The sequence below is a fragment of the Lontra canadensis genome, unplaced genomic scaffold (genome assembly GCF_010015895.1).
Source record: "Lontra canadensis isolate GAN:19392208 unplaced genomic scaffold, GSC_riverotter_1.0 scaffold27, whole genome shotgun sequence".
Taxonomy (NCBI): domain Eukaryota; kingdom Metazoa; phylum Chordata; class Mammalia; order Carnivora; family Mustelidae; genus Lontra; species Lontra canadensis.
Window position 1 is genome coordinate 19,432,962 of NW_022631021.1, and position 144,179 is coordinate 19,577,140.

At 41.8% G+C, this 144,179-nt stretch overlaps 2 protein-coding genes across 4 annotated transcripts; both read right to left on the reverse strand.

The window, feature by feature from the left end:
- Positions 1-370: 370 nt before the first annotated feature.
- On the reverse strand, positions 371-59,921 carry EFHC1 (EF-hand domain containing 1). Its single transcript, XM_032864536.1, has 12 exons — positions 59,818-59,921; positions 50,282-50,503; positions 46,993-47,280; positions 42,782-42,931; positions 39,599-39,791; positions 33,442-33,662; positions 29,465-29,605; positions 25,205-25,418; positions 24,672-24,819; positions 5,226-5,369; positions 2,415-2,625; positions 371-603 (listed from the first exon to the last, which is right to left on the reverse strand). The coding sequence occupies exons 1-12, from the start codon at positions 59,878-59,880 to the stop codon at positions 532-534; spliced, it is 2,067 nt and encodes a 688-aa protein (XP_032720427.1). The 5' UTR covers positions 59,881-59,921; the 3' UTR covers positions 371-531.
- A 9,818-nt stretch (positions 59,922-69,739) lies between these two features.
- PAQR8 (progestin and adipoQ receptor family member 8) lies at positions 69,740-111,185 on the reverse strand. Of its 3 annotated transcripts, XM_032864538.1 has the most exons (3): positions 111,001-111,015; positions 86,185-86,322; positions 69,740-72,534 (listed from the first exon to the last, which is right to left on the reverse strand). In XM_032864538.1, exons 2-3 carry the CDS (start codon positions 86,233-86,235, stop codon positions 71,446-71,448), a joined length of 1,140 nt encoding a protein of 379 aa, XP_032720429.1. In that variant the 5' UTR covers positions 86,236-86,322; positions 111,001-111,015; the 3' UTR covers positions 69,740-71,445. The 3 variants fall into 3 exon arrangements, with proteins under 3 accessions (XP_032720429.1, XP_032720430.1, XP_032720428.1); XM_032864539.1 differs by lacking the exon at positions 86,185-86,322 and having other exon boundaries at positions 111,001-111,185; XM_032864537.1 differs by lacking the exons at positions 86,185-86,322; positions 111,001-111,015 and adding an exon at positions 75,693-75,938.
- Positions 111,186-144,179: the final 32,994 nt, after the last annotated feature.

Consider the following 144,179-nt stretch of genomic DNA (forward strand, 5'->3'; position numbering starts at 1 on the left):
GGCTGGTGTAGCTCTGGTCTGAAGGCCAGGCCAGCAGGCACCAGACCCAGGACGAGCCAGTGTTTAGTTTGAGTCTGAAGACAGGGACAAGTGGATGGTTCAGTTCAAAGGAAGTCAGGAGGCATTCTTGCATGGGGAGTGGTCAGCCTTTTCCATTCAGGCCTTAAAGAGACTGAAGGGATGTGGCCCACCCCTGATCAATCTGCTTTTCTCCGCCTACGAATTCAAATGTTACCCTCACCCAGAAAGGGACACACCCAAAAAATGTCTAACCAAACACCTGGGCACCCCATGGCCCCGACAAGTTGACACAAAATTAACCATCACAATACCCTTCCTCCCTAAATAAAGCACCAATCTTAGCTCTTAAAAGATCCAATTTAATTTAGACTTAAGTATTCTTAGATTTCAATCTAAGAACCAAAAAATATAATTTTAAGAGCCCTATGAACGCCTCTATGAAAAACACAAGGTGTTTCAAAATGTAGGTCCAACCTCAAAACGTCGTGCTGTGTTCTCCGTCCCGCCGGGTCAGTTTGAGAAAGCACGGACAAAGTGGTAGTAGTTGATCTTGTCTTCTCCGTGTGAGCACAGCCTGAGCAACTGCAGGAGAGAGCGGAGAGCAGGTGAGCAGAGCAGCATCCCCAGCCTTTGTAAACCAACGCAGAGTTTGTATCCGTGGATTCTAAATTGCTCCTGTGAACCTGGCAGGTAGGGCAGACACAATCCTCATCTTCCACTTAATGAAACTGAAACTCAGGCGGGGCCGATAGCCTGTCAGAGATTTCAGGACTCACATTTATTAAGAACATTGTCATTTCCAGAGCACTCTTAATTATTTTTGTATTCAAATACGAGCTTTGTCCACCCAGTCTGCCCAGAGTAAAACTCTTAAAATAGCAAACTGCTGTTACCACAGGCTAGTAGAAGAATCTAGTTCCCTCACTTCTCATTGACCTTAGCTCAAAGGCCAAAAAGCCTTACGTCACTGCACAAACCATGTCTAAGAAGTTCCACTGTGGGGGGAATAGCTTGGTCTGCTGTGGTTACCTTGCCATGTGCAAATCCTTGCCACCCATACCTTCCCCAACCCCGTGCCCGCTGACCACAATTCCACTCTCCTAAGTCAAGTTCACAGATAGTACAAATGACTTAAAAGCTGGGCATGCTGTCATTCTGGAGATTTGGGAAGCAAAATGGGCATTTGCCCAAGTGAACACGTTCTCTTCTATCTGCCCTCTTCCCCTCCCTGCGTGTGTTCCAGTATCTGAAAAATCCTCTTCTCCAGCCTAGCCACTCCAGGGCCACATGACGACCTCCCTCCCCTAAAGGAGTCTTCACTTCTGAACATCCCTTTTTGCTCAAAAATCTTTAAGAAGGTCTACAGCAGGGTTTTTATCAGGGAGAAGTCTCAATGATAAGTCACAGTCATGCAATGAGGGGAGAAATTTTGTTCTGAGTTCCAGGGAAAGCTTGGCTAAAGGGATTTCTAATGAAACAAAGGCACAGAACCCCCCTCTTCAACTCACTCATGAACATTCTAGGAGGAGAACGTCCATGTCCTTCCTCCATGTGCAGCTAGCCCTGAGCTACCCCCGACTGACAGACACCACTGCCCTCTCCCATGCCAGCTGTACTGCTGAGCTAACAAAAGCACTGCTGGAGGGTGGGAATCACAGCCTGCCCCCCCTCCTTCAGCCAGACATGGCTCACCCACCACACTATACCATGTAGCCCATATCCACTTAAAAAGAGGCCCTACAGCAGCCATGAAGAAAGAACCCCAGTGTGAGAATCCAGGGAAAACACCATAATCCGGCCAAATAGGAGATCTGATTCAAACATCTTAAATTTTCCCGTTAAAACAAAATACACGGGGCACCTGGGTGGCTCAGTGGGTTAAAGCCTCTACCTTCAGCTCAGGTCATGATCCCAGGGTCCTGGGATCGAGCCCCGCATCAGGCTCTCTGCTCAGCAGGGAGCCTTCCCCCTCTCTCTCTCTGCCTGCCTCTCTGCCTACTTGTGATCTCTGTGAAATAAATAAAATCTTTTATTTAAAAAAACCAACAGGGGCGCCTGGGTGGCTCAGTGGGTTAAGCCTCTGCCTTCGGCTCGGGTCATGATCTCAGGGTCCTGGGATCGAGTCCCATATCGGGCTCTCTGCTCAGCGGGGAGCTTGCTTCCCCCCTCTCTCTCTGCCTGCCTCTCTGCTTACTTGTGATCTCTCTCTGTCAAATAAATAAATAAAATCTTAAAAAAAAAAAAAATAAAAATAAAAAAAATAAAAAAAATAAAAAAAATTAAAAAACCAACAACAACAAAAAAAACAAAATACACACGCAGTGGCCTCTGGGAGAGAACCGACGGGTGTTCACAGCCTCTACAATCAACCCAGCAGGGCAACTCCTACTAACCTCCTTAATCAAGGAATCATCAACTGGCAGGTTGAGAGAGTCACAGATTTTAAAGAACATCTCCTTGTCAACATATCCTGAAGCTTCCTGGTCATAAATTTGAAATGCTTCGCGAATGTTGCCTTTGCATGGATGATCTTTCAGTTGCTTGTGGATTGTGTCTATTAATGCCTCCAGTTCTTGCACACCGGGATCCTCTGGAGTTTGCTTGCTGCAGAGAAAGAAAGGAAATGCCTGGGCTTCTTGTTTACTCTTGACCAGTCTTAGCTCAGTGACCCAAGTTCTCCTTTGGTGAAGCTGGGGAAGCTTCTAATGACAAGTGGTCTGACATGGAGCTGACCAGTAACTGGACATCTGCCTGCAGGGGCTGCCTGGTGACTGGGGAGCCTGGTCAGGGGTTTCTGAGCAGAAGCTCAGCCTCCCCGGCTGCCACCTGTTACACCGCTGCACCACCAACAGCCAGACCTACCGCCAGCACCTCCCCACATTTGGTGTTTGCCTGAGTCACCTGCTGCTCCTGAACACTATCGCGCTCTGTCTATGTGACATGGTCTAAAGGTACAGGAGTTTTCCAGAACTCACACAATCAGGAATCTCCTACTTTTAGCATGCGGTCTCCAGTTCACTCTGATTTTATGGAAAATGGTGGACTGAGAAGGTTGGGCTTAGCATTTACTGAAATGGAGAGAGGAGAGTAACCCACAGGATTAGAAAGAGGGAGGTCTGTCCCTTCAAAACACAACGAGGATAAGCAGAAGCCCAGTATTTTTTTCCTCTGAACACAAAAGTACTGTTACAAGAAACAGAATTTTAGAAGCTGGAAAAGATTCACATTTCATCTTTATAAACCTGTTTTGGGGCCTCATTTTATCCCAATAAACTCAGAAAGCACTCCTCTCTTATTCAATGATTAAAATACAGACTCGAAGACCTTAGAGACTTATCCCAGATGTCCTGGCAGAGGCAACACTAGAATGGACATCTCACTCAGATTCTGACATGTCCTTTCAAGTACACCCAGCCACCCCTCACTGAACCCTCTCCCTCCACACCATCACAATACCAGTCCCCTCTGGCTCTCCTGTTCCTATTTCCTCCTACATATAATATTTGAAAGGTTCACTCTTCCAAATGGCCTCTGTTAATTTAATTCCCTTTTGACCCACTGGCAACCCGTGCTGGGGGAAGGTATAAAGTGCTAGAATCTTTCAGGAACAATTTGGAAAACATGAAGCAAAAGCCCAGCAAAGAATTTCAAGTAATTTATCCTAAGGAAATAATCATGAGTTGTATACAAAGATGCAATCTAATGAAGCGATCTTGAGACAGCTAAAGGTGTAAAAAAAACCCGTCCCCAAAGGAGGAATTGGTTAAACAATATCCAAAAACAATGTGGCAATGTAATAATAATGTCCCACAGACAGTGTTATAGGAAGAGTAGACAGATCTGTTACAAAATCAAGGTGTAAAAGTGGGAACAGAATGCTACATTTTGTATAAAAGTTGGGAGGGGAATAAAAACACTTATATTGTTATATTGTTTATATTGTTTTTATATTGTTCTCCTTATATTGTGCAAAGAAACTCTGGGAAGAGATTTTAAAACCAACTAAACAGGTAGTTACTTGTGGGGAATGGAGGGTATCAAGCGTGTGTGTGTGTGTGTGTGTGCGCGTGCATGTGTGTGTTCATGTGAATGTAATACACACTCAAAAATTATCAGGGCTCCAAAAAACATTTCATATCAGAAATGTTCATGATATACCAAAAATGCTAAATATTACAGGATTATTCCATTTTATATGCATATTAAAGCAATATTGGAGGTCATCATCTCTGGGTTATGGGCTTTTAAGAAATACTTCTATTTTCTAAATTTTAACTCCTTGAAAGTTATTTATTCTGGGCATGTGTTATGTTTATAGTAAGAAAAATTACAGTATAAGTTCTAATAAAAACCTCTAGTATCTAAATGCTGTCTGGCATTATTCACTATTGAAGCAGAATATGTGTATCTGTTGGGCACACCTCTGATCATACATATGGAATTATGTGTGACTGCCAGGGAGCTACTTTAGTGGCAGAGAACAGTCAAACCTGTCTTGTGTATCAGGAGCTAGAGCCATGGAGCATATATATTTAACATGTGATCATGCAGTCATTTTGGGAAACAGAAGATAACTCCCTTCCCTAAAGGGGCCAGATGGCCATACTGCTTCATACAATAGGAAAAATGCCCATGGCGTCTGCTGCCTTTGAGTACAATGGAGTAAATTCAAACAGAGCTTGCAACAGGTGGTACTGTTTAAGACAGAGCTGGTGAAAGTTACAGCCCCTACACAGAGGTAGTGCAAACCAGGACCCATTCTCCAGGAAAGCTGCAAGACCCACATGTTAACAAAGGAACACAGGGGCCCAGTGCTTGTCCTTAACAGGGACTGCCTGAGAGAGATGGCTGGCTTCATAACCCTCGAGGTGCAGACTCTGTGCCAAGCCTTCCAATGCCCTTCTTCTACTTTCCTTAAAAGCAAACATGAGTTTTATAGGGTGATTGTACTCCCACAGGTAAGAAAGATATGGTTTCCATTCCACTCTTAGAATATTTTCCTAGGAACAACCTGGCAAAACCCTCTACTTAGCAAGAACTAAATGGAATTCACATATTTTCTTCAACAGCAAAGAGACTTCAATCTTGTTCTTTCTTATAATTGGGGGAGGAGGGGGGTTTAGCAGGCAACTCTTTGATGTGCTAGAACTTTAACGTGTGGCCATTTCAACCACAAAGATTCAGCGTCAACCCCTTGGCCTGACCTTAGTTCTTGATCCATGATCCAAGGTCTCCCCTTGGTCCCAGTGAAGGTAGACCCACTCCCGGGACAGGCAGTTTCTTGCTCACAAAGCTTTGGGTAGTCAGGAGGCTGAGTAACACCGTTCTTGATTTCTTGATGCTTTTTACTGTTGAGAGAGAAGAAATTATAGTAAAGAGTATGAGCTCTAGAGTCAAGCTGGTTCAAAAGCTTTTAACGCTGAAAGGCTACATGAACTTGAGTAGATTAGCTAATTGTCTATACTTCAGTTTCATCTGTCATATGGAAGCTTTGAAAGGAAGTCACCTCATGAGGATTATTGTGAGAATTACAGGGACTATTACATATAAAGCACTTAGTACCTAACATAGACACATGGAAATGTCAGCTTTAAACAAAGTTCTTCTGACAGTCCTAGTAGAAGTACTCTCTCATCTAACAACTCTTTATTGAACATGTATGGCTCAGTTCTAGAAGGAACCTGCCTCTAAGAAGGATCCCTGATCTCCAGAAGGTAATTAAGACATGGACTTTAAAATTACTCACAGAAGGGAGAAAATGACCATTACCATGTAGAGAAGGTACAAAGCCTGAGAGGATCAGGAAGGGCTGAACTGGGAGGTGGCATTTGACCTAGGCCTTGAAAGATGTGAGGGCTTGGGATTGGCAGAATGAAATAAAGGAACTGAATACTGGGAACAGCCTGAAAAAAGGCATGAAAAAGAATGCTGGAGCTTAGTATACTGTTTGGGGTGCAGAGGTTGTGGAAAAGTAAACTGGAACTCTCAAATTAGATGGTCATTTGGAGACCCACTATGGAGCTTCTTAGATACCAGACTAAGAACTTCAGAGTTTTGTTTTTAAGTGATGGAAATCTCTTAATAGTAGTACTACGATGAAGAAATTTAAAAAAAGGTCAAAAGGGAAATTAAAAAAAATCTTGAAACAAATGAAAATGTAAATATGACATACTAAAATATGGGAGGCAGCAAAAGCAGTTCTAAGAGGGAAGTTTATCACAGTAAATGTCTACATTAAGAAAAAAAGGATCTTGGGGTGCCTGGGTGGCTCAGTTAAGCATCCACCTCTTGATTTCAGCTCAGGGTTGTGAGATCAAGACCTGCATTTGGGCTCTGTGCTGGGTGTGAAGCATGCTTCAGATTCTCTTTTTCCCCTCTCCCTCTGCTCCCACCTCCGGGTCATGCAAAACAACAACAACAAAAAAAACAAACACACTAACTTTATACCTCAAGGAACTAGAAAAAGAAAAAACTAAGCACAAAGTTAGCAGAAGGAAGGAAATGGTAAAAATCAGAGCAGAAAAATGATAGAAAAAAATCCAGGAGACTAAAAGCTGATTTTGTGAAAAGATAAACAAAATTGACGAGCTTTTAGCTGCACTGAGGAAAAAAAAGGACAAAATCAGAAATGAAAGATGTTACAACTGATATCATAGAAATACGAAGAATCATAAGAGATCATTATAAATAATTATACATCAACAAATTGGTTTACCTAGAAGAAATGAGTAAATTCCTAGAAACAAAACCTAAGACTGAATCATTGAGCTAGAAAATCTGAGCAGACCAATAACTACTAAGGAGGTTGAGTTGGTAATAAAAAAAATCTCCCAACAAAGAAAAGCTCAGGACCAGATCGTTTCACTGATGAATGCTACCTAGCATTTAAAGAAAAATTCGTAACAATCCTTCTCAAACTCTTCCAAAAAAACTGAAGAGAAAGGAACACTCACAAGCTCATCTTAAGAGGCCAGGTTTACCCTGATACCAAAGCCAGACAAGGACACTACAAGAAAAGTATACACCAATATCTTTCGTGAATACAGATGCAAAAATCTTCAACAAAACACTGGCAAACCAAATTCAACAGCACATTAAAAGGATCATATACCATGATCAAATTATATTTATCCTTTGTATGCAGTAATGGTCCAACATACACAAAAATCAATAAATGTGATATACCACATTAACAGAATGAAAGATAAAAATCATATCATCTCAATAAAGAAAAAGCATCTGACAAAATTCAAGATTCTTTCAGGACAAAAACTCACCAAATTAGGTATAGAAGAAATGTACCTCAACATTACAAAGGCCACATATGACAAACCCACTGCTAACATCATACCCAACAGTGAATAAGAAAAGAATGCCCATGCTTGCTGTTTGCATTCAACTAGACCTAGCCAGAGCAATTAGGCAAGAAAAAGGAACAAAAGGCATCCAAATACAAAAAGAAGAAGTAAAATGGTCTCTGTTCACAGATTATGTGTACTATGTACAGAAAACCTTAAGAACTCCACCAAAAAAATGTTAGAACTAATCAACAAATTCAGTTAAGTTGCAGGATACAAAGATCAGTTGTGTTTCTATACATTAACAATGAGCTATCTAACAGAAAAAAATAAAAATTCCACTTATAATAGCATCAAAAACAATAAAATACTTAGGGATAAATTTAAGAACATGAAAGACAGATATACTGAAAACTAAGACACTGAAAGAAATTAAAGGCACAAACAAATGAAAAGATACCTTGTGTTCTTTCACTGGAAGAATTAATAACTGTTTAAATGTCCACACTCTCCAAAGTGATCTACAAATTCAATGCAATCCCTATCAAAGTTTCAATGGCATGTTTTCACAGAAATAGAAAAAACAATCCTAAAATTTGCATGGAACCAAAAAAATCCCAAATAACCAAAGCAGTCTCGAGAAAGAACAACAAAGCTGGAAGCATCACACTTCCTGATTTCAAACTATCATTACCAAGTTACTGTAATCAGGGATGCCTGGGTGGCTCAGTAGGTTGGGTAGCTCAGTCGGTTGGGTGGCTCAGTCAGTTGGGTGGCTGCCTTCAGCTCAGGTCATGATCCCAGTGTCTGGGATCAAGTACCTCATCAGGCTCCTTGCTCCGGGGGGAGCCTGCTTCTCCCTCTGCATCTGCCTGCCACTCTGCCTGCCTGTGCTCTCTCTCTCTGACAAATAAATAAATAAATAAAATCTTAAAAAAAAAAAAAAAGCTACCGTAGTCGAAACTACCTGGGACTGGCATAAAAAGAGACACATAAACTGATAGAACAGAATACAGCCCAGAAATAAGCTCATGCATGTATGCTCAACTGTCTTTGACAAGGGTGCCAAGAACACAATGGGGCAGGACAGTCTCTTCAGTAAGTGGCTGGGAAAACTGGGTATCCCCACGAAAGAATGAAATGGGATCCCTATTTTATAGAACTCACAAAAATTAACTCAAAGTGACTGAAGACTTAAACACAAAACCTGGGATTTGGACTCCGGAGAAGTAAACAAAAGAAAAAAGCTCCTTGACATTAGTCTTGGCAATGATTTTTTGGACACCAAAAGACACAGTCAACAAAAGCAAGACAAACAAGTGGAAATACATCAAACCAAAAAAGTTTCTGCACAGCAAAAGAAAAAAATCAACAAAATGAAAAGGCAACCTATGAAATGGGAGAAAATATTTACAAACTGTCTTAGTCCGTTCAGGCTAGTCTAACAAAATACCAGAGACTGGGTAGCTTATAAACAACAGAAATTTATTTTTCTCAGTTATGGAGGGTAAAAGTCCAGGATCAGGGCACCCCAGATTCCACGTGGTGGCTGGTGAAGGCTCTTGTTTGTTCATAGCCAGTGTCTCCTCTCTGTGTCCTTACATGATGGAAAGGGGCTAGCAAGTTCTCTGGGTTTTTGTGTTTTTTGTTTTTTGGGTTTTTTTTTAAAGATTTTATTTATTTATTCGACAGACAGATCACAAGTAGGCAGAGAGGCAGGCAGAGAGAGAGGAGGAAGCAGGCTCCCTGCTGAGCAGAACCCAGGGCTCGAACCCAGGGCTCCGGGATCATGATCTGAGCCAAACGCAGAGGCCTTAACCCACTGAGCCACCCAGTGCCCCATTTTTTTTTTTTTTAATAAAAACACTAACCCCATTCATAGGGTTCTCATGACCTAATCACTTTCCAAAGGTCCTTCCTCTTAACATCACATGGCCTCTTAATATGGATCAGGATATCAACATATAAATTTGGGGGGGAGGACACAAACATTCAAACTATAGCACAAACCATATATCTGATAAGGGGTTAATACATAAAACATAGAAGGAATTCATATAATTCAATAACAAAAAAAAAAACAAAACAAAACAATCCAATTAAAACATGGGCAAATGACCTGGGTAGACATTTTCCGAAAAGGATATGCAAATGTCAATGAGAACATGAAAAGATGCTCAAGATCACTAATCTTGAGGGAAATGCAAATCAAAACCAAAATGAGATATCATACCTGTTAGAATGGTCATCATCAAAAAGACAAGAGCCAATAACCTAGGGAGGCTGTGGAGGAAAGGGAACTCTTGTACCCTCCCACTGTAGGTAGGAATATAAAATAGTATAGCCATTATGGAAAACAGTCATGGAATATCCTCAAAAAATTAAAAATAGAACTATAATAATATCTAACAATCCCACTTCTGGATATATTTCTGAGGGAAATGAAATCAACTTCAAAGAGACATGTGCACTACACTCCCATATTCACTGCAGCATTACTCACAATGGCCAAGAAATGAAAACAACCTAAATGTCCATAGATGGAAAAAAAAATAGATTAAAAATGTGATACATATATAAAAAACATGGCACAATGGAATGTTACTCAGCAAAAAAAAAAAAAAAAAAAAAAAAAAGAAGGAAATCCTGCCATTTGTGATAACATGGATGAAACTGAAGGATATTGTGCTTTGTGAAATAACCCAGAGAAAGACAAATACTGTATAATCTCATTTTATGTATGGAATCTAAAAAATGTTGAAGTCCAAAGGTTGAGGGAAGGGAGTGATGTTGGTCAAGAGTACAAACAATCAGTAACAAGGTGAATAAGATCTGGAGGTCTAATGTACAGCACTGTGGCTACAGTTAGTAATATTGTACTGTATACCTGATATTTGCAAAGAGATCTTAAGCATTCCCACTACACACACACACACACACACACACACACACACATACAAATGGTAGCCATGTGAGGTGATGGATGTGTTAATTACCTTGATTGATATACATTGTGAATAACTGCCACAAACCACCATGTTGTACATATTAACTGTATACATTTAGACCTCAATAAAATGGAGGGGGAAATAGTCGTATGATGAACTTGGAGTCTGTACATGAAGTGGATTAAGGGAAAGAGTGGGCATGGGAAGATACGTCAGGAGGTATTGTGGACGCCAAGGTAAGCCGTGATGGAAGTATGGCAGACACTGGTGGTTCCCTGTGCAATCTTCATCCTCTCCTTTTCCTAACAGGGTCCTTATTTTGTTTGGAGCAGCCACTAGGAGTGGCTGCATGACACAGCCCAGAAAATGAGATGTCAGCAGAAGTTGCTGGGTGGGGCTCCTGGATAAGCCCTTTAAAAACAGGAAAGACATGGCGAGATTGGCTGTTCAGTCTTTCACCCTTTGTCCTTCCCCTTCTTCCTGCCTGGATTCTATAGATGCAATGCTGGAGATGGAACATTCACTTTGTGGCCACAGAATGAAAAGCAGGAGGGCAAAAACTACTTGCTAAGATGTCTGAGAAGAGGGAGAAAAAATATCAATTCTCTGCTGGCATTGCAAAGCCACCACACCAGCTCTAGACCACTTCCCTCCTATTCCAGGAAGAACAAAAATCTCCACTGGGTTAAGCTAACGAAATTTGTTTCTGTTATTATGTGCGGACAAATGCAGTTCCTAACTGACTGAGTGCTTTAAATTGGGAAATGGTGGGGCGAATGAATAGAAGTCCGAGGCAAGACATATTATGGAATAAAAGAATTTAACATATTGGACATGGTACAAAATAAAAGAGGTCAAAGGTATCTTCAAGGTTTCAAACCAAGGCAGATGGAACACTGATGTGATTAAGAAAAAGTGGGCAATTAATATTTATTGCTTGTCTCCTGTGTGTGCCAGACACTATGCTGGCGCTTTACATATGTTATCACAACTCACTGCTATCACCACTTTATGAGACAGAAAGAAGGAAGAAGAAAGAAGGAAAAGCAGTTGTGCTACAAAAATGAAAATGACAACAGCCTCATTTTTTTGTTGTACAAATTGTGAGGTACTGTGACTCAGCTGGCTAAGGACACATGGAAAGGCCAACAGGTATCTAGGACTAGAATCAGGAGAATGGTCAGAATGGAGAGCAGCTTATTTAGACACTGTGCAATGAGATAAGATTGTTAAGAGAGTTTAGCAAAAGTAAGTAAGAGGACCAAATAGGATCTTGAGAGACATCAACCCAGTAGACAAAATGTATTAAAAAGATACAAAGAATAGGCTTCCAGAAAAGTAGCAGGAATATCAGAGACTCTTATTTTCTAGAACTCAAAAAAGTTTTTCAAAAAGGGGGTGGTAAAGACTTCCAGAGGAGATGGTGGAGTAGGAGGGTCCTGGGATCACCTCAACCCATGGATACACCTAGATAGTACATCAATGTAAATAACCCAAAAAATGATCTGAAGAGTGGTTGAACAGATACACCCAGCTAAATGTAGAGAAGTGGCCGCACTGAGAGGATAAAAAGGGCAGAGATGTGGTTGGGAGGCAAACAGACCCACAGGACTGTCTGTGGGAGGGAGGGAGCGCGAGTGCAGACAGATGGGCAGACCCCACACTCAGGCACAGGGGACTCACAGGGGAAGATGAATCCCCATAGCATTTGGTTTTGAAAACCAGAGGGGCCTAACAATCAGATCTTAACACCTGGAACTTTAAAAATCCCAGAGCAGCTTTGTTCTGGGAGAGCCAGGAGGGCAAGAGGAAACTGAGTCTCTGCCCTTAAAGAGACAGGACAACAAAGAACCCCGCTGAGATACAGCATAGAAGCAGCAGTTTGAAAAACACCTGGGGTATCAGGGAGGGAGATTTGTTCACTAATCTCAGAGTGTGTCCTGGAGGGACTGGAAACTTTGGGAAACTTCTTTAAGAACAAAAGAGAAGGGGGGCCTGGGTGGCTCAGTTGGTCAAGTGGCTGACTTCAGCTCAGGTCATGATTTCAGGGTCCTGGGATTGACCTTCTCATCAGCTCCAGGCTCAGTGAGGACGCTGATTCTCCCTCTCCCTCTACCCCTCCCCCTGTTCATACACTCTTTCTCTCCCTCTCTCAAATAAAATATTTTTTAAAAAAAAAAAAGGAACAAATGGGCAGGTACCATTCTCCCCTCCCTAAAATACAAGGACACCTGTGGGAATCAGGGCAACATCAACACTCTCCACCTAGCTTACAAACAGCACATCCCATCTGTGGGGTCTCCTGCAGACATGACCTTTCCATCCTGGTCTGAGCAGGAGTTTTCCTACCCATCCTTGTCGCCGCAGGTCACCTTATACTGAAAATCAGCATGGACCTTGCTGGCACAGTGCAACCTGCCCCTTCCAACCTGACCTCGGCAGGAGTCCATCCTAAGTGGTGCCACAAGCCAGGCAGAGTGCAAGCAGCCCAGATGGGTGAGCACCACTCCAAAGTGACTCCTGCTCCAGGGAGAGGGGACAATCACCACATACACACCATTTGGACTATAGTCCCAGCAGTAGGCTAGGGCCAGACATCTGGTCTGACTACAGACCCTGCCCACCAATGAAAGTTTCTTAGTGCCCTGCAGTTTAGTGCTACTACAGCTTTGGCAAATGTCTGGTCTGACTCAACTCAAACCCAAGGTGGCCCCAGACTGGCCCACTAATACCAAAGGGACCAAACGCTGCCACAACAAGCAAAGAGAACCACTGCAGACAACTGGACTGAAGGCAAGAGACAGAGAGTAAGACAAAATGAGGAGACCAAATACATCCCAAATGAAAGAACAGAACAAAATCACAGCAAGAAGCTAAACAAAACAGAGATAAGTAATATACCTAACAGAATTTAAAATAATGCTCATAAAGAATCATTGAACTTGAGTGGATAACCTCCGCAAGACCTTCAACGAAGAGAGAAAACACTGAAAAGAACCAATTACATAGATGAAGAACGCAAAAACTAAAATAAAATATATAGATTTTATAAATATATAATTTATATATTAACATATATACTATATACATATCTTTTGGTACACTAGAAGGAATAAAATAGTAGCCTAGAACAAGCAGAAGAACAAATCAGCGACCTGGAGAACACAGTTCAGGAGAGCAATGAAGCTGAGCAGGAGAGAGAAAAAATAATAATAAATGAAAATGGATTAAGGAACACAAGAACACTGTCAAGTGTAGAAACATCCAGGTTATAGGAATCCCAGAAGGAGAAGAGAGATCAAAGGTGGAAGAAAATGTGGTTGAAGAAGTAATAGCTGGAAATTTCCTGAATTTGGGGAAGGATACAGAAATATACGTCCAGGAGGCATGGGAAGGCCCCAACAAAATCAACCTAAGGAAGTCCACATCAAGACACATAGTAATTAAAAGGGCAAAAAGTAATAATGAAGAGAATCTTAAAAGCAGCAAGAGAAAAGAAAACAGTTACATCCAAAGGAATCCCTATAAAGCTATCAGTTAATTTTTAAGCAGCAATTCTGAAGGTCAGAAGGCATATATTCAAAGAGTCGAAAGAAGAAAACCCTGCATTCAAGAGAACTCTGTGCAGCAAGGCTATCATTTAGGATAGAGAGAGATTTTTTCAGACAAACAAAAGCTAATGGAATTCATCACCACTAAATCAGCCCTGCATGAAATGTTAAAGGGGACTCTTCCAATGAAAAGGAAAAACCATAAGTAGGATTTTAAAAAAAGAAGGAAGCACAAAAGCAGTAAAATTAAGCATATCTATACAAATTAGTTAAAGGGATTAAAAAAATAAAAGGATGTTAAATAGGATACCATACACCTAATCATGGAGGGGAGAGGAGCAAAAATTTAGTGCTTTTAGAATGGGTTCAAACTTAAGTGAACATCAGCTTAATATAGAGTGCTACCTGCAGATGCTATATGCAATCCTAATGGTAGCTGCAAATCAAAAACTGGTAACAGATATGCAAAAAATGAAGAGACATGAATTCAAGTATATCACTAAAGAAAGCCAGCAAACCAGGAGAGCAGAGCACAAGAGAAGGACAGAGATGAAATACAAAAACAGTCATAAAACAGGAACAGAATGGCAATAAGCACATATCCAACAGTAATCACTTTGAAAGTAAATGGACTATGCTCCAATCAAAAGACATAGGGTGATGGAATGGACAGAAAAGCAAGACCCAGTGGTGCCTGGGTGGTTCAGTCAGTTAAGTGTCCTACTCTTGATCTCAGCTCAGGTCTTGATTTCAGGGTCGTGAGTTCAGGCCCCACAGTGGGCTCCACACTGGGCATGGAGCCTACTTAAAAAAAATTAAAAAATAAATAAAAACAAAAAGCAAGATCCATCTATATATTACGCTGGCTATAAAAGGCTCATTTCAGATCTAAAGACACATGCAAATTAAGTGAAGGGATGGAAAAGCATTTCTCATCCAAATGGCAGTGAAAAGAAAGCCAAGGTAGCAATACTTGTATCAGACAAAATAGACTATTATTTTTTAAGATTTGTTTGAGAGAGTGTACAAGCAGGGAGAAGGGCAAAGGGAGAGGGTAGAAGTCTCCTTGCTGAGTGGGGGAGGCTGATATATGGCTCAATTTCATGACCCTGAGGTCACTTCACAACCCTGAGCCAAAACCAAGAGTGGGACGCTTAACCAGCTGAGCCACCAGGTGCCCCAGAAAAAACAGACTTTAAAACAAAGACTGTAAGAGGAGACAAAGAAGGACACTATATAAAGGGAATACTCCAACAAGAAGATATAGCAATTATAAATATTTATGCACCCAACATAACATAACGCAGTTAAAACAAACATAAAGGAAGTAAACAATAGTAATGCAATAATAGTAAGGGACTTTAACACCCCACTGACATCAACAGATAGATCATCCAAACAGAAAATCAACAAAGAAATTGTGGCTTTGAATGACACACTAGACCAGATGGACTGAAGAGATATACTCAGAACATTCCATCCTACAACAGATTACACATTCTTTTTGAGTGCATATGGAATGTTCTCCAGAGAGACTATATGTTTGGCCACAAAACAAGTGTCAACAAATTCAAAAAGACTGAAGTCATACCATGCATCCTTTCTGACCACAATACTGTAAAACTAGAAATCAACCACAAGAAAAAAAAATCTGAAAAAAACACAAATACGTGGAGGTTAAATAACATGCAACTAAGCAATGACTAGTCAACCAAGAAATAAAAGAGCAAATAAAAAATACATAAAGATGGAGCGCCTGGGTGGCTCAGTGGGTTAAGCCACTGCCTTCGGCTCAGGTCATGATCTCAGGGTCCTGGGATCGAGTCCCGCATCGAGCGCTCTGCTCGGCGGGGAGCCTGCTTCTCTCTCTCTCTCTCTCTCTCTCTCTCTGCCTGCCTCCCTGTCTACTTGTGATCTCTGTCAAATAAATAAATAAAATCTTTAAAAAATATACATAAAGATGAATGAAAATGAAAACAATGGTCTAAAATCTTTGGGATGTAGCAAAAGCAGTTCTAAGAAAGAACTTTATAGCAATACAGGCCTACTCAAGAAGCAAGAGAAATCTCAAATAAACAAACTAACCTTAAATCTAAAGAAACCAGAAAAAGAACAAACAAAACTCCAAACCAATAAAGGGAAATAATAAGATTAGGGCAGAAATGAACTAGAATGGTACAATGAAACCAGGAACTGGTTCTTTGAAAAGATCAACAAAATTGATAAACCTTTAGCCAAACACAATTAAAAAAAAAAAAAAAAAAAAGGACGTGGACCCCACAGAAATTCAAAGGACTGTAAAGGTGTATAATTTTTTTTATAATACTCTAACAAATCAAACAACCTAGAAGAAATAGATAAATTCCTAGAAATATATAACCTCCCAAAACGGAATCAAGAAGAAGTAAAAATTTGAACAGACTGATTGCCAACAATAAAATTGAATCAGTAACCAAAAAACCCTCAACAAAGAAAAGTCCAGGACCAGATGGCTTCACATGAATTCTACCAATTTTTTTTTTTTTTTTTTTTTTTTTTTTTTAGAGAGTGTGGTATTGGGGAGGAGCAGATGGAAAGGAAGAGAATCTTAAGTAGGCTCCACACTCAGGAAGGAGCCTGATGTGAGGCTTAATCTCACAGCCCTGAAATCATGAACTGAGCCAAAATCAAGAGTCAGACACTTACCGCTTCACAACCTTTTGGCTAAGATCAAGTGAAGAGTCAGACACTTAACTGACTGAGCCACCCAGGCTCATTCTACCAAATTCTACCAAACATTTAAAGAAGACTAGGTATTATATGCAACTAATGAATCACTAAACATTACATCAAAAACTAATGATGTATTATATGTCTGTTAGTTGAATTTGAATAAAAATAAATTTAAGAAATAAAGAAGACTTAATACCTATTCTACTCAAACTATTAAAAAAAATCGGGATGCCTGGGTGGCTCGGTGGGTTAAACGTCTGCCTTCGGCTCAGGTCATGATCCCAGGGTCCTGGGATCGAGTCCCATATCAGGCTCCTTGTTCAGTGGGGAGCCTGCTTCTCTCTCAGTCTGCTGCTTTCCCTGCTTGTGCTTTCTCTCTCTCTCTCTCTCTCAATCTCTTTCTCTGACAAATTAATAGGTAAAATCTTCAAAGAAAAAAAAAATAGAGCAAGGAAACTTCCAAATTCATTCCATAAGGCCAGCATTACCCTGATACCAATACCAGATAAAAACATTACAAAAAAAGAGAGAAGGAGAGAAAACTACAAGCCAGTATCTCTGATGAGCATAGTTGCAAAATTCCTCAAAAAAGTATTAGGAAACCAAATCCAACAAAACATTAAAAAAAAAATTATTCACCATGATCAAGTGGAATATATTCCCAGGATGCAAGCGTGGCTCAATATTCACAAATCAACATGATACATCACATCAATAAGAGAAAAGGATAAAAACCATATATGCAATAAAAACATTTGACCAAGTACAAGATCCATTCACGATAAAAACCCTCAACATCTCTACATCTAATATCATACTCAGTGGTAAGAAAAAGAGCTTTTCCCCTAAGATGAAGAATAAGACAAAATTGTTCACTCTCACCACTTTTATTTAACATGGTACTGGAAGTGCTAGCCATAGCAATTAGACAAGAGAAAGGAATAAAAGGCATCCAAATTGGTAAGGAAGAAGTTAAACTGTCACATTTGCAGATGACATGATACTATTTATAGAAAACCCTAAAGGCTCCACAAAAAAAAAAACTACTAGAACTGATACAGAATTCAGTAAGGTCATAGGATACAAAAGTCAATAGACAAATGGTGATTAACACCCAGTAATGTACAGAATAGTTGAGTATATTATACACCTGAAACTAGCAAAACACCATTTGCTAAAATTTTTTAAGAAAAGTCTTAGAATAAATAAAGGGGGGGGGGCAATGGTAAAAAGTGACTTACATGTAGATCAAAAAAGGCTAAACACTAGACCAGGGACTTGGCAAACTATAATAGTTCAAAATCAACCTGCTGCCTGTTCTAAAGAAAGTTTAATTGTCATTCAGCCACACCTTCATTTACACATTGCCCATGACTGCTGCTTTCACCCTGGAAGGGCAGAGTTGAGTGGTTCCAACAGAGATGGTATGGCCCACAAAGCCTAAACTATTTACTACTCGTCTCCTTACTAAAAATTTTTGCCATCCTGTCCTACACTATGAGCTCCCTACACACACACACTCTCTCTCTCTCTCTCTCTCTCTCTCTCTCTATATATATATATATATATATATATATATATATATATGAATGATAAGGTCTGGTACAAACCACAAGCTCATATATCTGTTGAATTAATGAAAAATGACAAGAGACCATTTAAATCTGGAAGTGATCAATGACCTTCAAGGAAGCAGTTTATGAAGCATGGATGATGAAGCAGTCACAACGGAGGTGGTTACAGATCCAAAACAGAATAATTAAATCTGGAGAAATGGGAGCTACTTATCTTTGATAAGAAGGTAAAGAAAGAGGAGTAATAGTTCCAGAATTCTCTAAGGTGAAGACTGAGAAAACTGAAGGAACTTACCTTGGATCATTTGGTCTCATATTTGAGACCAACTGCAAATTGAATATGGAAGAGCTTGGGGCATAAAGAAAACAGAAAAAAGAATGAGGACAGTTGGGAATGTCTATATGGGAAAAGTGGCTAAAACTGAAAAAGGATGAAAAAGCTCACTGAGCAGGGGAGAGGCCTCCTCTTGAAAATGACAGCACAAAAGGGGATGCTGGTTAAGCAAGGATATAGGAATACATGGGGCTTTTGTGTAGAGGTGTGGACTTATGAGCATTTGTCTTTTTGTAAGTCTGAGGTCCATATACTGCAACAAGGACCCAAAACCCAAAAGGAACTTCAGATACTGTCAATAATCAATTACCTGTGTACTTTTTAATTTTCTGGCTCAGAGAAAGAAAATGGCTAACTCCAAATATTATCATTCTCTGATTGACACTTGACAAAAGTAGTATTCGGGTCTGACAAGTACTCAAGATCCCCTTTCATGATTCTTAGCAATGATTCATCAAATAAAGGATTTGTATCTCCTTGGAGCGGGTTCTTGATCAGATGGGAGGAGTTAGGAACCAAAGTCAGAATGGCTAGAAGACATGGAAGGTGTGGCACTGGGATTCATATTACCTTCAGGCACTTTCCCTCACTATCTGACCCATCACGAGAGAAGGGAGGGAAGAAGAGGGTCAAAACAGGGATGGTGATGGACCGCTTAACCCAGAATTTGAACTTCTCTTTATTTTTATCGGTATCTTAACCTGAGTGCCACACACTGTCTTTTCATCATTACTAAATGAGGAAAAAGAAAAAAGAGTCTACTGGTGGTATGCCAAGGCGAAAAGCTTTCCAGTTAAGGAAGATGTGGTCCATATACACTATGGAGTATTATGCCTCCATCAGAAAGGATGAATACCCAACTTTTGTAGCAACATGGACAGGACTGGAAGAGATTCTGCTGAGTGAAATAAGCAGAGAGAGTCAATTATCATATAGTTTCACTTATTTGTGGAGCATAACAAATAACATGGAGGACATGGGGAGATGGAAAGGAGAAGGGAGTTGAGGGAAACTGGAAGGGGAGGTGAACCATGAGAGACTATGGACTCTGAAAAACAACCTGAGGGTTTTGAAGGGGCGGGGGGTGGGAGGTTGGGGGAGCCAGATGGTGGGTATTAAGGAGGGCACGTATTGCATGGAGCACTGGGTGTGGTGCAAAAACAATGAATACTGTTACACTGAAAAGAAATTAAAAAAAAAAAAAAAAGCTTTCCAGTGTTGCTGGTATTTGCATAATGGGGAAATTACAGAAAAAAACTTTTGAGAAGCACGTGAATTAGATATATGACCATGAATCTTCCCTCGGCTGCCAAACCATGCTTCTCTGGAACACGCGCCTCCCACTTCCCTAGAGAGCTACCATATTTCATTAGGCCTGTGACATTTGTTTCACACCTTTTATATGTCTGGAAGTAGGAGGTATTTTTTAATTAATGGTGAAGGTCACTTATAATTGATAATTTCTTAGTAGATAAAATAATGGTATACATTTATTTTCATTTTATTTTTATATTTTATTGATATAGTTAGTAGAATGGTATGAATCACAACTCTTCCTCTCTCCTGAAACCTCCAACATGTCCCCATCCTTATTCTTCTTATGGCAGTAGGACTCTGAAAACAAAACACTCAGAAGGGCCCCTCAACCATACCCACCCACCTCCCAGGTGCTGCACACACACACTCCACCTTCCTGCTTGTTGTCATAGATCAAGGTTTCCAAGAGTAATTCCAGGACTCCTGGAGGCTCCTGAGAGGTTTTTGGGATCTGTGAGGTCAAAACTATTCTCATAGTAATACTAAACCAGTATTATCTGCTTTTTAACTTTTAGTTTTCTCACAAATGTACAATGGAGTTTTCCAAAGGATATATGATGAATGATATCACAGCAATCTGAATACAGAGGCAGAAGAAAATCCAGCTGTCTTCTATTAATAAAGTCAGATATTAAAGAGACTTGCAGAAATATAAAACTTGCAGAAAATGACATTCTTTTTTTCCACTTGGAAAATATAGTTTTTTTAAATAAAATGCTATTATTTGTGTTAACATGGAATGGGTTTATTATTTTTTTAAAACAAATTAATGAATATTTTTAATTTCTCAGATATAGTTTTCATTATGGTAAATATCGATAAACCACACGTGCAAAAAACTCTTTGTGGTCCTAATTTTTAGGAGTATACAGGTGCTCTGAGACCAAAAAGTTTGAGAGTGACCACCAGAGATGAATGCTTGGTGTTTCTATCTTAAAGCCCATTCCCCCACCAGGTTCCTTGTTCCATCTCTTACACATACTCCACAAAAGCTTCCCTCTTACACATTTGTCAGTTTCCCTCTCAGCACAATCATTCCCATGTATGTATAAACATGCTGGTGTTCATTTTATCTTAAAAATAAGCAAAAACTTCTCCTGTTCCTCTGTCAGCTACTGCCCATGTTTCTTCCCCTTTGCACAAAAAAATTCCTCAAAAAAGTGGTCTATACTTCTGGTCTCAAATTCCTCTCCTCCCATACATTTTTTTTTTAAATATTATTTCTGCAGCGTTAACACACAGTTTCAGGTGCACAACATAGTGGTCAACAAGTTTATACCTTAGTTGTGCTCACCCCAAGTAGCTGCCATCCTCCCACTCTCTTAAATCCCCTCCCATTGGATTTCCCTGCCCTTTCCATTCCACTGAAATGGAGAAAAATCCCACTTGGATCCCCCCACATTGCTAAATCCCCATTTGACACAGTGAGTCCTTCTGTCTTTGTTGACATACAGGCAGCTGTCCCTTTGCAAGGCTCTGATAAGTGGGAATTTTAGTTAACACCGTTAAATAACCCAGTCCCTCAAGGACATGGTTCAGCTTTCAGTTACCACATTTATTAACTGTGAGGGATTGCAGGAAGCATAGACTCCCTGTCCGCCTGGTCAGTGCACCAATCGCCACATAAACAACTCATGCACATTGATCACCAACAATTATCTCATTTGTTTCAAGTCTGTCAGTGACTGGCTTCTGGGTACCTGTTTTTTAGCTCAGAGCTAGACCCCAGAGTATATTTGAAATACATCATTGAGAGAGGAAATGGGCGAAGAAAAGTGAAAGTGAAGCGAAGATATAAAAGTGCTAACACTGGATGTAGAAGTTAAATCTAACATAATGGAGGTACAGAAGTAGCCGACTGGGAATGAGGACACCACCACCAGTGGGGACAGCACTCAGCTAGAAGAAAGGTGACTTGGGGCCTGAATGAGGACAGGGGGTGCATGGAAAGGACAAGCATCTCCCAGATGCAGCGAGAAACTTCACATTAAAAGAACTCTCAGAAGTTATTAAAGGAACTCAAGGAGATATTTCACAACATAGAAAGCAAAAATAATAAAATGTTAAAAGCTGATCCAAAATTAGAAAGGAATATGCCAATTTGCCAAGGCATAGAAAAGATATTTGCTCTGGTTATGTGACAAGAATGAGGCAAGCACTGTTCAACCTTGTCTCGGCAAGTTTATCCTACAAAGAAGTAAAACACTTTAATTCTTGATGTTGCCAACGTTTTATTTATTTATTTATTTATTTTTAGACTTACCTTAGAGCAAGCGTGCATGCAAGTAGGGCAAGGGGCAGAAGGATGGGAAGAGAGAATCTCAAGCAGACTCTCTGCAGGAGTGTGTAGTTGGACGAGGGGCTCGGTCTCATGCCTCTGAGATCATGACCTGAGCCAAAACCAAGAGTCGCTTGCTCAACTGAGAGTCATTCAGGTGTCCCGCCTTTGTTTTAAATTACCGTGTACTAAATAAAAATTAGTTTTACTATTTTTTCACTTCCTTATACATAGAGAACCTCAGAGTTTTTCATGTTTTGACAGAAATTTTTAAAGGTTGCAGAACGGTAAATTTTCCTATCGATTATTAAGATTGGTGTGGTTGCTTTTAGAGTTCGGAGCCCCACGCAGAGGGAAGATGGCCTGTACGTCCCTCACCGGACTTCCAGACCATCACACCCACTTGCTTTTCTTCCTGCCTCACGAGCTCTCTGAGGAGACTCAGAGAGTCTCCTCTCTCAGCGCTTACTGTGGGAGGACATCAGCCCAGTCCTGGGAGCTTTTCTACTTCCACTGCTCCCTCAGAGATTTCACCCGGTCCTGTGGCTTGAAATTCATCTATAAGCCAATAACTTCCACATTTACATTCCCAGCCCAGACCTCCTGCCTGTAAGCCAGATTTCTATATCTGATGGCCTCCTTGATATCTCCACCTGGATATGCAATAGATAGATACCTTAAACCCAGGATACTGTTAGAAGAGGGAAGGGGGTCAGCAAAGTACCCTCTATAATGGAAAGGCACTTTAAGACTGAAAACCAAAGCAAGCCACTCCAGCCATTTACACAGTTTCTTTCAGGGTAACTTACAGGGGGGGATCTGGGAGATGGAGCCAGACGGGATGAGCCAGGCAGCACTCGGCTGTTCTCTGCCCTTCTTCTCCACACAGTCAGGACTTCAATCCCCAGCATTTATGGATAAGGGGCATGGTGGTGAGGTCAGAGGGCAGCTATCTAAAGTGGCGCCATTTGTGCACCAAAGCATCTCTACTAATTCCATAAAGTGGGGCCTTCTGTGAGCCGGCCATCTGACTAGTCACCTAAAGCGAGACCTTCTGTGGGCCAGCCATCTGACTCGTTACCTAAAGTGGGGTCTTCTGTGGGCCAGCCATCTCTACTAATTCCCTAAAGAGGGGCCTTCTGTGGGCCAGCCATCTCTACTAGTTACCTAAAGCGAGGCCTCCTGTGGGCCAGCCATCTTACTAGTCACCTAAAGCGGGGCCTTCTGTGGGCCAGCCATCTGACTCATTACCTAAAGTGGGGCCTTCTGTGGGCCAGCCATCTGACTAGTTACCTAGAGCGGTGCCTTCTATGGGCCAGCCATCTCTACTAGCTACCTAAAGTGGGGCCTTCTGTTCACTACTTTAGGGAAGACCAGAACAAGCCACCTGCAATCACATCAGGGCAGACATTAACCTCCATGGGGCCAGGAACACATAGTCCTGAGGGGAGTATGTTGCATGGCCATGAACAAGATGGACGGCCAAAGATGGAGTCAGTGTGGTCAGCACTCCTACAATAACCAAAACCGAAACCCTTCCCACAACCAAAAAAACCCTCCTCTACTACCCACAATGCACATCTTCCCCATCTCAGTTGATGGCAACTCCTTCCTTCCAGTTGCTCAGGACAAAAACCTTAGTCATTCATGACTGTCTTACATCATATCTACAATCTGTCTCAAGTCCTATTGGCTCTACCTTCAAAATACATCTAGAATCAGACTTTTCTCCATGTCCCCTGGTCCACACACCCTCATCTCTTGCCTGAAGTACTATAGCATGGTCCTAACTTGTCTCCCTCCTGATCTAGTCTCTGCACAGCAGCCAGCTGAGTTCTTGTAAAACGCATGCCAAATCTTGCCATTCCTCTCCTGCAAACCCCCACAGTGGTTCTCAATTTTATTCAGAGAAAAGTCAACATCTTTCCAAAGACCTAGTGGGTCCTAGAGGATCTAACTCCATCTTACGGGGCTACGGTATAATTCCACCTCCTCCTATTCCTCTCACTCCCTCACTCTTGCGGCTCTTACCAGCCTGCTGCTTTCCAGAACTCTGGGCAGGCTGGGGCTTCACACTCACCAGTCCCTCTTCCTGGAAAGCTCCTCCTCCAAATAGCCACATGCCTGACTCCTTTTCTTTCAAGTGTTTGCTCACTGTCACCTTCTCAAGGTGTACCTGGCTCCCCACATCAACTGTTACCTACCATCACCCTCCAGAAATCTTTATCACTCTTATCGTTCTCCACTTTCCATAGCATTCATCCCCTCAGGTACTGTATGATTTACTTGTGTTCTTTATTGGTTGTCTCCCTCTCCTACCACTTAGGAGGTCAACTCCATGAGAGCAGCAACTTCTTGTCTATTCTGTCGACTGATAAAAGCCCAAGGGCCTAGTGATAGTATCTGATACATATTAGGCATTCAATAATTATTTGCTAGATAAATGAAGTTGAAAAAGTTCTAAGTTACTAGTTATTAAAACGGACCCAGAGAACCTTCTGTGTATGTGTAATAACTCCCATTTGGTGAGGGAAATCTGAAATCTAAAATGTGGTTACCTGTTCATTTTATCAAGAACTACTTCCTAAATACCTTGTAAGTATCAAAGCCAAACTGGACCTTGGATGGTCAAACATACTTTTCCAATTCTGTCGCAGGAGCTTCTTGCTTTTGAACACGGTTCTGGATGGACAAGAGTGCTTCTGGTGAATACTGGGCAGCATTGCTCTCCATGTACTTCAAAACATAGTCGTCTGTGTCAAGGATGACGAACCGGTGGCCAAACACTGGGGAGAGGGTAGAGATACACTTAGCTTGGTTATGGTTCTAATCCTGCTGTTAGGGGTAAAACAAGACTGATCTTCTAATGACAAGGTCACAGATAGGTCTGTGACCTAGATGAATGAACTTTCCATAGTTCTCTAAACAAATATGCAATAGTTTGCTCAGTGTTCAGGAAGCTTGGGCTCTACACCTATGGCCCATGAATGTGACCAACTTACAGTTTAACTGACACATAAGGAAATCAAGACACTGTATCACATATACAAGAATATTAGTTCAGATGGAATGCAGTCTAACTCTCTCTTACAAGTTAAAGGAATTAAATTCCCACTAAGAAGAACCCATTCACTTGGCCGGTAGGAAAGGCTAAGCTGTGCTTACACCTACCTTCAATCACAGCACCAATGTAGAAGTCAGTCGGGCCATAGTAGATGGGGTTTTCCGTGGTCGAGGATGGTTTAAGAACTTTAGTTCTGCCAAGGTACTTGCCCCCAATAATGCCAGAATTGCGGACGGGTGGCTCAAAGATACTGATCATGTCACTGGCAAGAAAATAAGAGAAGACAAATTGGCGGCCTTTGTCTTCTGGGATGGGAGATTCCTAGGCAGGAAAAGAAAGGAAGTTATTATGAAGGTACAAGATGTTCAAAACTTAAGTGTCTACAGGACTAGGTATCAAATATAAACTGGGTGGCTCAGTTGGTTAAGCATCTGCCTTTGGCTCAGGTCAGATCAAGCCCCACATTGGACTCCCTGCTCAGCGAGAAGCCTGCTTCTTCCTCTCCCTTGCCTGCCACTCCCCCTGCTTGTGCTCTCTCTCTCTTTCTCTCTCTGTCAAATAAAAAAAATTAAAATCTTTTAAAAATAATAAAATATAATATAAACCCAATATACAAAGTATAATGTAAGGGAACAGTACTGGGTGGAGGTTTGGGGAGACTGTGATGGCCTGGAAAAGACATGCCTCATCTAAAGGAGGCTACCTCAACTCAACTCTGACTGGTTGCTGTCTTGTGCAAATGTAAGCCCAATGTTGGGGATCTTCCCATTTCTCCAGGGAAGATAGAAAACCAGTGTTGTATGTAAGTGATGAATCACGAAATTCTATACCTGAAACTAATATTACACTGTGTGTTAACTAACTGGAATTTAAGCAAAACCTGGAAAAAAAAAACCACCCTGATTTTAAAATGTTGATCTGAACTCTTTTAAAGCTCTGTGTGCACCAAACAAAACATGTGGGCTACATTCTGCCCACAGGCTGCCCACAGTTTGAGACCTCTTGGCTGACATGTCCAGTTTCATAGACACTGAAATGATTATGCAAGTTTAGTTCTTTAAACAAATCTATTTTTATATATAATTTTTAAAAGAAAATTTAAGGAAGAAGAATGAGCAATACATGTCATAGAGTTGAAATTGATTCTGAGAAACTATCTTGTAGATAAGACTGTTCCTACATAAATCACTGAGAGTGATCACATAACCCTAAGAAACCAATTCCAGATTGAACAAGTCTAAATACAGACATGCTTATTCTTGACTAAAGTCACCTCAACTTGCAACTTCAGCACATATCTTTTCATTTACAACATGGAATTTCTTGTATAATAATTTATCAAAGAAAGTCACTGGGTTTCCTCTTAGTCAAATAATTTCCTCATAACATTCCCTAATCTAACAGTCTCCAAACTTTTTTGATTAGACATTCTAACAATAAAAAACTGTTAAACAAACATCCACAATATAGTTAATAAAAATCAAATCACATCTCTCCTCTGCTCTCAAACCTCCAGAGGATTCTTATCACACTGACTAAAATATGAAATTCTGAGCACGGAGGTGGCCAGGGCTGTACCAAGGGGGTGGAAAGGGAGGGACAATGGTTCACCCTGGCAGGAGTATTTTAAAAGTTAAAAAAAATTCTTTATGTTTTTTTTTAGAACTAAGTGTAAAGTTGCATGAACAATAAGAGAATTTTCATATACTCCTCACAACTTAGCATCTGACATAGTCACTGTACAATTACCAGACCCAGAGTAATGGTATCACAGGAATGGTAAATGGTAAGGGCATAATAGTATTAAATAAATCACAGTTCTTATTCAAATTTTACCTGTTTTTCACTTATGTCTTTTTGACTTAGGATCCTACACAGGATCTCACATTGTGTTAAGTTGTTCTTTCTCTTTGATCTCCTCTAATCTGTGACAGTTCCTCATTCTGTCCTTGTCCTTTCATGACCTTGACACTTTTGAAGAATAATGTTGAATGTCCCTTGTGCATCTCATTTTTACATCTTTGGCAAAAATACCACAGAAAAAAATTTCTTGTTGTTCTCAAAGTACACCAAGGAGTTCATGATATTGATGGATCTCATTATTGGTGATGTTGACCTTGGTCATATGGGTAGAAGATAAATTCTGGGTTTCTCCCTTTAAAAATTACCACCTTCCCCTTTGTAGTTGGTAAATATTTTATCTTAAGAAATACACGTTGAAATGATGAAAATCCTGTTTCTCCTCAAATGTTTTCCAGTAATTTTAGTGTCCACTGATGGATCTTTTCTGCAACAATTGCTGTGGAGGGTGCTTAACGGTAATTTGTTATCGCCTTCCTCTCCTCCACATGTAGCAACTGAAATTCTACCGTACGGAGGCATGGTCTCTTTGAGGATGGGTATTGTGTTGCCGATATTTAGAATTACAGGCACACAATGAGAGTAAGAAGCACATCAACTTTGGGGTTTATCTTTAAATTGTCTGCAGACCTGTTACCTACACTCCTTGTTACCTGCACCATGGGTGACTACTCCCACTGCTCCAGCCCACTGGCCCTGTTAGGCCACTGGCTGCAAAGCTGTGAGTGGGTGCCTGATCCCATCTTCCTTCCTGTCTCTCTGCCCTCCATTCCCTGTGCACCGCCCCTGCATGAATTGCAGTTCCCTCAGTCCTTCATTTGGGTCTCCACTCAGTTGTGTGCCCTCTCCCCTCCATTTGCCTTATTTTCCCATTAAATGAGCCCCTTGCCATCACTCTGTCTCCTGCTTTACTTTGTACAGCATGTTTACCGCTTGTTCTTTGATGATGTGTTTACTCGACCTGAATATCCTCAACTGGAATGTAAGCTCCGCAAGGCCAGAGATTGGTCTGTCTTGTTTTCCACTGTACCCTCAATGCCCAGAACTATGCCAAGCCCAAAGTCGTTCTGTAATATTTGTTAAGTGCGTGATGAATAATTCAACATCTATTCTTCTACATACACATGTTCTATGCCCTACAAAGTCCATATAAAAATATCAGGAACTATAAAATAGGTGCATTCCTGATAAATTATGAGCAGAGGCTGGAGTATTTTCTTCACAGGATCCATGGAGTATAAGCTATCTGCAGGCTTCTTGGGAGGCCAAGCCTGATGCTGTGGAGACCACTGTTCAAGTCACGTTCTTACATTCTTCTCGAGCTTCCCACAATCCCTCACTGGCACTCCACCCTGAGGCCCAGATTTGTCACTAGCCATATTTTCACTTAGGCCCCAACCCCCTGTCTGGGCTTAGCATATTTTATTATATATAAATACTTTTCACTGTGAACTATAACACACATAAAGAAAAACTGCAAAAAACTAATATGTACAGTTCAAAGAATTTTCATTAAGTGACAACTCATGGAACCACTGCCCAGGTCAAGAAACAGAATGCTGACAGAACCTAGAAAGTCCTCCCAACTGAGAAAACTTGTTAATAATGTAAAAATATTCATTAATCAGAATTTTTATGATATGGAGTATGCTAGTGGGCCTAGAGTTTGCTAGAACTCCCTTTTTATTTAAAGCTTTGTTTAAGATCTTCCTAAAATATAGTAGTCAACTATGTCTTGATTTAATATTTATTTTTCCAAATATATGCACACAGTTTGAAAAATCACTTGGCCCCTCTCCCACACTTCCAATTCCTATTCCCAGAAGTAACTTATTTCAATTTCTATCTATATCCATATTTCTAAATAAAATGCTGATATTCCTATTTTTGTATATTTTCCATTTTTAAAGATATTACCCTTCGAATTCCTATCAGTAATTCTCCTCGGGTAACTCAGCCAATAGTAGAATATTCAGGATTTAAATTTATGTCTGTTTCCAAACTCATGCTTTTAATCCACTAGCCATATGACCTTTCAAAGGCAGTATCTATTAAATTGGTAGAATTCCATTACATTTAAGAAATATAAAATACATCAAGCTAGATATCACAAGTAATGATAAAAAGTAGTAAGATATGGGCCCTACCCTCAAGGAAAACACAGTACACTCTATTGCACACAAGTACACAAATAATTTGACTCTGTCAGGCTTTCATAATTACTTAATAAAAAAGGCAAGAAGGTCAGTCAAAATTTGAGGGGTAGTAGAGAGAGATTATTGGTCTAAGAATGAGGTTTACAGGAGCTAGGACTAGAGCTAGGTCTTGGATCAGGGCACTACCGCTAATACTCTCCAACCTGCCCAAAGGCTGGGGACTGGGTCACCTGGCTATTTAAATAACACACAACTCTGACACCTGTTACTCTACAGCTTTCCAGATGGAAAGGACAACCGGGCACAGTGCTGAGACAGAACAGAATCTCACTACATGGAAGTCATCCTCACCAGTGCAGCCAAATAACGAAGCACCTTGTTATCATTCACCAGCATTTTAATAACATCTTTTTTCGGAGCCTTTGGAATGAGAACAAAGCAATTCTGAGCAGAGTCTTCAATGAGTCCATAACCGTTATAGGGAGGTAGCTCCTGGAGAAATACAAGAAGTAAAGTATTAAATTATATTAAAGGAAAAATTTGTGTTAAAATTACACTAAAGGTAGCTAAGTTTCTTTTTTAGAAATCTAGAAGACACTTATTCAAAAGCAATTTCTATATATGCAAATGTCCTGTAGTCAGAAAATAAAACATCGCATCTTCCATTCCTTTTTATATGTAAACTTTACATCATGATCCCTGCTCATAGGAGTGACTGAAGATGCTAGAGTAACCCTCAGGGTGAAAGGAAAGTTCAGCAGTCCCCCTTACCCAGAGGGCAAAAGGTGCAAGACCCCCAGTGGATGACTGAACCCTGTATTTACTATGCTTTTTCCCAGACATACTTTTGATAAAATTCAACTTATAAATTAGACCCGGTAAGAGATTAACAATGAAACTAATAAAATAGAACAATTATAACATACTGTAATAAAGGTTACGTGAATGTGGTCTCTCTCTCAAAATATCTTACTGTATAGCACTCCCCCTTCTTGTGATGACATAAGATGACAAAATGCCTATGTGATGAGATGAAGTGAGGTGAATGACATAGTGTTGTGACATAGTGTGAGGCTACTGTTGGCCTCCTGATGATACATCAGGAGGAGGTTCATCTGCTTCCAGATCGCGGTTACCCACAGGTAACTGAAACCATGGAAAGCAAAACTCTGGTTAAGGGGGGACTCGTGAGTTGCTGATATCCACTGACCCCTTACCGCCAAAGCAGGACCTGGCCCTACTCCTGGTCCCAATCCTGACCCTTGTGGTCATCCTACTGTGGACAAGCCCAAGTGTCTGTGACTTCTTTGCTCTAGGGTGTGTGTGTGTTGCGTGCGTGTGTGGAGGAGGGCAGGACTTGGTTCGTGCTACTATTTCCCTATTTATCTCCATATTTCTAGACGTTAGCTGCACAAAACAGGGACGACAGCCATTCTTTACTGAGAACTCAGACTCCTTGTCCACTTAGGACTCTCGTAGCAAAGGAGCAAACTTAAGAAACCAAACTTGGGCTATGACGGTTATTTGGTGAGTTAGTGTGAAAGTACAGGATGAACTTTTATTTTTCATTCAGGCCTCAGGAAGAGCTGAAAGCATCACTCTAATCTGGTAGGATTTCTTGGTCTAAAAACTTGAGTTCAGCAGCCGTTTCCCTCTCCTCGATGTGGACTGCAGAAGAGTTCTTTCCCTTTGACTCCTTTTTACTAGGCGTTCTCAGCAAAGTCGGCTTATTCCACACTTTTCACATATAGATACTTTCCCCAGATCTTTTCATATGTTGTATTGAAGCATGTTGACAGATTAGTCTGTACAGTCCATCTGTGACTGGTACTCTCTCAAAAGCCTGTGACTACTCTGCCCACCCAAGGCGTAGTGCCTGGAACACTGCCTCTTCGCCCACCTCCGGGGCCGTAATGTGACTGTCATGGCGGAAAGATGACTGGTGCCTCCAGCATGCACAATGACCTAACTCGCTCTACATGCGAAACCACGACTCAATGCACATACAAGTTGCCATGGACAGAGGGATCCTGGGTGAGACGCCACACCCTGAGCGTTTGAGTTACTCTAGAGGCCAGGCAGGAGTACACAGTGGCGGGATCCAAACTTCCTCTGCTTCTGTACCAACACACTATGAGCCCGGCTGGGGCTCGGCAGTAGAGGCTAAAGAATTTGAAATAGGGAGGGAAGCCTCTGAGCACCTTCCTCTCAAATTCTTTCTGTGCTGGAGGAATTCTGTAATTTCATCCTTCCGTTCACATCTTTCTTTTGAGAAGAAAGGACCATGATCTTATTTTACACACAGAGGGGTAATAAATATAAAGACAGGCTGCAGGTATTAATACCCAATTTCATACACAGGCCACAGACCAAAGAGGCTGGATGCATTGCTCCGGACCCAAAGGTGTGAGACAGGCTCCGGTGCTTGCAGGCTGTGATTCGGTGCTATCTTAACACATCACATACATCTTGAATTTGCTGGATAATGTGTCATTTTTAACACATGAGATTCTTTTTTTGTTTGTTTGTTTTTGAGAGAGAAAGAACATGCAAGTGTGTGTTGGGGTAGGGAGAGAGAATCTCAAGCAGACTCACGCTCAGTGGAGAGCTCTGAGTGGGGCTCCATCCCATGACCCTGAAATCATGACTTTAAGCTGAAATCAAGAGTCAGTCGCTCAACTGAGTGAGCCACCCAGGTGCCTCCACATGCAATTCTTCTTTGAATTTCTAAAATACGTGGCTGAATCCCTCCGAAGGCTCAAGTCTATCCGATTACTGTGTGGGTGCACTGAGAAGCACCATGACCTTACTCTTAGATCAGAGTGGACTCTGTGGTACACAGGACCAGATTTCTGGGTTCAGTATAATTCTAAGGAAAGCTACGTGGCAATGAAAGAAAGCCATTTTCCAACATATTCATTAATCAGCTTCTGTTTGCTCCCCATTAGTTTTTAAGTAAAAGGGTCAAATAAATAGGCAGGGAACAGTGAAACGCCCTAGCAGTCTGGAATTTTAAGAGATGTCTTTTTTAATCAAAATTTTAAAATTATAAAAGTAATACAAGGTTTGGTATAAGAAGAGACATTAAAAGCACACAAAGTATAAAAAGAAAGGTCCTTTGTCGTCTCACACTTCCCCCCCCACCTCCCCATGCTCACATGTGGAACTCCCTACAGTGTGGCGGGATAGCTCTCCAGGTACTCCCTTTGGCAAGTGAAAGCAGATACTGTATGCAAACATTTACACAAACAGGGCCATAGCACATAAACGTTTTCACTCACAAATGTGATGGACAGTTTTCCACGTTGCAGAGACTGACTTCCTCTTTTTCTGTTTAACCAGCCTTATAGTCTCACAGTCTTCTCACTGTACTGGAGTTTATTCTGCCAATCTCCTTACACTTTATTATAAGTAATGCTAAAATACACATCCTTACACATACTGTTTTATGGTCCCCAAACCACATTTTCTAGATAAAGGGATAGCTAATATCTTATTTTGAAAAAATTAAAATGATGACATTGCCCTCCAAAAAGGTATTTCCTATTGGCTCTCCTATTAATAGCATCTGAAAATGACCAGTTCGGGGTATCTGGCTGGCTCAGTCAGTAGAGCATGTGGCTCTTGGTCTCAAGGTTGTGGGTTTGAGACTGACAGTGGGTGTAGGGATTATTTTTAAAAATTAAAAAAAAAAAAAAAAGAGGGGCACCTGGGTGGCTCAGTCATTAAGTGTCTACCTTCAGCTCAGGTCATGATCCCAGGGTCCTGGCATTGAGCCCCAAATTGGGCTCTCTGCTTGGGAGGAAGCCTGCTTCACCCTCTCCCACTCTCCCTGCTTGTGTTCCCTCTCTCACCGTGTCTCTTTCTGTCACATAAATAAATAAATAAATAAATAAATCTATCTTTTTTTAAAAAAAGAAGAAAATGTCCACTTCATCACATCAGGGCAAACACTGGATATCGTGAGTCTTTTTAAATCAAATAGATCCAAGACCTCATTATTTTCTATTTTCTTTGATTATCAGTTGAGGGGCTTTTCTTATTTTTAAAGATTTATTTATTCATTTTTGAGAGAGAAAGAGAGAGCACAAGTGGGAGGGGCAGAAGGAGAGGGAGAAAGAATCTGAAGCCAGACTCTGCACTGAGCATGGAGGAGGGTCTTTTCATATGTTCATTAGCCATCTCAATTCTTCTGTGAAGTGATCTGTATCCTATGCTTTGCCCATTTTTTATTGGGTATTCACATGACTCTATTTTCATTCTTTTTCTTAAACCTCTGTATCAAAAGATTAATTCTCACACTGCACTCAGAACTAGTGTTCCATTACCGGTTTCACGGGCGGTGGCTCCTTCCTGCTCACATCAATACGTGGTAAATCAGAGATTCCAAACTTTTCTTTGTAATATTGTCGAGTGAAAGGATCACAATCATAGATGAAGAAGGTTCTCCCGAGGATAGTGAGTGGTTTCCCCACGATGAAGTCTTTGGCAGTATACCATTCCAACACCTCTTGATCAGAGATCTCCAACACACACTGAGGGAAGTTCTCTGACAGAAGGTAACAGGGAGAGAAGAAAGAAAAGGAATGAGGATGGGAAGGAAGACTGACATACAGCTCCCGGGCACTCTTGAGAATTTGAGGGCATACGGTCTCTGCCTGTAATCAAGTGTCTCCTCTACTCTCCCAGCAACACATGAGGTTGTGTATTTCCATCAGTTGAACGGACACAGAAACAATACTCAGATGGTTTTTGTGAAGTCTCTCTTCCATATTCAGCCTGAACTACCAGTACAGATCACTAATCTTAGCAAAACTTCATGCTTGGGGAAATCATTACAGGAGGAAAGAATAAATGTCCTTCTATAGAGTACGAGATCAATGGAGGGATCCAAGTCATTCAGTTCAACCTTCCACCCATTTATTCTTTCACCCAACATATTCTCAATGATCACATATATCATGTACCAGGTTCACTGTTAAATACTGAGATTATAACAGTTAACAGTATAGGTGGAATTTCTGCCTTGATGGAGAAAACGGTCTGTTTGGGAACGGATACTAAACAATTACACAAATAATAGTTTCATTTCAATTGTGATCACTGCTAGAAGGACAGTCTGAGGGGCACCTGGGTGGCTCAGTGGGTTAACGACTCAGGTCATGATCCCAGGGTCCTGGGATCAAGCCCCGCATCGGGCTCTCTGCTCAGCGGGGAGCCTGCTTCCCTTCCTCTCTCTCTGCTTGCCTCTCTGCCTACTTGTGATCTCTGTCTGTCAAACAAATACATAAAATCTTTTTGGCAGTCTGACCTAGTCCTCTGGCAGGAAGCAGGGTCAGTGAGATGATCATGCTTAACTGTTTATCTGGACACTCAACAGATTTTCAAATGTAAAATCAACCTTGCATTTTGCAGGGGGTAGAATACTGTTTTATGAGAACTAAGGATTGACTTATTTAAGACTGATCCCCTGCAGCATCATCACCATAGAAACCATAAGATAGTCAATTCTGTTGAAGTACCACACTGCATAGCTATAACCACAAAGCTGACCCCAGAACTCCAGTTATGGGGGGCTTGGGAGATAGGCCACTATTTTCCTAACTGACAATTGCTAAGATGGAAAAATAGGGAAGAAGGCTAAGATTTTGTTACATCAGACAGAAAGGCTTGAGCTCCAGCCCTTGATCATGCCATAAGACCATGATTTTCCCAATCCGCATCTTAAAAGTCCTATAGAGCAATGGTTTCTTCTGCCAGTGCCTAATGCATAATCCTACTAGACCCCTTTGAATTACCCCAGGAAGTGATGGCCATTGGGGGATACAGTCAACAATGTTCCAGGAGACCTGGGGTATGTGTGCACACATACTGTAGAACCATTCACCTTTGCTCACTTAACAATTATCTTTTTCATACACAGCTGGATTTCATTTACTGATATTTTATTTAAGTATTTTATTTTGCATATATGACTGTAGTCTTACTTATGGTGTCTTTGGTTTTCTTGGTCTCTTTTTAATGAATGAATTAGTTCTTTACTGTGAATCTGTATTAGCTTAGAATTAACTATTCTTTATTTGACAAAACTGAAAAATTAGACCTGGTATTTCTTTGTGGAGAATTTTTTAAGTGATTCTATTTCCTTAATGGTTAAAGACATTTGGTTTTTATTTCTTTTGGACAAGGTTTTTATTTCTTTTCTTTCTTTTTATTTCTTCTTGGACAAGATAAATTCTTTTAAAACTTTGCTCATTTCACACACAAAAAAGAAACAAACCAAAAAACAGACTCTTAACTACAGGGAACAAATGGATGGTGACCAGAGGGGAGGTAGGTAGGGGGATGGGTAAAACACGTGAAGGGGATTAAAAGTACATGTATCTTGAGCACTGATTAAGTGTTGAATCCCCATATTATACACCTGAAACTAATGTAACACTACACATTAACTATGCTGGAATAAAAATTTAATTTAATTTCAATTAAAATTTGTTCATTTCATCTAACTGATATTAATTTCCAAATACATGAGTTTTTTTAATAGTTCTAAAATTGAATTCTAACTTGTGTCTAATTCTAATCAATTAGAAAAATATGGTATAAGATGTCCAGACTTTAAAAATTTATTAAGACTGACCAGTCTTTATAAGTGTTCCATTTGTGCTTGAAGAAATGGGAATTCTCCCAGTGTTGATGCATATACATATTCATTCTATCAATACTGTCAATTCTATTACTTAAATCCTATAATATATATGAGCTTATTGACTTACCTTTTTGATCTAACAATTATAAGAAGAAATGTTTTAATGACTGCCACTATTTTGATGAATTTGTCTATTTTCTTTGCATAATAATGCTATAAATTTTTGTCTTTCATGTTTTGAAGCCATGTTACTAACTGCATTCATGTTTATAATTAGTACATTTTCCTGGTAAATACAATTCTTGCAATATGTAATGATCTTCTTTATCTCGAGCAATGCTTTATGATATAATGTCTATTGGTATTTAGTAATATAGCCTTATCCATTTCTTTTGCTATTTGCTTGTACATCTTTTTTAACCTTTTTATGTCTGTGTATCTTAAGTATGTTCTCGAAAATATTTTTCAAAATTTGTTTTTTAATCCTATCACTTCCTCCTAAGTCATTGTTATAATATATTTCAATTCTATCTTGATACTTTTTAACTCCCACAAATTCAACATTGTTTTTTTAGTTTGTATAGTCAAGGTTTATTTAGATGTACCCACACTTTGCCATTATCCTCTTTTTTTTTAATCACTTCTTTTATCACTATCTCAGACCTTGTTTCTGAAATAATTTTCTTTCTACTAAAAGTACACTCTAGAATTTTCCTAGTAAGAGTCTTTTGTTAGTAAAATCTGTTTTGCTTGCCTGGAAATGTATTTCACTTTCTTCTTCAAAGACCGTTTCTCTAGGTATTAAATTCTATATTCTTCTCAGCACTTTGAAGATACTATTACACTGTCTTCTGGTAACTGTTGTTATTATAGCTGCTGTTCTGTATGGATAACCTTGTTCTTCAGGGCTGCTTTTATGATCTTCTTGAATTTGGTGTTCTTAAGTTTGACTATAACATGTCTAAGTATGGATTTATATCTTTACAACATTATTGAGGTATAATCAACTACAACAAGTTTATGTATTTAGAGTGTACAATTTTGATGTTGTTTAACATTTGTATTTAGCAAGGGAAAGGCAAGGTCAAAGGAGGAAAGCCAGTCTGAAGGATAATTAACAGACTTTAAGAACCTAGAACCTTAGGTTCAACAGCTGAGTAGAAGGCATCTGGTGACCTTTTTTGGGCAATACTTACCACATACTAGTAAACTGCAATTATGTTTAACAAAGAAAGAAGTTTTATAATTCTTGAAACTTCACCTCCGTCCATTATAAAAATGCAATTTTTATTCATCTTAACTACTTAAATGAAGGCCCTGGCAAAGAGAACTTCTGAAAGATACTTCTGTAGCTGCCTATTACTGTCCAACACAAACTCTGCCTAGCCACTGTCTCTCAGAGGCCCCCAAACATAACATACTTGTTCCTAATGCCCAACCCTTGTTCTTGTTCTTTTCTAACATGCACTTTCTCTTTGTTCTCTGCCACTCTAAATCTGGGTCCCATCTCCGTTCTCCCACAAAGCCTTCCTAAATCTTTCTAGGCCACATCTCTTCTCCTGAGCTCTATCTACAAGACATAACTACTTATACAATCAGATGATCTGGTACACTTGTGTTATTGTTAAACATCTTTGTGTATTTACAGGACTCATCTCCCCAGTCACTAGAAGTGACTGAAGGACAGAGATTCTAGGTCTGGAAATTACACTTTCTTTCTTTTCTTTTTTTTTTTTTCAAAAAAAAATTTTTTTTTTGAAATTGCACTTTCATTTTAACCTCCACAGCACTTAGAATAAGAAACAGTTCCTTTAGCAATATTTAACTCTTGTTTAATTGAATATAATTAAAATCATCCACTGGATTAAATAAACGACTTTGAGAGTCAGTTAGATGCTACTTCTTCAACATCACAGTTCTAGTTAAAGGAATTATTCAGCTGATGGAAGCTTAGCTTTTTCTATCCTGTGAGTGAATGACTAACAATAACTTTTACAAAAAGATGTTTCCTATCTCTTAAAAGGACCCTATATATGTCACCAGGCTGCCTCTTGACATAACTTTGATGAAATTTTCGTTAAAATTTGAGAAGTTATAGGGACACCTGCCTGGCTCAGTTGGTAGAGTATGAGACTCTTGATCTTTGGGTTGTGAGTTTAAGCCCCATGTTGGATGCAGAGATTACTTTAAAAAAATTGGGGACGTTATAAAAGAGGATGATTATATATTTAAAATTTTAAACATAGGCCACATTGATACAGCAGAGACAAACATAGAACTCGAGATTTCAAGGGGTTCAGTTTCAGTGATACTTTTTTCATGCCTGAATAAATTCCCATTCTTTCTCTTAATCTTCTGTAAATCTAACGTTTGTTAGCACTAGATGGCAGGAATTTCAGGCTCATGTAAGCATTCCGGAAGGCCTAAATTAGTACGTTAGTCTCAGCGTCCTAGAACTCTAAGGGCGTTCTACAGGAGGCCAAGTACAAGAATACGGTCGACAGCAGCCGGATTATGTTGAACTAGGGCTCAGATCCAGTTGCTGCTATCTGAGAATGAGAGCTATGTTAGCAATTATTCTCATTTCTCTAAAAGAGATTTTTACCATTAATTCTCTTAGTTTTAAAGTGAGGACTATCTTTACTACCTTTTATTTTCCCCAGTCTCATTTTCCTCTACCACATATGCCACCATTCTAACATGCAACTTTTTATGTGTATACTATGTATATCGTCTTGTTTGTATTCCACTTTACATAATTATTATTGCATTGTACATCTCATTGTTTTCCTACATAGCCCTACGCTTTTAAGTGCATCAATTTGCTTTCTTTACATTTAGTTATTGCTTGTAACTACTACTATTTATCAAGATATACCTTCACCATATTTTGTTTATCTAGTCTCCTGATGATAGAAATCTCTACCTCTTTGCCCTCAAGTAACACAGCTTTTTTTAAGAAAAATACTATATAGGCAAATCAATATGTGTAGGCAGATTGAATTTAGCCTTCAGACTGCCAATTTGTTTATAACCTCTAACCTCAACTTGTTTATAACCTCTAAGACAAACCTCTTGCACAATACCTGAAATTTCTTATCTCCTAGTTCCAAAAAGAGTAAAAAGAAAACCAACAAAAGTATTTACAGAGTTCTGTCAGCCATCCAAACATGAGAGATGTCATCATATGTGACCAAGATGACATTTTGCAAGAGAAAATTATTAAACCACTCAGTCAATAACCAAAGCAAGTGTACTTATCCCAAAGAAAGACGGATGGGCGGTGGGTGTCAAGTGCACTTTGTTTGATTCTCCCTCTCTAGTCACTAAGTTATTTTACACCAGCAAAGAGAACAGGGGCTGACACAGTGGGGCCCCACCTCTATGAGTCACAGACATGCCTTTTCCATTCTTAAGTTATCCCACATACAAACTTCCTGTTTAGGAAGTATTGAGGTGAGAAGCAAAGTCAGGAAAGAACATAAGGAAATGGTAAGCTTTATGAAAACAAGATTGTTTTAAAAATGCATTAAAAATCTGATATTAAATTGCTTTACTTCAGAAGCCTTGCTCTTTTGCACTTTAAATGACTTTCCCACTGCTATTTTGGTTGTTTCCTTGATTTGGGTATCAGTCATCTCCACCAGACCATTTTGGAGGCAAGCCTAGACTGCGGGGCAAGCAATGAGGGGAATTACGGGAAAGTCATTTTTTGAGTACCTACAAGAACACAGCAAGAACCTCCCAAGAGTAAAGAGAATGACCATACCGATTAAGTAACTCCTTTGAAATCCAGAAGATGTCCCAATTATGGAAGATAAACTGAATAAACATACTTGCATTCTCCACCAAAACCTTCGGCATGCGCTGGCGGTTCATCAGGAGTGGGAAAGGATCTCGCCCATCATTTCGTTCATGGACTTCTCGAATTTCCACTGTGTCATCCATAAGATAGTAATGAATGATGTAGGTCCGACATTCACCAAACATGCTGTCTGTATCATCCCAGATTGCATAGAATCGAAGAACCTTTGAAGAACCCAAGGTAGTGACTTAAGTAAGAATTCTACAAGTGGAGAGATTAACTTAAGTACTTTGGCATTCATATATCAGACAATGATGGAAACATTAGCTACAGAAACTATGAAGTAATCTCTTAAAAAAAATTCACCAAAGATACAAAAACATCTGAAATTATATACCAGATGTCAACAGCTGGAAAGTATTAAATAACAGGCTTATAAGTTTGTACTGAAAAAGCAGAATTCACTTTCATCCAAAATATTAGTCAGTGAAAGAGAAGCCGAATTTAAAAAGCAATGGAAACTATAAGACACTGATGAAAGAAACTGAAGAAGACACAAATAAATGGAGAGATATTTTGTGCTCACTGTAAAAGAATTAATATTGTTAAAATGTCCATACTAACTAAAGCAACCTACAGATTTAATGCAATCCCTATCAAGATTTCAATGGTATTTTTCACAGAACTAGAGAAAAGAATCCTAAAATTTGTGTGGAAGCAGAAAAGACCCTGAATAGCCCAGAAAACTCTTGAGAAAGAACAGAGGCAGAGGTATCATGTTCCCTGACCTCAAACTATACTACAACACTATAGTAATCAAAACAGTATGGTACTGGCATAAGAATAGACACATAGATCAACAGAACAGAAATGACAGCCCAGAAACAAACTCACACTTCTATGGTCAATTAATTTATGAAAAATGAGGCAAGAATATACAATGGGGAAAGATAGTCTCTTCAATAAATGGTGCAGGGAAAACTGTGGACAGCTACATGCAAAAGAATGAAACTAGACCACTTTCTCATAGACCACCATACACAAAAATAAACTCCAAATAGATTAGAGATCTGAAGCCATAAAACTCCTAGGAGAAAACATAGGCAGTAAGCTTGTTGACATTGATCTGAGCCATGTTTCTTTAGATGTGACTCCAAAGGCAAGGGAAACAAAAACAAAAATAAACAAATGAGACTACATCAAACTAAAAAGCTTCTATACAATGAAGAAAACTATCAACAAAGTGAAAAGGTAGCCTACTGAAAGGGAGAAGATATTTGCAAATTATATCTGATACGGAAGGGATTAACATCCAAAATATATAAAGAACTCCTACAACTCAATAACAAAAAACCCACAAATTCTGGTCTTAAAAAAAAATTGGCAGAGGATCTGAATAGTTATTCTTCCAAAGAAGACACAAATGGCCAACAGGCACATGAAAAGATGCTCAACATTATTAATCATCAGAGAAATGCAAACCAAAACACCAATGAGATATCAACTTACACTTGTTAGAATGGCTATCATCCAAAAGACAAGAAATAACAAGTGCTGGCTGGAGAAAAAGGAACCCTCGTACACTGTTGTAGGAATGTAAACTGGTGTGACCACTATGGAAAACAGTATGAGGTACCTCAGAAAATTAAAAATAGAAATACCATATGATCCAGTAATTCCACTACTAGGTAGCCTCCAAAGAAAATGAAACACTAATACAAAAAGATATAAGCACCACATGTTCATTGCAGCATTATTTATAATAGCCAAGATTTGGGAATAACCTGTCCACCAAAGGATTAATGGAGAAAGATGTGGCTTATATATACAATGGAATATTCCTCAGCCATATGAAAGAATGAAGTCTTGCCCTTTGCAAAAACATGGATGAACTTTGAGGGTATTATGCTAAGTGAAACAAGTCAGACAGAGAAAGACAAATATTGCTTAATGTCACTTATATGTGGAATCTAAAAAACAACAAAACCAAACCCAGCTCATAGATATGGAGAACAGACTGGTGGTTGCCAGAGGGTAGGGAGCTTGGGGTGCAGGTGGTGGGGGAATGGGTGGAGTAGGTGAAGGAGATTAAGTACAAACTTCCAGTTATAAAATAAATAAGTCATGGGAACGTAACGTACAGAATGGGGAATATAGTCAATAATATTATATTAACTTTGTAATATGACAGATGGTAACTAGACTTATTGTGGTGATAACTTTGAAACGTATCTAATTGTCAAATCACTATGTTATATACCTGAAGCTAATATAATATACATCAATTATACCTCAATAAAGAACAACAACAAAAAAAAAAACAAGAGAAAAAAGAGCAGCATGTTTTATACAGGGGCTTATATTTATTAATAAAGATATATGTGAACAGTTTATATGTAATTAGTATTGAAAGAATTTTCATTTATTAATAAGTCCTTTTTATCCATCAACATACCTCTTCTAGTAACAGTATCAACAACACAATCTTTAAAGACAAAAGAATAACAGATATATGATTGATATATAGAATGTCCTTAAAAGAAGATGTTAGTGCTAGGCAAATTTTTCTGAACTAAAAGGAATTACATTTCTGAGAGAACACCTGCAGCAAAGAAGCACTGATGATGATCTCCCCATCTTTTGTATAGAAAGGAGAAGACCAAATCTGCCCCCACACACCACCCCACAGTGGGGAGGATAGGATGGTTGGAACAAAGCTGGAAAATACCTAGACTCCTCTGTACTCAGACATTCATATAAAATTTAACAAGAAAGCAGCTGCGATGGGATTTCTGTGAAATTACTATTTTATCATTAGAAACCTACCTATATGAAATAGCTTTGAAATTTCCCAATAAATCAGTTAGGGTTTCCCAAAGAAGCTTATAAAATGAACTCCTATTTAGGAAAAGAAGCAGTCAGTTGGAAATGTAAAGTGGGAAGCAGACATAGCTCAGGAATTGCTTTAAGATTGAAAAGTTTGGTGGAACTCCTAGGACTTAACTCCATAACATCTTTGAGTCTCGGTCTCTAATACAAAACTTGGACATTCCTGTACCTCCGACTCTGGATGAAACCAGAAAGATAGCATTGTCTCCAAATGGCTAAATTACAGATGTAACGTTTTAAAACACACATCTACCAGAACAGTTGGCTAATAAACATGCATAACATTTGGAGATGAGCAAAGCCACTGACATGCTTAGTTACTTACTTGTTTGTCAAAGGTGAGAAACTGCTTCAGTTGGTCAAAATCCGATGGGGTGACATACTTACGAAGAGGCTGTTTCCGGAGTTCAGTGTAAGGATCAAGAGCCATCTTCTCCGGGGGATTTAATTCAATTCCTTGACTTTCCAAAAATACCTACATCATGCAAAAGTAATAATGATCATCTTTCTTGAAGCTTCTATAAGTAATAACTGATGGTATAAAGAGAAGCATAATAATCATTTCTATGCCATTGTCCAAATTAATCATTAGCTTCAGTGTTAGGCAAATCTTAGCTGCACTAAGCCTCCAACTGACCCAACACTATGATGCAGATAACAATTGGTAATTACTGAAAAATATTATAAAGTTTCTAGGCAATATGCTAAGTTAACTGGAAGACATGATAATAATTAGGTAACTGGCTCCAAATATGAATTTAGATCAATGAAATTTAGTTAGATGCCCAACAACAGAGTAAGTCCTGAGGTTGCTTACATACACACATCTGAAACCCAACCACAGTTTCAAACAATATGTAATTCATATCAGATATGGGGGCAAGCTACACAATGGCAAAGTTAAGCTGAAATCAAATTCCCAACTTTCCAACTCACCAAAACCAATTATCTGATTAAGTCCCCATCTCCACCCGCCTCTAAGAAGGAAAAGAATCACTGGTTATTTTAGACCAGAAAATAACTATAGCAAAATAGGAGAGACAAACCAAATACCCAAATCTCACCAGATAAAGTTAAGGAAAGCATCTGAACTTAACATGATCTTGTTTGATTTGCTAATTATAAGTAAATATAATATTTTCTGGAACTATATCTTTTAATACACGTTGGTATTTCTTCTTCATAAAAGCAGGACAATAAGCTGTATAATTTTTAGTAATCGGAAAAGAACAATGGCATGGGATCTGTTTACATTCTGGAATTAGAAATTAATCTGAAATATGGGTTTCTTTTGGGAATTGTGTCATGTGCTTTTGGACAATTCAGTAGAAAATATACAGGACCCAGAACCAAAATATTTGGGTTCTAATATTAGCTCTGCTGCTAACTAGCTTGTAACCTTAGTAAAGTTTCACTGAACAGTCTCCAATATCTTTCAATATTAAAACACTGTGATCTCAATGTCTATTAAAACTACTGAGCTGGAGATAATGACTAACACTATTCTCCTCTCCCTTGAAATGATGTATTAGTGTAGCAGGATTATTGATTGAGGTATTTAATGGGATTTTTACTCTTTTCTGTTGCTTTCAACAGACCAGGCCCTCTTTTAACCTTACCTTAGGGATTTGGGCAGGAATGCAGAGGCTTCCTGAAGTTGACTATTCTTCCTATCTCTTAGGAAAGGCCTAAACTCTTTGAAGAGATTATTCTGAGGTATCTCAAAAGGACGGGAGAGAAGGGAATGTCTTTGAAGGCAAGGAGAGAAAAAGGGGGAAATTCTCCCAGACTAGAAAACAGACACAAGTTGATGGGTCTCAGAAGAGCAAGACCCCACACGTGGGCTTAGGGATGCTCAGAGCACATGGGCAGCTGGTCAGGCACATCAGTCTCAGGCATTTGGGGTCTCAGTATCTGACCTAGCATCAAAGCATCCAGGAGGTGCCCTTGCTCACAGCCAGCCTATGGACCCTGCCTGTATGACCCCAGCAGGCCTGGGTGTGCCGTCTTGTTGTTCTTAGGGCTTGGAATTTTGGGCAAAGCTGAGGGTGAACAGAAACAGCAGCCCAGTTGGATGGCAGCTCAAGTAGGTTTTATTTTTTAAAACACAAAACAGTATTTCCCACACGCCTGCATATGTGGGGTAGGATTCACATCTGCTATACTACTGGTAATAAAGTCTAGATCTAGCGGTCACGTTTATGTTATGTACTTTTTAGCAACACTCACACACAGAGGTGGCCGTAACGTTCCTTCAGGAGAAAGTCCATGTGTGAGCTACGCTCCCCTCAGGCATGAGCCCCAGCGCTGCCACCATAAGTTAATGTTCATGAATCAACAGAATATTTTAAACATGGCATCTTTAAACAGAAACACGAATTAAAGAAGGTTATAGAAACCTAACTCCGTATTTCTCCTAGGAGCGAGGGATCCGTAGTTGCTAATGATTAAGGGCTCGTGGTGACTTCCTAGAACAGAAGGACCATCAACAACGAGAGTTGGGGCACCTGGGTGACTCAGCCGGTTAAGTGTCTCTCTTTAGGAGAGTTGACTCACTGCTCAGCAATGAACTGCTGATATTCAAATTGTTCATAAGGAGACAACTGTAAAAATTATCACAGTACCTGAAATTTAAATAACATTTTATAATTCCTCAGTATAGGTACAATTCTGAAACTGCCTATGAAAAAAAGGACCTCAAAAACCTAAAAAATGAGAGAGAAAAATCTGTTTTTCCAAAGATGGTCGAGCACCTCTACCTTCTGCACTGTTTTTCACTGTTGCTTTGGGGTGGCACGGATGCCAGGGCTCCTTCCTTCACTTCCTTGAGGTCTCTGTTCATCTGCCATCTTTTTTTTTTTTAAGATTTTATTTATTTGGGGGCGCCTGGGTGGCTCAGTGGGTTAAAGCCTCTGCCTTCGGCTCAGGTCATGATCCCAGGATCCTGGGATCGAGCCCCACATCAGGCTCTCTGCTCAGCAGGGCTTCTGCTTCCTCCTCTCTCTCTCTCTGCCTGCCTCTCTGCCTACTTGTGATCTCTGTCTGTCAAATAAATAAATAAAATCTTAAAAAAAAAGAATTTATTTATTTGACAGAGAGAGACACAGCAATAGAGGGAATACAGGCAGGGGGAGTGGGAGAGGGAGAGGCAGGCTTCCTGCTGAGCAGGGAGCCCAATGCAGGCTCGATCCAGAAGCCAGGGATCATGACCTGAGCCAAAGGCAGACCTTAATGACTGAGCCACCGAGGCGCCCTGTTCATCTGTCATCCTATCAGTGAGGCCTTCCTGACCAGCCTTTTTACACAGAAGTTCCCTCTGCTTCCCCTTCCCTCTTCTCTGCTCTAGTTTCTTCTGTAGCTCTAAGCAGCATCTGACATGTTACATACTTGTCTGCTTATTTTTGTCTCCTCCAGCCAGAATGTAATAGCCTTTATAAGGGCAAGCCTATGTATTTGGCACCTAGAACCATGCCTGGCACAGAGCAGGCACCAAGTAAGTATTTGCTAAATAAATTATTAAATGTAAAGCATAAATGAGTGAATTCACATGAACTCAGTGCGTGGTAAAGATTAATCACATGTGGCATTTGGTAACATGGGATTAAAGGCACAAAATACACAGAAACATATCTTTGCTTCTAGAAATTGTTTAAACTAAGACAAATTCAGAAAATTCAGAACTGACTTTCTAATACCTACATTTTGTGCTAAAGAAAGGATTCTCCTGAGTCTATATATACACACATAACTTTTTAAAAATGTATCAAAAATCTATACTTATGAAATAGAGGAAATGAATAATTCTTCTTGATATAAACAAGCATTCTCCTTTAAAAATTGTTTTATTTCCAGAAATCTTTAGATAGCAAGTTTCTCCCAAATATAGCAAATATGATTTACAGGAAAAATATGAATTGCACAAAAAGTGTTGGGCTCATATCTGCTAATAAAGGTAATATTACTTTTGTAACTCAAACTTCAGATAAATCATCCAATTCCTCTTTCATATTTCTATCCCATCAAGGGTGTTACCTCCCCTATTCTCCACGTGAACTGGCATGGGAACTGGTTTCTTATCAAATAATTCAGCTATGGTGCAAGTTTAATTTTATTTGAATGGATATGTATCCATATCATTGTGAAAAAAGTGATGTCACTACACTGTGTTGACACACAGCAATGCACACACAAACACCTCATTAACCTACATAATAATCCATACAGGACAGATTACCAGTGTCCTCCTCTTACCCTTATATTTTTCTTCTCTTTTTTAAAGATTTTATTTGTTTATTTGAGAGGGAGAGAGCACAAGCAGGGGTGGGAGGGAAAGGGACAAGCAGACTGCCCACCAAGCAGGGAGTCCCACACAGGGCTGGATCCCAGGACCCCAAGATCATGACCTGAACCCAAGGCAGATGCTTAACTGGCTGAGCCACCCAGGCGCCCCCCTCTTACCCTTATAAATGAAACATATCCTTCTGTAAATTAGAATGATGCCTCAGACACGACAATTTCCGGAAATGTATACTATACCTGTGTGAATCGGTCACAGTCAACAATGCGGAAAGTTTTGCCATAAATTGTAATGTTTATTCCTCGATTTAGGTCTTTCCAATGGTAATGGTCTCCCTGGTCATTCTTGGTTAGCCGCTGGCGTTTGATTAACTTGCCTTGAAGGATCCCAGAGTTTTCCACAACAGGTTCCATGACAGACATGCTGTCATCTTCCAGATAGTAGTAAATGTTCACTTGACGAATCCTATAATGTTCCTCAGTTGACATAGGAACATCTTCTTGGAAGTAGGCATCAAATTTCAGCACCTATAACACACAAGGAAGGGGAAAATGGCATTGCATTAGTCTCTCATCCAAAAAACGTCCAGTGCCTTCCTCTAAAGAGAACCACTCTGAGAGAATAAATACTCATCACTCCTATTTTCTAAACTGAAGGGTGTTAAACATTGCCCCATGGGACCCATCTATCCCTCCCAACTGATTTTATATGACTGCCAATCTAAGAATGTTTTATTTACATATTTAAATTATTTAAAAAATCAAAAGAATAAAACTCACAACACATGAAAATGATATAAAATTTGAATTTCAGTACCCACAAATAATTATGTAAATAATTAGCAGGTATTTGCCAATGACTGCTTTCCCATTACAAGGGCAGGTTTGAGGAGTGTGATAGAGACCACATGGGCTGTTACTATGGACTGAATTTCGTCTCCCTCCCCCCAAAAATTTGTATGAGGAAGCCCTAACCCTTAATACGACTGTACCTGGAGACAAAGTCTTTAGGGAGTGATTAAGCTTAAGTGAGGTCCCAACAGTGGGGCCCTGAACCAAATGAATTGGTGGCTTTGTAAGGAGAGGAAGACCTATCTCTCAGCAGACCCACCCTGAGGAAAGGCCACATGAGGACATAGCAAGAAAGCAGCTATCTAAATCCAGGAAGAGAGCTCTTACCAGAAACTTAATCAGCATGAGAAAATTAATTTTTATTATGTAAGGCACCAGTATATGGCATTTTATTACGGCAGCTCAAGTTGACTAAGACAGCTACAAAGCCTCAAATATATACTATTTGGTCCTTCACAGAAAAATTTGCTGATGTCTGCTCTAGATACTCAAACTACATACAGACTACTTAGTAATGTGGTCCTTGATGAGATGGCTTAAAGACCTTAACCCCACTAGCTTCACTTCTGTGTCAAAAATCTTAGAATTTCTGCAGAGTCAAAAATTTGGACAAAACTATAACCTTTGGTTTCAAAATGAAAACAAAGCCTCAAGTCCATTTTCTTTAGGAGAGTCCCCTGTAAATGCATATTAATGACATATTCATTCTTAGAGAATTCATATGAATGAGACTCAAATCATCAATCCAGCACAGACTCTTTGGGTGGCATGTAAACACACCCTCACTGCACTCAGAAATATACATGACAGATAGAGCAAACCCTAGGACCTCTGGGGAGCATCAGTGGGGAGTAAAAATGGCACATTCTATTGCATATTTTAAAACATTTAAAAATATCAAAAGCTTGTGTTGACAAGCTTTGGGATTAATTTTAAAACTTTCTTTTATCCTGACTTTATTTTGAATATTTCCTCCCCTGAAGAGAAAAATACTAGAATTGGTGTTGTAGGTAGACAAGGGTGTGAACTTAAACCTTCACTGGAACAAGAAGACCGTTTAGTGAAAACAAATATGGCTTGATGAATGGGAAGATGCATAATTTTATACATGAGTGCTGTTGCTAAAAAGGGTTAGTGTCTACTGTGGAAAAACAAGATTAAAAACCAAAAGAGATCGGGCAACGGCATAGGTAAAATATGCATATAATGGAATAAAACCTTAAAACTCCTAAAAAAAGGTGAAATGCATGAATGGAGTGGAATGTTTAAAGGAGAAAGCTAATATAGTAAAAGCAAAAGACAAAATATCAGTTTCAGGTAACATTTTAGATTGACTGCAAAGTACTGAAATGGAGACATGATCACTAATTCATGCGTGAAATGGTCTGCGCTTGAGCCACAGATATATAAATATATAAAACACGAGAGCCAGAAATTATCAGCTAATTGAACCTTCCTCATTTTACAAACAGAGACTCAGAGTGGTAGATTGACTCGCCTGAGGTCAAACTCAGGGTTAGGGGCACAAGTGGGGCTGAAACTATTTGTAGACTCACAGAGAAATAAGAAAAAGGTAAAGAAATACCCAACCATATACCTGATACTGTTCAGGTTCAGCAACTGAATGGATATATGAATGTGTTCCTAACAGAGGAGTTCACTGAGATGGGGAAAGGCGGATGATATGGATTCTGGCTGAGACATTTAAAAAATTTTTTTAAACTAAGGGATTATGAATGTAAATGGTATAATTCCACCACCAGGTTATTTTCTATCTTCCAGCCTCTAGTTTCAATAGGTACTCAATTAAAGTTGACTAGCTAGATGAACACTGTATAGACATTTAACAAAAAGAATAAAATGGAAAAAAGGCCCAAAAAGACAGAAAGAAAACAGGCTAGGAGTAAATTAGGAGACTTAACTTGTAAAATCTGGTCATTCATTTTCAGTCTCAGTTATACATAAAAATCATCCGGAGATTAAGATCGATGAGGGTTAGGGTGACATCTCAGTTTCTTAAAAGTCCCACTAGGGATTCTGTTGTATGGACAGGGTTAGGACTACCTCACCTTAATTTAAAGAGGAGGCTCACTGACAAGGAAAATTGGGGATGATATGGAAATGTCAACAGATGGAAATAAAATAGCTCACATTACAAAAGTGTAAGGGTAAATGAGACAGAAATGAAAATGTTACAGTACCCTCTGGTTATATTATGCTAAGCCTAAAACATTCCCTGAAAAATAAAAACTTATCGAGACAGCCTGGCGAAAACTGACAAAAGATGGAGTTGTTACCATGATGACATTTTGCATTTCACAAAGGCTAAGAATGTGCCATCAGTACCAATAAGACTTCCAAAAAGTAGACAGCACAGAGCAGGTAAATGTGGAGCAATACGAACTCAAGAATTCAGACTTCATCCAACTTTTCTTTAACTGTATTTGGAAAATATTTCAGATTAGTCTACAGGGAATTATTTTCTGTAATAAGCTTCCTGACTAAAGAAAGCCTCTTTCAATCCTGAGTTCAGCTGTCTATGACTAAAGGTTGAGGCATTTGAACAATTTTCTCCTCAGAGCCCTCTGGAAAACCTGTGGTTTGCTGTTGACTTTTCTGCAAACAGTTGGCTCTCAGAGATCTGAATTCAAGGGTACCCTGAAATCCCAGATGATACCTTTTTGTCAAAAGCCACATGTGCAGGAATAAATTGTGCAGGTGGGGCCTGCTTAGGTTGGCCATAAGTTAAAATTGGTGCCTTGCTGGCCAACTCATCCAGCTCAGCCTGGGACAGCTGGTTGACCTGGAGCCGCTCCCCACCTATCCCAACTGTTGGACGTCGAACAACTGCATAGCCATTCCTGTAGCCCAGCGTCTGGCTTCTATGAAATGCTGTTTTCTGAAGAACAAAAGAAGTGTTTCATTAATAATATTTTATGAATATGTGTTAGGTAAAAGAGCTAACTTTCAGAAACATCATAACTTAAACCTTATAAACATCACAAACCTTGTATCAAAAAGCTTACCTATACCAGAGGCTTCTAATATTTTAGGCTAAACACCTGGTCAGGAACAAGGAGAAAAGCAGCAGCCTGAGCTTAAAATAAAACTTAAAGTCATGTTCCAGAATGCCCAATTTAATTACCAGCTCACATTTCATTAGAAACTAAAATATTGCCTTACCTATACTCTTAATCTTCCACTTAATTCTATGTTTTTAATCTTATCTACTATTCAGAAACCATGGAACCTAGAAGATCTGACTCTATGAAATGAATTTTTACTCAAAATAAAAGGCCCTTCTTGTTATAGTAACACAGATACATTCATATAACTCTTTGGAAAGCAAGTATTATATATTTAAAGCCTTGAACTCAATAATTCTACCCTTGATCCTTTATTTTAAAAATATAATCCAACTTATGGCAAAGAACAATATGCCTAAAGCCGACCATTATAATGTTAATTATAAGAGTAAAACACTGGAAACAATATAAAAGGCACACATATGAGTTAATAACGGAAAACTCACTTTATGAACTATGATGCAGCCATTAAAATATTGGTTTTAAAGACCACGTGGCAATCTGTGAAAAATGTTTGTGATTTAATAAGCCAAAAAGAGCAGCATATAAAATTATATGTATACTATAGGGTGCCTGGTGGCCTAGCTGGTTAAGCAATTGCCTTCAGCTCAGGTCACGATCTTATGGTCCTGGGAAAGAGCCCCACCTCAGTCTCCCTGCTCAGTGGGGAGTCTACTTCCCCCTTTCCCTCTGATCCTCCTCCCCACTTGTGCTCTCTCTCTGTCTCAAATAAATAAATAAAATCTTTAAAAAATTTTTTTAAATTATATGTATACTATAATTAGAAGCATGTAAACATGTACACAAAAAGAAACTGGATTTGGATAATGTTCTCTGTATTATTTCTGAATTATGTTGATTTTTTTATAATGAGCTTTTTTTGGCAATTGAAAAAAAAAAAAACCAAAAGATTAAATAAAAAAAGAAGGAAGTGTAAAAGAAATATTTTTGAAGGCAAAGGAGAGACCAAAATGGTAACACACAACACCCCAGCCTCCCTACCCCTCCATAAAGATCAACAATTAGATGGTTATCCATAGACAAAAAGCAGCTCTGGAAGAGATTTGGAGTTCAGTTAGGAGGTTTTAGGAACACAGTGGAACAAAAAACCTGAGAATAACTAGAGAAGGAGAAGGAAGACTTCATTTTGCCCGCATCACCTCATCCTCCAAGCCAGCATTGCTCAGTGTCAAGAGGGAACTGCCTGGCCAGAAAGAGGTCCCCTGGCCAGGATAGAAGAGCAACTAGCTTCTCTAGTCTTTTGGGGCAGTCCACGAAGATCCCATATCAGTTTCCTCCCATCTAGACCAGCAAAGCTGAAGAGTATAAGGCCAGCTAGGAACACGGAAGCAAAAGTAAGGGCTACTGGCAGCAGCCCCTCAGTGGGAGTGACCATGGTGTGCAGACACCTGCTCCGCAGATAAACCCAGCAGATCTTACCACTGACCCAAAGCCAAGGGCCAGGATAGTCGCAGCCACGGGTACCTTCTGCAGATTTCATCAGCTTTCATCCCAGAGGCATTCATGATTCCAGGCATCAGAGCCCCTTCCCCTCCCTCCCCTCCCCATATCCCCACCAGAGCCTGGGAACCACACCGGCAGCCAGCTCAGGCCTCTGCAGCTGCTGGAGTGCAAGATGCCAGCACAGACACCCTCTGGCTGACCCCTCCCCCGTTCATGCACTTGGAACTAGCCCCTCCAGCCGTGCATCTGCACACAGCCCAACCCTCATCACAGGCCTCCACTGAAGTGTGCATGTTGGGGGGAGAGTGTGCAGCCAAACCAGGGCCTCCTGCCAGTGGGCTCATAGTTGGCCCTGTCCTTTGCCTTCTCTGCTTCCCACCACTCTGTGTATGTCTGCCAATGGCCCCTGCCATTACATAGGCACCAGTTGGCCAATTGGCACCCTACAGCCAATTATGTGTAACCCTACCTACTCCAGTCACCACTGCTGCTTGCCCTGCTCCCTAGCTGCTGGACCTGGAGATTGCCAAAGACCCCAACAGCCCTTGTAGCCACTATACACACCCTGGAGCACCTGTCAAGGGCCACACAGTTGTCAGTGCCATAGACCCCAGTGGCCTGGGCCAGAGAGACTCATGCCCCCTAAACATGAACCCAGTACCATATAGCTCTGCCCTTGGAGTCCTATACCACTAGGCCCAGGAACACAGCAAGCTTCAGCATGCCTCCACCTACAGGTGAAAATCATCCCATGCCAAAGTCAGTCCATAAAGTCTGGACGAGGTAGCTGCTTCTTTATGTGAAGACACCTATGCAAGATACAGGGATCATGAAGAACCAGGGAAACATGATTCCACCACTTATAACAACTTGTCCCAAAGAAATGAAGAACCAGGAACTGCCTAATGAAAAAAATTCAAAATTCTCCTAAAGATGCTCAGAGACCTACGAAAGAACAGAGATGGGCAATTTAATGATATCAGGAAAACAATAAAGGAACAAAGTGAGAAATTCTACAAAGACGTAGAAAACATAAAAAAGAGCCAAATGGAAATTCTGGAGCTGAAGAACACCAGGACTGAACTGAGGAATTCAACTATAACTTCAAAAGAAGATTTGAACAAGCAGAAAAAAGAATCTGTAAGCTAGAAGACAAATAACTTGAAGTTAACAAATCAGAGGAGAAAAAAAAAAGAGAGTGAAAAGGAATGAAGAAAGCCTATGGGACTTATGGGATACCAACAAGAAAAATCACGTATGTATCACTATATCCTTTTCTAGAAGGAAAAGACAGAAAGAGATAGAAAGCTTATTTAAAGAAATAATGTTTGAGAACTTCTCAAACCTGGGTAGAGATTTGGACACTCAAGTTTGTGAAGTTATCGGTACTCATAATTTCAATCTAAATTATCTTCTCCAAGACACATGATAATAAAGTGGTCTAAAATCAAAGACAAAGAGAGAATTTCAAAAGCAGTAAAGAAAGAAACTCATACAAAGGAACTTCTATAAATGATCAGATTACTCACCAGAGATCTTGCAGGCCAGGAGAGAATGGGATCATCCATTCTAAGTGGTAAAAGAAACTGCCAACCCAGGATATTTTACCCAGAAAAAATGTGCTTCAGAAAGGAAGGCAAGATAAAGATATTCCCTAATAAACAAAGAGAGGATTCATTGCCACTAAACCTGCCTTATGAGGAATGCTGAAAGAAGTTCTTCAAGCTGAAACAAAAAGGCATTAATTAGTAACATGAAAATACACAACACATGGATAAAGGTGAGCATATAGTCAGATTCAGAATACCCTAATACTGTAACACAGTGATGTGTTCACTTCTTCATTCTAGTACAAAGATAAAAGGAAAAGTATTGAAAACCTCTCTAGCTCCAATAATCTGTTAGTGGATGCAAAACATAAAAAGATGTAAATGGTGACATCAAAAAACATAAAGTGAAAGGAGATATAAGGATAAGAATAGGGTGTTTATATGTGATCAAGGCTGAACTGCTAACAGTGTAGATTGTTACATATGTTTCATGTGAGTCTCATGCTAACCACAAAGCAAAAATCTACAGCAGCTTCACAAAAAAATGAGAAAGAAATCAAAGATACTACTATGACTAATCATCAATTCACAAAGGAAGACAGCATGACAGGAAGAAAGGAACAAGGGAACTACAAAACAGCCAGAAAACTTAAAGTGGTAGGGATGCCCACGTGGCTCAGTTGGTTAGGCGTCTGCCTTCGGCTTCGGTCATGATCCCTGGGTCCTGGGATCAAGTACCATGTCAGGCTGCCTGCTCAGCAGGGCACCTGCTTCTCCCTTTCCTTGCCTCTTGCTGTGCCTGCTGCTCCCCCTGCTTGTGCTCTGACAAATAAATAAAATCTTTTAAAAAAATGGCATTAGTAAATCCTTACCTATCAATAGTTACTCTAAACATGAATGAATTGAATTTTCTAATCCAAAGGCAAAAAGCTGGATGATTTAAAAAAAAAAAACCCACAAGATCCAACTATATGTTGCCCCATACTATAAGAAACTTGTTTTGGCTTGAAGCACACTCATAAACTGAAAGTGAAGGGATGGAAAAAGATAATCCATGCAAGTAGAAACCAAAAGAGAACATGGGTAACTATACTTAGAGCAAACAAAATAGACTTTAAGCCACAAAATGCTAACAAGAAACACGGATGGTCATTATATAACGATAAGGGGATCAATTTATCAAGAAGATATAACAACCACCTGAAACTAATACAAAATTGTATGTTAATTATGCAGGAATTAAAATAAAACAAACAGAGTGAAAAAGATATAATGATCATAAATATATATGTATCCCACATCAAAGCAGATACTAATAGATCTGAAGGAAGAAATAGCCAACAAGACAATAATAGTGAGGGATTTCAACAGATGACTAAATCAGATAGGAAATGAACAAGGAAAGGCTGGATTTCAATTATACTTTAGACCAAACAAACATAAAAAAAAAATCTATCCACCATCCCCAAAATACACATTCTTCTAAAGTCTACAAACATTCTCCAGGATAGGTTATATGAAAGGTGACAAAACAAGTCTTAGCAGATTGAAATCATACCTACTATGCTTTTGCACCACAATGGTATGAAACTAGAAATCAGTAACAAGAAGAAAACTGAAAAATTCACAAATATGTAGAAATCAAATAACACCCTCTTGTACAACCAGTGGGTCAAAGAAGAAATCAAAACGGAAATCAAAAAGTATCTTGAAACAAATGAAAATAGAAGCATAACATATGTAAACCTTTGGGAACCTGCAAAAGCAGTTTAATAGGGGGTGTGTGTGTGTATTTTGGTTTTTTTTGGTTGGGTTTTTTTTTTTTTTTTTTTTTTTTTGGACAGCAAGAGAGAGAGAGAGCGAGCTGTGGGGGTGGGAGGTGGGGCACTAAGAGAGAGAGAGAATCCCAAGAAGGCTCCCTGCCCAGGGCAGCACCCGACACAGGGCTCAATCCCACGACCCTGAGATTATGACCCAAGCCAAAACCAAAAGTCAGATACCCGACCAACCAAGACACCCAGGTGTCCCAATAGAGAATTTTATAGTGATAAATGCATGCATTAAGGAATGAGAAAGATCTCCCTGATATCAACACCAGATAAGGATACTATATGAAAAGAAAGTTACAGACCAATATCCTTGATAAATATAGATGCAAAAAAATAACAAAAAATGTTAGCAAACCACATTCAACATCTCATTAAAAGGATTATACACCATAACGAAGTAGTATTCCTGAGATGCAAAGATGATTCAACATATACACATCAGTACTTGTTATACAACACATTAAGAGAATGAAAGATAAAAATCAAAAGATCATCTCAATAGATGAAGAAAAAGTGTTTGACAAAACATCCATTCATAATAAAAATCTGACAAACGGAGTATGGAAGGAACATACCTTAACATAGTAAATGCCGTATGTGACAAGTCCATAGCTAATATCAAACTTGATGGTGAAAACTTTTCCTCTAAGGGACGCCTGGGTGGCTCAGTTGGTTAAGCGGCTGCCTTCGGCTCCAGTCATGATCCCAGCGTCCTGGGATCGAATCCCACATCGGGCTCCTTGCTCGGCAGGGAGCCTGCTTCTCCCTCTGCCTCTGTCTGCCTGTGCTCGCTCGCTCTCTCTCCCTCTGTCTCTGACAAATAAATAAATAAAATCTTAAAAAAAAACAAAAAACTTTTCCTCTAAGATCAGGGACAAGACAAGGGTGTCCACTCTTACCATTCCTATTCACCATAGAACTAGAAGTCTTGGCCAGAGCAATCAGGCAACAGAAAGAAGTAAGAGGCATCCAGTTAGGAAAGGAAGAAGTAAAACCCTCTTTGTATAAAGATGACATGGTCTTACATTCAAAACCCCTAAAGACTCCACCAGAAAACTGTTAGAACTAATCAATGAATTCAGTAAAGTTGCAGGATACAAAATCAATATACAGAGAAAAATTGTGTTCCTATACACTAACAATGAACTATCTGAAATTGAAATTAAGAAAACAATTCCATTTACAATAGCACAAAAACAATAAAATAGGAATAAATTTAAGAACATGAAAAACCTATACACTGAAAACTATAAGACACTAATGAAAGAAATTAAAGAAGGCACAAACAAATGAAAAGATATCTTGTGTTCTTGCACTGGAAGAATTAAAAACTGTTTAAATGTCCACACTCTCCAAAGTGATCTACAAATTCAATGCGATCCTTATCAAAATTTCAATGGCATGTTTCACAGAAATAGAAAAAACAATCCTAAAATTTGCATGGAACCACAAAAAAAACCCAAATAGCCAAAGAGGCCTTGAGAAAGAACAACAAAGCTGGAGGCATCACACTTTCTAATTTCAAGCATGTATCATTACAAAGCTACAATAATCAAAACTACCTGGTACTGGCATAAAAAGAGACACATATATGGTGAGTGCTGTGAAGTGTGTAAACCTGGCAATTCACAGACCTGTACCCCTGGGGCTAATAATACATTATATGTTTATAAAAAATTAAAAAATTTTTAAAAAGAGACACATAAGCCAATGGAACAGAATAGAGCCCAGAAATAAGCTCGTGCATATATGGTCAACTATCTTTGACAAGGGTACCAAGAACACACACTGGGGACAGGACAGTCTCTTCAGTAAGTGGCTGGGAAAACTGGGTATCCCCACGAAAGAATGAAATCAGATCCCTATTTTATAGAACTCACAAAAATTAACTCAAAGTGATTGAAGACTTAAACATAAGACCTGGAACTGTAAAACTCCTTGAAGGAGAAAAGGAGAAAAGCTCCCTGACATTGGTTTTGACAAGGACTTCTAGATATAATACCAAAAGCATAGTCAGCAGAAGCAAAAATAAACAAGTGGAGCTACATAAAATTAAAAAAGCTTCCGTATAGCAAAGGAAATAGTCAACAAAATGACAAGGCAACCTAGGGAAAGGGAGAAAATATTACAAATTTCATTCTGTTCAGGCTAGTCTAACAAAATACCAGAGACTGGGTAGCTTCCCCATCCCTCTTAGTCATTATGGTTCATTCTCTGAATGCTTTGAGAGTTACACACATCTAGTTCTTCAGTGCTAAATAAAGATAGTGACCATGTTTTCCAAATTTCAAATAAGGCAAAAGGTTGACACTTGGACAGTCTATTTAAAATAGAAAGTAAGTCCAAGGCACAGTTCATGTTATATGAAGTACAGCAATGTACATTCTCAGAGCCTGGGACCTCCAGTCCGCATCTGTGTAATCCCCCAAATCGACTCACCCCTCCTGTTGGTAACCCACACTCACCAACACCAACGCTGAGGCTGCTCCTGCATAGGGCAGGGATGTGCCTACACTTTCTAACTTACATAGAACGGAAAAGTCCACTGAAGGAAAAGCTCTATGATGCTGTGTCTTTTTTTTTTTAAAGATTTTATTTATTTATTTGACAGAGAGAGATCACAAGTAGACAGAGAGGCAGTCAGAGAGAGAGAGAGGGAAGCAGGCTCCCTGCTGAGCAGAGAGCCCGATGCAGGATTCGATCCCAGGACCCTGAGATCATGACCTGAGCTGAAGGCAGCGGCTTAACCCACTGAGCCACCCAGGATCCCTATGATGCTGTGTCTTAATGCAGGGATAATTATAAAGAAGCTGCTCAGAATCCAGACTCTCTCACCAAAATTTCAACTTCATTCTCCCAAAGAAAATAAATGGACTACATATTTTATCTTACCTTCATACCCATGGAAAGGAGCTTTTAGCTTAAATTATTAAACTATACAGGGGCGCCTGGGTGGCTCAGTGGGTTAAGCCGCTGCCTTCGGCTCAGGTCATGATCTCAGGGTCCTGGGATCGAGTCCCGCATCGGGCTCTCTGCTCAGCAGGGAGCCTGCTTCCCTCTCTCTCTCTCTCTCTCTCTGCCTGCCTCTCCATCTACTTGTGATCTCTCTGTCAAATAAATAAATAAAATCTTTAAAAAAAAATTATTAAACTATACAAATACAAATTATTATTACCTTATCTATGATAGTTTACTGAATCTCAACACTGATCTTCAAACATATTTCTGTAACCAGGTTAAAATCAAAACAAATACAAATAATTTTGTCAAGGGCTAAGCCATGTCAGAAGGGGAAAAAAAGTTGTTTTTTTTTTTCCTCTTCAATTTTGTCTACAGAACACAAAACAATTAAAGTAGGGAAGGAGCAAAATAATCAAATCAGGAATATTTCATTAAAATGTCAGAAAAGAATAGGAGTAGAGGAAGGAAGAAAAAAAAAAACAGCTTATCAATTGTGAATGAAAGGATTGGAATGGAATTATCTCCTGTAAAGCAGGGAGGGATGGTTTGGGAGGAAGATAGGCAAGTGTTGAAAGTAACTTTTGGAGAAACAGCAATTGAGAAAGAAGATAGAACAGGTCGGGGGGAGGTGGGACTAAGTTGTAGAAAAGTCGGAAGTGCTAAACGGAAAGGGGGAGGGGCTAGGTAGGAGCATAAATGAGGAGAGCGGAGACCGGGTAAAAGAACCTGGTGGAAAGGAGAGAATGAGTGGAAATGATATGTATGAGACAGGAAACGGAGCTGGGAGGGGCTTAGATTAGTGGGTCCAGGATAAGGAAGGCGAAGGAGGCGAGCGGGAACGATGTGCCTGGGAGATGGGCAGGATGGGGCTGTGGGAAGGAGGACCAAGATGTAGGGAGGCTGAGTGGGTGAAGAGGCTAGGCTGGGGGACTGAGGGCGGCTAAGAAGGGAGCTTCTTAGAGCGAGCTTGGGGGGGGGGGACCTAGCCAGAGCTTGGGAGGAAAGGGGGGGTAAAACAGAGATCTAGAGGAAGAGGCAGGGGCTGAAAGAGCAGGGCAAGAGGAAGAAGGGGCGAGGACGACGAGAACGGAGACCAATAAATGCCTGGCTGGAGTGAAAAAACTAGAGAGGATGGAGCGGAGAGCCAAGGATGGGAGAGAGAGGATGAGCCTGGATGGGGAGGACGACGGAACTGTGGTGGCGGACAGAGAAAAGTTGAGGGCAGAGGACGGGTCTGAAGGGAGAGAGCAATTCTGGGTGGAGGAGAAGGCAGGTGCACCAAGGGGCGAGCCCTGCGAGGCCGCCAGGGGGTGGGGTCCTCACCGTGGAGTCCTTAAAGGACATGCCCGGGAGAAAGGGCAGCCCATGCACAGGGTTGGACACCATCGCGGCCGCTTTTGCTGCCACCACCTGGGTCGAGCGTTGGCCTTCCCGGTTGCCCGAGCGACGAGCCGCGTCCACCGGCCTCGCGAAGCTCCATGGTGATGCCAAACATCCGGCGAGGCGCGCGTGGGGGCGGGGCCTGAGGCGCTGGCGCGAAGGGTCTGCGCGTGCGCCGCCCGCGGGCCCGGAGTTCAGGCGAAGAGGCAGTAGCAGCCACAAGCGCGGGGAGGTGGGAGCCGGTGGGGCGGGGTGGGAGCTGGTAGGCGGGGTGGGAGGAGGTGACTGCGGAGAGGCTGCGGTCGTGGCCCGGAGGTCCGGGGGTGGGAACCGGCCCTTAGATGAGTTACAGCCACCCAGTCCTCACCGCTCCCCGCCCGCACTGTGAGCTCGGGCCCCTCTTCTCCGAGCCCTGGGCAAAAGGCTCTTGTCCCGGTTCGCACTGAAGTGTAAATGGCTGGTTCCGGTTGAATGTGGCACCCGGTGACGGGGCTTGTTGGGGGCCAGGGGCTGCGGATTATTCATGGTTGTATCTCTTGCTCAAGGATGTTCAGTGAACTAATGCAACAGTCTCGTCCCCGATCCTCCCACTACCGCATTATCATTTTCCATCTTCACCTCTCTCTATCGTACAGTCAACAACAGCCGCTCTGCAGCCTCCCAATTCTTGAAGGCTGGGCCTCGCCTATTCACCCCAAGACACTCAATATTCGTTGACTGGAGAGCTATAGGGTGCTTATCTCAATTCTCCCCATCTCTATACGGATCTGCCGCTGCAATGCAAAAATCCGACCCACAGGGGGAAATGCATCCCCTTCGAAGAGATAACTAAGTCATGAAGAAGCGAATAAGTGGGATGAAATACCGTCAGGATCGTAGGTATTCTCGCCTTTGGGGATTTTTATAAAACTTGTTTAAATTATGATGTCTTAAAAGAAGTATCCCGTTCCTGAAGCATTTTTCAGAAAAGCGAGGAAAAAACTATCCGTCAGTCCCGGGGAGTTTAAAAATCAAAACAAAAAGCGAACAAAACCCTGGTGCCGGGACATGGGATTCATTAGGTCTGAAATAGACCCCAGGAATCTGATTTTTCTAACAGCTGTTTCTGATGAGGAGCCAGTGTAGGAACGTGATAGAGTAGCAAGCCTGCCGCAGACACTGTAACTCCACGTCATGGGTAGTTTAGTGCTAATGCAGACAGCAGCTTTAGTTTTATTGCTGCTTGTCAGACAAATCCCCCTGTTGGGTTTCACTAATGGGCATGAAGCTCAGGGGGCCCAGGATATGAATCCACTGGTGGCACCTGAAGCAGTTATTGGTGGCTGCCTCCACATCCTGCCCAAACAGTTTCTTTTCGGCTAACCCAGCCTCTCTTCTCCCTACTTCTGTTTTCCTGTTCTTGTCCCCTCGCCTTTTCTTACCTTTAATTTTTTTTTTAATTTTCTATTAGTAAATTACCTTAATGTGGGCATTTAATGCTTTAAAAAAATCAATTACCATTGCTGAATTTACCGAAAACTTTGAAGTATCTGTCCATTGCATTATATCATAGCCACTTACCTAGGATGCAAGTCAGTTACTGGAAGAATATTTCAAAATGGCAAGTTCAACTTTCAAAGAGGTTGAGGATGCCTCTCTCACTTCTCTCCACCTCACTGATGCTGAGTACCCAGAAACGCTGCTAGCTATAATCCTTGCTGACTCTTGATGATAACCTTTAACTCTTACCAGTTATATGATCCTGCCCTCCCCTCTATCTTAAAAAAAGTAAATCCATGGTATTAGGATACACTTGAAAGAGCCCTTCCGGACTAATTGCGTGGTTGCACTTGGGTCTATATTCCCTAGATTGGGTAGGGAAAGAGTCCATGGGGGCTGGAAAGGGTAAGTCATGTCTAAGCTTATTGTCCATTGTGACATCTGTTTCTATTTGAGGAGTGGCCTCTGCTCAAATGTCTTTCTGTTCCAGAAGAACACACTAGTTAAATGGTTAACCAAGTGTGTTTTAACTATTTTCAGACCCTGGAAATGCATGGTGAGGAAAACTTTTCTTGGTCTATATTCTCCTAAAAATGCCATCACCTCCTAGGAGAGGAAGCTGGGCAGTGTTGATAAATGCTAAAAATTACAGGGACAAGTCTGTAAAGAAGTGGGGAAAAAATTAAAAAAATAAAGGTAGGGCTTCAGAAAATTTCTTGAACCCTGATTAAAGAGTTTATATCCCGGGGTGCCTGGGTGGCTCCATCGGTTAAGCGTCTGCCTTCGGCTCAAGTCATGATCCCAGGATCCTGGATCCAGCCCCATGTCGGGTTCTCTGCTCAATGGGACGTCTGCTTCTCCCTCTGCCTCGCCCCCTGCCCCTGGCTTGTGCTCTCCCTCTTGCTCACTCTCTCTCTTTATCTTGCTCCCTCACTCAAATAAATAAATAAAATATTTTTTAAAAAGAGTTTATATCCCATTTCTCCCAAACATGACTACTCAGCATGGATCACACTTCAATTTGCACTCATCGTTTTCTACTTCGTGCAATATACAGGAGAGAGTAAGAACATGACCATACCTGGCAGCTAAAGTAAAAAGTGCCATGGTCCATGGGGCACCTGGGTGGCTCAGTTGTTAGGCATTTGCCTTTTGCTTGGGTCATGATCCCAGGGTCCTGGGATCAAGGGCCTCATCTGGCTGTCTACTTCTCCCTCTTCCACTCCCCCTGCTTATGTTCCATCCCCCCTCCTCTCTGTCAAATAAATAAAATCTTAAAATTAAAAAAAAGTGCCATGGCCTGAAGGCTGTGCATAAAGCGTGGACTCAGAAGACCACAAGAGATATTGCATGAATTTAGCAGGTGTTTCAAAACTTGGGGAAAGGAAAATATGGAAAGATCAGTCTGCCAGCTGACCAAAGCTGAAAGAGGGCCTCATGTTGGATGATGACTCCCAGGAACTGATGGGTATCAGACTAGCAGAGGTTAAAATAAAGAAGTTGCCTAAATTAAGCATCTCCTTTTTCAGCATTTTGCCCAGAGCACTGGCTTTATCCAGAATTTGTTTGCAATCCTGTGATATTATTCTTGAGTACCTAAAGTCACCGGACATACATCAAACAGGTGTGTGTGTGTGTGTGTGTGTGTGTGTATGCGTGCGCGGGCACACGCGTCCCTCAGATATTTATGCAGTGATTTTGGGGTGCTCTACTTCCCTCTACTGGATAAAAATGGTACAGCATGGTTTTTGGAAAACTATACACCTGTAAATTTGAAAGTGCAGGGGGTGTGGCTAGTTAGTGACCATAGTGGTAAGACCTTGCAGGGGAGTGTCCCTTAGAGTGCCATCCAGCATTCATTTCCACCACTCACTCCTTAGTTCCTGGAATCTCTTATCTAAGAAGAATGCCCAGTCAAGCTACCTCAATCTTTGCAAAGTATGGTAGAAGGAGAGAGAAATATCATCAGGGATTTCCAAGTAGTTACAGGAGCAGATTTAGGAGCCACAGGTAATCTTCACTGAACACAAACTCATGCAATTGGGTTTAGACTATTTTAGCCTTGCAGTGGGTTCCTGCCAGGGGTTTTGAAAATTTTGTTTCTGCTGTTTTTTTCTTCCTTAAGTCAAACCCATTCTATGACTTTAGCCGATTCAGATGGAATTCCCTCCTCTCTGAATAAGCCTATCAAACATTACCTCACAGAATCAGAGATCGCCACTAGTACTTACTGGATGCAGACTTTGTGCTAAGGTATTTTTCCCATAGTAAAATTAGTGAGATTCCAAAATGATTTGTTCTTGTTGGGGCGGGGGGAGCAGGGGAGAAACACTGAGTGGAGATGCTTTGCATGTTTCCATATTCGTATTTGAGAAAAAAATTGCATTAGCCCAGAATAGTGTTCAAGTTCACTTTAATGAGTAATAGGATATGTTTAACAGGTCCCGAAGACAAGGAAGGATCCACTAGAGAAATGTAGGGAAATAATTGAGGAGAGTCAGTGTTTCTTAAAGCTGGTTTGAGTTCTCGAAGGTCTTCCGGATGGTCACAGACAGCTTCTGAGACTGATGTTTGTCATGTGACATTGGATTCTAGCACAAAAGTACATTTAAAAATTTCACTATCCATGCTGCTTCAGCAGTAACAGCCTAATGTATGCTTGGCCCAAGTGTCTATAAATGAAACGAGAACTGCATCTTTAGGTTTATTTCATTTATGAGGGCATACAAAACAAAAATCCACATTACCTTTCCTTCCCAATGCTACACTTCTGGTTCACACAATTGGCAGTGGAGAAGTTAGACCAAAAGACCTATGTTCACTTTGTTTTGGTTATACGAACGTAGGTTCTAGATTCAAAAGCCTGAGTTTCTGTGAGATTGCATTACTTACTAGCCAAGTAGTTTGGGGCAAATTTACCTAATCCATCAGTGTCCTCATTTGTAACATGGAGGCAACAATAATATCTATCTCATAGGGTTGTTTGAAGAGTTAAATGAAAGAACCCAAGAAAACAGCTTGACTAAGGACTTGGCAAAGAGGGAGCACTAGCTAATGTAAACTGTTAATATTATTATTCCTAGTTTATAGACTCTGCCCTGGGTGTTGCATTGCATTATTGTTGTTGTTTTGTTTGTTTGTTCAATTTTTCTTAAGATTTTATCTTATTTGACAGAGAAAGAAAGAGAGACAGCAAGAGAGGGAACATAAGCAGAGGGAGGGGGAGAGAGAGAAGCAGGCCTCCGGCCAAGCAGGAAGCCTGATTCTGAGCTCAATCCTAGGACCCTGGGATCATGACCTGAGCTGGAGGCAGATGCTTAACGACTGAGTCACCCAGGTGCTCCTGTTGCATTGCATTTTTGCCCAGAGGATTACCCAGGGTACAAACCAGTGTCGACAGAACCGGAAAACATTCAAAGCATATCTGGGAAGTGGAAGTCTGCCTTCTGAGCACTTAATAAAATGCTATAAAGAGTCTGGGAAGAATCCTGCAGGCACCAGAGTGTCCATGGGATTCCACAGATGGAATCACTTAATGATAACCTGGTTTCGTGTAGACTAAGGGGAATAAGATTTACTCTATTTTCTATGGGCAAGGTAATGTGTCCATGCAGGCAAACAACGACCCTGAATTTTCTCAAACAATTCTTTCCCATCATACACTGTCCTGAAGTCACAGTAAGAGCCAAAGTGTTTACAAGGCCCTTAACACTTTGTCTGCATCTCCTACTGCCCTACCTCTCTCGGTTCACACTGGCCACCTGCTATTCTTAGTGTGCTCTGGCCTCAGGGCCCTTGCACTTCCTCCCTCTGCCTGGGAGAGAAGCAGAGCCAACTCCCTCACCTGTTTCTGGATCTTCACTGATCCTGTTTAAAACTGCACACACACCCCGACCCTCTGGCCTATTCTTCCTTGCTTTCTATCTCTCCTTGGCACCATCACCTTCTAACATTCTGTTTAACTTACTTATTCGGTTCACTGTCTGTCTTACTCCTGCCTCCAACCCCTGAATGTAAAATCCCCAAAGGCAAGGATTGTCCCTTGCTGTATTCCTGGTGCCTAGAACAGGGCTTGGCACCGAGTGGTGCTCAGTGTTTGTGGAGCAGCTGTCAGTGAGTAAGTATACTCACCAGTTCTAAAGGTGAGGCCTCCGCTCCAGTGAAGGTCTTTCTAGCACAGCACTCTCAGACGATGGCTTGATTCAAGAGAGGCATTTCAAAGAATTCTTTCAGCACAAGATAACGTATCATCGGCTTTGTCTCAGGAGCCAATATCTCAGACACGGCATCACCAAATTATCGACAGAGCATAATGTCAGAAGGGAGTGTGATACAACTATCTTGGTATTCCCGTAAATTGAGCCAGAAACTGTTGATTTTGTATGTTAGAGAATGAAAGTATTCGGTTGCTTAAAATTTCTAGTTCCCAATTTGTTGTTGTTGTTTAAAGAAGCTTTTATGTGACACTGCTCATTTACCTATTACTGATGACATTTCACCATAGCCTTATTTTTTGCCTGGAGAGATTTATTTGTGATGGGCCCATGGACATTTCCCCTATTTTTCTGCATTTTCTTTAATAAGCACCTATTACTTGAAAATGATAAATAAGGACTTTGGGGGAACTTGCTGCTAAGTCTGGATAACTCTTTTATAAGGCAGAGAAGAATTTTTTTTAAATCCCATATTCAAAGTCATACCACTTGTCGGAATCCCTGGGAGAACAGATTGTTTGAAGAACTGACAATCTCTAGTGAAAAATGAGAGGGAGGGTTTGCATAACCTTGGGAAGATTATTAATACTAGATTAATTTCTTACTCAAGGAATCAAGGTATTTTCAAGAATCTGTGACTGGAGAGTGAGATTTGATGTTATACTCTAGGCCACCAGATACCTGTCACCAATGACCTTTTGGGCTCTGAGAAAACTGTGAGGTGCAGGATTGCTTTATTTGGCATCCAAGCACTCAGTGTGAAGTAAGTCACTTTAACCTGCAAAGAAACAATACAACCCTCACTATTCGTGAGGTATTTAGGAACAAAAGCGGAAATGAGATTAGGTTGAAGTATGCACAATAGTTAAAAGTGCTTCATACACTGTAATGGGCTCTGCAAACATTTGGGTGTTGACGTTTCTGATTAGCTGAGCCTTGGATTTATCTGAAGGAATAATGCATTTGAGTTTAAACATTATAATGAGTTATGTGACTTTGAACCAATCATTCCACTTTCTCACTATGTTTCCTAGTTTAGTGGAGATCTTTTTGGCCTTACTTCACATGAATATTTGGAAGCTTGAATGGATGTGGAAATGTTTTCGAAAGCATAATGCATGAAAAGATCTGAGGTGTTAATCTGTAGCCTTTGAGTTGGTCAAGGCCTCTTGTAATCTAAAACACAATGCATACATCTTCCTTTAACTTAGACAGATATGCTCTTAAAATTAATATTTAAATCAATCTTCCTTTTATCGCAGTTTTCCCTTCCATATTATTTTAATAAAAGTTCCTTAAGGGATAAGATGATTATTATTTTTTTTTAAGGAGGCAGATAGAGTGTAACATGTTGTTTCTGATTTACTAAATCAAGAACTTGTACTCATGTTGGAACCTTACATTCCCTGACAGATGGGGCTTTAATTACCTAGGACTTTAACTACTGCCTGTGGAAATACAGGGCTTCTCTGTGCCCAGATGAGCCAACTGGGTCTGAGACTGCATTAAACACTAGAGGACAGTGTTAAGGGCTAGAAAAGCAACAGGAATAACAAGAAGGGTTGAGGTGATCACGGGTGACACAGCATTGCTGGTGGAAGATATTTTTAGTCTCTGGGGGGCAAAGGGAGAGACCTCAATCCTTTAAACAATGTTCTGGTACAGAACAAGTCCCAGATTCCCCTGGGTTTGGCTGGCCATCTGGCCCTCAGACTAGTACTGAGACATAGTGGGAGATCCTGTGATGGCCCAATGTGGGAAGATGCTGGGTCTCAGTTAGCAGTTTGAAAACTCTCAGGATCCCAGCATTCTTTTCCTCACTGTGGTATCTCCAGAGCCAACACGGGTACTGGCACCAAGAGGTGCTCATAATACTTAATGAATCAGTAACTGAAGAGCAGTTAAACTATTAACAGTGACAACAGAAGCATTTGCAAACTGCCTAAGGCCCCCAAGGGTCACGGAAAAGGGTCAGCGCAAGAGAGATATTCATAATTCTCTCAGCGGTGCCTCAAGCCAGACAAATGCTATTTTCTCCCTGTTGTGATAGTACTATGGCTTGAAGCTGGAGTAGTCTGGAGAATGACTTTTTTTTCCACAGCTACTAAATATAACAGTTGGTATACGTGCCACATTGTATAACACATTCATTATAGTAGCTGTTACAGTACAATTATAATTCATAATTTTTATATTTTAAAAATGTAGTCCATTGATTCAAAATTTTGAAAACATTTAACACTATTTTCCATGAAACTAGAAGTACTTTATTCAATTAGATGGATATCCTCAGAGAAATCAACTCCATAACCTTTGGGGGGAGGTGGCAATATGATCTTTCCACAAGTGGGGATTTAGGGTGTGTGTGTGTATTTGGGGGGCTCGGGTATGGAGATTTTTAAGGTTTTTGTATTTCCCTACTTCTAGGTGGATATAAAATGTCCTGACCTCCTCCTTCTGTTAATGTTTGTCTAGATAAAGCCTTTCTTTAAGGTAGAGATCTTTAGCCAACCAACTTAAGAAAGCAAGCTGTTTGTTTTTCTTTCGAACTATGAAAAGACCCTGTTTACGAAGACCTTCTTCGACAAGGGGGCCTTGTCAAAGAAACAAGATAGTTGCTGACAGCACAACAATCCATATATACAAAATCTGTTTAATGGTCATTCGTGTAAGTAGACTTATATAAACAGAAAATAGTTCCATTTTTTCTTTGCCAAGCTATCAAGCAAAACACTAGGACCAATACAATCAACAGCCCAAAGACTTGGATACAATAGCCACGCTAAGACATGAGCGCCATCTGGAGGGTCCACTTGAAACTACAGTGTAACATCTGAAGAACCTGTTAAGTATTAAAGTACCATTTGTGGATAGGAGTCAGGAATGAGCTACCTTCATTCCACAACCTGAGCTCCTACTATTTCAAGCTTCCAAAGGAGGATTCAGAGTGTTATTATTTACTGAAGTGCTCTTAGCAGAGGTGAGAAATGAAACTTTTAACATCTGAGTACTGACGTTAGCTCATTAGTAAATGTAAGTCAGAAAGTACTAGACAAGAGGGAAATAGGCAAATGTGTCCCCAGTCAGCTGCGTCCTGATGCCCCATTTCCTTACCCTGAGTAGGGCCTCATACAAATCCATCAGAATTTTTATTCACAAGATGTAAATGACTGATAGTTTAGGTTTCCCAGAAGCATTTATATTTTAACAGAGAGAGAGAAGCGGCAGAATTTCCAGATGTCAGCTGTTGGGGAGGCTATGTTGGAAGAAAACAATCATCTCCTTTATCAAATACTTAATCATTTCTTTTAAGTAAACTAGATCTGTTCCTGGCTGATACACTCATTTTAATGAAAATGTTCTAAAAGGAGTATTTAGTGCCTCAAAAGTCTGAGTAACTTAAAACATTTGCATTTCTTATGTTTATATATTTCTAATAAGACATTGATTATCTCATCTGTTTGTTTTTATGATACTGGTATTTTAATGAGGTATCTAGTCCCCAATGCTCTCAATTACCTCTGGTGAAAAACTTTATTTTTAAAAAAATTTCCTACCACTTGAGGGACCAATACCTGTGTAAATTAAAGTAATAATTTTGTGGCAATATCTTAAAGAGCTTAATCTATCTGAACTTGTCATAGACCGCTTAGAGTGTGTCAGCTTACCTTGGTCTGTTGACTGCATTTGAAGATCACTGTTGCTGTCCTATTTCCTATTTTCTTAAAATTTATCTGCATTTGGCCTGAAGATCTCTGTCCACCAGGACATATTCAAGAGCCTGACTTACACTTTCCTCCTAACTTTTAGAAGAATACGATCTTTGACTCCATAAAAATGAACATTTCAAACATTTTAAACTGACCCTCTTCTTGCGATGTGTTTGTATAATTCCCCCATCACCTTGTTTGGTTCAACTGGCTTCAGTTTTGTCAGCTTTATTTGTGATGAATTTGGCTTGCACCCCAGAAGCTTATGTAAGACACTTGGGTAGCACAGAAGTTCAGGTATTTAAGGATTAACAGAGAAAGCCATCTAGGAAATCCATGTAGCAGACAAGACATACGCTTTCTTGATATGAAGATTATAGGAAAACTTCAGTTGAGGTTGTGTTTTGTTTGTTTTGTTTTGCCAAAATGCAGACTGACAGTGTCTTTTTTTTTTTTTTTTCGTTTGACAGTGCCTTTTGATTTATAAGTAATTCTGGTTTTCTGACTCTTCTTTCACCCACTGGTTCAAAGCAATGCATTCTTTTTTTCTTATCCCAATAACCCAAAACTGAAAATTGCGCATGGCCATGTATTAAGTAAACTGTTCATATGTTTCCATTTGTAAGGCACAAAATCCACAAACTGCTCAGAGAAAGGAAGAAAACAAAGACCTGAAGACAAAATAACCTATTAATAGAAGAGTTTCATCAAACTGGAGTGAAAACAAAGTACTTCCCTTTGTAGTAAAAGGGACCTTATACTGATAGGAAACATAGCCTTTGAGAAGACTCCCATAGCTCCTCCATCAACACAGCCCCCTTCACTGGATTAATACATAAATCAGTCCTCAGAGAGGGTTGTGTGGCCAGAACACATCAATCACAAGTACCCCCTATCCCACAGGAGCTGCTGGACAACAGAAAATTCTAGCTACAGGGTACCTGGTTCACCATTCTTACCCATAGGAGTCTTCAGGGACCAAGCCACAGTGATCACACATGTTCATCTGTCCTGGGGCTTGATTATTTTAAGGATCCTTCTCTAAGTTGAGGCATAACCTCCTGCCTAAAGACCCTGAACTAGGGAAGATATGCGGGTCCTTTAAATGGCAGCATCTAATTAAGAATCTGCACCTTGGGTTCCTCTTGAAATAATCAGATCTCTAGAAGAACCAGAACCAATTCATTCTATTCAGGGTTTTGTTTGTTTTGTTTCTTTAAACATGTTGGTCCAAATCTGGAGAAGATTTCCTAGCACAAGCCCCAGATTTTCTGGCCTGTAAAATAGCCCTGATAGATCTCAAGTATTACAGTCCACAGGTATAAAACAGAAGGGTCTCATGACACACAAAACAGTATCCATGCTTGTTGGCTGGGCCTTCTGATGGCTCTTGGCACTGTACTTTCTAGTACCGTTTAGTAGTATATGAAAATAAGCTTCCTGAATGTCCACATGGATCCAAGCATTTCCTGGAAATATGACTGCTTCATAGTCCTCTATTTAACCATGCAAAGTACAGACGGGAGTACACTGTAGAGAAAACAGCTAGGCAGACGTCATCCTGAGAAAAGGGTCAGTGTCAAATTGGGCAAGAGAGGAGGGACCAGAACTCAGATGAACCAAGTAATTCATTATGTCTAAGGGTTTCACTGAATCATCTTGAAGTTTCTGACTTCTCCACCCTGGACAATCTGAAATCCAAATGAAATCAAGTTCTTGGGTCAGTTTACTCAATTACCAAAGACCAGTATGGTAGGATGGCCATTCCAATACGGTGTGGACCAGCCACATACTTACTTTCCAGTCCAACTTTATAATCCCTTTAGCTCCAGGACTTGGCCTAGAGGCCAAAGTCAAAATTCCACTAAATTTTCAGGCAGAAAGATCGTCCTTAATTCAGTGTCCCACGAATCCTAGCCAAAGTCCCTTCCTTTCCTGTATCTCGTAAGGCTGTGACACAGAGGGAAAAGTAATACTCCTTTTATTAGCAACAACTTTTAACAACAAAATTCTTGACTCCTTTGGCTTTCCAATGCCATAGCATACCCTTGTAAATATGTGTTAATTTAAAAGCAACTCTTAAAAACAAAAAGTCAAATCCTATTGTTGTACTGAGCTTTCCCCAAATCACGGCAGGCTGCCTCTACACCTCACCCCACCTGCCAGCCTCAGGAATCTTTCTTTGTCAGTCTCGCCTTGACTTTGTGTCTCAGGAGCGCTGCGGTGGCAGCGCTGCAGGCCGCCAAGAAGAAGAAAGAAAGGCAGGCCATGTAGACAGACAGGGGGCCATGGCGCTGCAGAAAGATCTCCTGCCGCTCCTGGTAGTCCAGAAGGATGGCCTCCAGCTGGGAGAGCGTGCAGACAGACAGAAAGGCATGGAAGATCTGATGCCCATGGCCCACGATGTCACATGAACCCGGAAAGTACTTCTCAGGAACCGGGCAGGAGAAGAAGTAGGCGCTGACCAGGAAGAAGAGGATCTGGAGCGTGTGGTACCAGGCCGCCTGCTCCTGGCAGCCAGCCAGGTGGCACAGGGCCACACGGTGGGCCACCGGGCTGATGTCTAGGACGAAGGCCAGCCCCGCCGGCACCACTTGACAGAGCTTCCTCATGACCGGGTAAGGCCTGCGGTAGCGGTACTTGGCATAGCAACAGCCGGCGCAAGACAGCCAGCCACAGAAGGCAGCTGCGGGCAAGAAGAAGAGCCAGAAGAGCTCGTACCATGCCTGGTCAGAGCTGTAGAAGAAGTGGGCCAAGGCGCTGCCGTACTGGTAGACGCTCACGCCCACGTAGTCCACGAAGTAGAAGGTGTAGTGCGAGAGCTCCGACTTGGACTGCAGCAGGTGGGCCAGCAGGCTGCACGTGAGGTAAGTGATGGACGACAGGATGAAAAGGAGCAGGGGCAGCGAGCGCGTGGAGGCCCACGGCAAGGCCTCGGCCTCGGCGAAAGCCCAGAATCGCAGGAGCACGGCCAGGGCGGCCAACAAGTGGGTCCACACGTTGACCACCTCGTTGTGCTTCTGAAAGAGGCTGAAGAAGTAGTAGCGCCACTCGTGGCCCGTGGGGCGGTAGCCCGTGCGGATGTAGGGCTCCCGGAAGAGCTGGGGCACGTCGGTCTCGGGGACGGTGCAGGGCATCTTGGGAAGGCCGTCCTCCAGGAGCTTGGGCAGGCGGCGCAGCTGCTGCCCGCTCACCGACAGCGTGCTCAGTCGCTCCAAGATGGCGGTCGTCATGGCTGCCGGCGCGGCCGACGGGACCTGAGGAGAACACAGGAGAATCGGCACACCGGCAAGTGGGGCACACCGGCAAGGGGGGCGGGCAGGCGCATGGAGCTGCGGTGGCAGCAAGGGCTGTGGGGCTGCTTAGTGCTTCTAAAGCCGCAGGGAGCGCGGGAGCCGCGTGCGGCTTCTCTGAGCCTCATTTTTGTTGCATCTGTACCCAGTGGAGTTATACCAAGATCCCCTCCCAGCCGAAAGTTCTGGTTTTGTCTCTGCTACCCACTGCGGTGTGAAGCCAAGTCCCATCTAGTAGGATGGGGCTGTTAGCCAGCCTGTTGTAATGGCAGCCACAAGATAAGTAAGGGTGCCTTCAGGGGCTTTGAGGATTCCTAGATGCTATTACAATGTAGTCATCACACACGCTCTAATAGTATGAGATACTACAAAATTATAAATATTTATGGTGCTAACCACAGCCTACACTTCTTAAGCACCTCATCTTAAGATATCCACTAAGTTCGCCAGTAACTTGAAATTCTGAGATAAGCAATAGTTAACTTGAACTTCAGTGTAAAGACAGGCGAATGAGAGTCGTGAATTTGGTTGATAAAGACAAGTACAGATTCTGGGAAATAATTTAACAGTTAAAGAAAATTAGCATGTGACCTAAATTTAACGTAAAATCTAATTGTAAAGATTGGGAGGGGTGTTTCTCTTTTCTTTTTAAATTATGCTCTGGAAAGTAAGTAGCTTTGGATTTGCCTTTCCTGGGTAACTAAATCTGTACTTAATGAATTTCAGACCTCAAAAATGCTTATTTACTCTACACTTGGAATTTTTACATGACAGATGAGCCAGATGAACATGGCAATTGTCTCATAAAACATTTCACAAAATAGCTGCAAAATTTCATGTGAATTTTTTTGGGTAAATGGATTGGAAACTGGATTGGAAATGGATTTTCAGCATATATACAGCTACCTTCTCTACTTCATATTTCCCAGCCTCTTTTCTTCAGAGAAGTTTAAAACTTGATCAATTTATCTAAATGGCCCCCTTGCTTCAGAGCCCTTCTGCTGGGAGAGATACACCAAGTGCTGCTCAAGGCACTACTAATTTTAGTGAGGAAAATTTAATCTTCCTACTCACATTTCTTAATCAATATTGAAAAGGAAAAAAATACCAGGTCTAAAATGCAGGGCATGCAAATTAATAAAATGTAAAAAGAAAAAAAATAATAATAAAAAATAAAAAAGTCCAAGGAGACCTGGATTCAGTCCTTGGTTTGGGGCCATCTGCTGGGTAACCTTGGACTAGATAGAGCTATCTAGGCTTCAATTTCTTCATCTGTAAAATGAGAGTAGTAATTCTACATACTGTATCAGTGGTTGTGGTGGTTAAATGCTTATTAAGAATTATGGAGTCAGAAGGACAAAAAGAGGGTGACTGAGAGAGAAAGAAAACAGTCATCAGAATACCTTAATTCATTAAAACAAACAAACAAAAAAAGCTAAGCCGTGCTTCTGCTGTTGGCCAGCAGGGGGATCCAAGAACTGGGAGTTAAGTTCTGGATGAAGACTCCTCCAACTGACCTCCTGTGGCTATTGCTGACAGAGGACATCAGGGCTGAGGGAAAGGGGCGGGAAGGTGGGAACAGGTGGAGTAGGCTGGCCCCAGAATCAAGTGAACCCACTGCATGACTGGGCCTGGGACACTGGATAATGTTTCAAGTTGTCCTGTGGCTACTGGCTGAGAAGCATGTGGCCTCGGGGGAGCTGGGCTTTGTTGGAGCTCTGCGGAATTAAAGAGTGCTATTCTTTAGATATAGGCTTCTGCCATCTCTTGTGAAGTGGAGAGGGAAATCAGATAGAAATATTGGTGTGATTTTGTCCTTGGGAGTAAAAGAGGTGAGTCACTGGGGATATGAGCTGCAGAGGAAGGAATCCCTAAAGATGCTCCCAGGTAGGCCCCACCAAGCATTGCCATCTAAGGGTGTTTCCATCATCTCTGGGCACCCAAACCAACTGGAGACAAGTCCACATCCAAAGTTAAATAACACATGACTGCACCATTTTTGCTTATGTTTGTCTCCACAAAATACGGTGTCTAGGGCAATAATACAAATGAATTTCTAAGGACTGAAAACTTGGGTTTTGGTTGTCTAATAGTTCGAACCAAGCACAATGCAGACCTGGGAATCAACTGGCATCTGTCTCTTCTGAGGGAGAAAGGACAGATCATGATGCTGCTTTATTGTCAGTTTCCAGAAAACCCTGTGTGCAGGGCTCTTACCCCAAGCATTCTTCCAGTCTTCTTATCACCAACCTCAATTCATGGCTTTAGGTTGACAAGTCCTTTTCAGAAAATTATTTCTACTTCTCTCATACTTATGGAAAATAAACTAGGAGAGGTTTATAGAACTAAGAAGCAGAGAAGTACAAGATATAAGGGTTTTAACTTTAGCTTCAAAGGAAAGGATGCACAGGAAAAATATATTGGCAGAATTATTATTCCTCCTGCAAATGAAGCTTTCTTTCCCAAGGATCTTTAAAATGCTGCCACACCAGCCTCAGGGTCTCCTTAATAACTCCATCCTCTGGAGTGTGCAGCCCAACAGAGGAGACCTGGTTGCTGCAGGGACACCAGCCCATTGGCCTCCGACTCAAGATATGATCTCTTATCTCTGTCAGCAGTGAGGATGCTATAAAGATCTAGGTCATCTATCTATGGGTGAAAGGATCTAAAGTCCTCTTTGGAAGTGCAGGGTCATGAAAAATTCTAAAATAATGATCAGAAAGAGAGGGAATTATTTCTTTGTCCTGTGCTCAGCAACTACCCCTTCCCCAGCCATAAAATTCTCCCTTCATCTGAGAACAGCCACCACAGCCACAGCAATGGAGGGTAGATTTTTTTTGTTTTATCATCATTAACTTCAGAAGCCCCCGTCCAGTGGCTACCCCCATAGACAGCACTACTTTCACTGAGCCAGAGTGTGTTGTGCTTCTAGAAATAGGCTTCAAAGGGCCAGCTGTAAAGTCTGAGAGCCTATCTGGGAAGAAACCACATATTGGCCTCATGATGTTAGTGCAGGCACACACCTCCATCCTTCCTGGTGCTGGCCCTGAGTAAGGGTCTCCCCCTCGTGTCCCCATGGACTTCTCCTTGATGATGTCATCATCAGCCAACCAAGATATTACCTTTGAATGATCTCTTGTGCACAGGGTTATCTCCAGCTCCTCTGCTGAGACAGTCAAAATGAAATCTTCCTGAAGAATTCTCATGAACTGGCTAAGCTCATCATATTTTGATCAACAACAGAGCTCTTCCAGAGCAAAGACTGTCAGCTCAACAACACTGCAGACTACAAAAGCCAAGAAAGAAGAATAAAAATAAGACCCCTCACCTCAAACAGCCTACAAGGTAATTTTGAAAGTTCATGAATCTGTAGCCAATATCACCAGACCACTTATAATTGGGTGTTAAATAGAGTGAAATACAAACAGGTCTCCAGAGCAGAGCATACTCTGGGCGTACTGGGGCTGAGACACGTGAAGGGGTGAGGAGCAGGGCATTCCGGGAGAGGGGTGAATATGAGTGAGGGAATGCAGTGGCTTTTTTGTGGGTCCATGAGCAGAGGGGCTGTTGGGGAGTAATAAGGCAGCAAGTGGGGTAGGTGCGATGGCATTAGCGAAAGTTTAGATCTGATGTTGCAGAAAGCTTTTAGCTTGTTTACTCTTTATCTCACCCAAGCTGTGGGGATTCAGGCTGCTGACCAATGCCCCCTCTCTTGGCTTAAATGACACAGTCCTCTCTGGTCTTCCTGGTTTTTTGTTTGTTTCCTTCCACCACCCTGTCAACTGTGGTATTTGCAGTCCACCATCTGCTCCCTTTTCCACATCCACAGTCCCTCTAATGTGGGTACTGCTCCCATACCCCTGGTTTCAGCTAGCACCTGTATCAGATGATTCCCACACATACATCTGCAGCCAAATCTTCCCTGAAATTTAGATTCAGTTATCCAGTGGCTCTGGATTTCCAACTGACTATTCCACGGGCACTTCAATTCAACATTTTCAAACTTCTTCAACCCAGATTTGACTCTTCCCCTACATCAAATCAGTCATTTAGGGTCTGTTGATTTTATCTGAACATTTCTGGAATCCACTCATTCATTCTATTTCTACTGCTTTCCATGCAGGCCTTCAAAATGAACTTATGCAGAGGATAACAGCAATGTCATCACTGATATTTCTTCCTCCAGCTCCCCTGTCTCATGTCCCCCAGACCCTCTTTTCCAAGCCACTTCAGGGTGATAGTTTAAAAATGGAAATCTGATCACTACTCCCCTCCCCATATCCCATAGCAGCTCACCACTGCTTGTTTACAACACAAACTCTTAGCCCTTAACAGGCCAACTTCTGTTGACCTCCTTCCACTCCCAGTTTCCTCTCCCGGGAGAGGATCCACATGCCCCCCCACCCCCCCACTGATGGCCTAGATGATATAGCACTGGAAGTTTTTCAAAAGTGCCACACTCTTTATCCCCAGTGCATTCTCCTGCATACAATGACAACCCTCCAGTCCGGCAACTCCAGTGGCAACTCCAGTTCATCAACGTTCCTCCCAGGAGCTCCACCAGCAAGCTTTTCCTAACCCCTAAGCCAGTTTTGAGACTCTCCTCAGCAACATTCTACCCTGGCCTTCCTCACCCAGCACACTTCGGTCTGGGGTCCTGATTGTTGGTTTACTCTGCTCACTCCTCCATTCCTGGCCAGCTCCATTTGAGGCAGGGATGGCGTGGTATGCAGGTTCCCACATTTAAAATAGTATGCAGCAGGGGCGCCTGGGTGGCTCAGTGGGTTAAGCCTCTGCCTTTGGCTCAGGTCATGATCTCAGGGTCCTGGGATCGAGCCCTGCATCAGGCTCAACAGGGAGCCTGCTTCCCCCTCTCTCTGCAGGCCTCTTTGCCTACTTGTGATCTCTCTCTCTCTCTCTGTCAATTAAATAAATAAATAAAATCTTTAAAAAAAAAAAAGTTACATTGTGTTTTGGACCATTTAGGGGTCCAATCTTAAAGTTTTATTTCAGATGCTCCTTTAAGATGATTTAGAAAAATTAAAGATAATTACTATAAGACAAAAATAGAAGGAGAAGAACAGGTAAAATCTATGTTCAGAGCAATAATTTGACATTTTAGTAAAAAATTATATATTTACATTTTCTTTTTAAAAAGAAATCATGACCAAAGTATGCATTTTGAAGGTTTGGTTTTGTCTACCTAGCTTTGATGGATGAAAACTACCCAGAATGCAACTCCTCTTCACGCTAAATAAAACAATGAAATGACCTGTTTCTGTGAGTGTTGTGTTTCTCTGCATTATGCAATGTCAAGTGCCCATAAATAACCATTTAACTTTCAGAGAGGAGCTGGATAGATGAGCAGTGTGGTGCCTGGGCTGGTCTCCAGTCTCCTAGTAACAGATGTAATTGCTTATACCAGGTATGCCCATGGCCCTTCCTGCTCCTTGCAACATCCTCCACCTGCTGGGTTCCCTCGCTCTGGGGACTCACATGTACCCTACTTTGGGTGTTCATTATCTCCTACACCTTTGTAGGATATAGGAGGCCTTTCTTCCTGTCCCTACCTGTGTGTCTCCATGACTATTCCCAACCATCCTCTAACCCTGCCACTTTTATGTTGTATTCCATTAATTCTACCATTCTTTCAGGCCTCTGTGCTTGTGTACATGCCTGGAATGCCCACCACTGATGCCCACTGGCCAACTCCTATTCATCCTTCATGCCCCAGTTCAAATTTCCCCAGGAAACAGGTGCTTCTTTGCCTATACTACCATGCATTACCCCCCCACCCCCGCAAAAACAGCATTGTCCTTTCTGTATAATTACAGTGTCCTGGTTTGCATTATAGGCATACCTTGTTTTGCTGTGTTTTGTTTTAGTGTGCTTTGCAGATAATGAATTTTTAAATTTTATTTTTAAGTAATCTCTAGTTGCAATGTGGGGCTCAAACTTAGAACCCCAAGATCAAGAGTTGCATGCTTTACTGAATGAGCCAGGCAGGTGCCCCCAGATACTGCATTTTTTACAAATGAAAGTTGGTGGCAGCACTGTATCCAACAAGTCTATCGGCGCCATTTTCCAACAGCATTTGCTCACTTTGTGTCACATTTTGGTAATTCTGATAATATTTCCAACTTTTTCATTATTACCACATTTGTTACAGTGATCTTTGCTGTTACTATGATATTTGTTTTTGTACCATGGACTGTGCCCATATAAGACTACAAACTTAATAAATGTGTGTTGATTGCTCCATGGACTGGCCAGTCCCTGGTCTCTCTTCCCCTACTTGGGATTCCCTGTCCCCTGAGACATGACAATATTGAAATTAGGCCAATTAATAAACCTACAATGGCCTCTGAGTATTCAGGTGAAAGGAGGAGTCACACATCTCTAACTTCAAATCAAAAGCTAGAAATAATTAAGCTTTATGCAGAAGGCATGTTGAAAGCCAAGACAGGCCCAGAGCTAAGCCTCCTGCACAAACCAGCCAAGTTGTGAATGCAAAGGAAAAGCTCTTGAAGGAAATCAAAGTGCTACCTCAGTGACACACCAATGAAAAGAAAGTGAAACCGCCTAATTGCTGATGTGGAGAAAGTTTCAACATTCTGGACAGAAGATCAAACCAGCCACAACATTCCCTTCAGTGAAAGCCTAATCCAGAGCAATGCCTTAACTCTCTTCAGTTCTTTGAAAGCTGAGAGAGGTAAGGAAGCTGTGGAAGAAAAGTTTGGAGCCAGCAGAGGCTGACTTTAAGGAAAGAAGCCATCTCCATAACATAAAAGTACGAGGTTAAGCAGCAGGTACTGATGTAGAAACTGCAGCAGGTTACACAGAAGGTCTAGCCAAGAGAATTAATGAAAGTGCTACATTAAATAACAAAATAAAATTTCAATGTAGATGTAACAGCCTTCTATTGGAAGGAAATGCCATTTAGGACTTTTGTAGCTACAGAGAAGTCAGTGCCTGGCTTCAAAGATTCAAAGGACAATCTGACTCTTGTTAGAAGCTAATGCAGCTAGTGATTTCAAGTTGAAGCCAGTGCTCACTGACCATTCCAAAAGTCCTAGGGCCCTTAAGAATTATGCTTGGTCTACTTTCCCTTTGCTCTATAAATGGGAATAGCAAAGCCTGGATGATAACACATCTGTTTATAACATGGTTTACTAAACATTTTAAGCCCACTTTTGAGACCTACTACTCAAAATAAAGATTCCTTTCAAAGTATTACAGCCATTGACAGTGCACCCGATCACCCAAGAGCTCTGTGGAGATGGTTAATGTTCTCACGCTGGCTAACACAGCGTCCATCCTGCAGCCCATGAATCAAGGAGTCATTTCAACTCTTAAGTCTAATTTATTAATTAAATCCCATCATTTAGGGGCACCTGGGTGGCTCAGATGGTTGGTTGTCTGCCTTTGGCTCAGGTCATGATCTCCAGATCCTGGGATTGAGCCCCATGTCCGTCTCCCAGCTCAGTGGAGCGTCTGCTTCTTCCTCTCCCCCTGCCTCTCCCCCTGCTTGTGCTTCTCTCTGTTTTTGTCTCTCTCAAATGAATAGTTAAAAATCTTAAAAATAAATAAATTCCATAATTTATAAATTACAGAATTTACAATATAAATTAAATTAAATGTTATTTAATTCACATTTCATAAGGCTGTAACTGCCATAGATAGTGATTCCTCTGATGGCTTTGGGCAAAGTAAACAAAACCTCCTGGAAAGGATTCATGATTCCAGAGGTCATTAAGAACATTCATGGGAAGAGGTCAAATACCAACACTTTCAAACAGAATCACATACTACAGAGAATTCATTCATTGATGAGGCAAACTTCACGGTTGTCTTATTTTAAGAAAATGCCACAGCCACCCCAGCCTTCATCAGCCACCACCCTGATCAGTCAGCAGCCATCAACATCAAGGAAAGACCTTCTACCAGCAAAAAGATTACAACTCACTGAAAGTTCAGATGATGATTAGCATTTTTTAGCAATAAATTTTTTTTTCAAATAAGGAATGTACTTTGTTTTTTAAAGACATAATGCTACTGTACACTTAACAGACACAGAATAGTATAAATATAACTTGTATATGTGTTAGGAAACCAAAGAAGTCATTTGACTCAGTTGATTGCAGTAAACACTTTGGTTGTGTAGAACCAAACCTACAGTATCTTTGAAGTGTGCCTGTTATATTCTCTGCCCACTAAACTATTAGATCCTTTGAGGGCTTGAGAATCTTTTATCACCTACTACTTGTGCCTAACACAAAGGAGATGTTCCAATAAATTGTTGTTGAATAAATGACTAAATGGAATGAAAATGTCAGAATAACAATAACAACAAACACTGACATGATGTTTATTACATGCCCAAAAGTATTCTAGGTTCTTTGCAAATATTAGCTCATTTAAACTTCCTAACAACTATCTAGCATTAGTACTATTATTGTCATTATTCCCATTTTACAGCTGAGGAAATAGAAGCACAGAGAGATTAAGTAACTTTCCTAAGGCTACACAGTAAGTCCCAGAGCCAGCAGGTAACCCAAAGCAGTTGGCCCTAGAGTCTGGGCTCTTAACCATTATGTCCTTAAAAACTGCGCTCTAAATGCATACCCAAAAATGATGACATGCAACTTCAGATATACTGCTGTAAAACTGCTCTGCTCCATTAACAAAGATAATTTGTAGTTGGCCTTACAAAAGCAATCAGTATAACAAAGCTCATTTCTTTGCCACTTAGTTGATCTGTAAATCAGATTTCAAGAGAAGAAAATGTGACTTCCAGAAAATCTGACTGAAATCTATCAGACAATCCAAATGGGTCTCTAACCCAGATAAAAGTGATCATAAACCCAGTGGGCCTCTCACTGTAGAGACATGCCATTTGTTATGACTGGCTTTGCAGAACTGGTGTGGTGAGGCATTCCAATCATAAACCTAAAGACCAAGGTCATTTATCAACCTGTTGGAGGAAAGCACACCAACAACTCAGAATAGTCACTGAATTCTGCTGTCTGTAGCATGCTATCTAAAAAGTCTTTCCCTGATTAACAAAGTAGAGAATTACATGAAAAACTCCATTATTTGGCAAATGGACATAGTTTGGTATTGATGATATTGTATCTGGAGGCCAAATAGAAGTGCTTCAAAGTAATGGTGTTCCCTGATCTATTTCCTACTTAAATGGAACAGTCTTGGAATAGCTGATTCTCTAGGAAAGCACCAGATGAGGATGCAGACCTCCCAACTTCTAGGGGCACCTGGGTGACTCAGTCGGTTAAGGGTCTGACTTCTGATTTCTGCTCTGGTCATGATCTCAGGGCTGTGGGATCAAGCCTTGTGATAAGTTCTGCACTTAGCATGGCATCTGCTTCAGATTCTCTCTCTCCCTCCCCACCTGCCCCCTCCCTGCTCGTGCATGTGCTCTCTCTTTCTCTCTCAAATGAAAGAAAGAAAGAAAAATTCCAACATCCTGTTCCAGCTCTATCACTAACTATGGGAGTTTACGCAAATCATGCAACCTTTCCATCCTTGGTGTCATTGTCCATAAAATGGGGTTGTAAAATTCTGTAATTTCCTGCATTTTCTGTAAAATTCTGCAATTTTCTGTAATTTTCTGTAAAATTCTGCAGTTCATTGGGGCTGTTTTGCTTTGTATGGAAGATCAAGCAGTGTGCTGAAACCACCAACAAACAGATCCTATGACATCACCTCATGTCACTGTGTGGGGGGCTCACACAGATGGCAGGAAGGTGGCCTGCTGGTTGTTGGACAGAGAACAAAAGAACAGCAATTTCCATCAAAGAGAGCAGAAGAAATGCTTCCAGAATCCAAAGAAGGCCAGTGTTACACATCACTGCATAACTATAAAGGGCTGGGAAGAAACAACAGTCAAAATGCCAACTTAGGGTCCATTTATAAGGACTGGAAACTTGCTCTGAGCAGCCTTAGGCCTAACGGAGACAGACGTGAAGCTGTAAACAGCCTCAAACACCTCCAGGATCTCTAAGCATCCTTCAAGAGAGAGGCTGCCAGGCCCACATGGATCTTTGTAGCCACATCTGCCAGGTAACATAAAAGTGTTTATAAAATCATTTTAAAGAATGGCACTACCAGCAGAATCTTGTTATTAGAGATAAATTTGACAGGAATTCGGATTCACAAAGGGTTAATGCATATTCTGTCCATATTTAAGAAAACCTAACAATCATAAGTAATATCTCAATATCCAAAAATGGGAGATCTGATTTCATAAATTCTGATTATGCAATAGAATACTATAGACCTATTAAAATAATTATGTAGATATTTAACATTTATTGTTTTAGAAAGATGAATGTGAAATATGTGTGTTTTTCCTTGTTTTTTTTTATTGAGTCTCACCTGCACTTAGAACAGGGATTGATTAGCACATAGTAGGTGCTCAACAGGGATTTGCTGAATAAATACAATGAATGAAAGACATTGTTACAAGGAAGAAGCAAATTAAAAGAATATGTCCTACTTTTGTAAACATATACATATAGCACAGAATAAGTATGAGATTGCATATAATCAAAACATTAATACAGACATTGTTAAGTGGTGGGCTTAAGGAGAATTCTACTTTTCTTCTAGGGTAGATACTATCATTATGGTACTCTTTTTTCTTTAAAAGACTTACTTTTGAGAGAAAGAGAATGCACACGTGCATGTGTGTGTGGGGAAGGGCAGAGGGAGAGAGAAATCCTCAAGCCAATTCCATGCTGCGTGCAGAGCCTGATGCCAGATCCAATCCCAGGCCCTGAGATCACGACCTGAGCCAAAATCAAAGAGTCCGATGCCTAACCGACTGAGCCACCAGGCACCCCTCGTTACAGTACTTTTTTTTTTTTTTTAACGATTTTATTTATTTGACAGAGATCACAAGTAAGCAGAGAGGCAGGAAGAGAGAGAGAGGGGGAAGCAGGCTCCCCACCGAGCAGAGAGCCTGATGCGGGACTTGATTGCAGGACCCTGAGATCATGACCCTAACTGAAGGCAGAGGCTTAACCCACTGAGCCACTCAGGTGCCCCCCATTACAGTACTTTTTAACAATGAACATTTACTACTTTTGTAATTGGAAAAATAGTTATTGCTATTCTACAAATAAGAATATTTGACATAAGAATGTAAAACTTGGTAAAACATCATTAAAGAGTATAATGGATTTTAAGACACTCTCCCTCATTCCCCCCACAAAATCACCCCAGGATTATAAAGAAATATATACTTATTTGCATTATTCTATGGATTTTGAGTTCGACTAGTTAAGATTCCATACTAATAAAATTATTATTGGAAGCAACCTATCTATACTTGCCATAATGTAAACTAATGCTCATGGGGGCTTGGAAAGGGAAAAATAAATATATTAACATCTACCATTAAAGTGGCAATCATGTTCTCTTAGATGGCGAAAGGCAACATATGCAATATTGTCTGAAGAGGTAATCACTGCACACAAACCCACATGGCCTTCATACCAATCAGTCCCTGACCACATGGGAACCTGACATGGCTGAACCCTGCCTGAAAAAAAAGTGAGATGCTCCTGTGTGCTACAGATTGCTAGAAACACGTGTCACCTTCTGGGCTCAGTGCCCCTTCCAGCTCTGGATCTCTTCCTCTGTGCATCCCCATAATATTGATAGGAGAAAGAAAAGACAATATTAACTTGCCGCTGTGCTCTGGGGAATCTGAACAGCTTATTTCCTCCTAGTGCCTTTCTCTCCAGCTGGAACCCTCTGGCCGGGATTCCTGCATTTTCCTCCTTACTTCCTATACTTCCCACATCTCAGGTCACCTCACTTGAACAGGTACTGTTTTCCAAATGCATCGTTACAGACAGAACACACCTTCCACAGGCAATAGATGGTATCTGTGTTTCATTCCAGTGGGACGACTGAGGGGAGCTGGAACAGTTTAGAACACACTGAACAGTCCGAAGTCAATCAACAGGTTAGCTGGGTGTGAGGCTCGCTTCTCTTCAGAGACTTCTTGTTTGGGCAGAGGTAAGCGCTGCTGTCTGAAACACCTGCTAATTAATGCCTAGGGACAGGAGTCCCCCCAGGCTCTTCTTAAGAGTGTAACTACCAGCCTCGTTAGGTACGGGCTGGCACAGTAACGCGGCCTCTCGCCTGCAGGAAGCTTCATCACCCACCCGCAGTCCTGCTGGGACTGGGGCCAACCCAGGTGAACCCTGAAGAGTGCTGCACACTCCACTGGCAGGAAATCAGTCTGGGAAATGTACTTTCCATAGAAGAAGAATCTGATAACGAATTAAGCCCAGTTTGGAGCAGGATGTAAGGAAAGCCCTTTCCCTAGCAATGAAAAGTTAACCCTTTTTCCACTAACACAGTCCACTCCCTTGGTAGTCCCAAGGCCCGGACTTTTTATTTGCTCCCAAGAATCAAGCAAGTCACTTCAATTCTCAGTTTCTCTTTACATATCCTCAAGGCCTTAATTCAATTCTGCATTGACCACAAAGCCTTCTCCAGGCCACCCTGATTTCTTTTCTCCCTGAACACTCACCTGCCTATTCTGCACGTTTGGTAAGCAGAACATCGAGACACGAGCTCTGTTTCTCTGCTGTGTAGGAAGCCTTGTGTCCCCTGTGTATTGGGTTGCAAGCTCCTTGGACACTGACTTACTCATCCTTTCTCTCTCCTATCAGCAACTATCAGAGTAAAGGTGCCCCAGAATGTGTCAATAGATAATTGTTTAAGACAAAGTGAAATACGATTCCCCTTTGGCCCTCTTTGCTTTTAAAGGTAAAACCAGTGAGATCTTTGATAATGAAAATGGGAGTTATTTTTCAAAAGGAAACAACATTTGAGTTGGATGTTGTTTATTTGGGTGTGGTTCATCTATGTGGTAGGTATCCACAATGATGTTTAAACTGTTAACTGATTTCCAGTCACCAGCTCACTTGTGGTCTATCTCGTCTTACCATTGGCACTTTTGTGCCCAAGAATGCCTGAGCCAAGATTCAATATAGAGAGAGGCCATGCAGAAAGAAGGGTAAAATAAAATAACATTGGAGCAGGAGTTCGCAGATTAGGAGACCTAGTTTTTTTGATCCTTGTTGCATAGAAGTCAGAACAGATTGTCCTGGTTCCCTAGCAAGCCACACACTTCGCCAGTGTTAACTGTGCCCCTCTCTATGCCTGGCAAAACCACATTCCAGCTCAGATATAACCTCTTCTGTGCAACTTAGCAGAGCTAATCATGTCCTGTTATATCCCCTTAGCATTATGTTGTAACTGGGTGTATACATGTCTTCCCTACATTAAATCATGAAACTCATTAAATTGCACAAGGACGTTATTCAAGACATTAATTTTATTTATTTATTTATTTTAGTTTCTGTTAGTTGATTGTGAGGATAACAGGTGCAAAGAACTTAAGTGACCTATTCAAAGCCCTGAATCAAATCAGTCCTTGAAGTATGAGCAGACCCCGCTGCTTCTGAGTTCTGTGACCCTAGAGCCAGCTATCCGTATCTCAGAAAAAGAAAGTCCCTCAAGCATGAGTGGAAAAAGAAGAGCTGGATGACAAGTGAATGCCTGTGTGCCTCTGACCTGATGACAGACGAGGAATCGTGGCTCCCTGTGACATCCTGGGTGCGTCATCCAGAGCCTCCTCTCCTAGGACTTCTCAGGAGGACCCTCTGAAAGGTACCCGTGAAGACCCCTTTCCACTTCCCAGTGTGACCTTTTCTACAATTTGGAGTAATAATTCATAATTAGCAGCTGGTCTGGTTAAAAATCATTAGTCATTCCATTGAGGAGCTTCTGTTTGAAAAGCCTGAAAAGTTCAGATTGGTAACCATAAACTGTCCCATAGCTTCAGTTTTCCTCTCCATCACATGACGACTGCCCACCTGCCTAGCCTGCAAGGTCTACCAAGGTAGTGACTGTTTATCACTCAGGATGGCGTTAGCTCCAAGAGCTCAGATTTGACGCTCTTCCTTCCTGACTATATACTCCCAATGTCCACCTGAGTTACTGCATTACCCTCTAACACACTGGGCTCTTCCAAACCTCTGGTCCCCCACCCTTCCTTCTCTCTTAGCCCACCCACCTCATTTGGCCCCATGGACAGCCGATTTCATTTCTACCTTGGCTGGCACCTTCACCCTTCTCTCTCCACCCTTTCGCTGGGTCAGCCTGCATAGCCCTACTAATTTCTCTCTTTCCTTGCCAGCTACTATGTACTGCTAGAGACACTCATGAAACACTGAGACCATTATGAACCCATGCCTTTTAACCTCCACCAAGGCTTCACAATATACCTCCGGATGAACCACGTTAAGCACTGTGTTTAAAACCAACTACTATGTACCGAGTTTTGTGACTAGTGTGACCAATCTCCCAATCACCTAGCCTGGAAATCAAACTGGACTTTCTCCTTTTCCTCTCCTTCCTTCAAAGCTGTCATCAAACCTTTTTTTTTTTTTTTTTAATTAAGTTGCTGTATATCCAAAACTGATTCCTTCTTTTCATTCCCCTATAAGCCCATATACTGTCTCAGTGTTACTATGGTGATAACTTCACAACTGAGCTTGCTCCCTCTAATCTCTGGCCCAAGTTCCATCTTATCCGACTTGACTAAAGTTTGGCTGATGATGGTGATAACGTGCCCCAAAACCACTGGTAGCCTTCTCCTCTCTGCCAAAGACAGATCATATTCCTGAGGCTGGCAGTCAAGGTCTTCTGTGCCCTGACCCTAATCTGCATCTTCAGACATCACCCCCTGCTTCACTTCATATGGAACAAAATGAAGTAAACAGAATAGAACAGGTCAGGGTGCACCTCACATATAAAGGGTAAGTCTGTCATGCAACTCGTGGTTCCTAAAATAAAATCTACTTGTTGCCAAGGGTCGTGTTAAAAGCTTGCCAACCGCTGATCTACACCATTTGCTATACCTAAGCGTGCCCTGAAACTTTCTCTTTCATTTTGAAATTATGAAATACTTCCAGTACACAGACTAGTTTGTAGGATAATAAACAATTGTTGGTCAACCCTTAACATATAACCTGTACTTCAGATTTTAAAATATGCATTTATGTGTGTGTATACATGAATGTGTTTATGTATGAGTCTATATACGTGTGTGTGTGATGTGTGTGTGTATAAAACAGCCACAACTGAGACTTAGCCTTCTGTGTCCACCCATTCCATCCTTCCCTCCCACTGACAGTCTCTATGCACTGAATTTGGTGTTTTTCATTCTAATATTTTCATATTATGACACTATAAAATTATATAACTAAAGTAATGATATAAAAAATCATGAAATTAAATATCCATAAGGAATATATACTGTTTTGTATATTTTTAACCTTTATGTAAACTTTGTACCTAACATCCTGCAGCCTCCCTTCTTTAATAGGTTTTGTGTTTTTCCACATTAATCGTGACATGATTCTCTAGTTGATTCGTTTTCTCTGATCAGTATTTTCTGAATAATTTCTTTGTCCACCCTCCCCCGTGGATAGCCACACAGGTTGTTGCCAGTTATTTGCTGTGACAGACAAGGCCGGAGTGTAGTTCCTACATGTCTTCTTCCGTATATCCCTTTGAAGCGGATTCCTCTTCAGATCTTTGCCCAGGCTGTTCCCTTTACCTATCTCTAGCTCAGAAAACTTCACACTTCTTTGGTGATTTCTATCTATCTCTAGCTCAGGAAACTTCATCTATCCCCAAAGGCACCTCCCACATGCCAAGTCTTCCACGCCTTCCTATTCACCCAGTCCAAGCAATATCGTCCATCTACTGTCCTGCAGCTTTCAGTGTGTATCTCTTGAAAGACACCATCACATCATCGCATATAACTTTGTCCTGCAGTTGTTTGGGTACAGCCCCTGACTTTCTTATGGGCAAGTACTATGTCATATGGCACTCAAATCTCTCCCCACCCCACCCCCACTTAGAGCCCCGTGCAGATATACGCCCAGATTCTCAGGGCAGATCCGCAGGAAATGTCTGTAGAAGCCACTGAGCTTTCCTTCTTTTGCTACCAAGCACTGCTATCACCATCTAATGACAGCTCTCATGACAGCAATATACACCTAATGGCTGCTGCATTCTCGTTTGTTATCATTTCACCATGAGGGTAAAGAGAAGCCCATTACTACCATCAACACTGTATGTTGGAGGTAAATGGGATACCCTGAACTTGGTAACTTCCTGGGGCTAAATGACTACAGGAGGTGCCTATGTGTTAAGAGCAAAGCAAACATATTCAGATGTAAAAGAAATCAAACATTGAGCAGATAAGCATGTGACAAATCAGTCAACCAATGCTTAGTGCCACCACTGTAGGCAGGACTTAAGAGGGAATCCATTTCTCCTTCTACCTAGTCCCTAATAGTCCCTAGACCTCAGCAATCACTCTACCACTCTAGCCTGCAGAGAGAGACAGAGTGTGTGTTGCCAATGGCTGCCCGTGTAGCTTCAGAAACCTTGACCGGGGACAGGATTGTAGAGAGGCGATGTGCCTGTCCACCCATAGATGCTCATCTCCCCTCCAAGTTCAGTGATGTGGCAATGGGGGCATCGTGAGGGACTTCTTCCTGACTCCAAAGCAGAGATACATTGCCATGATACTTCTTTTGTTTTTACTAGACATGGATAAGGTTCACAGATGAGATGTGGAAAAATCAGTTCAAGAACCCAATGCTGCAAACCACTTTCCATTTTACTCATCAGTACAAAGTACTGGCTTAAATGATGTCAAGTTGACACTTGTTTATACAAGCCTCATAAATCAGTAATAGAACATGTCCAGGTCACGGGATTTTTATAAGCATTCACCATCCAAGCCATATGACCTACCAGAGAGACAGTAAAAGAAGCTGCTCCCCCGCCCCCACCCCTGCTCCAGTTAGGGCTTGACAGAAAGGTCAGCTGAAGCCCTGAAAATCCTAGTCCTATGAGGAGCTTAAAACTCATGTTGGAAATGGGCTAAACAAGGACAAGCAAACTTACGAGGCACTAGGAAATCAAACTCTTGATTTCTGCTTCTAGGTTTTGGAGTTTAATTTTAGGAAGGGCCAAGGATGAGAACAACCATTTCTCTTTACTGTAACATGACCTCGAGTCTCAGGTGACATCTGATTATAATCTGTGCAAGCGCCACCTGAGTGCCTGGATTGTTTTTCCAATTGGGTTGAAATGCCCATGGCCACGGTTTCTGCGTCACCTGCCTGCCAACATAAACTCTACAGCCACCACTTGGTCTTTGCCTTGGCATAGCCAGCCGCACACCACCTGGGGGCCCTGGAAGATGGAGACTCCGACTGTAACAGCCGCCAAGACACGAACAATTCCTCCAGTCCTCGCCCAGATCGCCCCTTCTCAAGGAGCCGTCCCCACCACCCTACTGACTTCCTATCACTTGCACCCTCCCCAGCCCTCTGGGGCCCCTTCCTCTGCTCTACTTCTTGTTTTCTGTGGTACCTTTCACTTCGTGCCTTCATACATTACTTCCTTTCCCACAGGTGTTTTTTTTTTTTTGATTGCGGTAAAATATACCTAATGAAATTTTCCATCTTAACCCTTTCTAGGTGTATTAAGTACATTCATGTCGTCATACAACCAATATCCAGAACTCTTTTCATCTTGTGAAACTGAAACTCTATAGCCATTCAACAGCAACTCTCCCTGCCCGCTTCCTCCAGCCCCTGGCAGACACCCTACTACTTTCTGACTCTACGCCTTCGGCTACTCCGGGTCCCTCAGATAAATGGGAGCAGGCAGTGCTCGTCTTTTTGTGACTGGCTTATTTCACCTGGCATGCGGTCCCTTGGATTCATCCATGTTGTAGCATGTGTCAGAATGTCCTTCCTTTTTATTTATTTATTTATTTATTTATTTATTTATTTTAAGATTTTATTTATTTATTTGACAGAGAGAGAGAGATCACAAGTAGGCAGAGAGGCAAGTAGAGAGAGGGGGGGAAGCAGGCTCCCCTGAGCAGAGAGCCCGATGCGGGGCTCGATCCCAGGACCCTGGGATCATGACCTGAGCCGAAGGCAGAGGCTTTAACCCACTGAGCCACCCAGGCGTCACCTGTCCTTCCTTTTTAAAACTGAATATATGTCATTGTATGTATACACTGTACTTTGGTCATCCACTCATCTGTCCACGGACATTTGGGTGCATCCACCTTTTGGGTAGTGTGAGTAACGAGGCTATGAACATGGGTGTGCAAACATCTCCTTGAGACCCTGCTTTCAGTTCACAGGGGTAGAGAGTAGTCCCCCTTATCCGCAGTTTTGCTTTCTGCCATCTCAGCTTCCCGCAGTCAAGTGTGGTTCAGAAGCAGGTGATCCTCATCCTCAGGAGGTCAACAGGAGCCTAACACTAGGTCATAGCGCCTGCGTCATTCCCCTCCCTTCCTCTCCTCCCGTGGGCATGTTAGCTACTCACATCACAAGAGGGCCTAGTAGGGCACAACAAGGTACTTTGAGAGACAGAACACATTCGCGTAACTTTGTTATGGTACACTGGTATAATTGTTCTATTTTATTATTAGTTATTGCTGTTAGTCTCTCACTGTGCCTGACTTATGTTAAACATTATCATAAGTATGTATGTATGTGACAGATAGAGAATTCAGTACTCTCTGCAGTTTCAGGCATCTACGGCATCTATGTCTTAGAACATAGCCTCTACAGAGAAGTGGGGGGGATTACTATACACTCAGAAGGGCAATTGCTCCATCATTGGGCATTCTATTTTTTTAAAGATTTATTTATTTGAGAGGGAGGGGAGAGTCAGAGGGAGAAGGAGAGAGAGAATCTCAAGCAGACTCTGCACTGAGTGTTGAGCCTGACATAGGTCTTGATCTCACGACCCTGAGATCATGACCTAAGCCAAGATCAAGAATCAGATGCTTAACTGACTATGCCACCCAGGTGCCCCTGGCAATTCTATTTTTGAATTTTTTGAGGACCTGCCATACTGTTTTCCATACTGCTTGCACTATTTTACAATCCCACCAGTACTGCACAAGGGCTCCAATGCTTCAGCATCTCTGGCAACACTTGTTACTATCTGGCTGTTCTGTTTTGGAATTTTTTGGTAGCCATCTTAATGGGTATGTTGTTAATATATTATTTTTATTTATTATGTTTATTGTCTGTCCTTCCTGGCCCTGCTGCTAGCCCAGGATATAAACTCCATTAGCAGAGGGATCTTTTTTTTTTTTAAAGATTTTATTTATTTATTTGACAGAAAGGGATCACAAGTAGGCAGAGAGGCAGGCAGAGAGAGAGGAGGAAGCAGGCTCCCTGCTGAGCAGAAAGCCCGATGCAGGGCTCAATCCCAGGACCCCGGGATCAGGACCTGAGCCGAAGGCAGAGGCTTTAACCCACTGAGCCACCCAGGTGCCCCGCGCAGAGGGATCTTTGCCTGTTTTGTTCACTGATGTATCCCTTTACCGAGAACAGGACTTGGCATATAGTAAGGGCTCAGTATATATACACTGTAAGAATGAATAAATGAATTGGTGAAAGACACACTGACCATATACTGGTCTTTAACTTCCTTGTTTCTATGTCAAAATCTCAATCTGGCACTCTCTCTCTCTGTTTACCTGTGTATCCATCCATTCACCCATTACCTTTATGCAAGCTACTTAGCACCATATGAAAGCAATTATTTTTTGAACAAATATTTGCTGAATGTCTTCTATGTGCCATTACTATGTTCAATATTGTTCAGATGGAAATCCTAAAGCACCTGGAATTCCGTGTTTTGGGAGAGCGCACAAGAAATCCATAAGAAAACCAAGGAGAGAATCTGTAGTACACACAAAATTTAGTTCTTATCGGGCATGTCCATTTATTATCGATATCCACTCGAGATCTCTGCTCATTTGTAACACAGTACCTCAAAATGAACACAACACAACGGAACAGAGCTTCTTCCTCCACTGACCGTGCTTCTGTCCCATGCTCCTTGTCCCTATCTCAATAAATGGCTCCCAGAAACCAGAGATATGTATTTTCCCTCAGCCTAACCTGGTCCTCCCCTTTATCCAGTTACCAATAATAACTATTCTAATGACTAACATATATCGAACTCTTACTCTATGCAAGAAACACTTCTAAGTTCTTTGCATGTTACTTATTTATTACTCACAACTCTATGACATGGAGTACAGATGAGGCAACAGGTCACATCTCTTGTCCAAAAGAAGGGACCACACAGCTGGGAAGTGGCGGAGCCAGAATTCGTACCCAGCTAGTATTTTTCCAGAGCCTACACCCTGAACTTCTACACTATTCAGGAAATGCTTTTTCAAGCTCATTTATTGAAAAATAATTCTAAAATGTATTAGCTCACTTTCCTAAATGTGTAAGTGAAAATAATTTGTATTAATTCAGAATTGTGCAAGTCCTTCAGCTCCTTCTGGATATCACTGATCATTAAGCAGCTTGGATAATGGAGGTACCAATCATCAGAAAGATTGTGGACCGTTATCTATGGTGAGCCTAGAGCCTCACTAGGAAGTTGCTCTTAAATAAAAGTTCCTTTTTTTTTTTTAAGATTTTATTTACTTATTTTCAGAGAGAGAGAGAGAGATAAAGTGACCACAAGCAGGTAGAGTGGCAGGCAGAGGGAGAAACAGGATCCCAGCTGAGCAGAGCCTGATTCGGGGCTTGATCTCAGGACCCTGGGATCATGACCTGAGCCCAAGACATATGCTTAACCATCTGAGCCACCCAGGCATCCCTCTTAAATAAAAGTTTTAATAGGACTTTATCGTCCTGTTTTAATATTTTTTTCCCCAAAGCAGAATGTGTCAGTAACAATTAGCTTAAGACTTCATTGTCATTTATGTAAACAAGGCATATCCATTATATAAACACTATTAAAAATGGACAATTTGGGGCACCTAGGTGGCTCAGTGTGTTAAAGCCTCTGCCTTCGGCTCAGGTCATGATCCCAGGGTCCTGGGATGGAGCCCCACATCGGGCTCTCTGCTTGGCGGGGAGCCTGCTTCCCCTTCTCTCTCTGTCTGCCTCTCTGCCTACTTGTGATCTCTGTCTATCAAATAAATTAAAAAAATAAATAAATAAATAAGTGGACAACTTTTTTCTACTTTGAGGTTGTATTGATCTTGGAGGCCATGGGAGCTGGAAGGCAGAAGGCCCAAACCCTACTCAAATTAAATGAGTCACGTACTTAAAAATAAACCACAATCCTTCTGGCTACCAATGGTGCCATCTGTAAACCGAGAATAATAAAGGCCAACAACTTGAGGTTTCTGAATTAAAGTTGAAAAAAAAAATAAAAAATGAATGTAATTATAAGGCTAAAACAAGATGCCTGCGGGTCCAGAAAGTGTCACTTCCAAGATTTCACGTGTAACAGGCTACGTTAAGTGCATCATCCATTTAACATTCAAATGAGATGCTTTTAGATCAGATGATTTTAACCCAAAAGGATGCACTTTAACATCTCAAGAGCGCCTTTAGAAAACAAACGACGCAGTACCAGCCAGAAGCTATTCAGGCGAGTTGCACAGATCATACGGTCTTGGGAGGAGACAAGCACTGATTGTTACCAGAAAACTCAAGGTCAGAACTTGGAGTCCCATTTCCACCACCCCAGGGCTCGCTTCCACAAAGGACGGTAGTATCTACTGAAAAGTTGGAATTATTCCCCGGCTCGCTATTTCAGCCTCACCAACACTCATCCCCACCAGAGAATTCACCTCCTTCACACATTCCCAAATAACAGCAGCAAACGGTGTTTTTGCCCCCCCCCTTTTTTTTAAACAACATCCAAAAAGATGGAGAAGGTAAAGAATGTTGTTAACCAGAAGTGATTTCAGTTGAAGTGTGATTGATTGTTTTTCAGATAAGCATTGCTAAATAAAAGTAGGAAGCAGGGCTCTAAACATAACCTGATTTTTAAAAATACCTTTAAAATACTTGGCCAGGGGCACCTGGGTGGCTCAGTCTGTTAAGCCTTTCTGCCTTTGGCTCAGATCATGATCTCAGGGTCCTGGGATTGAGCCCCCACATCAGGCTCTGATCAGCAGGGAGCCTGCTTCCCCCCTCTCTCTGCCTGCCTCTCTGCCTGCCTGTGATCTCTCTCTCTGTGTCAAATAAATAAATAAATAAAAATCTTTTAAAAATAAATAAAATTTAAAAAAATACTTGGCCAAACTAACGTTTTGTTGACCTATGTGGGTTTTCCCTTCCCTGCCCTTTCTCCCCAGCCCCCATTTCCAGTTGAGACTTCTGAAATGGAAAAAGGCCTCTGCAGGTCCTTGTTAGTAAATCAGAGGATCCCAGAAAGAGCTTTGGTTTGACTTTTGCTTGCAAAAGAATGTACTGTCAGTTAAAACAGCAAGAGAAAACCACACTTGAGAACACAGCTGATCTTAACCACCCAGAGGGCAGCCGGGCATCTTCTGTCAATCTTCCGAGAGATGGCTAAGCCTGGAGCAGCCCTCACAGCCTCCATCCACACAGTTGATCAGATGGTAATTTTTTCTGGTCACTATAGACTGGCCCAGGTCATTCCTACAGTCTATATTATCATCTATAATATGGTATTGAGTACTTAAAACATCTTCTGTCAAGGAAGTCCTGTTGCTTCACAGGCATTAACTTAACAACCTCCGAATTCCTTCAAAAGTAAAAAGAACTGTCAGCGGAGAGTAAATTCATTACAATTAAGCACTAAGTTTCTTGTTTTCACTTCTCATTCAACTACACTGAATCTAAATTCAGCTTAATACAACTGGTAGATCAGATTAGGAACGGCTTTTTTTTTTTTAACATTTTATTTATTTATTTATTTGAGAGAGACAGAGAGAGAGAGAAAGCGTAAGTGTGGTGAGGGACAGAAAGAGAAGCAGACTCCCTGTGCAGCAGGGAGTCTCACGTGAGGCTCGATCCCAGGATTCCAGGATCATGACCCAAGCCGAAGGCAGATGCCCTGAGCCACCCAGGCGTCCCCTCAGGTTAGGAACTCTTTTTTTTTTAATTTTTTTTTTTTTTATTTGACAGAGATCACAATTAGGCAGAGAGGCAGGCCGAGAGAGAGAAAGAGGAGGAAGCACGCTCCCCACAGAGCAGAGAGCCCGATTCGGGGCTCGATCCCAGGACCCTGGAATCATGACCTGAGCCGAAGGCAGAGGCTTTAACCCACTGAGCCACCCAGGCGCCCCTCAGATTAGGAACTCTTAAAGACAGGTTCTGGGCTGCCATTCCCTTGAGCATTAAGCTTTCCATTTCTCCCATGAAAAGAATGACTTTAATTTGTCTTACTGACTAACCAACAATCTACAAATCTAATCCACTATGGGTTTGTGCTACGTATATCCACACAAACCTACTATGGGTTGAAAAGGCACAGTCACTGCCTCTAAATCCTCCATCAACCATCAACAATTAAAACATTTTCCTCTATCATCTGTTTTCCAGATGGTGGTAACATCTCCCTCCTCCCGACCTCTGATCAGATTCTGGCTAAAAGAGGAGAGCTGGTCCCTAGCTGTTAAGGACCTAATGGGACCTCAGGCAGAAAGGCTCAAGGGATTTTAGTGTGGGGAGAGCTTTAAAGACCATTTACTTTGGAAAAAGCAAATAGATTTCAGCCCTAGTGCCAACCTCTTTGGTAAGGGCTTCCTAGAGTCCTGTGCTGAGAGGCATTCTAGGCATGAGCCGAACTCAGAGGGAAAGCTTCTGTGACTGACTTACTGCCACAGGCTCTTGATTGAGGGTCACCAGGCTCAGGAGGGAGCCATGGCACAGAGCCATATATTTGCCATTCCTGAGTTGATTCTACAATATGAAGCTAAAAGACTTGCAGTCCACTGTTTTCCCCACTTGACTTTTTAAAAAAGTAGAAGTCACAGCAATCATAAAAAACTACTTTGAGATATTCATGACAATAAATATTTAAGAAAATCCATGCTCCCTAAAAGGGACCCCAGCCAAGGTCCTTGCTGACATGTCCCAGAGAGAGCCAAAGGTGGAATTTGTTTGTTTGTTTGTTTGTTTGTTTACAAGAGCAAGAGAGAGAGCATGAGTGGGGTGAAAGAGGGAGAAGCAGACTCCTTGCTGAGCAGGGAGCCTGATATGGGGTCGATCCCGGGACTTTGGGATTATGACCTGAGGCTGAGCCATCCAGGTGCCCTACTTTTAATTTTTTAAATATTTTTATTTATTTGAGAGAGAGAGAGAGATGAAGAATCTCAAACAGACCCCACACTGAGCGCCAACCCTGAGATCACGACCTGAGCTGAAACCATGAGTGAATGCTCAACCAAATGAACCACTCAGGTGCCCCCAAAGGTGGAATTTCTAAGTTCTTGTTCACCTGCACCCTGAAAGGTGCCACCTCTTAGAGCTCCACTGAGAGAGGGTTAAGTAGGAGCTGAGTAGTCCCCCAGCAGTTATGTGGCTTCTGTGATAGGACTGCATGGGGAAGGAGGAAGAAAAAAAAAGACTAAGGTTTGAGAATCAAGTAAATGTCAGTGATCCCAAAGACAAAGGAGAGTATTAAGCAGAAAAGTCAATGCGATGCTTGTTTTGATAGGAAAAATGGAGAATCAATTTCTTGAACTTGAACCAGAAAAGCTCTCTTCTTCACTCAATCAATAGTATTTACTTGCTTTCTGCTCTGCTCTTAACACTGATGGATCAAGTGGGTGCAGACGAGGCAAAATACATGGTTCCTTTCGTAGCCAGCTTAAAATCTCTCTCCGTCTCCCCTGAGGTGGGCTTGGATGCCAGAAGCCAAGTTAGCCCTCTGGAGAGACACAATTGGCCTCCCAACATCTACTGTTTTGTCAGCCAACTGGCTCCCAGGTGAGGAGAACATTTTTGGCAGTAACTGTAGTAGAGAGCAGGCAAGAGACCTTAAGAAAAGGCAAGGGAGAGGAGGAAGGCATGTGATTCTGGAGACAAATAAGCACAATTAGCTGTGCTAGAAACAAACTGAAAAGCCTCAGTGGGAAGACTGATTCCCTCTGCCAAGAGAGAAAACCAAAGGGAAATTCATTTTCAAAGAAACCTTTTACTTCCCCTGGCAGCCATGGGCCAGTGACTGTCATAGTTTCCGTCAAGTCCTTTTTCTTCTGGGTTTCCCTAACATCTCAAATACTATGGCAATGATGGTGCTTTACCAGGTTTGCTGATCAGACAGAATCCACTAATGTTTCAGGCTGGTCACGTCATTCATGGAGACAATTCCAAGCCTTTCAGAGACATTCTGTCCTTCTGCACCTAAAAAGACTCAAATTGCTGCACTGGTCAGGGGGTGGAATTGACAGAAATCATAGTCACATTCCTGGATGTCTGTTCTTCCACCAGATCCAGTGGTTGTGTAGGATTAGCTATAGCAGAGAGGCCTAGTGGCAACCCCCTAGCATGGGGTTAACAGGACAGGCTCTGGAGTTAGGCAACTTGTACCATCGCAGCTTACAAATTGCGTGACCTTGAGCAAGTAATGTAATCTCCTCGTGTCTCACTGTCTTCATCTATAAGCATACAATAGCATCTGACTAATACATAGGGTTGTTGTGAATTTTAAAGAATTATAATAAAAGAGTCCTTATCTTTTAGAAATGCATACTGAAATGCTCACAAATAATAATATGAATTCTGGGATTTGCTTCAAAATCATTTGGAGGTCAGGTATATATACGAAGAAGTTGGCCATGAGTTTATATTTGTTGATGTTGGGGGATGGGTACATGGGGATTTATGATACTATTCTGTACACCCTCCAACTTTTTGAAATAGTTCTATAAAAGGAAGTTTGAGAGAGAAAAAGAAGATAATATGTGTAAAGCTGCTAGCACACAATATGATGTGCTCAATAAATGTAATGTTAAAGATCAGACAGGGTCTTGATGGCACACTTGCTAGGTCAAAGGGGCATGAGGATAGCAGCCTACCTGTCTAGAGACACAGATGGGTCTTGGGGCCAGCAGTGGGGGAGGGGGGAGTCAGACAAGCCCTGAACTTCATCGTCACTCATCCATTACTGCCTAGCCTTTTCACCATCAAACCTGTTTTAAACTGATCATTATTCATTCTCTATGTTTTGAAAGTTTACTAAATCAACCAAGTCTAATAAATATTCATTATCCCTTATCTTTTAGTTAGATACATAAGTCAGGGTCTGAGTCCGCTTTTGATGAACTGGTGATTAGCTCCAAACTGAGTCACCATCACCCCAGCCCAAAGCAAAGCACTTCCCAGCTTTAATGGCCTGAGCAGCACACATATATGCAATTTAGCAGGCACCGGAGATAATGAAAAAATGCTCAATGTACACCCCACCCCCAACCTCCCAGCCCCTGCCACCAGTCTGTGCCTCCAATAGGTTCAGGAAACTGCATGTATACTTTCAGAGTCAGTTCCAGAAACTCCCAGCTCCTGGAATCCCCTAGATAGGGCGATGAGCTGGATGGACAGAAAAATCCACCCTGGATTTTCACCAATCTAAGGGAGTCTTTAATTAAACTCCCACTCATCGGCTCCATACCCTCTCACAAACAAGGAATCAGCCAGCTCTGACACTAACTGTAATGGCCTTGGGTTAGCTATTTCATCTTTGTCTTGTCCTTTGTAAACTGGTATCATCTTCCTTCCAGGGCTGTGTTAGGGATTAGAGATAATGTAAATAAACTACATTGCACAATGCCTGGCACATGGTAATTCCTCAGTTCCTAGGAGCTACGTGATGTCTCTCTATGCCTGTGTGTATGCATGGGTGTACTGTTATTACCTCCTTGGGAATTTGGTTCATGTTTAGACCCAGTGGTTCCCCCAGGCCATAAGACATACTGAGACCACATAATTATAGTTTAATATTTTCTCTTTCATTTGATAAAATTTTAATGCAACTGTCTTCAATCTCCTGATGTATAGGTAACTACGTTTCTGTCACCAATACCTACATGTCCTCACCTGTGTGATTCCCTTTTCTCGTTCCGTATCTTGTGACCATATCTTTTAATTTAAAAAAAAAATTACAAAAGGTTAAAAAGGAGAAAAATGTGGTCCAATTCAAGTCTAGCAGGCCATTCCTATTACTACTATAAAATGCCTGCTGAGTGTCCACCATATATACGTATATGGTGGAGAGTCAACGGATGAGATGACTACAAATGATAAAGCCAGAATCCCATCAGCAAAGACTTCAGTAATGATCAGTAGCGGCAAGCTAGGCTTCTCTGGGAAGTTTAGGGCTAACTGGAAATCTTTATCTTATTCTTAATCTTACCTAAAACCAGCAAGCTCTTTCCCCTTATCCTGAGTTATTTTTCTTCAAAACATTTTTCACTATCTCAAAGTATGTATTTCCTGATTTACTTGTTTATTGTCTGTCTCCCCCCAAGAGAGAATAGATGTTACCTGAAAGCAAGGGCCTTGATCACGTCTGTATCTCTAACAACACTGTAGAATGAGTGCCAAGCATGGACTAGGTCCTTGAAAAATATTTTGTAATGACGTCATTATCTTTTCCTCTCTCCAAACACCCAGCAACAAAAAGGCATCTGGGTCTGCAATCCTGCCCTATGTATTCCTCACATGGCTGACCACTGGGACCCAGTGCAGAAGACAGAGTGTCAACAGCTAAGCATGTAGCTAAGCACGTAGGATAGGAAGCAGTGTCATGAGAGGGGAGGAAAAATGAAGCAGAAGAAAGTGATTTCCTTGGGCCTTATGTGCACCACATACAGGTACCATTCCAATTTTTGTCCCTGTGCTATTGCTTAAGCAGAATATCAGAAATACCCACCTCTTGACCTAAATGTTACCCCCTTCCAGATCTCACTCAGGTTCTTTCTCCTGAATTATGCTGACTTTAAGAGATCATGGTGACTGTCCTTTGCTAAACCGAGTGGAACCCCCTTCCCCACCAGTGCTTTACAGCCCTGCCCATAACTATAAGCAGTTCAAAGTTTCCTTTCTTCATATGAGAAAAATTTGATGTTCCAAATGCAATGTAAGCTCCTTAAGCAAAAGCCTGCTTTATGTTTCTCCTGAATCCCTCAAAGTAACTTGGACAGCGTTAGGCACTTACTGTGCAGTCAAAAAAAATCCCCACACATGAACTGACATATTTCCAATTTGAATCCCACCTCTGCTGCTCAGGCATGATTCCATCTACTCCCCCCAAGAACGTCTGTTTCCTTTTTCTCCCTCATCCTTCCAAGGGCTCCTCTATCAGAATGACCCTCCAGCTGCAGAGATCTAAAATATTACCATCTTAACTGAGACTGAAAGTTGTCAAGGACCCTGACAGCCGCAACTCATAAGGTGGCATTCCATGCAGAGACGTAAGCCATAAACTAGTTATCATTCAGAATGCTTTAAGGAAGGAAAAAAAAAAAAAAGGCCACAGAACCCAAGAGACACCTACAGCACCTCATGAATGAACCTGAACCCTTCACCAAGCCAAGACCTGCTGAGTCAGTTTCTACCTGAAATGCTGCCCAGTTTCAATGACATTCCTGCAGCTTTACCTGAACCTGGGTGGGTGACATTCTAGTACTGCAGCCAGTTCCAAACTCAGCATATGCATGAAACTAATTCCACATTCTGAAGTGCTCAGGGTTCCTGGCAGCTCAAGAGAATAACACCAGTGCCTTTATTTTGCTTAAGTCCGGGAATAAAAACGCTAAGATGGAACTCTTGGAATGAGTTCTTTGGACAGACTTAAGTATACCATGGAGAATATAAATTTTCTAATTCAAGAGCCATTATACTTCAACATTGATTTTACATCATCCTCCCTTTTTTGTCCATTTTTTAAAAATTCTTTATCAATCCCCTGCAGAGTCTAAAAGAGGGTAGTTTTCACCAACAAAAGGTTTATATCTCACAGAAGTATGATCTGTAAGCCATAATTAGCAAAGCATGTGTGTTTTAATTCCATCTCCAATTGGTTGGGGTAGGTATAGCCCTCCTCTGGTTTCCCACCTACAGACACAGACTTATCCTTAACCTCTTGGGTATTCTCTTAGACCTAAAGAGCAGGTGTCAAGGATAAAGCAAATGCAGAGTTTCAAGCTACTGATGAAAAGCAACAAACTCTTAATTCCTTGAGAATAGAAACATGTTTTCTTCTTTGCTTTTCTTAATCTTGGACTCCATCACCCTAGAAGGATAAATGTCATGGCCCTTAATGCTAGGTACCTCTCAAGGCCAACAGTAACTTTAAAAATCAGTAACCTTTGCTTTGATCTTCAAATCCTAGGAACTGGGAATTGGTTAAAGTTAGAATGTCAGCTCAGCCTGGAGGATGAACCCTCTCCCCTTGGTACTTCTCTGGGTATACTTCTCTCAAAATTTTGAAGTCTCCCATTACCTCTGTTTTACATTAACATTCATCATAATTATTATTAATTCACTCATTCAACAAATGCTATTCTGATATAGTATTGAAATCTCTTCACATAGGGGCGCCTGGGTGGCTCAGAGGGTTAAAGCCTCTGCCTTCGGCTCAAGTCATGATCCCAGGGTCCTGGGATCGAGCCCCGCATCGGGCTCTCTCCTTGGTGGGGAGCCTGCTTCCTCCTCTCTCTGCCTGCCTCTCTGCTTACTTGTGATCTCTCTCTGTCGAATAAATAAATAAAATCTTAAAAAAAAAAAAAAAGAAAGAAAGAAATCTCTTCACATAGAAAATACTAATAGTTTACTGACTATCTAGATGGCTTGGAAGCTTATCCCCTCCTAGACATGCAGGTAGGTTTTCCTTAAGCCCCAGGCTTAACTCCACCTGATCATCCAACCCAGTTGATTTATGACAGAGAGCAGAGGTTCCCCACTTCTGCGGAAGCGTGGTTTCTGAACATCATGTGGGGGAGAATGTGAAGTCTAATTCTTCTACTCTAAACTTGTCAGTAGATAACCAACTAGCCCCCTCCTATTTACCCTTGGCCTGAACTTTGCTTTGGTCTGGCCATTTTAGCCCTGTGTACACGTATTAGAAAGCCATGATTAACACTCCCCCCAATCTTTAAAGGGGAGTGTCATCTCTAAAACTTACCTGCAAGCTGTATCCTCCATAATATTTGATAAATGAATGAATGAATGAGTCTGTAATATTTGATGAACGAATGAATGAATGAGGGCATGCATGAACAAGGTATCTTTTGGTTCCCACACCACTGAGAAATCCATCAAGATCTCATTCCACAGGGTTAGTCAGGTTCCTTCTCAGGCAGGACTACCAAAGCCCCATCATGTATTTCAGCAATTCATGGCATGGAGCATCATAAACAGCCTGAATAAGGAAGCATAAAGTAGATCAGGCAGCAGAGAAGGCTTTCCTCACTTAATCTCTGTGGGGTGTGGGCTTCTAGCCACAGACACCAGGAAAGCTGAGTGGAAGCTACAAGACCTAGACTGAGAGTTTGTTTTGAAGCCCTAACCTAAATTATTATTATTTTTTAAAGATTTTATTTATTTGACAGACAGGGGTCACAAATAGGCAGAGAGGCAGGCAGAGAGAGAGAGGGAAGCAGGCTCCCCGCTGAGCAGAGAACCCAATGCGGGACTCGATCCCAGGACCCTGAGATCATGACCTCAGGAGATCATGACCTCAGGAGGTCATGAGGAGGCAGAGGCTTAACCCACTGAGCCACCCAGGTGCCCCCATTACCTAAATTCTTATGTTGAAGCCCTAACCTCTCCTGTGATGACTTGATATTTGAATGTGGGGCCTTTGAGAAGTAAGTAGGTATAGATAAGGTCATTAAGACTAGGTCTCCATTATGAGTGTCCTTTTTTTAAAGATTTTATTTATTTATTTATTTATTTGACAGAGAGAGAGAGAGAGAGATCACAAGTAGGCAGAGAGGTAGGCAGAGAGAGAGAGAGGAGGAAGCAGGCTTCCTGCCGAGCAGAGAGCCCGATGCGGGACTCGATCCCAAAATCCTAAGATCATGACCTGAGCAGGAGGCAGAGGCTTAACCCACTGAGCCACCCGGGTGCCCCCATTACCTAAATTCTTATGTTGAAGCCCTAACCTCTCCTGTGATGACTTGATATTTGAATGTGGGGCCTTTGAGAAGTAAGTAGGTATAGATGAGGTCATTAACGACTGGTTCTGCATGATGAGATGAGTGTCCTTTTAAGTAGAGGAAAAGAGCTCTTGCTCTGTTGCCCTCCCCTCTTTCCCCTCCACCCTCCTCTGCCATGGGAAGACACAACAAGAAGGCAGCCATCTGTAAACCAGGAAAGTGGCCCTCACCAAGAACTGAATCTACTGGCACCTCGATCTTGGACTTCCTAGTCTCCAGAAATGTGAGAAATAAACTTCTGTTGTTTAAGCCACCTAGCCTGTTGCATTTTGTTATGGCAACCAGAGCATATTAAGACATAGGGCCATTTCCCTGTTATTTAAACTGTCTCCTAGACGCAGGAATCTAGATGTTAGAGAAATGGCAACAAACCAGTAAATAAAGAGCAATAAAAAGGGGCAATAAAGAGCTCCCATAAAGAATGTGGGCCCAGCTCCGCTTCTTGGACAAGTCACAGCCTGTCTCCTCATCTGTGCAATGGGGCTAATCATAGTACCTATCTCACAGGATTGTTCTGAGAATTAAATGAAATTAACACACACTTCCCTGACACTAACAAGTGCTCGATCAACAGTTATTATTTTTACAACGCTGAAGCCAGACTCATGCTCTAGTTGTAATTCTTTCTCATAGGGTCTGCTAATCAGAAGAAGCAGAAAGATGTGGTGGACCGAGCCATGTAGCAGTCATCAGAAACCCCTGTTTGAGTCCCTGTTTTTGACACTGTCTCATTGTGACTTTGACAAATGCCTTACCCTCACCAACCCCAAGTTCCCGTCATCTATAAAAAAAAAAAATTAAAAAAAAATTAATATGATGATACCTGTTCTCTAGGCCTCCAGAGGATGACTGCAAGTTGTATTTGACAAGGAAAATAAAAGCACTTCGAAATCTGTCCAGCAGATGCTCACAGGAATGTGGAAAGAGGTGAATTTGTCAATATTAATTAAATACCTCTAAAGCTCTAAAACAATGTTTTTCAAACTTTTTGACTGCAACGCATTAAAAGAAATGTATTTTACATTGCAAACCAGGCACACACTGATCACTAAAACAAAAACTTAGCAAAATAATTCTTATGTTACTTTGTTTACAAAGTAATCAGTCTCCCTCCATTCCTTCCTTCCTTCCTTCCTTCCTCCTTCCTTCTTCCTTCCTTTCTCCTTCCTTCCTTCCTTCCTTTTAATGCAGGTCATTAATTTCACAAGGCATGGTCCTAACTTTCAATTCTCACTAGGCATCAGAGTAATTTTAAAAATCTGATGCCTATGCCCTACCCATTGAAATTCTAAAGCAGGGGCGCCTGGGTGGCTCAGTCTGGGTGTCTGCCTTCAGCTCAGGTCATGATCCCAGGGTCCTGGGATGGAGCCCTGCATGGGGCTCCCTGCTTGGAGGGAAGCCTGCTTCTCCCTCTCCCATTCCCCTGCTTGTGTTCCCTCTCTCACTGTGTCAATCTCTGTCAAATAAATAAATAATCTTAAAAAAAATTCTGAATCAATGGTTTGTGGTGGGGCTGAGGCATCAGCATTCTTAAGAGTGCCCGAGTTTCTAGTTCGCAGCTAAAAAAAACCACTGTGATATTTACATCCTGGTCTGCTAAACACTCTCTGCCCCCAGAATGGCTGCCCCACCCCCACCATGCTGAAACTCTGTGGCTTACCCTGAGTGGATTACTCACTCAGTGGCTCCAGTGCAGAAAAAGGTAAACACAGAAAGGAAGATCAAAGCAGAGCCTGGGTTTTATGGTAGGTCTCCTATCTTCTCCCAGATGGCTGGTAACCCCATGCAGAGTAAAAACTGAAGTGGATCTGGACCTTTCTTTAAAAAGTAAAGGGATCCCTAAAGAAGTTGCTGAAGTAGGAGGGGCTAAGAAAAAAGGGAAACTGCCAGACCTCGCTCATAGCCTGTTAACACAGCAGAGAAAGCTCTGACCCTGACACAGACAAGGGCCTGAGGAGATCCTGGAGATTAGCTCAGTTGGAAGGAGCTTCCCAGCCTGACTATCTCCTTCCCAGTTTAGCCTAGATGAGATAGCCTAGATGAAACGTAAGGGCCTTCACCCACACAGCTCACGGTTCCTCTACACCAGAGAGGTGTGGGGGGAATGACTGTTCTGTTCACCTGGCTGGGGTCATCTTGAGCCTATACTTGGCTACCTAGCAGAACCAGGGCAGAGCCTGAGCCAGAATGCAGAAGGAACCCTGGGGGCCGGAGGTGTCTCTGCCCTACCCTGTCCTACTCTCAGACACAGATGGGATCAGGGCCTGGATTGGTTCTGTCTACAATGAGTTAAATGACCAAAGCTGTCTGTTTGAAGCCTAGTCCTGGATTTACTAACCAGACATAATACTAAAAGTTACAATTTACTGAGCACCTTCTGTGCACTAAGCACTTTCTATACATTATCTCATTTAATTCCACAGTATCTCTTCAGGCACTAGTTATACAAAATCTTGGGTTTAAGGAAATTACCCAGGGACATGCCAGGATGCTAACGCATGTTGATGCCCACTCCAGATCCCATGCTCCAGTCCAGAGTTTCTTAGAACTACTGACATTTCAGTTGTTCATTCTTTGTTTGGGGGGCTGTCCTTTGCATTACATTATGCTTAGGAGCATCTCTGGCCTACCCATTACATGCCTTAACATCCCTCTCCCCTCCAGCTGTGATAATAAAAAATGTTTCCAGACATTATCAGATGTGGGGAGCAGAGGAGGGAATCACTACTCTAGTCTAAACCACCACCAGGCTGTCTTGTTTCCTGGTACTTTATAGGTACATTAACAATTACTCAGAAGAGAGAGTTGGAACCAAACAATACTATGGAGGTGATAATCAGAATATGCTAGGAAAGTCCTGTATAACAGTAATACCACCTTATGCTATAATTATATATCACTTACAATTCACTGAGTATTTTTATAGGCATTATCTTCTTTCATGGCATATGACTGCATAGCAGGATCTCATTCCAAGAGCTAATCTACCTCAAAAATATGAACACTATTAAGAGATCCATATATTTAGTCTTCTCCAAGAAATTGAGGGAAAATAACAGGTAGTGAAATCCACACAACTCCCTAGTCCCATAAGCCATGAGAAGAAAAAACTTTTGCCACTGCATAGTCCTAAGGGAGCACCTTATGTGAACTCTTGTGGAGGACAATTCTGTTTCTACCTCTGTCTCCTGCACACACCTGCCTAAAACAGAGAACTCACTAAACATTTTATGAAACATCTATTTCACAGCAACCCATAGCTATTTGATTGATTAAAACTAAGGTAAAATTCTTTTTGCACTTTTTTACATCTCCCTAATTTGTATTACAACAAAAATCATAGAATCGGAAGTTAATGTCAATATTTATGAAAGAGCCAAGAGCTTAGTGCCAAGTTATTCTTCATTTAACAAAGCAGATCGAAATTCGAGTTTAAGTAAAACAAATGTGCACCAGAATCATCCTTTTCAGTATATGCCAAGAGAACGGTAGCTATTTTATTAGAATAGTATTTGACTGATCAAGGAAAAGAATTATAGGAGGAGCTTTTAAAAAGTTTTTTCCTTTAGATTTTCACCAAACTGTTATACCTAATATACAATAAAAATAAGAATGTTCATTTAAAACAAAAACAACTAAATACAAAATAAAACAGCTAGCAATAGTTGCTTTTTAAGGTCACTTCAAAAATTCCTGAGAAGCTAGGAGAGTAAAAACAAAATGTTCCCATTCACGTATTCATTTGCAAAGCCCAGCAGAGGAAATATCATTATCTTGGAAATAGTAAATTCATACATGGCTTCAAAGGTATTTTATTTTATTTTACAGATTTTATTTATTTATTTGACAGACAGAGATCACAAGTAGGCAGTGAGGCAGGCAGAGAGAGAGGAGGAAGCAGGCTCCCTGCTGAGGCAGAGAGCCCGATGTGGGGCTTGATTCCAGGACCCTGGGATCATGACCCGAGCCAAAGGCAGAGGCTTTAACCCACGGAGCCACCTTCAAAGGTATTTTAGGTGCCCCTTCAAAGGTATTTTAATATAAAACTATTAATAAACAGGGACACCTGGATGGCTCAGTCATTATGCATCTGCATTAGGCTCAGGTCATGATCCCAGGGTTCTGGGATTCAGCCCCATATCCGGCTTCCTGCTCAGTGGGAAGCCTACTTCTCCCTCTCCCACTCCCGCAGTTTGTATTCCCTCTCTCGCTGTGTCTCTGTCAAATAAATAAATAAAATCTACCCCCCTGAAAAAAACCTATCAATAAACAGTATTAATAACAAAAATTGCTAGACTCTTTTGAGCACTTCTGTCAGACACTGGATTCAGTATTTTACAGCAGAAATCTCATCACAGCCTCGTGGGGTGGGTACGCTCATTAGCATCTTCATTTTAAGGTAAGAAAACTGAGTCTGAAAGAGATGAAATCACTTGCCCAAGATCACAGCTAGATCAAGATTCAAGCTCTGGGTGTATGAAGCTCATGTTATATAACCTTAAAAAAAATTGGTAATTTAGGGGAAAAAATGGAAAAAGGATATGTTAATTTTTCACACTGTATGCCATGGAATCCCAAAACTGAAACACGTTTGCAGAACTCACTCTCTTCCCCTTCCTTCTATAGAGTTCTTTCACATAAAAACTCAAGTACCAGGCATTAACTACATGTGGGGTAAGTGATTTCCTGGGCACCTTTTTTTGGTGAGAAAATAAATCTTTCTGTTTTTTGTCTTCTGTAAAAATGCACAGTTTTGGAATCTGCCTGGGAAAGAGTACCTTGAAAAAGAGAAGAAAGGCTTATTTTTTCCAGCCCAGTAGGCCATGAGGTATAACAATAGATGATGGAACCAACTTTTTTACATGCACAGGAGAGCACATTCACCCAAATAAAGGTTGTACTTCGAAGCAATTACTTTCCAGTCCTAAACACATTTGCATACCTGTACTTGACGCCCCTTTTAAAACTGTGAGTCCTTCAAGAGGACTTTCACTACTTTAATGGGCATACTTCCTATTACAACCTCCATTCCTCACCTCAAAAACCAGAGTTGATCCCACTTGGTATTTGGCTGTTTCCCAACTGAGGGAGGTTTGCCATCACAGAGGCAATTCAATAAATGTGTTACAAACTCTGAAGGTAACTCCAAGGCAGGAGCTCCAAAATTATGCTCAGCAATGACAGCATCACTAAAATCAGTCCACAGCGTGCCAAGATGAGTCTCTTCTGAAGGGGAGAAATACTCATTTGAATGTATAAATACGGGCATATTTATTTTAACATTTGGATAAAGAATTGAAAGAATCAGCTAGCTATGGCTAAGTAAATAAATATGCTATGCAATAATGATAATGCAGATTTTGGTGCAAAGTTCTGACCACCCCCTTCATGAAACAAAAGCATGTCCTGAAATGATACTTCCAAAATGAATAAATCGTTTTCCATTAATTTGCATAATTATTGAAGAGATTTCCTTTTCATGAAGAAAAAAAAAAGAGGCCCAAAATAAGCTAGTTGCCAAAATAGTCCTTGGTCCTCCCAGGAAGCTTAAATCTCAGTGTGTGTGTCAGAATACCGACCTATATCTACAGCAGAGAAGGAAAGGAGTGGGGATCATCTCTCTCCCCCTGCCCTTCAAAGCCCAGGAAACTTCCAGGGGATTCCTGGAGCCCTGGGTAGTCCTAAATTAACTTATATGAAATAATTAAACTAATTACCATACAAAATTAACCATATGGATAAGTTAATATACAATGTCATATTATTTAACTAGTTGAAGGGAGCTGGATACCCAAAATAAACAACAGGGGCAAAAACAAAAAACAACAACAAAAAAAAAACAGAAAATGCACTGGTCATTTGTTTATCTTTAGACACGCATTTGGCTACCCATTCACTGAGGCACAAAGCAGCCTAGTGTCCTGCCAGGGACCTGGTCAAGGGTGTGGCAGCAGAGGGGTGAGTATCGGCTGTGAATATCTTAAGAGGGTAGTCAAAGGCCGTCCACCTTCCATGCAGGCAACTTCCTATTAACTTCAGTTAAGGAAGTCCATACCAACACAAACCAAAACTGTACACTAGTTCTCCTGTTTACTCGCTGTGGAATGCAGTGCATTTGTGGGTGGTGTGTGTCTGTGTGAGCGTGCGTGCACGCCCCTCCTCTTGCTGATTTTCCTCCAGTTTTTACTCAGAAACAGCTCCTCACTGTATAGGAGAGTGGGGAGCAAGTAACACAAGTGGGTCTAAGAATTAAACACACCTTTATTATGAATTGTGTCTAAGGTACACACACAGGTAGAGCTTCTCCGCACATTTGCAATCTCACTCTTTACTCTTTTAAGCCCAGACTGTTCTCAATAGGTCCCGGGGCAAAATCACTTCTAACCCGGCCTATAAATAGGCGATGCATTAAAGACCCCGTCCCGGCCCGCGGATCTGTCCCCGTCGGTCTGTGCTCCAGGGCCCACAGATGCACTGGAAGCTGCGGTGCCCTCGCTGCTCCAGGTCCCCGCGCTGGTCAGCGAGGTGCGCCCCTCCCTTAGGTCCCTCCCGCCCCCGGTCTGTGGTGGCCTGGTCTTGCTCTTCGGAGTGCATGCCCTCTCGAGGTTTCCATGACCCCATTCCACGGAGAGGGTGCGTCCCCTAGGCCAAGACGTTCCGCGAGTCCCTGCCCCCTCACCGCCGTCCCCAGCGCCCCCCCCCCCCCGGATCCCCAGCCGCGGCGTTCCATCCCTCCGACTCCCTATGCCCCACAACGTATCCCCGGCTTGCCGCACAACTCCGTTTCCCGCGCCCCCTCCAGGAGAGGCCCCCTCCAGCCTTCCCCCAAAAAGCCCAAGCCTCGCCACCCCCCGACCCTTCCCCGGGCTCCCCTCCGGCCCCGCCCGCCTCGGGCTTCCTCCCCTTCGCACTCCCCTCCCGCCTTCAGTTCCCCTCCGCCCTGCGGAGGGCGCCCCAAGAACGCCGACAGGACACCCTCGTTCCGGCAGCGAACCTCTCCAACGTTGCGGTCCTGACCCCTCAGTCCTCCAGGTTCGGGCTCCGGGAGTCCCCAACGTCTGAATCCTGAGCTGCCGCCTCACTCTCAGGGCTCGAGCTCTGCGACTCCCCAACACTGGAGCACTGACCCTGGTCCCCGGCCTCGGGTTCCTCAACATCCCGATTCTGGATACCCCTCGGAGCTCAGGGTCTGGGGCTCCCCAAGCCCGCTGTGCTGACATACCCCCCAACCCCGGTGCTCGAGCCCGAGGGCTCCCCAACGGCGCGCTCCTGACCTCCCCTCCCCCCGCCCGCCCGCCGGCTAGGAGCCCCCGACTCACCGGCTGGGGCAGCGGCTGAGCCTGCGAGACAACCCAACCCAACCCGGCCGCACTCCGGCTCGGGTTGCCGGCTACCAGCTTTCCGCAAGCGGCTGTGACTGCGGCGGGCACTGCACAGGGGAGCGGCCCGGGGGAGGGGACCGCCGGGGGGCGGGCACCGCCCGGCTCCGCCCCTTCCCGGCCGGAGGCGGGATGCGCAGACCCGCGCGCCCACCGCGCCCGCGGTGCCGCCTCACCGAGGAAGTTGAGTGACACCTCTTCCTTCCACCCGGGTCAGACCCACACAGCCCCCTTTCAGCCGGGAAGGCCCGAGGGCTGGAGAGAGAGAGACACGTTGGTTACTGTCCTGTCTGTTCGAAGAACCCACTCCAGGGGGCCGTTTCCGAGGTTTTTTTGCTTTTTCTTTTTTCGAGGTGTTTTTGGAGGAGGGGAACGGCGGCAACAACGACAAACTTCATCTTTGATCTCAAGACCGACTCAAATTCTGGCCTCTGAACCACACGCATCTGCACATTCTGGGTCATTTTGCCTGTGAGATCCTACTGTAACACACCAAGGAGGTCCCTTGCAGACACACATTTTCACGCCCCTGAGACACACCCGTGAAGTGCTTTCCTGTGACTTACACACCACACAAACACACCTCTTACACTGACATGCGAGGGACCCGCGTCTCTACCCCTATATCCTCAATCCACAGCTGACTAGCCAGTGTGCAGTATCAATGATTTACACATACAAGGGGACAGGGCAGGAGAGGAAATGCCACATCTGGTCCCAGACTTGCTCTCCTTGCCCACAATGTCTGTATTTTACCAGGACAAAAATACACTTAAGATGTAGGGGCATCAATTAACAAATCAAATTGGCTTTGCTATGAAAAAGGCTTCTCCGTTATCTGGAAAAAAAGAAAAACCGATCAGATCCTGAGAAGATGGCCTGAATCAATTCTCCTGGAGGAAGAATGTTTGATTCGTGTCATTACTTTTCTGAGACACTCGGGCCTAGCTCTGGTTTGCTGAAACCTGGCACTTTGCCCTTAGACCAACCTGCTCCAGTGACATGCTTAACACCTCACATTCGTACTGTGTTTTCACTTTTCAAAACATTTTAAAATCCGTTATCGTCTTTATCTTCAGCGAAACAGCATGAAGCAAAGATAGAAGGTTTTCCAACAAGGTCATTTGAACTTCATAAATGAACACGTTTAGATCCAGCAGTCCAACGGACAGGTTTAAAGCCGAATCAGGACTAGGAAAGAGAAGGGGACCCCTCTTCAGGGCCACTGATATTCCTACAGAATCACAGGTCCAGCACACATAGATACTGGTGGAAATGTCACAGAAGACCCTTGGCAGATTTGCCCTCTCCATCTCTGTTTCACCCCCAAAGATGTCAGGGAATTCTCCCATACTCACAAAAAAACAAGCCCTCAATATTAATAGGCATTTATTTTTTGGCCAGAGATCATAAATTACAGCAGAACTGATAGACAGGGGATTAAAAAGTCCCCTTTTTTCCTCTCTCTGCCACTCTAGAAAGAAAATTACAGGTTAGCAAATATGAAGGCCCAAGCACGGTTCAATCCAGCTGAAGGGGGCTGTCAGACCTAAAGAGTCTGTGAAATGGGTGTTAATTATGCCTGCAGATTTTCTTCTCCCCGGAGAGTCCCTCCACCTGGAGCGAGGACAGGGTTCTCTTGTCTTAAATGAAAACCAACAAGTCCTTTAAGATTTTCTCCGTGTCACAGTAAGAAAATGGTAAGTGGGGACCCCTGGGTGGGTAAGTGGTTAACTGTCTGATCCCAGCCAGAGTCCTGGGATTGAGTCCCTTGTCAGGCTTCTTGCTCAGGAGGGAAACTGACTCTCCCTCTGCCTGCCTCTCCCCTGCTTGTGCACTCGCTCTCTCTCTCTCTGGCAAGTAAATAAATAAAACATTAAAGAAAAAAAAAAAGGAAAAGGAAATGGTAAATGTCCCTTTCCTATGAGCCTTTATCTAGGGGACAGGTATGAAAGTGCAGCCTCAAGTGTAAGGGGTGTCAGGCATTTTTATCTGGGGGCAGAAGATTCTGTTTTACAAGTGGTGCGTCCAGGCCACGAGATAAAGAGAGCTTGGTTTCTCATTCATCTCATGTTTTTTTCTTTTAAGTATGGTAAATGTTACCATCTTAACCTTTTGAAAACACTTCTAATTGTGGTAAACATAATAAAAAGTTTGCCACCCTAACCATTTTTTAAATGTACAGTTCAGGAGTGCTAAGTACATCCACATTCTTCATGCCTTTTAAAACTACTTAGATCTCACGCTACCTTCTTCCATTTTTTACTCGGAGGTGATGGCCCACTTCAGTTTGGGTAGTACAAGTGACATTTTGGTAATTCTGGAAAAAAAGATCCCTAAAGTGACCTTACTATTTTTGAATTAATGATAAAAGCCTCCGGGATCTTTCATAAGGGTAGTAGAAAGGCCTTTAGTATATAGAAAGTCAGGGCCAACCTCCCTCCATGTAACACTTTCATCTGGCAACATTTTGACTTGCGGTTTTTCCAAAAGCTGGAAACAGGCAAGATCTGGGATAGTACAGAATTTCCTCCAAAAGGAATGCTAAACTGCTAACCCAATCAACATTCTATCAGACACATTCTGCGTCCAGACTGCCTTCAGAGCCACAGACACAGCCAATAGAGAGCATAATTAAAAAATAGATATGCAAGATTAAGGAGCTATTTTTGTCCCAAACTCTAACAAAATAATTTGGTCCATTTTATGTTGTATACATACCACAATGACACTGTTTTTCTATTGCTTTCATAGTGTGTTTACATAGCATTGTTTTTTCCAAGAAGCTCAAAGTGCATGTGATGACATTGTATTCCTAAACTTCATGTATTTTAATGTGAAGCAGGAAGTGGATAGGAACTGTTAGCCTTACAGTGACACGGAGAAATTGAAGTGTGCTGTAGTTAAACCATCTGCTGGACATCTCTACTGGTTTATACTGGTCTATCCCAAAAGACCTACTCCTGAAAACTCATACAAGAAAGAGTGTTGTTTAAAAACACAAGTTAGGGGCACCTGGGTAGCTCAGTCATTAAGCGTCTGCCTTTGGCTCAGGTCATGATCCCAGGGTCCTAGGATCCTGCTGAGCAGGCAGCCTGTTTCTCCCTCTTCTACTCCCCCTGCTTGTGCTCCCTCTCTTGCTGTCTCTCTCTCTCTGACAAATAAATAAATAAAATATTTAAAAATAAATAAATACCACTAGTTATTTTTGTTTTCTTTTTACATCTCATGGGCAAACTGAGGGTGGTGAGTTTTTTCACTGTCTTGGCAGAGAAAAGGAGAAGCACCTTGCATTATGGACCATTATCCCATACCTTACATAAAAATTAACTCAAAATGGATTAATATTTGAATAAGACCAGAAACCATAAAAGTATTAAAAGAAAACATAGGCAGTAAGCTCCCTAACATGGCTCTTGGCCATGTGTTTTGGATCTGACTTCAAAGGCAATGGCAACAAAAGCAAAAATAGACCAATGGGACTACATCAAACTAAAAAGCTTCTGCAAAGCAAAGGAAACCATCAACAAAATAAAAAAGCAGACTACTGAATGGGAAAAGATATTTGCAAATGATATATCCAATAAGGGGTTAATATCCAAACAACATAGAAAACTCATACAACTCAATAACGACAATAATATCCAAACCCCAGATAATCCAATTTAAAAATGGGATTTATGAGACTGACGCGCTGCCTACTGCGCTAAGAAGGCACTGTAAAAATGGGATTTAAAATGAGAAGATCTGGGGCGCCTGGGTGGCTCAGTGGGTTAAGGCCTCTGCCTTTGGCTCCGGTCATGGTCCCAGGGTCCTGGGATCGAGCCCCGCATCGGGCTCTCTGCTCCGCGGAGGGCCTGCTTCCTCCTCTCTCTCTGCCTGCCTCCCTGCCTGCTTGTGATCTCGCTCTCTGTCAAATGAATAAATAAAATCTTTAAAAAAAATTAATTAATTAAAAAAATTTTTTTAAAAAAGTAAAATGAGAAGATCTGAATAGGCATTTTTCCAGAGAATAGGCCATGTAGATGGCCAACAGGCACATGAAAAGATTCACTAATCATTGGGGAAATGCAAATTCAAATTCACAATGAGATACCATGTCCCATCTGTCAGAATGGCTATTATCAGAAAGACAAGAAGTAAGAAGTATTGGCAAGTATGTAGAGAAAAGGGCATGCTTGTATGCAGTTAGTGGGAATGCAAATTGGTGCAGCCAATATGGAAAACAGTACGGAGGTTCTTCAGAAAACAAAAAATATGATCACCCTATGGTCCAGCAATTCCATTGCTGGGTATTTCTCTAAAGAAAATGAAAACACTAATTAGGAAAAACACATGCACTCCTACATTCATTGCAGTGTTATTCACATAGCCAAGATATAGAAATAACCAAAGTGTCCATCAATGGATGATTGTACAAAGAAGATGCATACACACACACACACACACACACACACACACAATGACATACTATTTAGCCATAAAAAAGAATGAAATCTTGCCATTTGTGAAAACATGGATGGATCCTGAGGGAATTATGCTAAGTGAGATAAGTCAGGCAGAGAAAGTATGATTTCACATATATATGGAATCGAGAAAACAGAACAAATGAACAAACAAAAACAAGCAGAAACTCATAGGCGCAGAGAACAGATTGGTGGTCGCTAAAGGGGAGGGGGCTTGGAAGGGAGTCAAGAGTTGCAAATTTCCAATCATAAAATAAATAAGTCATGGGGATGCAATTTAGAGCATGGTGACTACAGTCAATAATATTGTGATGCATATTATGTAATGTTATATGGTGACAGAAGAAACTAGACTCATTGTGGTGATAAGTTTGCAATCTACAAATAGCAAATCATTATTTGAACACCTGAAACTAATATAGTGTTATACATCAATTATACTTTAATAAAAAAAAAAGTTTGGGCTTGAAAATCAGGCCATCTTGAATCTGAGTCTTATTACCATCACTTAGAGCCTTTGGTACTGTACTTCAGCCTCCTTATCTGTAAAATGGAAATAATAATTATACCTGTTTCATATATGTATTGCTAGGATTAAGTGAAATAACACACATTAAGCACTCAGCACTGTGCTTTTTACATAATGAGGGCTTGATAAAGGTGAGTAAAAAAAGCCATGGCTTCCTGTAAATGGTTGCTTATAGGATCTTTGTTCTAACACTTTCTACTTGAAGAGAAGATATACTTATTCCAGTGGACTGCATAGGAGTAATCTGGAGAAAGTTGAATATCTGTATTTTTTTTTAAGATTTTATTTATTTATTTGATGGAGAGAGAGAGAGATCACAAGTATGCAGAGAGGCAGGTAGAGGTGTGGTGGTGGGGTGGGTGGGGGGCGAAGGGGGGGGAAGCAGGCTCCCTGCCAAGCAGAGAGACAGATGCAGGGCTCCATCCCAGGACCCTGGGATCGTGACCTGAGCAGAAGGCAGAGGCTTAACCCACTGAGCCACCTAGGTGCCCCGAATATCTGTATTTTTAACTGTTAAATCAAATCTATCCATTCCTTAACATTCCTTCCTCACACAGACATCCACACTTAGTTCTTTCTCTCCCTCTTTTTCTCTCTCTTCCTCCCTTCCTCCTTCCCTCTTTCTTCCTCCCTTCCTTCCTCCCTCTCTCTCCTCCCCTCCCTCCCTCTCTCCCTTCCTTCCTTGTAGGCACCACATCCAGCATGGAGCCCAACACAGGATTGAACTCACGACCCTGATATCAACACCTGAGCTGAGATCAAGAGTAGGAAGCTTAACCAACTGAGCCATCCAGTCCCCCCCACACTCCGCTTTTCTATTTTCTAAACTGTCAGCTGGCCAAGTGGGGAAATGACCATGATACTAATTTCACACCTAGGCTTCTAATGAACTGAACCAAATTAAAATTAAAATAAAAAATAATGGTATTCTTGTATTGTGTGTCTATGTTTCTTATTTAACAGTGAAATGGTAGAGGTTCATTAATTTAATTTCATCTGGAGTGGTTTACTCCTTTTTTCCCCCACTTTATTTCTTTTTTTTTTTTAATTTTTTTATAAACATATATTTTTATCCCCAGGGGTACAGGTCTGTGAATCGCCAGGTTTACACACTTCACAGCACTCACCATAGCACATACCCTCCCCAATGTCCATAACCCCACACCCCCTCTCCCAAACCCCCTCCCCCCATCAACCCTCAGTTTGTTTTGTGAGATTAAGAGTCACTTATGGTTTGTCTCCCTCCCAATCCCATCTTGTTTCATTTACTTCTTAATGATAACAATTAACTAACAATTCAGGAAGCAAACCAATTAACACATGTAGATGCGAGAGACAAAATGCAGCAATTGCTCCTGGGCATGAGTTAGGTTGTGTGGCCCTGCATTTGACCTCCCACTCTTCTGCAACTCGTGCCAGGTGGAAGAGCTTCATTGGGAAACTATGAGGATGAATGATAAAATGAGCAACCAGTTACCCTTTATATAATCAATAAAACAATATAAATTCCTACATTCCAAGGATGTTTGAAGTATGTAAGTGTTAATTTTAAGATTTGTTCTAAACAAGCCTTAAATTTAGAAAACATGGTTTATAATTGGGTCATGATAATTGAATGGCAAATAGAAGTGTGGCTATTAAAATATGAGGTTTTTACTTATTCTTTAGAAGAATGAAAAGCCTCAGAGTAAATAAGGTGGTTGCCCCCCCTCTTGGAAGGTCCTACCAATTAAGTTTCTTCCCTTCACTTTGCTTCTGATTCTTAGTCATTATATCCTGTGGGAGGGAGGTGGAGGGCAAGCCCTGACTCTGGGGAAAATCAGAGGAATTGAACTTTTAAGACTGAGGTCAAAAATTTGGGGAAGTAAACATTTTTTAGTCTGCCCAACTCCAATTCAATCTGGACTGTATTCTAAAGGGAGATTTAGGCTAACAGACACATAAAAAAATGTTCATCATTAGCCATCACGGAAATTCGAGTCAAACCACATTGAGATACCACCTCACACCAGTTAGAATGGCCAAAATCAACAAGACAGTAAACAACGTGTGTTGGAGAGAATGTGGAGAAAGGGGAACCCTCTTACACTGTTGGTGGGAATGCAAGTTGGTGCAGCCACTTTGGAAAACAGTGTGGAGATTCCTTAAGAAATTAGAAATAGAGCGGGGCACCTGGGTGGCTCAGTGGGTTAAGCCTCTGCCTTTGGCTTGGGTCATGATCTCAGGGTCCTGGGATCGAGCCCCACATCAGGCTCTTTGCTCAGCAGGGAGCCTGCTTCCCCCTTTCTCTCTGCCTGCCTCTCTGCCTGCTTGTGATCTCTCTCTCTCTCTGTCAAATAAATAAAATCTTAGAAAAAAAAAAAGAAATTAAAAATAGAGCTACATTATGACCCTGCAATTGCACTACTGGATATTTACACCAAAGATACAGATGTAGTGAAAAGAGGAGTCATATGTACCCCAATGTTCATAGCAGCAATGGCCACAATCGCCAAACTGTGGAAAGAACCAAGATGCCCTTCAACAGACGAATGGATAAAGAAGATATGGTCCATATATACAATGGAATATTATGCCTCCATCAGAAAGGATGAATACCCAACTTTTGTATCAACATGGATGGGATTGGAAGAGATTATGCTGAGTGAAATAAGTCAAGCAGAGAGAGTCAATTATCATATGGTTTCACTTACTTGTGGAACATAAGGAATAACATGGAGGACATTAGGAGAAGGAAAGGAGAAGTGAATTGGGGGAAATCGGAGGGGGAGACGAAGCATGAGAGACTGTGGACTCTGAGAAACAAACTGAGGGGAGTGGGAGGTTGGGTGAGCCTGGTGGTAGGTATCAAGGAGGGCACATATTGCATGCAGCACTGGGTGTAGTGCATAAACAATGAATCTTAGAACACTGAAGAAAAAAAAAAAGGACAAATTGATAAAAACGATTTTTGGATTCTAAAAATAAAAAATAAAAAATAAAGGGAGATTTAGGAGGGACGTTTCTCAGCTTTAGGACTGGAGAAAAAGAGCAATGTGAAGTCACCCAGGATGGAAAACTGAGGCTTGAACCTCTGGCCTTTGCCATGCCCCCACTGGGTGCTGCAGAGGGAAGTATACAACCCTATTTAGTTCATTTCTGTCTATCATCTATCATCTAAGTCAGGTTCATGAGCAAAGGCACAGACCATCCTCTGTTAAACAGTGGTGGGGTAGGGCCAGAATCCCCTACAGTGGCAGAATGCTCCATCCATTTCCTTTTAGTTGATGTCTGTCTAAAAGAGACTTATCTTGGCTCTCAGTTCTTTTAAAGAGCATGGAAAGATGAAAATGGCAATTTTGGCCAACATGACTTACAATTGCATTATTCATGCTTGATTCTGGCCTGGTTTCAGGGTTTTAATGATTTTAAAAAGAAAAAAAAAAATCAGTGCAACAACTGACCAGTTTAAGCCAGCTCACATTCACTGAGTCTGTTCTTACTGCTTAGTGATAAGCCAGGGAGCCAGAACTGGCCCATCCATGTAGCCATCTGGAGATCTGGAGATGTAGGGCTATACTCAAGGAGAGTATGGGGGAGAAGAGGGGAGATCAAGGGCTACCCCAGTCCAGACTACAAGAGTAGAATAGACAAATCGGAGTCTTCTCCAGTTCATATATATACCTCTCTGAATGAGTCCAGTGACCTGAATGTTGTGCCAGGTTTAAAGTTTTAAGTTGGGTCCAAAGTGACCTTTGGCCTAATGAGATAAAGCATCTTGAACTGACCCCTCTACGTCATTACATCATCTGTAATTCTCTCAGCTCCATTAGACTGTAGGCTTCTAGGCAGCAACGTTTGTGTCCAGCCATTCATTGTCACACACATACGACCTAGCACATAGTATGTGCTGGAAAAAATATCACCAAATAAGTGAACAAATAATGTGAATGCTCTGCATATTTGGAGTCCAGTGAGCCCAGGAGTCCATGATTATCCACTCCAGAACCTTAGAGGATGGTAGAATGATCTAGAAATGGAACAGAAAAGACTATGCCCCTGGGGTGGAAACAATGAGGATAAGAAAAAGCAACAGAGGAGAAACATGTGTTTCCATTTGGGAGAGAGGGAGAGAGAATAAAAAAGAATGAGCAAGGGTAATTCTGGGTCCCTAGCAGGACATGCTACAGAAATAGACCACTCCATTTTTTTTTTTTTTTTTAAGTCAAACTGAATTGAACTGAAGTAAACTGAGTTCTGGAATTCATCCTGAAGAGTTCAAACTAAAGTAAAATTCTTGGGGTGCCTGGCTGGATCGGTCAGTAGAGCATGTGATTCTTGATCTTGGGGTTATAAGTTTGAGACCCACATTGGGCACAGAGATTACTTAAAAATAAATACCTTAAAAAAAAAAAAAAAAAAAACAACTAGGGTCATCTGGGTGGCTCGGTGGGTTAAAGCCTCTGCCTTTGGCTCAGGTCATGATTCCAGGGTCCTGGAATAGAGCCCCACATCAGCCCCACATGGGGCTCTCTGCTCGGCAGGGAGCCTGCTTCCCCCCCCCGCCCGCCCCTCTCTCTGCCTGCCTCTGCCTACTTATGATCTCTTTCTCTCTGTCAAATAAATAAATTAAAAACAAACAAACAAAAAACTAAAGTAAATCTCTCTCCCTCCTTTATTCTCCCTCTCAATTAAATTTCTCTGGTTACTCTTCCCACTAGATCATGATTCTCCAGCCCTGAAGATACCCAGGGAGGAATCTGGAAGCCACTCTAGGCATAGAGATCCAACTTTATTGGGTCTTTCTCCCTAAATGTTCCTGAGAGCCTCCAAGAATAACCTAACAGCCTGGGTATTTTGACCAGAATCTTAGAACCCTGGCGATGCCAATGGGGAGTTTCAGCAGGAAGCTCACAGGGCAAACAGTCTTTGGAGTAAAATATGATGACTGAGTCCTGACCAAATTAACAAGGGTCCATACACAAGACAGAATACTGTACTGTCATCAAAAATTGTGCCGACCACATGGCATAGAAAAACTTGTGGTCTGCAGTTCTGCAGTTCAGTAAAATACCAGGTTATGCAGTGTAATCCAATTTTTTAAAAAAGACCTATATGGGGGTTACTTGGCTGTCTCAGTTGGTGGAGAGTGTGACTCTTGATTTCAGGATTGTGAGTTTGAGCCCCTCATTGGGTGTAGAGATTACTTAAAACTAAAATCTGGAAAAAAAAAAAAAAGGGGAAAGAGAGAGAGAGATCTATGCACCAAAAGAAAGAAAAGAAAAAGAAAGTTGTACACTCATAATGGTTATTTCTAGATGATGATATTCCAGGAGAACTTAATTTTTTAAAATAATTTTCAACATTTTTCAAAAAATCCTTAATAAAATAAACACATAAACAAATGGCTGTTGTTCATTGTTCTGCACCTAAATATAATTCTAATGGACTCTAATTAATTGTAGATTTCTACAGGACAAAAATACAATGACGTTAATTACAGCAATTGTGATGTGTCAGTGCTTCCGAGCTAATAACAACAACAAACAAGTATCTTTATTCTCTTTTTAAAATAGATGTTAAAAGAGGTAACTAGCTCAAGGCAACCATAAACAGTGTCAGAGTCACTCCGTCATCAGTGGTACGGCGAAGCGGGTGGCAGGGAGGTCAAAATCAGGATGCTTAGATTCCAAGAACCTCAGGTTCTTGGAGGGGACACTAAGTGCAATAGGCAATGTGCTCCTTCTCTTAACAACCACTAATGGGCATGACTGGCTCCTTCAGTCAGCTCCTTTGAATCTAAATGGTTTCCCTTCCTGCCATGTTCCTCTTTAATGGTGCATTTGACATCTCTTCTCCCCTCTATTAAATTGGGGCTGGAAGAGAATTGCGCTGGCTGATCCAATTTTATTGAGATTGGGTCTAGTAAACTTTGCAACAAGATGAGGATGGGCTGCCTTAAGTCTCTCTCTCTCTTCTCTCTTCCTCTTAAGAAAAATCCAATTAGGGGTGCCTGGGTGGCTCAGTGTGTTAAAGCCTCTGCCTTTAGCTCAGGTCATGATCCCAGGGTCCTGGGATTGAGCCTTGCATCGGGCTCTCTGCTCAGCAGGGAGCCTGCTTCCTCCTCTCTCTCTGCCTGGTTCTTTGCCTACTTGTGATCTCTGTCAAATAAATGAATAAAATCTTTAAAACAAAAATCCAATTAGCCCTGATCTCTCTACATTTTTGACAAGGGGGTCAGCAAATCGTTGAGGTGAGGTAAGGAGGGAAATACCTTACTCGGAGCTGTGAGGGCACTAAATAAGATTTGGTCTGGAGACAAAGGGACCTGTGTCTATTATTCGACATGCAGTAGTCTATTATTAATTCTTTCATCTATTCAGAAAATATTTTTTCTGATCACCTAGGTGCTAAGAGCATTCTGCTAAGACCTGAGGCTAAAGAGGTCCACTTGAAGCGATCCCTACCCTCCCATTCAGTGGAGAAGACATTTATACAAATAATTATGATACGCTCTGGCAAGGGCTGTAAGAGACAGGTACTAGATGTTTTTTCCCCTGTATGGAAAAACAGGGGAGGAGCCTCACCGAGCTCCTTTGTCACCTGGCTTATTGTGTTGAGAGGGTCAGGAAAAGCTCAAGGGAAGTCATGAAGGATGAGAATTAACAAGCAGATGGGAGAAGAGAGAAGCATTCTGGCTTGAGGGAAGAGCAGGTACAGAAGCTGAGAGGCACGCAACAGCAGCGCACTAGCAGGGCATGACAAGGGCCAGTGTGTAGGGCATGAGTGGATGTAAGCCCTGCTTACAGCCCTCAACAAGGAACGAAGAGACTTAATCAATCACGCACGCACGTGCGATATTAAAGAAGGCCACTCTCCATTCCCTGTTTCCTCCAGCCTCTGGCAACCACAAATTATCTTTCTGTTCCCATGGATTTGCTTATTCTGGATATTTTATGTAAATGGAGTCATCTAATACGCGGCTTTCATGTCTGGCTTCCTTCAGTTAGCATGGTGTTTTCAAGGTTCCTCTATGCCATAGCAGGTATCAGCACTTCATTCAGAAGGCTGGTGTTTAATCTTTAGCAAAGTTTCTGCATTCCCATCTTTGACTTATAAGGCTCTCTTGGACCTCTTGAGTACATCCCTCAAAGTCGAGAAGGTGGGTCCCTTCATTTATCTATAGAATTTGCTGACAGGAGCCACGAAAATCATCCTCAGCTACTCCCTGATGGCGTCCCTGACTTTTTCAGCCCACAAGGATGTCTTCTTTTTCTGACCCCCAGGGCATACACTGTGGGCCTCATACAATTAAATGCCTGGTTCTATACATTTCCCCTGCCTTCCTTCTCAAATCAGAGTGAAAGCTTCCTACCCTCAAATCAGAGAGGGTAGGGAGTGTCCTGTGCTATATTTTTCTTCTATTGCTTGCAACAGTTAACACAACACCCTACAGAATTATTCCTACTATCAAATAGGAACCAAAATGACACTTAAATTCTCTCTCTAATTGCGAAAAATTTTCCAGAAATGCTATTCAGTTTAAAAATGGATTTGACGGGGCACCTGGGTGGCTCAGTGGGTTAAAGCCTCTGCCTTCGGCTCAGGTCATGATCCCAGGGTCCTGTGATCGAGCCTCGCATCAGGCTCTCTGCTCAGTGGGGAGCCTGCTTCCTCCTCTCTCTCTTTGCCTGCCTCTCTGCCTACTTGTGGTCTGTCAAATAAATAAATAAAAATCTTTAAAAAAAATGGATTTGACTATTTTTTTTCTTAGACTCTGTGATAGACTGCTTCTAGATAATTGCCTAGTTCATGATTATTTCCCATTTTCTAGAAACTGGTCCTCTTCTATCCCGATTCCAGGCTGATATCCAGATAGAATGCCCTTATCCAGCTGTATTGGTTCTTCATGGCTGGTGTTCATTCTCAGTGGTTGGTGCTCATCCCATAGCAACTGTTAAATATTTTCAGTACCACTCCTGTGCTGCCATTTACACTGTAGCCACAACAGTATACAGCAAGGTTGTTTGTTTGTTTGTTTTCCAATATGACTATGCCACGCTGGTCACAGCTAGATGGTCCAGGAAAAGGCACTTGACCCAAGCTTTGACAATTAGTCCCCTTTCATGAAGCATTTGGATTTGGTTCATCCTTAATCTCTGTGATGTTTTGAATAACAGGAAAGTAAATTCAGGAGATCTACTGGCAGCATGCACACTGGAAAACTGGACAAAGCCAGCTGGAGCAAATAGGAGAAAGAAGACAGTGAGGGAGTCCTTCCTGTTAAGAGAAGCCTGCAAGAGATGGAACAAGAGTCTTAAGGCCATCCAAACCCTTGGCTGGCTCTTTCTCTACCCTTAAATTCCATTAAAAGCTTATGTGTCTTTATGTGTTGACTTTATTAAGGTACCAAAATTCTTGTTTTTTTTTAAATTTTTTAAAAATTTTTTAAAAGATTTTTATTTATTTATTTGACAGACAGAGATCACAAGTAGGCAGAGAGGCAGGCAGAGAGAGAGTGGGGGAAACAGGCTCCCTGCTCAGCAGAGAGTCTGACGTGGGGCTCGATCCCAGGACCCTGAGATCATGACCTGAGCTGAAGGCAGAGGCTTAACCCACTGAGCCACCCAGGCACCCCCAAAATTCTTGTTTTTGAGGAAAAGAACCAGAAATGAGAAGAACTACTTTTTTTTTTTTTTAATTCCTTTCCCTTCCCTCCCTCATTTCCTCAACTCCCAACCCTTTCTACCCAGGCTGATGTTCAACTGGTATGCACCTTTGTGGCTTTGGTGGGTTTTAAATATTCTGTGTATCATCTTGCTTCTCAAATCCTCATCCCTTCACTCTCAGACACCCTACCCTGCATGTTCCTGCCAGCACAATGGGAAGAAGGATCAGAATCAGGTTTTGTTTGAGTCAAAGGAAATACACTAATGTGCCATTCCTTGCCCATTAGAGTTTCCTACAAGTATCTCTTTTTAGCTTTAGCTAGCTCCAGTGAGTTTCTGTTATCGATAACCAAAAGAGTTCTAATTGAGAATGCTTTTTTTAAAAAAATTTTTAAAAAGATTGATTTATTGGAGCGCCTGGGTGGCTCAGTTGGTTAAGCATCTTCCTTCTGCTCAGGTCATGATCCCGGGGTCCTGGGATCAAGCCCCACATTCAGATCCCCGCTCAGCAGGGAGCCTGCTTCTCTCTCTCCCTCTGTTGCTCCCCCTGCTTGTGCACTCTCTCGCTCTCTGTCAAATAAATAAATAAACAAATAAATCTTACGAAAAAGATTTATTTATTTTAGAGAAAATGAGAGAGAGAGAGAGGGCCCACACACTCATGCACAAGGGATGGGGAGCGGAGAATCCTCAAGGAGGTTGCCCGCTGAGCGCAGAGCGAGCCATCGCAGGGCCTGATCTCACGACCCTGAGATCATGACCCGAGCTGATATCAAGAGTGGGCTGTTTAATTGACTGAGCCACCCAGGCGCCCCAGTAGAGAAGGTTTTCAATGTAAACGTTAACATTTTTTAAAAAATGGAGTTAGACTTTAGAAATCCCTCTGTCATTTGACAGATGAGCAAACGGATCCGGAAAGCCAGGGAGCTTGCCTGGCATCGCACAGATGTGTGAGGTTGGAGACTGTAGATCTTGTATTCACTCTGGTTGTCTTCCCCGTCAATACTCCCTCTCCTTCCCTGCCTCGCAGCTCTGGCGTCGTGCAAATACGGAAGATGCTTGCATCATTGGGCAGCAGAAGAAATTAATCAGTGCTTGTTTGACTTGCCCTTATAACTATCACTGATAAGGAGCCTACGGCTGCGTTTTAGGGGGGTGTGGGCCACTTTGAATCTATCAACAATTCTCGTTGCATTGTGGGAAGATCTTGGCTGTGGCTGACAAGCAGGACCTGATGCACACTGTATGGTGGTTTAATTCAGTAATTACCAAATAAAAACAGCACTGAACTGCCTCGCACACATTAAGAGCATTTTCTGGGGGCGCCTGGGTGGCTCAGTGGGTTAAGCCGCTGCCTTCAGCTCAGGTCATGATTTCAGGGTCCTGGGATCGAGTCCCGCATCGGGCTCTCTGCTCAGTGGGGAGCCTGCTTCCTTCTCTGTCTCTCTCTCTGCCCGCCTCTCTGTCTACTTGTGATCTCTGTCAAATAAATAAATAAAATCTTTAAAAAAAAAAAAAAAGAGCATTTTCTGCTCTTTGCTTTGCTACTGCCACGCTCTCTGACCGTGCCCCCCCCCCCACCACCTGATGGTACCACCATAGCATAGCACACTATCTTCTCTTTTGGACTGCCACTTCCACTGTCTGCAGTCTCTGTCCTAGTCTACACTAGGCAAAGGAAAGTGAGGAAACCTAGAATAGCTCACGTCATCAAGGATGTCCTGTATCACTGGTTATGAAATTGTTCTTTGATTGGCCAAGTCCCAGCCGGGCTGCAGGTAGCATGTGTGCTGCTTGGCACAGCAAAATGCCTTATGTCTAGCCAGATGCTTTGAGCGAGCCAAGGGGAAACATGATCACAGTCTGTAGACACTCTGCATGTCTGCCGCGACAGAATACCTCTCATGTTAGGGCATAAAACACCCAGCTGGATGTTTTATGTTTTATGTTACCCTGCTCCCATGGTAACGATCCTGTGTTTTTTTTGTTTTTGTTTTTTAAAGATTTTATTTATTTATTTGACAGACAGAGATCACAAGTAGGCAGAGAGAGAAAGGAGGAAGCAGGCTCCCCCCTGAGCAGAGAGCCCGATGCCCGCGGGGCTCGATCCCAGGACCCTGGGATTATGACCTGAGCCGAAGGCAGAGGCTTTAACCCACTGAGCCACCCAGGCGCCCCAACAATCCTGTGTTTTGATTCCACTTCGGTCACTATTTTCAGTGCTGCTGCAGATACATCACTTAAATCTTCTCCATTTCTGTTTGTTTATGCAAAAGTACACCACTGACTTACTTCTGAGTCTCTGTTATTCGGAATCTCATGGCTTTGTCCATGCTTTTTTTTTGTTGTTCTTGTTAAATATTCTCTCATTTGTTGCCAAAATAATCATTTGTAGCCAAATAACCAATGTCGACCCCAGGCTGTAATTTTTTTTTTTTTAAGATTTCATTTATTTATTTGACAGAGAGATACAAAAGAGAGCATAAGCAGACAGAACAGCAAGCAGAGGGAGAAGGAGAAGCAGGCTCTCCACTAAGCTGGGAGCCCAATGGGGGGCTTGATCCCAGGACCCTGGAATCAACCTGAGCTGAAAGCAGATGCTTAACCAACTGAGCCACCCAGGCACCCCCACCCCAGGCTGTAAATTTCTTGAAGGCGAATACTGTCAACTGTTTTGTATATTGCCAGGAGAGCAGCATTTACAAATCCATTAAAACCTTGAGTATAAGTACTTCATAATGATACTTCCATTCAATTTAGCAGCAATGTAATGACTCTCTTCTGTAATGGATATCTGTTTCTGCCAGCATCTTTTCCTTTGGGAACTCACCCTCCTTCACACGGCAATGCTGACAATTACATGGCCCACATTTCCCTGGCCTTTGGGTCAAGAATGGACCCAGGGTGGCTGATCAGAGTTTCCTAAACCTTGGCAATAGGCATGAATATGTAACCCAAACTGGGCCATTTGGTGTTTTCTCTGGGACTGGCAAGAATCATTAGTAAAGAGACACACATCTGCTTAGTGACGACCATTCAAACCCAGCGCTTGTGAGACTCCGTCTGAGAATGAAATCATAGACCTAGTGCTGTCCTATGCAGCTTAAAGAAAACCTGCTGGACTTGGCTCTGGAAAACTTCTGTTAGTAAAGAAGATAGGCATGTTCCCTTTTATTTTCTTCCCTTCTGAATTGAATGCATATGTCATGGCTGGAGCTGAAGCAGCCATCTTCAGACCAGGAAGGAAAGGCAAAGAGAATCACAAAAATGTCAATCCTGACATCTTTGAACCCCCCCAAAAAATAACGAGCAATTACCTTACTCTGGACAAGCAATGGCAAACTATAGCCCCCAAACCAAATCTGTGTTTGTGTACCTCAGGGGCACTGCCCAAGAAGGCTAGCATGGTAGGCCGAGGAGACCAAACCACGGCATCCTCCTCTCCCCGCTATTCTCCTCTCTGCTCTTGGTACTTGGTTCCCTGACCAACAGGCAGCTATGCATCACCAGTGTCTAGTGTCCAGCTGACCACCACCAAGATATTAGGGACTCCACTGTTGGCAACAGATGGGCACTGAGTGATGGGCTCTTAGTCTAGAGATTGGTGACCACGTGAGTTCCCTTGTCTCTGGCCAGCTGCCCAAGTTGATATGTTGGGCTCACAGGAGTATAAGGTGCACAGGACCCTGGATGTCACTGGGGCAGGATGAAATTAACCAATGAGGTAGCCATTTCTACTTCCCTCCTTCCACTTAAGTCAGTAATCTCTCTTTTCCAAGAATGTCTGCAGCAAAAGGCAAAAGTTTGCCCACCACCCACATGGCCAAACAAATGGGGCAGGGCAAGAATTTTCTCTCCTGTTATAGAAGGGCCTACATAATATCTCTAATTTTACTTTTTTAATTTAAAAAGTCTAAATGTTTACTATTTACTCTTTGGCCCACAAATTCTAAAATATTTATTATTGATATTAGGGAAAAAGTTTGCCAACTTTTCTGTAATATTAATAGTTTATTTTCTATTGCTCTAGGCAATACCTGTTATGGCAGAGAGAGAGAAAAAAAATCTTAGAGTCAAGTTTCTTGTGATTTTTAGCCAAAGGTATGTCTAATTTATTTTAGTAAGTAGGACTTCACTAGACAAAGATATTCTAAGTAGAGCATTTGGGGCACAAATGATAGCCTAAGCAAGGTTAGAGAAATAGGAGCTCATAAGCCATGTGTAAGGAAAGCAAGACGTCTAGTGTTGCTCAAGAACAAGGTTAGTAGTAAAAGGCAAAGGAATTGAAGACATCTTTTAAAATTATGTGCCAGCCCATTAGTGGATCATGACATCAATTTGTGGACTGCGACCAGCGTTCGTTTAATTTGGTTTTGCTTTTTACACAAGTGTTCTTAGCAACTCTATTCATAATAGCTAAAAACTGGGAGAAAAACAAATGTCCTTCACCAGGGAATGGTGAAATAAACTGTCATACATCTATATTATGTAGTACCACTCGGCAATAAAACAGAATGAATCATTGATGCAGGCAACAGCTCAAATGGACCCCAAGGGAATTATGTTAATTTAAAAAAATGCCATCTCAAAACGTTGAACACTGAATGGTTCAATTTATATGACATTATTGAAATGACAAAATTATAGAGATGGAGGACAGATTTGTAGGCGTCAAGGGTTAGGGCATGGGGGGAGGGCAAGAGCTGGCTGTGGCTATAAAAGGATAGCACGAGGAATTCCTATGATGGAATGTTCCTTATCTTGACTATGGTGGTGGACACATGAATCTACACCTGTGATAAATTCTATAGAACTAAATGCACACACAAGCAAACAGGTGCACATAAAACTGGTTAAATTTGAACACGTGGGTGGATTACATTCATGTCAATATCCTAATTGTGATGTCACACTCTAGTTATGCAAGATGTTACCATTGGGGGAAACTGGATAAAGGGTATATGAGATTCCTCTGTGATATTTCTTATAATTGATGTGACTCTACTAATATCTCAAAGTAACAAGTGAAAAAAGTACATGGAAAAGAAATGGTAGCTTTAGCTTGGCAGGGTCTATGAGAAAACAGGACAAGAGATTGAGGAAGGATGGAAGAATGTGTTCATAACAGAAGTTGGGAGTTCTGAGAATCTGGATACGTGGCAAGCCAACTCATTTCAAATGGAACTTGTTGTATCAACACTATTGCAAGCTTCATTCATATTCACTTAACTCTATTTCAAGTCTTTGGGGACCTGTTATATTTCAGGCAACTTGATAGAACATTTTCTACTGGCTTCCCTTGAATTGAATGATAAAATGAGCTCTTCTTGGGAAAACTTTTAACATACAAGTACATTGATATATATTGAATATGCTACTGACTTTATTTCTTGCTCACATATGTAAAAGACAAAAAAGGGAAACTTTTCTAAAAATATTCATCTCCATAACTAAACAAGTGATACTTGTAATTAAAGACAAAAGGGATACCCCATTATGATCATGTTTCTCAAGGTTTAAGTTATGTTCTCTTAACATTTTTGCATCAATTGAATATAAAAGTTTAATACTGTCATAAATTAGTCATAAAAAGTAATCCAATATCGGGGCCTTTAGTGCTTGAAGAAACTCAAGTTTTCATGTTTTTCTACCTTAAAATATCTGAAATACTGTCTGCAAGGGGAATATTGGCATTTTAAAAGATACAATAGTTCTTAATTGTGGTCTATATAATGGCTTTCCTATGAACTTCCAAAATTATCAATTATTCTACATACACCACAGTTAACTATAGAGTGGTGATTTTAGAGGATGTTAAATATCAGCTCAAATTATCCCCATGAAGAGAGTAAGGGAACATGTTTGTGTATAAAGATATATTTTCGTGATTATCGGCTTGGAAATAAAAGAATCCCAGAATGATATAGCTTAGCAGTACATAATCCATAAAATGCTATCTTTGCTGATTTACATGCTTTGCAAAAGTTTTGCCTTTTCATCTTCATCTTGCCATCCATCAAGTCACGAGTCTCTTGTCTGCTCTCACTTGTGAGTATTGTACATGTTTATCTTTCTTTGCTTTCCAGCCTTGCTCTCTACTTCACATGGGTTTTTTCCACTTGGGTCATCAAAAGTACACTGTCCCATCAGACCTTCCTTAAAACGCTGCCAGGAACAGAAGAGGGAGGGTGGGGTAGATGCCCATGAATGAGGTCTGGTTCTCTCCTGCTTTGGAAGCCAGGGTTCAGGGGAGATCCCTAGACTTCTCCTTCTCGCTGGATTCTTTTCATCCAGGATTGTTAGGAGATTTGTAAGGAGCAGTATTCAATGTTTGAGAATCTCTGTGTGCCTGGGGGAGGTCTGTCCAAGAGAAGCCGATGGACATCATTCCCGGCTCCTTGTAATCCATTTCTGAGCCATCAGGGTTTACAGTTCCTGCCAAAGCCTCAGCCTCATCCTCAGCAGCAAACTTCCTAAATCGGGAGGTGGGAAACTGGGCTCTAGATTTGCTCCCTGTCAGAAAACGCCCTGGTCTTGGGGCTCCTCATCATCACATGGAACATCTCAAATCCCTCACAGCCATAGCGACTGCAGCCCAGAGCACAAAGCAACTGCGTTTCTCACTCTGGTGAAAAGAGAAGCGTGTGGGCTGCGAGCAGCATTCTAAAACAGAATCAATAGAATAGAAAAGAAGGAAAGATAGTGTATTGTAAATAGTAAGGATAAGTATTGTTTTGTAAAATGTTTTAGTTATATTTGTGTATATATATGCTAGGTCATAATATAAAAAACATATATATTACATATATATTATACTATATATAGTATATAATTTTAACATTATTTATACTATAATATGCAATATAGTATACAGTAGTATAGTGTGTATAGTATATAATCTTACATATATTATAATCATATATGTATAATATAAGCAGTTTTTTACATTTGGCCCTATATATATACATATATACGTACAACAAAAACAAACATTTTATAGAACAGTACTTATTCTTACCATGTACAATATACTTTTTTCTTTCATATATTATATATTGTATATGCAATTTTAATATATAATTATTTATTATAGAATACATAATTTATATAATTATATATTGTATAATTCTTTTTAAAGTATATAATATCTCTTATAGCAGGTCATGGTAAAAGTGGAAAGTTTAAGGAAGATCATAATATGTGATGGTGAAAGGCAGGTGGAGGCTGGACTGTGAATGGCCATCTGAGGAATTCTGGCTTAAAGCTGCCTTCTAGAAGGTGCCCTAGGGGTTTTCCAGGAAGGAAATGGCATAATCAGATACAGAGAAAGAACAGATTAGAGGGTGAGAGAGATCAACTGTGGCAGTAAATTAGGCAGGTACTAGAAGGGCAGAAGAGTGTATTAGCTGGGATTCCTACAGGGCAAGTGACAGCACTTCAACTTCATTTTGAGTAAACAAGAGTTTATTATTCCTTGGCTGGCGTAGGTAAGATGGATGTGAGGTTATTTTGCAGAACCAAATGATATGAACTACAGAAGCCAGAGCTTGGGGGCAGCATGGGACTCACTACTGCTCTTCCTCTGTCCATGAGTTTGGGTCATCCTTTGCTACAAAGAGCCCCTCTGAAAGTGGTGGTAAAGATAGCCTCTAGCAGCCTGGGATCCATTTCCATCACCAACTTAGCAAGCCTGCTGGACTTTATCCAGAACCTGGACAGCAATCCCATTCTCTTAGAGAATGACTCTAAGAAACCTTGTTACCATTCCTTGTTCTGAACCTTTTATAAGGTTTCAGTGAGAGTGCTCTTAGCTGGGAGCCACGGAATACCCATTTAAAAGTAGCTTAAATAATGAGGATAATGCAATATTTTGATTACAAGAAGTTCTGGGTTGGTTAGGATAGTGGTTCAATGATTTTAATTAGGGTCTGAGGTGACTTATCCACTATGCTGTTGACTTTCCCTCCAAAGGAAAGACAGTCACTGCATTTCCCAGAATCATCTTGTCACATAACAAAGTCCTGGGCAGAAAGAAGCAAGTCTCTGACTTGCCTCCATATTTAGAGCGAAGAAAGCTTTCCAGAAAATATCCTCTTAGGTTTCACTGGTTGTGATTGTGTCCTACCTACTGCATGTTTAGCCCATCAGTGATAAGTCAAGTGGAATAAACGAGATTAGTTGAGACCAATCAACCAATACTCCCTAGGGCTGCGGAGGTACCCATGAAGGATATGAACACCCAATATGTAAAACGTAGCGCCAATATGTAAAACGTAGCGTTCTGACAGAGAGAACAATGGTTAGTAGACAAACAACTAGCATTTCTACCAAGCAATGAGAATGAAACACTGTATTCGTTTTCTATGGCTGCATAAAAATTTGCCACCAAAGTAGACTAAAACAAGACACACTTCTTTATCTTGGTTTCTATAGGTCAGGAGTTTGAGGACAGCATAGGCTCTCTGCTAGGCTGCAGTCAAGGTCAGACAGCACTAGGTTTTCATCTAGAGGCAAAACTGGCCCAGAGTCTACTTCTATGCTCACTCAGATTGTTGGCAGAATTAATTTTCTTGCTGTTGTAGGACAAAGGTCCCTGACTTGTTGGCTGGAGACTGCCTTTGGCAACTAGAGGCTGTCCCCAGGTTCCCTACCAAGTGGGCTTCCCCAACATAGCCACTTACTCCACCAAACCAGCAAGAAAAAGCTCTAGAATATGTCTTCTAGTATGATGGGTCTTATATAAGATAAACATGGGAGGGACACTCCGTCACCTTTGCCATAGACTGTTGGGTAAAAGTGAGTCACACATCCTACCTACACTCAAAGAGAGGGGATCACACAGAGGCATGAACACCAGGAAGTGAGGATCATGAAGGGTCACCCTAGCAACTCTCTGCTATAGATACCATGAACAGCCAGGCCTTGGTCATATACCAGCTCAGTTACCAGAAGATGGGGGATGGGAAAGCTTTCTGGAAAATTAAAGATATAGCTTCCAGTTCACATAAAAATGAAAGAGACTTTCTGAAAATAGATTGCTGAGATATGGCAACCATTGAGTATGGTGCAGGAAATGAAAGAGAGAAGAATGACTCAGGGTTTTAGAGCCAGAGACTGGAAAGAGGACAATCCCATTACTGAATCTGGGGACTCAAGCAGAAATTACAGAGAAAGGAGGAAGATGAAGAGATTTATTTGAGGTTCCCATAGGACGTGCACCTGGAGCTCAGGACAGAAGCCCGAGACATAGATATGGATACCATCAGTCTAGGAGTAGATGACATTGACAGCTGTGGGAATGGATGGTATTTTTGTGTATGTAAAAGTAGGTGATCATGGCCACACGTGCACCTGCTGAAAGCCTTTTGCATTTCTGATCAAACTCCTCAAGTTTGCAGGATCCTTCATGGTTTTACTCTTGCTTACCTCTCTAGACTCTTGATAGACCATTTCCTTAGAACTATTTTACTTTTTACAGGTCTGTAAAATGTCCTGTGCTCTGTATTTTCTCTGAGACTTTTCTTGCCATTTTCCCCACTTACAAAACAGTCTTCTTCCCTCTCTACATCATTGCCTGACTATGTATACTTTGGGTTTCCATGCAGATTATGCTCCCTGGAGAGACTGCCATCATTTGCTGAGACAGTGTAGGTATCCCCTCTTTGTGCTTCCAGAGCAGGCTGTAAAACACTTTCTGTAGTTCTAATGGCACTGTATTGTCTTTACTTCTTTCCTTGTCTCTTACCAGCTTACTGAAGGCAGAGATGGGTGTAATTCACAACTGTATCTCAAGTTCTGAGTACAGTCATTTGCACACAGAAGACGCTCGATGAGCCCTTGCTGAATAAATGAGGAGTGAATGTTAACATATTCCTCTCTTGGTTAAAATTTATTTACTTATAAGTACCAAAAAATCAATACAAAAAGGGATAAATGCTTAAGCAAAAGGGGGACATAATGAGTAAGCAGAGAAGTCTTGATGTTATGCTGTTTTTAGGTGTGATTTGGTGCAGAGGCCCAAATGATATCACCAGGACTAATTTTCTTTCTCTATCCTTTGGCTTTACTTCCTCTGGCTTAGCTTTATTCACAAGCTGTGTCTCTGTTGTGGTAACATCATGGCTGGATTTGAATCTGGTCTTAAATTTTCACACTTTCAAGCCCCGTAGGAAAAAGTGCCTCACTTCCAGAAGCCTTAGCAGAAATCTCCTGGAGTCTCAGTGATTCTGAGTGAAGGACTTCTGTCCACTCCTGAACCAATCACTGTTTGTCCAGGAGAATGAAGTTCATTTACCCTTGGTCTGGTAACATGCCATGCTCAGATCTGCTGGAGCTGGAAGTTGGGAAGGTGAAGACTATTCAGATAGAAGTCTTGGACTTGCCCTAGAATTTTGCAGAGGAGGTCTCCAAAAAAGGAAATTTCCATTAAAGTAATGCTTATCAGCAAGAGGCTGAGAAGAGTGAGTGCCATGATGAGGACTGGATATTTATAAGTAGGAAGTTCCAGCAGACTCAAGATGTCTATTTCAGAAGAGCTGTGAGGGTCACAGGGATTGAGAAACAAAGTGGTGGCTCCTCTTCCAGGAAGTTTGACAATGAGAAGAGGGAAAAGGGGGGCACTAATATATACCTGTTCAAATGTGTCTCCCCAGGCATAAAGTGTGCTCCTCCAAAGCAAAGACATTATTTGTTTTATGTCTCCAGCTTAGGAGAGGCCTTGCCCACACTGTCCATCACCAAGCCTTCGGGAAATTAATGAGGAAATGACTGCATGAATGGGAAGAAAAAACAAACAACCAAACTATATCCCAAGAGCAAAGGAAGACAGAGAAAGAAATGTTAAGGTAGAATAGATTTGAATGTGTTTCTAGGGCACCTGCAAAGAGGTTGACAATGACAGAAAAAATTGATGAATGAAGCAAAGTCCTGTGTGGTTCAAATCCCATAGAGGAAGAAGCCTTACATAAAGGTTTCAATTTTTCTCTCACCAAGGCAAGAGATAGGGAGGAAAGTATAGGCTATGATCTTCAGGAAAGTCTAGGGTGGAGGGGAGAAAAACTGAAAGCACTTTTATCTACTTCCCTCACTGTTCACTGTGAAGTAGTCAAGGTGCTTATCTAACTCCATTGAATGTACCTTCAAGGCAGTCTCAGGGTTTTAATTCATGTCTCACCCCAGAGCACCAGGCATAGACTAGGAGCCAAAACAGATGCATACACTTGGTGGGCTGAACAGAATAAAATTAAAGGATCTTTTATAAGAATTTGAGCACGGCCTACAGAAAGGACAGCCACAATATAATGCTGATTTGGTGGCTTGTGGGGGCTTTGTAGGGTGCTGTGGGGAGATGAAGGAAGGCAGTACAATGTGTATGTGTGATCTGCTTTAGAGAATGTATTTGCTGGGTAAATACCTCCTTATCGTTTTCCCTTTTAAATACAAGCTTACGCCCCATGTCTTCGAACACCTGGGCTTGGGCAGTGATGACTAGGCTGAGCGTTTGTAATCACAGGTCTGTTTGGGGAACTTATAAGACGTGAAGTCTCAGAGGTTTAAAAGTCAGGACTGGGGGCGCCTGGGAGGCTCAGTGGGTTAAAGCCTCTGCCTTTGGCTCAGGTCATGATCCCAGCGTCCCGGGATCGAGCCCCGCATCGGGCTCTCTGCTCTGTGGAGAGCCTGCTTCCTCCTCTCTCTGCCTGCCTCCTTGCCTGCTTGTGATCTCTCTGTCAAATGAATAAATAAAATCTTTAAAAAAAAAAAAAAAAGTCAGGACTGGGCGCCTGGGTGGCTCAGTGGTTGAAGCCTCTGCCTTTGGCTCAGGTCATGATCCCAGGGTCCTGGGATCGAGTCCCGCGTCGGGCTCTCTGCTTAGCAGGGAGCCTGCCTCCTCCTCCTCTCTCTCTCTGCCTGCCTCTCTGCCTGCTTGTGATCTGTCTGTCAAATAAATTAAAAAAAAAAAAAAAAAAGTCAGGACTGATTTCCTAAGCCTCCCATGGGCCAGTACCAGCCATCCCTCTTAGCAGACTGACTCAGTCCACACTGACACCCATTCAGCGAGCCACAATGCCTCTGCCCACATGCCCCTACTGCCGGCTCCTGAGGGGTCTATGACAGCAGGCAAGCAGCCAAGGGCTGCCAGCGGAGCCTCCACCTGCAGAAGGTAGCCTGACCTTGAACACTGACATAGCTTTAATTCTTCACCCTACAGAATGAGTTAACAGGGAGAATGGATGATTGATGATTAGAGCAACAATGAATGGAAAAAAATAAAATGATGCATGGTGAAAAACTCACTCTCCTGGCTGCTTTTAGTTTCTAATAGGAATAAGGATAAAGTTAATGGATGGGGTACGGTGGAATAGGAGGTGGCGTGGGTGTATCAGGAGGCCCCTTGGCCACCAGTAGGCAGCTTTATGGCTGTATTCCCATGGGGAGGAACACAGAAAGGGGGTTGCAGAGAATGGCGTGTGATTTCCTCTTTGCAGTAGTGGAGAGCCAAGAGTAGGGCTGGGTGAGGCAGGGAAGCAAGAGGAACTAACCTGCCCATCTCCAGGGATTTCTGGGCTTCCTATTTGTACAAGCAGGTGGTTTATCTCCACATACTGTGCAGAAGACAAGTAGATTAAGTACGCCCATTTGCTAAGGGATCTTTTCTCTCTTTTAAGAATGGAGGTTCAGACAATTATTTTATGGAACAAACAGAACCGGAGTTACAGCCTCCTTGGATAAATGGTGTCAGAAGACAAATTCCTACCTCTGGAGGGATTTGACTGCCATGCTGAATTTTCAGGCACAGTAATAAGCATGAAATAATCTTCCTAATGCCCGACTACAACACCTGACTCATACTCCATAAATTAAGTCCAAACAAGATGAAGGAATCTCCCAAACCTCTCGCAACCTGGCTTCCTTCCCAGCTATTCCACTGGCACTGGGTCCGTTGAGATTGCCTTGTGACCTCCTGGCTGAATTATTTTACTTTACGCTTGTATCTGTCTCAGCTGCTCTGCCGCCTTTCACTGTGGACCGCTGGTTGAAACGCTCCCTTCCCTGGATTTTGGAGCAGCAGTCGTTCCTGGTTTTCATCCCATTTCTCTAGCCTCTCCTCCTCCGCCTCTCTCAAGGCCTGGGTGTTTCTCTATCTTGTCAGTGGCTTAGGTACAAAGGGCAGAGCCCACCCTGGCTAGTTTAAATAGGGATAATGACAAGGTATTAATTGGCTTACAGAATCAGCGGGAGAATTGAAGTGGGCTCCACGCTGAGTTACTAGGAGCAAAGCCACACTCGGGACCCGGCTGCCAGGGAAGCTGCTGCTTCTACCACAAGGGCAAAGGGCCTGCTGGGAAATCGCAGCTCCAGAGGCCCACCTGAGCGCCTGAGTCACGACACCCCGCACCAGAAGAATGGATGCCGCCTGCCCGGCCCGGCACCCCACGAATTCCGCTCTAAAACGGGAGTCTTCTGTGAGTGCGTCCAACTGGCAGAACCCAAATCACATCCTTGGAAACCCTAGCTGATGGGAGTCTCAGAAACGTTTTTAGCTTTCCAACTTTGGAGCCCAGGAAGGCGCCCCGAAAGGAGATTGAAATAGATGTTGAGTCACAGTCCCTTAAATTTCAGTGTTCTTCAGAGCTGTGTTCATAGCCCTTTTCTTTTCTGGTGCTAAGACTATGTCTCAGCAACTCCCAGCTTTAACCACCACGTGGGTTGTCTGACTAACCCCAAGCTCCAGACTGGAATGTCCAGCTGGCTGCTAGACAGCTCCGCCTCCTCTGAAGTCATGTCCTCGCCTGTATCTTCTATATCAATGAATGGCATCACCATCTATCCTGTACTCCAAGCCAGAAATTGGGGACACTGCTCTGTCTCTCATCCGCCCTGTGCAAATTGTTGCTGAGGCATGCAATTGGCCTATATTTTCCCAGTGTTCCTGCAATGAGATGGGGCCATACGACTGCATCCTGGCCAATATAATCTGAACACAGGTGGTGGGAGCAAAGTCTGGGTGAAACTTGCAGAAACTTTTCATACGTTACCTATCTGCACTCTCCTGCCCCATCTCCGAACTGAATGGAGAGGACTTCTGGAACCTAGAGGAGGGATAACCACAGATATAAGGGTTCCTGAATGACTCCATGAAACTGCAACTCCCAGAGCTGATCTGCATTGTACTATGATGCAGTGGTGGTGGTGGGGTGTCATGAAAGTGTGCCATTCAGATCTACTACAGGGAGAGGGGGACAAGATTTACTATGACCCCAGCTGCTGCCACATTGGGCCTCTCACTGTGTTTGTGCCAAGGCTGCATTTCGCGTGGGCTGCCCCCAGCCAAGGACTGAGCATGGTGAGTGTAGAAATTCAGACCCATTCCTGCATGACATGGGGCTCCTCCAGCAGGTGACTCTGATTTCTGGAGTCTTCATGGGCCTGGAGGACTTTTTCTTGGATCTACAATGAAGTCCAGGAATCTCCCTACCCCATCTTCCTTCCCTGAGGCTTTCCTTCAGCAGAGTCAGGTCTGTACTGTGGTCTGAAAGCTCTCCTCTCCTCCCATGGCATCTTTCTATTTGCCCTTCACAGGTGTTCCCCTCAATCAACCTCTTGCTTGACTAATCTCATCCTGGCATCATCATCTCAGCAGCCCTGAACTAACACGGGAGAAATTAACCTTTATTGTATCATACCGGAGAGAGCTGGGGTTGTTTGCTACAGTAGTTAGCATATCCAGTTAACAGTTGAGTTTTGAATATTTCTGAAAGTGAGTCTCTCTCCTCTTCGCAACTGTGTTTGTTTAGGCCTCTTGAGCCTAAACAGCTCATCTTCCCGGGTGGGTCTTCTGGGCCTTGTCGTGGTAAGCAATTCAGCTTCAGAAACCACCACCTTCGTGGTGGTCTTTCTACTATTAACCACCACTTTTTAAAGACTGTACAAGCACTGAATACATGCTCTTTCACTTATCACAGCAATCTTACAAGAAAACTATTATTAGGGGCGCCTGGGTGGCTCAGTCGTTAAGCATCAGCCTTCAGCTCAGGTCATGGTCCCAGGGTCCTGGAATCAAGCCCTGCATCGGGCTCCCTGCTTGGCTGGAAGCCTGCTTCTCCCTCTCTCACTCCCCCTGCTTGTGTTCCCTCTCTTGCTATGTCTCTCTCTGTCAAATAAATAAATTAAAATCTTTAAAAGAAAGAAAGAAAATTGTTATTAGCTCTATTTTATACAAAGCGAACTAAGATTTAGAGAAGGTAAATATCTTGCCCAATGCTATCTATCCCGTAAGTAACAGAATTGGGATTTGAACCCAGTTCCATTACCAAACTTTGTGTTCTTTTCACTTCCCCAGTGAATTGGGTTTAGACATTCTTTTTTCTGTTGCAATATATCATGACAAATGACATTCATGTGCATACCCTCTCCCTTGAGTTGACCTAAGTTCTGATGCAAATTTACCTAGAAAGTGAAGCAAATAGACCACAGACTACTCAGGGAAGAGGGATTATATTAATAGAAGATTATTCTAACTAAGAAATTAAGTGGATATTCCACTTACTTAAATAGTTAGATATATCAGCTAATATACCAACATAGTTAGATATATCAGTTAATATATCAACATTCTATGAATGTTCCCCTCATTTTCATTTTCTCTCCTTTTTTTTTTTCTTTAAAGTAGGATTTCAGGACCTGAATTCACAACCCTGAGATCAAGACCTGAACTGAGATCAAGAGTCAGACACCTGACTAAGCCACCCAGGCACCCCCATGTCCTCTCCTTTTATGATTAAAAATATAATAATTGGAAAAATAAAAAAATAAAATGGAAATGTCTTCTCCTTTTAAAATTAAAAATATAATAACTAGAAAAATAAAATGGAAATAAATATAAGATTAGAAACAAACAATATTTAAATTGCACTGGTTTTAAAGGTTAGATCAGGAGCCTCTGTGAAGGCTGGAATAGGGATAAGCTGTTAAGGGAGTTAGTTATACATGCTATTCCCACAGCTGTGCAGATCACGGCATTCAAAATAATATTTAAAAGCAAGGGGCTCAGAGTGCTGTTGCATATACACATTTGGCCAAGTACCTATTTTATTAAGAGCGAGTCACTTATAATTTCAATTCTTTATTATTCCCAAATTCTAAATGCAACTGACATAGAAGCAATCTCCATGCACAGGTGCAATGGCTCTCACACCTCACCATGCTACACGCAAATCTGATTACATCATGACTACTAAATAGCTTTCAGAGGCTCCAAATCCCATTGGGGACAAGGAGTAAATTCCTTGATCAGCATCCTAGGCCTTCTGTGAACTGGCCCTTGTTTCACCTCTTGAGACCATCTCCTTATCTACCCTCCATCCCAGCCCTAGAGAACCAGTGATGAGCTCACCAGTCCACCACGATTTCTCCTGCCTCTCCATCTTTGCCAATGCTATCCTTTCTGGAGGGAACATCTTTCTCCCACTTTTGTCTTCTGAAAACTCTAAGAATTCCCCAATGTGCAGTTTATGTACAACTGTCTCCAAAAAAGCTCTTCCTAAATCACTCTCAGCCATGCCCAACTCCTGGGCTGAATCAGGTGCCCTCCCCACCACTAGCCTCCTCTCCTCTTTCTTCCCTGATACTTCTACAGCCCTCTCTGTCCTAGTGCACTATTGTAATTGTCTAATTACATAGCGGTTCTCCCCATGAACTGACTTCATTCTTAAAGTTGGAAACTGATTTTAAATAAATACATTACTCCAAATAGTAAGTGCTTAGCAAACAAATGCTTGTTAAACGAATGAGTGACTAACAGAGGAAGGAAGGATGAATAAAAATGTTGGCTTCTCTAGCATACAATTTATGTATGATTTATGTAATTTATAAGGATGAGTCATTTGCCAATATAAAGAAATGGAGTCTGCATCCATCACGGGCATCTAAGTATATTATTGGTGTTGCTAAAATCTGGGGGTTAGAATTTTAGGAACTGAGAGTTAGAGAAGGAAACTAATTAAGTGGTTATTAAGGGACTTTCTGAGGAATCCATGAACTCACTGAAATAATATGCAAAATTGTGCTCATGTGTCTATGCACAAGTCTGCACTCACATTTATGCATTCTCCCCTATCAGGCAGGTCGACAAGTTGCTTTGAAAGGACAAGTGGAAAGCAGCCAGATCTGTTCCAGACAAAGCACCATGGAAACACCCTGATGGGCGATGAGGGGATGAGGAGGGGATAGGCCATCATGAGAATAATGAGATGGCAGTTCCAAAGAAGGGGTGATTCGTACATTTTCATTTATGATTGGGTTCCTATCCAGTGAAGTGTTTCACCATCAAATATAGCATTAAAAATATACTATATTTACCAATTCCAGTGGGACAGGTTAAATTTTACATCCCACCCTCCCCACCTCTGTTCATGAGTCTGTCTGTCCTTTGAATGCTGTTGAAGGTAAAGAGGACAGGAGAATTGATAAGTGCAGAGAAAGACAAAATTGATTTACATACATAAAACTGATTTGTATAAATGCTTGTAAATGAAAGGACTAAATCCAGAGGTGGAAGCAAGGGTCTTCTGGAGTTTTGCCAGTAGGAAAAAGGAGAGATTCAGAAAGCAGCAATTTGAAGACAGGAACCTAGGAATGATCTGTCCCCATAAGATTTTTAGCGAGTATAATTATTTCAGGAAGTGCGTCCTTGCCACATTCACCAAGTTTCAGTAAAGACATAAACCGTTTTTCAAGGTCTTAGGCATCAGATTTACATTTGTTTTTTAGCGTGGGTGCCCCATGGCAACAGGCCTCCAAGCAAGCCTCGATTTATTTGTTCAGGTTACACAGGTTTGCCTGCCCATTCTGTTGTGAAGCAGCCGGAAGTCTACACCTGACACGCCTCTTTTGGGTCTGGGTTGGGTAAATTGGGGGATGGTGAGTCACAAGAGGCTTATTGACCCCCTATCAGTAGTATTACTGACCAAGCCGCTCCCAAGTTTCTATTTGTTTTGTGGGATGTCTGGGCCATTCTTCAGGAGGGGAAACCTGTCGAAGGACTAACCACTAGATTTCTGGAGGAAAGCACAGAAAAGATGGCACTATTTTCTCCTGGGCATTTTTTAAATGACTTGATTTTTTTGGGCTGGGGGAGGCTGTTAAAATATAATTAATTATAACTTAAAAAACATGACAGTGGACACTAGTGCGCTGCCCAAATCCAGACCCTTTTCCAGGCCTGTTTTCCTTTAGTTAGACAGCTAACCTCCTCTGGTCCGGGATTATCCTCTGCTGAAATGAACAGCTTCATCCAAAGTTATGTCCCCTTCTCAGGGGCAGCCCACACACAAGACTGGTCAACGTCCCCAACATGAGGTCCACTCTTCAGAGCCACCCCAGTTCCAGAGACTCTCTTGGAATTTGCAATGACCTATGTTGTGACAGCCTCACCGCCAAACTTCTCTGCTCAGTCCTGCTTCCTTACACTCTCAAAGATGTTGTTCTGAGGGGCGCCTTCCAGTTAGCTTCTGGCCTGCTGCTCTCCACTGCAAACTCGGCCTCCCTGGAAACCCAGCTTGTGACAGTTGATGGAGGGAGTGGTGCAAGAAAGCAGATGCTAAATCTGGGTGACCTACCAGTTACCTGGAAATAAGGACCCCATCACGGGTGGTTGGTAGACCGTGGATAAAGCTAGGCCCACAGCAGCAGTATTATTGTTGACAGTTTCTGGAATGGCAAGGGAACCAGTATTTGAGAAGCATGAGGAAATTGGTAATTATAAGGGCAAAAAAAGGTCTGGAGAAAGACAAGGAAAGGCTGGGACGCCTGGGTGGCTCAGTTGTTTAAGCGGCTGCCTTCGGCTCAGGTCATGATCCCAGCGTCCTGGGATCGAGTCCCGCATCGGGCTCCTTGCTCCGCAGGGAGCCTGCTTCTCCCTCTGCCACTCTGTCTGCCTGTGTTCACTCTCTCTCTCTCTCTCTGACAAATAAATAAAATCTTTAAAAAAAAAATCATTAAAAAAAAAAAATAAAAAAAATAAAAAATAAATTAAAAAAAAAAAAAAAAGACAAGGAAAGGCTGAGTGTGATTAATCAGCAATTAAAGGCTAAACATAAAAGCCAGAGGGCCTCCTAGCAAAGTACAATGAGACTCTCATCTCCAATAGCTGGAGGGCAGATAAAACAGAAGATCAGGCTCAGCCCTAAGCACAAATTTAGCAGAGATCCAGTAAACCTTAAATTCCCAGTGGTGAGTCTGCTACACTTAGGTCCAAGTTGTAATTGCAAAAGAGTGGGACCCTGACACATGGGAGGTAGATATTTGGATTGATGTGATGGAAATCTTGAATCTGCACATTCTCCTGAAGACTCTAGGTATGCAAAAAGGGCCTACTCCTCCCTGTCAAAGGCTGGTAGTCATCCCCCCAGCTTAAGGATGGTACTTAGACTAGCAAGACAACGCAAGTTCTGACTAGCAAGACAACGCGAGTTCCCA

Coding starts and splice junctions, on each gene's coding strand:
- EFHC1 (XM_032864536.1), bottom strand. CDS start 59,880: ATGGTGTCCAACCCTGTGCATGGGCTGCCCTTTCTCCCGGGCATGTCC. Junction 29,606..33,441: donor AGCCACCGCCCGTGAAACCG/GTAATGGAACAC, acceptor GTATTTCTCCAG/GAGCTACCTCCCTATAACGG. Junction 2,626..5,225: donor ATCATGGATCAAGAACTAAG/GTCAGGCCAAGG, acceptor CTTTCTCTGCAG/CAAGCAAACTCCAGAGGATC.
- PAQR8 (XM_032864537.1), bottom strand. CDS start 75,776: ATGAGAATTCTTCAGGAAGATTTCATTTTGACTGTCTCAGCAGAGGAG. Junction 72,535..75,692: donor GCACAAGAGATCATTCAAAG/GTAATATCTTGG, acceptor TGTTCTCCTCAG/GTCCCGTCGGCCGCGCCGGC.